The 143,401-nt window shown below is 46.1% G+C and overlaps 4 protein-coding genes across 5 annotated transcripts; 2 read left to right on the top strand and 2 right to left on the bottom strand.

Annotated features, from left to right (window-relative positions):
• Window positions 1–80,466: 80,466 nt before the first annotated feature.
• KCNE2 (potassium voltage-gated channel subfamily E regulatory subunit 2) lies at window positions 80,467–97,879 on the top strand. Of its 2 annotated transcripts, none has more exons than XM_075432381.1 (3): window positions 80,467–83,547; window positions 93,248–96,189; window positions 97,110–97,879. In XM_075432381.1, the coding sequence occupies exon 3, from the start codon at window positions 97,128–97,130 to the stop codon at window positions 97,503–97,505; it is 378 nt and encodes a 125-aa protein (XP_075288496.1). In that variant the 5' UTR covers window positions 80,467–83,547; window positions 93,248–96,189; window positions 97,110–97,127; the 3' UTR covers window positions 97,506–97,879. The 2 variants fall into 2 exon arrangements, with proteins under 2 accessions (XP_075288496.1, XP_075288486.1); XM_075432371.1 differs by having other exon boundaries at window positions 96,327–97,879.
• A 1,657-nt stretch (window positions 97,880–99,536) lies between these two features.
• On the top strand, window positions 99,537–108,084 carry SMIM11 (small integral membrane protein 11). Its single transcript, XM_075445829.1, has 5 exons — window positions 99,537–99,658; window positions 100,153–100,215; window positions 104,216–104,331; window positions 105,944–106,123; window positions 107,900–108,084. Exons 3-4 carry the CDS (start codon window positions 104,311–104,313, stop codon window positions 106,109–106,111), a joined length of 189 nt encoding a protein of 62 aa, XP_075301944.1. The 5' UTR covers window positions 99,537–99,658; window positions 100,153–100,215; window positions 104,216–104,310; the 3' UTR covers window positions 106,112–106,123; window positions 107,900–108,084.
• Window positions 108,085–115,908: 7,824 nt separating this feature from the next.
• Window positions 115,909–116,664, bottom strand: C1H21orf140 (chromosome 1 C21orf140 homolog). Its single transcript, XM_009932717.2, is given in 1 exon segment — window positions 115,909–116,664. A coding segment is annotated over 1 exon segment (756 nt).
• A 26,107-nt stretch (window positions 116,665–142,771) lies between these two features.
• Window positions 142,772–143,152, bottom strand: KCNE1 (potassium voltage-gated channel subfamily E regulatory subunit 1). The gene has a single exon (XM_009932669.1). The coding sequence runs from the start codon at window positions 143,150–143,152 to the stop codon at window positions 142,772–142,774; it is 381 nt and encodes a 126-aa protein (XP_009930971.1).
• Between the last annotated feature and the right edge of the window lie 249 nt (window positions 143,153–143,401).

The following is a 143,401-nucleotide window of genomic DNA, read 5'->3' as shown; positions in this document are numbered from 1 at the left end:
AGGTTTGATGATCAGGAAATATCAGAGGTGCAGAGAGGAGACAGATGAGCTGGGTCAAAATGTCAGAAGAAATTGCCTGCTAGTCAGGTAGCCAATAAACATATTTTTTACCTTATTTATAGTAGGACAAGATCATATGATCATATCCAGTTATCACATCTAGGCTAAGATATTTTGCATTATTAATTAAAATTAACTAAAATTATTGTTATCTGTTACTGCAAAAGACTAATCTTGTCAACTGCTGTGGCTTCCAAGGCCATGCCTGGGAGCCAGCAGTCTGGGCAGTAGGGCAGTTGGAAACCATATAGATGGCAGCTCTGACCTCCCTGCCTGCCCGGGGCAGGAGCCTGCTGGAGCTGCCTCGGGCTGTGGGGCGGCAGCAAGTAGTCCCACCCGCTGTGCTACAGGTGCCCTACTCCTCCTACGGTCCCTCTCTTCCCCTTTGCAGCAAAAGATGTGGCTGCCTGCGGGGCCAAGCCGGCATGGCCAGGGGCTGGCTGAGAGCGAAGAATGCCAAGGCTGAGCCCCAAGTGCTGGTGACATTCCCGCACTGCAGCGAGCTTTGCAGTCCCCTGCCAGCCTGGCTCCCTCTAGCCTCCCGCCCAGCAGGGCAGAGAACTTTTGCCCAGCAGGCTGGGATCAGCCCGTAGGGTTACAGGGAGAGAGGCATAGTCTTGGTCTGGAGTGATTCCCCTGCTCCTCCACGGTCCTTCAGCACGAGCCATAGCCATGGCAGAAGTGCAGGGAAGAGCAGTGCCGTGCTCCCGTCGTGCCTCTGCGCTCCCTGCTGAGGCTCAGCTCTGTCTGGCAAGGCACCGCTGGCCTTCCTCCGGGCCTGGCACAAGTGGTAAACGAGGTGCCAGACTGCTGTCTTGTGTGCAAAACTGCAGCAGGCACAGAAGCTGTCCCATCTCCTTTTGTCCTCAGCCAGGCTGCCAGCTATGGGGAAAGGGAGCCGGGTCTTCCAAGGAAGGCCACCGTTCGAAGTGCCTTAGGAGACAACCTGAGAGGAGCCTGTGGTCAGCACTCCCTGGCTGCTAGCAAGGGTGGAGACAGCTCCTAAGAGTCTGAATGCTCAAGTACATTGATAGTCTGCTTAAAACAGAGTGGCAGGGAGTTTACGACAATCCTGCAGTCTCTTGGGAAACTCTGATGAAGGAGATGGTTCAATGCAAATAAAACCAGACAGGTCAGGAAGAAGCTTTTCAAGCAGAAAATATCAGGGCCAGAAATATAAACTGAAAAATGTGCAAAGTTTTTTTTTTTTTAACATGAAGTCTATACCAAATTATCCTTGCTGGTTGTAACTATTTCCTCGGCCCCCACACAGTAGTCTGTCTTCGTTTGCTGTTCTGTTTCTTTAGATTCAAAGCTTTTATGGACTGAGATCTTGCTGCTTTATGTGTTTATAAAGCTCCATATGTGTCTTGGGAGTTATTTGAACAATAATAGTATGTAAATAGCACGTACTTTGGGATGAAATGCTGCAAAATGTATATACTTCAGAGTCCTGCAAGGTGCATGATTAAGTATACATTTAATTTGGGAATGCAGCTGTGTGTGAAATCAGATGACAAAGGTCCAGGTGAGCCCTCAAACTGGAAGTGAGCTGTGTTGTGAAGATATTTCCATCCCTGTTAAGCCCCTAGTGCTGTCTGAAGGGCTAGTCTTTCCCAGACATCTGTGATACAAGCCTGGAGTTTTCAATAAAAGTACAGAAATAAAAGTACAGATGAAAGTGTCTGCTTTTTGCTGAGGTAAATGACAGTTGTTGATAAACTGGGTCAGCTGAAAAGTGTCTGGAGGTGGGATTCCTGTTACTAAACTTTAGATGTCTGGGGGTAGATGTCTACATCAGAGCTGCTCCCCTGAGGTCTTTCTTGTCCTAATTTTGATACCTGCTTGAGGTTGGGATGAATCATGCCCGGCAAAGCACCGCAATTGCCTGACTACAAAGGAAGCCTAGCTCTGTGGTTGGTGACTGCGTTGGGGGAAGCCTACATTAGGGGTAGATAATTCTGACTTGGAGATTTTTGTGCACAACAACAAGTTGATGAATATTGTGAAGGAAAAAAATTGTTTTCTTTTACATTTCACGGCAAGATGAAGGGGATTCCACCTCTGGGAAATGCAGTACCTTGTTTTTTCCTAGGATGCTTTTGCTATTCTGGAGTTGGTGCTTCCAGAAATGACACTAGGGAGAACTGTGCAAGGTAAAACTTATTTTCCAGACTTGTATTCTGGAGTATCATAAAACCTGCAGCGGGCATATCTTCATGGGCAGGTACAGGCTAACTTCTACCCAGAAGTCAAATAGCTGCCTTAGCACACCTGGCCATGAATCCATCCTGGAGCATACAGAAGAACTCTGGTCTGTCTGTACACATCTATATAGGCGTGATCTGAAGCAGTTGTCTTAAAAGGACAACAAAAACCTATTGCTGCGATTGAAAAAGGTCTGAATCCAGCTTCTTTGAGGTACATACACAGGTTATGCACAGTGAGATACTAGATAGCAATAAGGGCCTTGATGCAGCCCAAGGAGCTAAAACACAAGAAATGTATTAGGAATGGCAGAATAAAAGAGTAGTTAGGGGTGGAAGGGCTGTGGAAATAGCAGAGAAGCAGTCTTGGAGAAGCTGTCATGATTTATAATAGCTGTGGCATTACAGGGTAGCCAGAGTCAGAGCAGTCTGGAAGGGACAAAGCCAGCATCAAGCCCCCAGTCTCACTCTCTCTCTGCTGGCATCCTACTGCTCTCAGGAAAAATGAGTGGGAAGCTGAGCATGAGGCACTCTGGGACACTCCTGGCAGAGTGTCCATGGCACAAAATCACTGCTGTGTGATCTAGTTAACAGCAGTGACCGTTCACAGTCTGCCCACATGACCATGCCTTCAATTGCTACGTGACCTGGCAGCACAGAGCTTTCACATGACTGAGGGATGAACTATGGCCTCAGAAGATGCAGAGCAGAATATGGCATGTGATATTGAACTGTTTGTAGCAAGGTGTTACTAGTTGCCTTGAGGCAAAATCTTTGCTTTATTGTAAGCTTCTTGCACAGCGAAATGGGAGGGAAAAAATAGATGCAGCCTAGTCAGATGCTAAGAAATGAGGGCTGAGATGTTCTCTGATGGCAAAATGGAGGGTCTAACAGTCACTGAAAATCACTGTACATGTGAGAAAAAGCAAGCCAACATACAGAAACAGTTTAGTGTGTCATTATGAGAAAAAGCAGAACTGACAGAAGGGGGGGGACTTAGTAAGTGTGAGCAAGAAAATGTTCTGCTGTCATTTGATTCTACTTTTTTTTCTGGGAAACCGGACTTTGTAGGCATACTTTTTAGAGGATCTCACCAAAGACTCTCTCTGATGTTGTCGTTAATTTTTTCCTCCTTCCATAAACAAGCCTAATAGCAGATAGCTTTAACAGTATGGGAGAATGTGCTCCTCAGGAAAAAAAAAAGACAAGTTGCTTAAAGAGAAAAATCTTCGAAATATGATTTGTGGCACAGTTTTTATTTAGATCCGGATGCAGGATAAGATGTATCCATATTTGGCTCAAACTCTTGACATGAGACTTAGAAGAGAAAAAAAGGGGCCCCATCTGAACTGAGGACCTGAGAAAACTTAGGTTCCAGGCATATCCACATGAGACTTTCCAAGATAAATTAATAGCGAGCCAATTTGTAGATGTTCAGCTGGACTTAGACTTACAGACCGAGATGTGAAAGGAGGCTAAGAACACTTCACACAGCTGTGGAATTTGCCAGGGAAACTGAACCTTCATTTGTAGCAGCTCACTGGGAAAGGAAGCAGACAAAAAGGTGGAATTCAATTGCTAGGAGCCCTGTTAGTCAAGACTTGCCTCTGGTAGGCATCAAAGACAAAAAACAATTGTAGCTTGGTCTGTGATATTTTTAAGCTCCTGGAAACATTATTAAATTTGATTTAGAAAGCAAGAGGATAATGCAGAAATCCAGGGAGGCTGTTCAGCTAATTGTTGTTGTGGTCATCAAGAAAAACCAGCTAGAAGAGATTTGTTACAACTTCAGGATTGGCCAAGAGAGAGAACCACAGTTGCCTAGTGAAAGTTCCTCAGAACCAAGCTCCAGAAGTGCAGCTTGCATGTCCAAAGGTGGCCTGCATGCTTTTGGTTTGGATCTGGGAGTTGTGCAAGAACAGTGGACGTTTGTCTACTGAACAGGCAATAAAACTATAAAATGCACAGTGGCAATGGACAGCAGTTTAAACATAGCTCTGCTTAGACCTGTTCACAGTCTAAAAGAGCACTGTTCTTCAAGGGCTTGAGTTCCTGCCTGTATCTTGGACTTCGAGAGACAGAACAGTCCATGCGAAAGAGGGGGAAGGGTGTTTCAAGTTCCCTGATAAAGCTTTAGGCTAGAAGAGCTTTTTATTAATCTGTTATTCACTGTGGCTTCTTTTTATTGGCACACAGATGAAACACCTAAGATCTGGGGGATGAAAAAGTCCTGAAAGCTCTGGTTTCTCCCAGGGTATGCAGTTTATTTCTGCACATAATTGAAAATTGGCTGTGACATCTGCTGTATCTGTCAGGCACTAGCACAGACACTGGCAATTAGCAAACTTTCTCATGCAGTAGCTGAACACACTGGTCGTCACCACAGCTGAGATTAGAACCTGGAAACACATGCTCCATAGATGCAACCCCACCACTGCATGATGTAGGAACCCAGTGAAAGCTTCTTTCTAACCTTGGCAGTGCTCAGCTTACAGAAGATGAACTTCAGCTATTTTCTCATATTCAGAAATCCTGATGTAACTAGATGTTCTTGTAGGAAGTGGGAGGTCTAGACAAATGAAAGATTTTAGGCACTCCTATTTGGGGAACACCCGAGGGAAGGACTGTTTGAGTAAGTTGTTTGTACAGTGCTTAAAATAAAGGGGCCCTGGTTCATAGTGTTAGGGGAATAGAAATGATAACAACATTAGTCTTTCCCTTTTTAGAGGGGGCTCCTCACAGGATGGACATAGAACACAGCAGGCTGGGATTTGACCTGAGGCACTTGTAAAGCTTTTTTAAGTTCTGTGCGGATGGACCATTTTTGACATCTGAATATGACTCACACTTTATCAATTCGACAAGTGAGGAGGAATGTGAGAGTTGGCTCTGCCTTTGTGTATAGGCAGATAGGTTTCCACTGAAGATGGAGGGTTGGACATGTGCACCCAAGTGTGGAACTGGAAGTACCAAAAATATATCCTGTAAGTTCTGACTACATAGCGACCACACCACAGGTCATTGATATCCAAACCTCTTATACCTGGTGGTTTTCTCCATGTGACAGGCAGGAGCTGTCCTTTTCCCAGGACTCTGGCAGCCCTGGCTTTGTACACCTTCAGAGAATGTCTGTATTTCGTGGGGCATTTACTGAGATGTGAAGGCGTTGACTTGTGTAAGAGCTGAGCACTCAGTGTTCCCAGCCCCACTTGGCTCCCCCCTGATGGATTTGAGGCACACAGAGGGAGGGGATTCAGCTGTTAGGATCTTCCTTTTTGTTCAGATATAACCACACTGCAAAGTATATGAGTGCTTTCAGACTGAGTGTCCTCTTCCTCCTCAGTAATGAAGATGGCAGGGTGGGCAACACAGTGTTTTCTTCCTTTAGCCTGTTAGCAGCTCAAGCTACTGTGGAAGCTGCTCTCTGCTGAATTTGACTTGCAAGGCAGCAGCTTTTCACATGGTGGGGTCACTAGGAGTACGCCTGGTAGGGTCACCAGGAGTAGCAGCTGTCAGAGTGAGCTGGACCCACTGGGGTTAGAAGATGCTTTTGACATGTTGTTCTGATCACCTCTCCTTGTGTCAGAATTCCTGGGTAATAGCCATATAAACACCTTGCCTCAGAACTCCATCTCCATTTATTATGGTAGGTAGTCATTTTTTTTGGTGGTTCTGTGGGCTAATGCTAAGATGTTAGAAAGGTCAGTGGTGCCCTCAGCAAAGAAAAGTTGCTGTACCCCGATCCTTGCTGTTTTATCTTGCAGTTTGTTCAGCTCTGATACCACAGAAGATTTCTCTTGCCTTTTTTTTTTTATGATTGTTCTGTCACTGAATTGTGTAATTAATGTCTTTAATATAACAATCATAACGTGAGGCAGTAACAGAGACGCTCTGGCAGCCAAAGCAAGTGAAAACCCCTGTAAGATTAATGCTCTTGTTCTTTCTCCCATGGTAAAATGTCAGTATTTTAGGAGAGAAAATGTTTTCAGTTCTGCACAGAAGGGTTTTTATTTAAGTGACCACAATTTCAGAGTTTCCATTGTGTTCTCATTCTCCCTCTCTCTTTCTTTATGAACAGGCTAGTATCATTTATTTAAAATTCTCCCTGTTTTCATTGGAATGTAGTTAATTGACTTGGAAGGAGTATAATCTCTTGAAGAAAAACATGCTTACCATGTAAATAGCTCCTTCTCAAAAGGTTTGCAAAAAAGCAGATTATGTACAAATTCTTAGAATTGTTCATTGTGCCAAACACTGTTGAATTTGCTTGAATTGGTCAAGTTCTGGCACCAAAGCATGACATTTATATGATTATTTATGCTGTTTATTAACTAATGTATAGCTGTGATAGTCTAATTACTACTGCTCTTAGTATGGCCATATAAGCTGTTCACAGCAATAGCACAAACCACACACAATTTGGCTGGTTTCAAGTTTAAGCAGGGAAGTAAAAATTACTGGGTTCCATGCAAAACTGTTTGGCCCTTGAACCTTTCATCAAATCTGCAAGAATAACTTATTTGTTTTTGGTTCCCCCCCTCCCCGTCTCCCTATACACATCCCTATATTATGGAGAAGCTTAAATGGATGTTGTGTTTTTGTTATGTAACTTCAGGTCAGCGGCTGAAAATCAGGCATATGATAGGTTTCCTTGTTACTGATTGACCAAAACATATATGTAGGAATAGCAATGTATCTCACTACTGTGGCCCATCTTCATGAAATGATGAAACGTCCTTGACACCACCTACTTGAGACTCAGACCCAGCTCTGCTGGAACACAGCTGCCTTAACTTCACTGTAAAGGTTTGGCCTCAAAAGTTAGCTCCACTGCTAAGTTGCCTTAGGAGCAGCTGAAGTCCATGATCACCTGCCTCTCTGATGAGAAAGCAGCTAAGATTCCGTTTCTGGGTGTTATGGCAGTGATACTGTTTTGATGGGGTCAAAGCAACAAACCTCTCTCATGTCCAGTCTCCCTAAAGATCATAAGTTTGGCTCTATCGGTCTGTGTTACCTGCTGCACTCTTGCTCTGACCAAACATGCAGAGAAAACACTCCCTGTACCACATCATCCATCACAGGAAGGCAGATCAAAAGTACCCCTCTGATTTCCAGGCTTCCCCATTCATCCCTGCTGTGGGACATTGGGGTTCAGTTCCCTCTTCTGCCTGACCAGACATGGATCCATATTGTGGGTGACCCAGGGGAGTGCTCACTCTGCAGCCCCTTTGGAGCCGTGTCTGGGGCACAGCATCAGCAAAATCAGCTAAACCTGCAGGAAGGGTGGGGGGATGCTGTGGGTTTATACACCTGTGGAAGCAGTTGAGTTCAGTGTCGTGCTAGCTCTACGCTGCTACTGAGCTGGTGGGACTTGAAGCAGTCCTATGAGGCATTTCTACATGTTGGATCACAGCTGTGTTGGCAGTGCGGAGGCCTGCTGTGCTCTTGGATGTGCAAGGTAGGTGCAGTCCCATGCTCTGTGGTGGCATGAGGCTTGGACTGGCACTAGCTTGCACCCTCCTGGCTTGGGCAGAGCTAACATGCGGCCGCATGCTGCCTCTGACTGTGCAGACGTGCCCCATAACTCCCTAGCCCAGTCACTAGGGCAATATTTAGAAAAGAGGAGCCTGACTGCAAGTTGTGATACTCCTGTACACTGAATAGGAAGACGAGGCACAGGCAGCCTGTACAGGTATCTGCAGCAGCAGCCTGTGTAGGAGAGATAAGATGGCAATACCACCCCACTGTCTCCTTTGTCAACATTTGAAAGTCTGGGCAGGATGCTGCTGCTACCCAGGGTGGAGTCTGGGTGTCTGGGACCATGACAGCAAGAATCACTGCCTGTAGTTGTCTTCCTTGGAAGCCAGCAGGACCAGTAAACTCTGGATTTCCAGTCTCCATCCCCTGATTCTCCATCTAGCACTGCCCCTTTGTCTGCCTCTTTTCTCCTTGTGCCCCTTAGTTTTGGAGCAGCAAAATTCAGTTTTGCCTACACTGGTGAGAAACCTCTAGCTGGCTTTTGGATGGAGAGGACTTCTCTGAAAACTGCAGATGGCATCTGAGTCCTGGAGAGGGATTATATTGAGACATACCCATGTTTTTGGCATTTCCCTTGGCTGGCTCAACAAACTACGCTTTGTGGCTCTTGCTTTAAGGCGTGCTGTTCTCCTGCCTCATTGTGGGAATGGGGGCCCCCATATCTTGGATGCTGTGAATTTCCCATGGCAACCCAGCATCTAAAAATTGGGCATGGCCTCATGAAGTGTAGCAATGCCCTGGAAAGCCTCACTCAGTGTCAAAGCATAATGGACAAAGGCAGGCCAGGGAAAGAAATTCATGATGTTGGAGTTACTAGGGTTTGACAGATACATGGTCGTTCCAGTTTTTGTTCTGTGCCCCTTCAAAATAGGTTTACTTTGCCACAGTTGGAACATTTAATTTCTCCTAAGCAGCAGTGTAGCCTCAGGGAAATGAATGGATGGCTCAGAAGGGTAAGTTTGTTGAAAGAGATGGCTGAGGGGGGGAAATGAGAGCACTTGTGCTTCTATTCTCACAGATCAGGGATGTATTTAGCTGAATTCTGCAGTTCCACTGTCCAAAAGTACATAAACAAACATGTTTTATTCACACACAGAATTACTGTTTTTGTGCAGTTAGGGAGGGAGGCAGGCAGGGAGTGGCCGGACAGAGAAGGGCTTTTTGTTCTCATTTTGCCTTTGGCAAACTCTCTACCACTTGACTCCAGCAGTTTTCAGAAGAGTTGAGATTCTCTGCTGAAAGGTGCAGAGTGTTGGGGCACTGCAGCCCATTCTGCAGGCACGAAGCTGATGTGTGTGCAGCATGGGCCTAACTGTGTCATGGGCAGAACACCAGAGCTTTCTGCCTATAGCGATGGTTTTGAAAAAGAAAAGGTGCAAACACAAAAAGACCTTTTTTTTTTTGTTTTTGTATTCCCCAAGCAACAACATTTCTAAACAAATAATTTTTAACCAGCTCGAGGAAAGACAAATTAATTCTACATGTTCTCAGTCCATTGCCCTCCACCATCCATCATTCAGGATAATGATAGGTTTTCAGTTTATAATTCAGTCAGTGTCTGTTGACGATTCCCTCTAATTTGTTTGAAATATTTTCCAGACCTTTGGTTCTTAATAATTGCTCAGCAGAGGGAAAAAGAGGGGAGTAAGTAAATTTTCAGATACCTGGTAGGATTTGGAAGCTTGGAAGAAATAGGAAGTGGTTGTAGACGCATCGGGCAACCACATAACACGTTATTTCAGAAGCAGTCTCTCCCACCATTCACCAACCACAGGCACACACCGCCCTCGACCTCCTGTGCTGGAGTTTTGAAGTCCTTGCAGTCTGTAGACCCCTGCAGCTTCTCAGGCAAGGTGCTGACTTGCTGATTTGCAAGTGTTGCACAGGGAGCATAAAATATACTTTTGCAGATCCCCTTAAAGGTAGGAAGGAATGCTTCTGTCCACAGACAAACCTCTCAATCAGGTCTGCCAACCACAGCTTGAAAACTGTTAGCTGCAATAAACCTGCACCAAAAGTTATCAGAGCACAATGTGTGACTGCACAGCATCAGACCTGGCCAAGAGGACCACCAACATTCTCGATTTCAGCAGTAGTAGCGGTTGGGTATGGTGAAAGCACCCAGATCATACTGAGAAGGGGACAACATTTGTTGGGACAGAGGAATGGAAGAAAACCCAGATTCCTGCTTTCAGGGGAGAAAATTCCTTAATGATGTCAAGCCTAGGGGTTGGGAGCAGATGTGCTAGGTACCCCAGTCAGGCACCTCTGAGATGCACTTTGCTTGTCATCCCAGTCCTAGCATGAACAGGTCACTGTGAGGATGGACTGAAGGGAAAAAGGGGAGTGCTTAAGAAAGGAATGTGAGCAGAAATGGCAGAAGAGAAGAGGGACAGGGATTTAGGGCATAAGGCTGAGTGTTTTATTACAGAGCAGTGGGAAACAGAACTGTGGAGAAAGACAGGGACAGCTGAGCTAGCCAGGTTGTTATGGGGACTGTAAGGTTGCTGTGGAGGGGGAGCTTGGGAGAGCTCCTGGGACCCAAACTTGAGTTCAGCAATATGCTGGAGATTATTTATTAGGAGTATTACAGGCTTGCCCTGGAGCCCTAGGCTGGGACCAGGACACCACTGTGCTAGCTGCTGTCTGTTGCTTCCAGAGCTAACAAATCGTGCGGGCAGCCTTTTTTGCTGCGTACTGACTGTGCCTTTCTCCCCTTCAAAGCCCAGTGCCTGCGTGAATTATTTCTAATGTAACTAATATTTTATTATTAGGTATTTGGAAGCAGACAAACTGAAAAAACAGCAATATCTTGATTTGGCTTTTCTTTTAATGAACTAATGAGAATGTGAATAATGTTTGCTTTCCACATACAATGAGGTGCTGTGAATCACAGAATGGTAGGGGTTGGAAGGGACTTCTGTGGGTCTGTGCTGTCTGACCGATTTACTGAATCATTTCTTGTGTAGGTTTGTAACACTGGTTCTGATACACTGAGAGGCTGTACTGCCGTGGGAGGAAGAGGAGGTCAGACATGAGGAAGAGAGACGGTGCAGCCAGGCAACTGCCAGCAAGGCCTGAAGTTTTCAGGAGAGAATCGGTGTTAGCATGGGTCCAGCTCCAGCCTTGGCCTGCTGAATCCTGGCTTTTTTAGCAGGAGCCTGTGTGTAGGCTGTGATAAAGCAGTTATGGTTTTTGTTTACCAGGTAACTGGAGTGTGAAGGAACCTTCACAGCCATGGTTTATAGCCCAGTGCATGCTCTGGAGTTTTCTAACTGCTCCACCTGATCTTACCTCCTCCCTGGGAGTCACTTGTGTACTACTGCCCGGAGAGGGAGGACCATCACCCTCTTGTGGGAAAGGGATGAACTGAAGCAAGTGTAAACAGGCCAGGCAGAAGGGAGTGCTTGATTTGTCCTTGTCCAATGGTAAGTAAAGCAGGTCATTGCAGCCAACATCCCTCCCATTTGCTTATCTTGGTTGTATTCACAATCTTTTGCATTCATTTCTTGTGGGAATCATAGGGAGACACCGCTTTTTGGAATGGCTTGTCCCTTTTTCATACATAGACTCACCTCATGGTTTGGATTGGAAGGGACCTTCAAAGATCATCTAATCCAATCCCCCTGCCATGGGCAGGGAAATCTTCCACTAACTCAGGTTGCTCAAAGCCCTATCCAACATGGCTTTGAACAATTCCAATGATGGGGCACCCACATCTTCTCTGAGCAACCTATTCCAGTGTCTCACCACCCTCATTGTAAAAAATTTCTTCCTTATGTCCGATTTAAATCTACCTTCTTTCAGTTTAAAGCCATTGCCTCTTGTCCTGTCACTACAGACCTTGGTAAAAAGGCTCTCTCCGTCTTTCTTACAAGTCCCCTTTGTATATTGGAAGGCTGCAATAAGGTCTTCCTGGAGCCTTTTCTTCTCCAGGCTGTACAACCCCAATTCTATCAGCCTTTCTTCATAGGAGAGGTGTTCCAGCCTTCCCATACAGGACGCCCTGATTTTAGTGGCCCTCCTCTGGACCCACTCTAACAGGTCCATGTCTGTCTTGTGCTGGGGACTCCAGAGCTGGATGTGGTACTCCAGGTTGGGTCTCACAAAGTGGAGCAGAGAGGGAGAATCACCTCCCTCAACCTGCTGGTCATGCTTCTTTTTATGCAGCCTAGGATATGAGTGGCTGGATACTTGCTGGACTGCAAGCATGCGTTGCTGACTCATGTCCAATTTTTTGCCCACCAGTATCCCCAAGTCCTTCTTGGTAGGGCTGCTTTCCATCCATTCACTCCCCTCTCTGTATTGATATTGGGGATTGCCCTGACCCAGGTGCAGGACCTTGCACTTGGCCTTGTTGACCTTCATGAGGTTCACATTGGCCCAATCCTCAAGCCTTTCAGGGTCACGCTGGATGGCAACCCTTCGCTCTAGGGTATCAACTGCATCACACAGCTTGCTGTCATCTGCGAAGTTGCTGAGGGTGCACTCAATCCCGCTATCAATGTCACTGATGATGATATTAAATATTACATTAAATAGTACCTAAGCAAGGGTATTGATGCACAGATTATACATTGGCTGTTCAGTATCTGTCATTCCTTATTTACTCATCTGGGGTGTAAAGATAGGGGGATGAAGGCAGATTTATTCCCTTTTCTGAAATGCTCAGTCCTGGAATCAGGAACAGGCTGGTTAGGCCCTGAAAACATTTTCACCTATCATCAGGCACCATGTGAACAAAGTTCCCCATGCTTGTTCAGTTAGGACGACACGGCAGATTGCTGTAAAACTGCTATGCTGGCTGTACCTCAGTAAGAGCGCTTCCTTGAGCTGGAAGGATACTGGTCTAGCCAGTTTATTCTGATTCGTGGGACACACTGGTCTCTATGGAGTCCTAGCAAGAGAAACTGTCTACCCTACAGCTTACAGTGGGAGCTGAAGTCTGAGAACAGGCCAGGTGGGTGATAATGAGCAGCAATGGAGAAAACCTGCCATCACAAGACTTCCCAGCCTTGATGGGCCTCAGGAAGTGATGACAGAAATTAGTGAAATAAAAATTCACTGAGGGCCCTAATAAATAAAAACCCAAACAATCTAACTGTCTGTCTTTAGCTCAGGAGCTGTAGATTGCTGGAGACTGGAAGAACATATCAAGGAGGTAGGATACATGCTTCTCTTGTTCTGGTAGTTCTCTCTAGATGTATGCTGTTGGACAATCCTTAGTGCAGGGTGCTGGATTAGATGGACATGTGCTCTAAACTGGTACAGGGTATTTGTAGGTTTGTCCATGTTCCAAGTTTTCTACGGTACTTTTAAGTACAGTACTGCACCAAATCTTTATTAATCATTAAAATATTCTGAGTGGAAAAACCTGTGAAAGACACTTATTTTTACTAATCATCAGCACCACCATGATCACAGTGGCAGAGGTCTGAGGCTTCAGTGGCTGTCAGTTCCTGTTTTATTGGTCTGTGTGCAAGCATATAGCACGCACATGGCTCGCAAAAAAAACTCCGGAGAAACTCAACTGCATATTGTTGCTGGTGTGCAGTGGAAATTTGATTTGGTACCAGCCTTGTGGGACTGGAAGTGGCTTCCCCTAAAGAGAGACAGCTGCCCCAGAGGTCCAGCTGGAAGCGAAAGAGAAGATCGAGTGTCTTGCAAGGTTGCATGGGTCCTTTGAGGACCCCAAGATCATCATCCTCTCCTGATGCTTTCCTGGAGAGAGACTCTCTCTCACCCCTCTTGTGGGCCCTGGTGTGATGTTGGAGGAAGACTCGCAGCAGTGGGTGGCGAGCAGGCACGGGGGTGCTGGCCTGGGTACCGGAGGGCTGCAGCAGTGCCAGTGCAGAGCTCCGTGGGGGTTAATTTTAGTAAGCAGAGCAGGTAGCCACCGGGGTGCCAGATGGGTGGAGAAGCAGCAAAGTGGCTATTGCTCTGCTGTCTATGCCTGTGCCAGAGCCCTGGGGAGGTGAGGTAGGAGCTGGACTATGTGGAGTAGTGGTTCCTGCCAGGGGGCAGCAGAGGGAGGGAGGGAGAGGACACCCCAACCCCTCCCTTGGCAATGCTGGCTCTCATCCCCTTGGCAGCAGCAAGAGCTGGCTTAGAGATGTAGGACTCACCTGCCCTTACCAGTCTGATTGATCAACCCTTGTGCCAACAGCCTGAGAGCTTTTCCATGCTCTCCCACAGGAAAGACGTAGGTCCTTTTGGATCTCTTGAACAGGATCAAGTAAGTCCCCATTCCTGCCGATGCAACATTCACTTTTGCCTACCATGCTGGGAGGCATTGAGCGTTTAACGCCCAGCTGTGTGTCTCTGTAGAGCAGACAGCTCTGTAGAGGACAACTTGTGAAATTTGCAGGCAGAAATTTCCAGGCTTAAGTTAGCAGGTCCCTGTTGTGAACCTCAGCACCTGCCCCTGGTCCCTAGGTGCTGACCAGCCTTGAAGCTTATGAGGCTTGATGGGACCCCAGCAAAATAAATCTCATGGCTCCATAGAAGTCAGGAAGCTGGTGCTGGCACATGGACACAGGTTCCCCCATGATGAAGTCCCTCTTCTGCTGCAGACTGGCCTTTGCTAATTGGAGAGAAGTTGCAGCCGTACAGGTGAGAAGTGAGTCCTCCATGCCTCCTGGACACTCTGTGCCCTGCCTCTGCCAGGCTTGCGGGCAAGCCTGTCAAGTCGAATGTGTGCTCAAGGGCTTTGCCGAACCTCTGCTTGGACTTGGGCAGCAGCTTAAAAAAATGCCTTGCGCACAAGTGCTTTTCTGAAGCAGAGCCCTAGATGCCACAAACAGATTGGTCAGGAAGTGGTATGTTTTTCTTGCTGGGGATATGCTTTGTCCCTCTCAGCATGAAGTTTTAAAGCTTCACATTTTCTCTAATAGGCCTCATGCAATAGGCCAGACTCTGTTCTTGAAGCACGTACATGATTCCCCTGAAAGCTAATGGAAAGTACATACAAATTCAGTAGCTGGCCTGTCCTCTAAAGTCACTTTCTTCATGTCAAGCTAGGCAAGTATTTTATTCTTTCTCGCTGATTGGTTTGCAAAGTACAAGTGAGCTTGGCTTCACTCAGAAAAGACTGTCCCCGAATTAAGATTTATAAGAATATAGATTTATTTCATTTCATCTTTAAATTCATGTCAAATCGGAGAAGGGTGGTAGTAAAAAACAAACATTTTTCTGAAACAATAACAAGGACATCGTTATTGTAATTGCAACATAATTTACTCCATCAATCACATAGTTGTGTGGGGTTTTTTTTCTAAAAAAAAAAAAGAGAAGGATAAATGGTTAGAAAGCCATGCAAAAACAAAATAAAACAAACAAACAAACAAAAAAAACCCCTCATGAATTTTTAGCCAAATGTTTGTCTGTTGTTAATTATAAGAATCTGAATTTGCTGGCTGACTTATGGCTATCTTTCCACAGAGAATAGCAAACCATATGCCTCTTAACTAGTACTAACCTGCCAAAGTTATGTTTTTTGCTGAAAGCAATCTGGAGTGGCTAGTGCACTCGCTGCATCTGTTTTGCAGATTAAGGGAGAGGAACACAAAGAAAATGATTGTACTCCTGCTTTTTTACTGGCATGTCATGTAATAGCCTGGAGGAATATCACAATAGTTAAAAACTGAGATGAAAGTGATGGGAACCTGGTAAGACTATTTTTGTTAAAGAAGTGTGCTAATTATAAGCCTATTAAACCAGGTACAAATGTATGAAAAATATGGGACTTTTATATTCCTTTTAGTCTTTTCTCCAGCCTGATTTTGTACCTGGTTGACATTCCTACAAAATGTTATATGTATGTGTACAACTGAGAGTACGTCAGGTTCCAACTCTTGTACTTGTGCTCCTTAACAAAGGGCAAAAATGTATTTTTTGCAAATTTTGTTACTTTACTAGTAACAAGGTAGTTCAACTACCTTGTATAAGGCTTGACTTTTCATCTGTAACACAATTCTTGCAAGAAATTATGCTGTCTCACTAAGAAATATTCCTTAGTCTGTTAGATTTGTCCAAGGGGGAAATTGCAACACCACTTTTAAAAAAAAAAAAAAAAATTCTGTTAACTTCATTTTATAAAACTGCTGCTAAGCATCATCAGTTCATGACAACTCAAAGAGAATAGCCCTGGAACCTAAGCCTGCAACGTTATTCATGTGAGTGATCCTCCCTCACATGTCCATGGGACAGCAGAGCCCTGCTTATCTGAACAGTCAGATCTGCAGGACTGAGTGTGAGTCCCCACTGTGACGCCGGAGTGGTCTTTTTTTACACAAGTAGCCTTATGAAAGCCAGCCACCTCTTCAGATAAAGGAGCTCTGCACAGAAATGAAGGGCTTCACCTTTCTTTGGTCCAGGGACGTACCCTGTATTTAGGTCACAGCGGTTCTGCTCACCCAAATTTCAGCCACTCGGTAACGTTTTGCTAAAAATTGAATTCCATTCTTAACTAGCAGTCAGTCTTGTTTTTTAGGTAACCAGTGCTGTCCTGGTTTTAAGCTTTTTTGAATCTTTTACTCTTCTATCCTCCCATGTAGGTTAGGGGAGCACTTACAGACTTGTGTGCTTTAAGCACTCCGACATGCTTACAGTTCAACTCCTGGTAATGTGCTCCGCTGGATAGATTTTTCAAGCTTGTATCAGTGAAAGGAGAGTCAAAGCTAAGTTTCCCCTGACAGGTTTAAAACAAAAGGCTAGCTCTTTGGGTACAGGCGTTTTCTTTATTTTAGTACCATCTTTCCAAGTTTTTTGTGTTCCTCCTTGTATTGATACTTCAGCACTGCATGAATTTATGTGATTGAGCACCAGGCAACAGAATAAAGAGTTTCTCGCCTCCAGTCCCTTCTGTCTCTTCATTGAGACTGTGAGGGGCTAGGAGATACACTTTTGAGAAGCTTCTTCAATTTTAGTGAAGAGCTTCTTTCCTGCTACTTGTTTCTGCATGGCAGATTGGAGGGTGTCCTGCCTACAGCAAGTATCCATGCATTTCTGCAGCAACATCTCACAACGGTTAGTAAGTTGCAGAGGAACACTTTTGTACACTGTTTTCTCCTGGAGTGAGCAGGGGCCCAAGAAATTCTTTGGGTGCCTCTACATGAAGCGGCCACTGTCCTGTGAGTCCCAGCTCCTGAGAGCCTTCTGCCTGAAGCAAAGGAATACCTGTCCTCGTCTGGTTTGCTGCATCACCTCACAGCCTTCTCCTGTGGTCTCTCTTACCCTCTTTCCTCTGATCTTTCGTGTTCTCTCTCTTATAATTCCTTCTTTCTTGTAAATACTGTGTTTTATTTTTGAGAAGGATGTTGCAGGGCAAGGGTTATTTTTGTTGTTGCCATCTTTACTATCTGATGAGCATCCTCTCTTCCAGTCAGGGTCCAACATCTCAGTATATAAACACAGACACTTCAACAAACATAACAAGAAGCCTCTTCTCCAAAAGAGTTAACAACTAAAAGCAATACTAGAAACTCCAAATGGCAACTGGAGGAACAGGTCAAAGGAGCTCAAGGTTGTGCTAAGGCAATCTTAAACAACATTAAGGGCTGATGACCTTAAATCTGTTTGTTGTTGTTAGCAGCCTGACTAAAGCAGACGGGGAACCCTCTCCTGTGCTCATAAGCTCACAAACTCTTTGTTAGATTACCTGTCATTAAGAGTTCATCACACTCACAAGCTCCCACTGGGCTAAACACTACTTGAGAAGATTCCCGTCGTTATGATAAGCATGACTTCAGTGTGCCAGGTGCCTAAACTCTGTCATGCTTTAATCAAGGACCTTTTAGCTAGGAGGATGTTGGAATTAAGCCTGATTTTACTTTTTTTTTTTTAAACAAGGATTTCACACACTAATCCGTGCTGGACAATTACACTGCTCTGCCCAGGGGCCCTTGGCAAGCCCAAGGAGAGGAGCAGAGGGGGACTGTAAAGCAGCAGGGAGGTGGTCTGGTGAGGAGGGTAGCTTGTGCTATTCCAGCATTTACCCAGCTCCTGCAGTCTAACAGGAATAATTTCATTTCCTTCTCACTCTGAGAGAAACAATGAAAAACTTTGATAAGTTGTTGTTGGAGCACAGTAATGTACTTTTCAAAGACAGACATGTACAAGGACATTAGGGTATGTTTCTGCTCTGCAAAAAAAGAAAAAAGAGAATTGTGGAGAGACACAAACAAGTGGTTATTTGACCTACTAAACAGAGGAGGAATTGTTTTCTCTGAGCCATCTTTTTTTTGTGTGGTTTCTCTGGTGTCTAGTAATACCTTGTAGTAATTTGCACTAATTTGAATGTCTCCTTCACTAGCCTGTCCATTTCTATGAAATACTGGGTGAGTTTGGTATCTTTGAAACTTCTGTGAAGTTTTGTGAATTGGCCAATGGCTTCAAAAGGTGTCAGTGAGAATGGGTAGTTTGTATGAATACGTAAGCCTGGTTTTCTTAGAAAATCAGGATAAAAATCTCTTTAAAAAAATGACCTCACTACTTGCAGCAGAGCAATTGCAGTGAGAATGATTTACCAGTTTAGAATCAGACCTGATGTAAACACAGTGTTTTATGGCTTATGTATTATCCACACTTCTTTACAAAGTGGTTCACCTATCCCTAGTTCCTAACATAATATTTCCTAGCTGTAAATTGATTGCTGTAATCATTTTCAGAAAATGTAATGATACCTTGTAGACCAGGGGGACATTTACAGGAAGCTTTGTAAATTTAAGATATATCTTGAATTTCCTCCCCTAAGGCAAAAAAAGCATAGTCCAAGAAATTTGCAAAATCATGAACTTGAAGTTTGTCCTGTCTTTGCAAAATGTCTCAACTCTTTTGAGTATGAGGCAGACAGCATCAACTTCTGCTTGAGAATATTTTACACTAATGCTTCACACAAAAAAATAATTACAGAGAAGTATTTTAACACATTTTTGGTGGAGGGGAAGAACAGGTTTTAAACCATGTTTTTTTATTGCATCAACTGATTGAGATTATTCTAATTAATACTCATCACAGGTAAGAAATAACTGCTTCATTTTGTCTTGCAGACTGCAAACAACCCTTCTAAATACTAGTTCAGCAGGAGACATGCATGTATGTCTGGCTCTAAGTATCTGACAATTTCTAGTGAAGTCACTCATGTTCTGAAAGGTCAGCTCATTTCTTTTATATTTTTAAACTGGGTCGTCACAATTACAAGACCCTCACAGTTAAACCATACAAAACTCTTAGAGCTGTGATATTCTTCGTAACAGTCATGTTACAAAAGGATTTAGCCAATTAACAGGCAAATTAAGCAATGTACAGTTTCAGCCAACCTGATCTTTATATTTTTCACTTTCTAACTACTGTGCACAAGTTTATGAACTCTCTAGGACAGAAGAAGCAAAACCTGTCTTCTAAAATTGGACTTACATCACCACATGCCTCTCATTGAAGGCTCTGTATACAGTTCATATCTTCTATTCCACTTTGATTATTTTAAATAGGGATTGTTTCCATTTTCATTTTAGCTTCAGAAAAAAATGTAGCAACTAAGTCTTCTTAGAATTTTGCCCCTCAGGCTACACATTTTGCAGCTTTAGTGACATCTTAATTTAAGCAATTTACAGCTCGCACCATGAATTGTCTGAATACCTGCTGAATAACAGAAAGGGCTGTGAACAAAAGGGGCACGGGTGTAAGGCTGCATGAGGGATGAGGATCAGTCTTGATCGGTATGAACTTGCTTGAGTCAGAATGATTTGCGTTGCTGCTGAAAATGCTACATTTACACACTGGCTAGGCCACTGTTTGGGGACTGAAACCTAATTCAACTTTTATACCATGAGTGCTTTTCATGAGCATTATTTCTCCCAAGGCCGATGCCGCTGCCTCACAGGCTGTATCACTGGTACATTTTGTTCTTCATCTATCCGTGAGGGAACGAGCGCGTTCCAGCAGCATCCTGAGCCTGCGCCAGCTGGTCACGGAGGGTTGTAGCTAGCACCACTTGCCCCGCATGGCAGCTCCCCTTCCAGCTCCCCTCCCCTCCTCCCAGTTCCCTCCAGTCAGTTTGGTGCCAGGCTGCCTGACACAAGGTGCGCTGTCTAAATTAACTAGGGTAACTTCAGCTCCATTATCCTAGCTGAAAAATTGGTTTGCAAAACATCATCTTTTACAGAGGGTCAGAGAAGTCCTTGGAAGGGGAGAAAGATTTTTATATGTGCCTAGGGAAAAAACCAGGAGGAAACATAAAAGGATCATTTCCTTTTACACAAAATAATGAACTCCATTTAACCTGTCGCTTAGAAGTACAGTTGTAATCGTGTATTGAATTATGTAACGTGCAGTGCAAATGAGAACTCGTAATGCCTGGCCTGATAAAGCCCAGAAAGGCTGCAAGCAGAGGGATTCCAGTTTCCCTTTGAGAGACATGGATCCTGCAGACGCCTCATTGCCTTATATTACACAATTCTCCAGAGACAGATGCTCGAAGACAAACATTGTGCCGCAGGGGGATAAGGAATACGCTGTCACATGAGATCTTCGTCTGCCTTAACCCTTGGGCCGTAGCTACAGGGTCAGAGCTTGCTGGCATGTTTTGCGCAGATTCTCAGGCTGTATTTTTTTATTTTTTATTCTCATGAGTTTATCATATAAACACTTTTGATAAAGAAAAACAAGAAGCCAGAGGAACTGTAGCTAAGAGCTATCGAAAAGACCAGTTATGGTCTGTTGAATTGGTGTCTCATCACCTCAAAAGTAGCTGAGTCCCCACAGAAGTAAGAGTCTAAAAACTCATTGAAAGCAAAGGTGGATCTGCTTGGTGCGGCTCTGAGGAGAGCTAATGATGGTTAAGCACCATACCATGCCTGTGTGTTTGTGTGTGTTTTTTTAAATATGGAGGGTAAGCAAACTCCCAGCCTGTGGAAAACCATAGACGAGAACAAAGATACCTTTCTGTAATGTGAGTGGGAAGGATATAATGGTGCGAGGAGTATTACTTTACAAATAACACAGACACAAATGGACAGAATTAAAATTTAAAAAAGAATAGGTTACTTTGAGTGTAATTATGTTTCTACAGCTGCAGCTTGAGAGTCACCGGAGACCTATCTTGTCCTGCTAAAGAGGACAGAGGGCTTCGGCAGTTTAAGCCTGAATACAGGGACGAGCTAATTCCATTGCAGCATGAGTAGCCTACTGCACACATTTTATTATCACTGTTAGTGCAAAAGCATAGCTGTATTGTATTTACCCTGCCTCTTCTGGGGACTAAAAGAGGCCTCTCACACAGCAGAGAAAATCTGTATGAGCTGTATCTGAAAGAACGGGGGAAGACCACGAAAAGATGTACTGGTGTGTGATTAACAACAGACGAACCTCTGAGAGCCGTGGTGTTTGTTAGCAGTAGGCTGCAGTTTCTCAGCAAGAGTTCCAACTAGTTCAGGAAAAAAAGTCAGGTTCACGCAGTACAATTACAAACAAATATTAAGAAGATAAAAACATTGGTCTTGTGATTTTTGGCTTCTTTCCCTTCCTTTTTCTGCCTCTTCTCCCAATTCTCAGATATGTTTCTGGTCACTGTCCAGCAATTCATCCTTTGCATCTGTTCGTTGTTCATTTGCTTGCTTGGTGATTCTGCATTCATTTATCTTTCCTTTTTCTCTTACATTCCTTTCTCTTTTTGTTTTTTGCTCTTTTTCCCCCTCAATTTCTGATTTTGCTTCAGTTTAATTGCCTTTCTGCCTCTGTATTTCTTCTTCCTTTTTTCCCAGGCTTGGTTCTGCTCTCTCAATTCTTTCCTCACGTGTTAGCTGAAGGCAGACTTCCAGCTGGTATAAATTGCCATAGCGTGCCTTCCATTTACAAAATTCTTCTCTCACTCTTCCTGAGAAGTCAGATTTTCAAATTCCTTAGAAGCATCAAGGAATTCTCCTTTGCCGAGATGTGTTCAGCCACCTCACCCAAAAATGTGATCTGCTGTCATTGTTGGATCCACTGGAAATCCAGCATCTCATGCTCACGAGGAATGCCTCACACTTCATAAGATTATGAATCACTATTTTGCAAAGAATAATTTAGGAGATGATTGCAATTATTTGACAAGTCCTTCTGATAAATCTGCAATTGTAGTGTGATCTCAGCTGCTTTCAAAAGCAGAGGAGCCAGACTATCTGCCCTTTTTGCCTATTTTCATGCTATCTTCCACCTGAACACCAGAACGCCAAAGGACATGGCTGAGAAGAAAATCGTGTTTCTGCAGAGTACGTGTGTGGACATGCAAAATGCCCCAGTGTTCAGTGGAAATCTCACTGGGATGTGAGAAGTGATAACTTTGTAACTCTGTACACAGCCAGTAAGTACTGATTCTACCCTGTGTTTCAGAGAAAGAAAATCTAACAGTGAGCGGTTTGCACTTGTTTCTTATTCCGCGTGAGATGAGCAGCATGAGGTCTGATAAATTCACGGCTACATTTTACTTGCATATTTTGCTTTGCCAAATTCCGTAGTAGTTTCAGAGTGAAAAAAAAATTGTTCAGTACTTCAAGTAGTATTTATCTTCCTTCTGCATCATCATTTAAATGCTAGCAATCCAGCCTAAGCTCATTGCTTAGGAACTCTCTGGGGGTCCATATAGAGAGACAATTCTGTTCTTGAATGTGTCCAGCTGGCTGTTGGAATGGTCTTTCTTTCCCTGCGAATTGTACAGGCAACTTAAATAACTCAGTCTATACTACAGAGGCTTTTTTCCCAAGTGAGGTACGATGAATCAAGTTGTCTGCAGAGCTACTTCCCGCTCACCTGATACAGACGTGTCTGTAAGTGGAATGGTTTCTATGGCACCTGAATTGATGCCTATGCACAGACTGAATCAATTATACAAATGTTGTCAGCAGGGTTCTTGAGAAATAATTTCAAAACCCAGGAGCAGCTGATCTACTGTACAACTGGGTGCTAAAGAAAGTTAGATAAAACCAGACAAACTCTAATACAAAATAATTCAGTGTTAGGTTAACCTTTAATTTGGCTTTCAGTCCTCACAGTTTTACAGTACTTTCCAGTGTTTTCCAGTCTTTTATTTTTCAAAATATATAATTAACGAAGTCACTGTTGATACCAGCTGAATTTTAGGCCCATTGTTCTTCAGTGTTATTGGTCCCCTTTTCTAGGTCATTTCTTTGAAGGAATTATTATGGGGCTAAGTAATAGCTCATCCAGCAGGTCAGTTTTTGGATGGTACAAAAACTATAGGAATACCCGTTGCCTTACTTACTGGTCTCACAAGTAGTTCCCAGAGGCACTGAGTAGGTTTGAAAAAAATATCAACCTAGCTAAAGTTTTTTAATAAAACCAAAGCAAACTTAGCAAGGTGTTACATTAGAAAGCAGTCGTTCTGTGCAGTATGGACAATCGATTTCTCCATATTTCTTTCACTGGAACTTAAAGTTAATGGTACATTGTACAATGGTGAATTCACATAATGATATCACCAAGCCTTTTTGCAATTAATCACACACTTTTCCAAACACATTTCAATATAACTTTCTGGACATTGTCTCACAAGCCATTCTGCTGACACATTGCTAACTGCTAACCAGCCTCCTGGCCGCTGTCCCACCTGGTGCCAACCCAGTGAGTATCAGGACTGTGCTGCACGGATGGCTTTGGGCAGCTCCCTGGGATGATGAGCTTGTGCTACTTTCACCAGATTACTCTCCACCACAAGGATTTATCCTTTTGGTTTTGCAAACTAGTGTTTAGCTAGCATATAGTGCTAAAGTGTACCCAGCTTTTACCTCCTGGGAGTCCTCTTTAAATGAGATAGGTTTAAGAGGTGTGATTTACAGCTGACTGTAATGCAATAGCCTCCTTTCACTCCGTGCTCCTCTCCACACCTGTGCCCACGATCAACAACAACAGCAAGCTGTGCCTACATGCTCAAGGCTCAGCTGCCTTCGAAGCCTAAATCAGTTTTCCTGATCTTTCCCTTATATAAAGAGGTGAAATAGCTGGTACTTCTGTGGGTGGGGCTACACTGGTGTACACAAACTAACAAAGCTGTGATATAGGAACACTGCGTGCCTGCAACAAAAATGCCTGTGTTTGGGGAAGAGCCTGGGCTTCAGTCTGTCCTCAAAAGAGTTATTCTCAGGATAAATGGCGTGGAAGAGGAGTCTGAACAGAGACTTAAATGTTGCCTTCCCATCATCTGGCATGGGAGAGACTGTGCAGCCCTCAGTGCTTCCCTAGGAGGACATGTTGACTCCCTGGAGGGAAGGTTTGTTGCTGTGTTTCTTTGACAGGGACAGGTTTATTGGGACGAAGATTTGTCACTATTTGTTTTGTATGCAGAAAATAAGAAATGTTATCCTGAAACTGCAGATTCCCTTTTGATGATTGATTTATATTGGAAGATGGACTTCCAATATATAGTTAATGAATATATGCTGGTATCACTGCTGATGAAACTCCTTCTTTGGAAATGAAGACTTTTTCTTGTTGTTGTTGAGTTCTGATTGTGCTAATTAAGACTGTAAAGGGTTTCCATCTATTTCCTGTTCAGAGCATCTAGACTCTGAGCAAGTGTATATTGGCTTGTTTACTAGATATTTCTAAAGGTTTTTTGAACCAGAGGTGAACCAGGGCTAGATTCTGCTCATTCCTGTGCCTTTATGCCTGCTGTAGTGGGGTTGCTCTTGTGTAACTCGGAGCAGAATTTGGCCTCACAGATGGGCGTAACTGCATTATAAATTAGAACATGATACAATATGTAACCATGACAAATGCTCTATTAGGAGACCAGACAAGACTCTGGTGCCAAACTTGTAACAATTTACCATCTGGCTGGTCACCTCAGGCTTCTTTGCAGCAAATTAAAAAAATGAAAAACTGAGATTGTATATTTGATGCTAAGTATTGGACTGCTGTATTTCTGTAGAAGTGCTTGTGTGGGGCTGACTGACAGCTGGGGCCTTGCTCTATAGACATCAAGGCAACATTTTTGTGGAGGCTCTATTCCATGATGATTAAGGGGAAAGAATAGCCTTCCAGCTCTCAAGTTTATTTTAAAGTCCTTTCCTTACCTGCTGAGCAGTCCTGCTGGGAAAGGGAGGACTCCATTAGTGAAGGATGGGCTTCAGAAGAAGGAGGCTCAGGTCACGTAAGCACCCATTTCTGGTGTTCACACTTTAAATGCTGACCCTGTTTGGTCTGAAGGATCTTACTGGGAAGCCCAGAGCATCAGTTAAAAAAAGAGCTTCTATCCATGGATAAACTTGGAATGGAATTATCCCATCTACTATACAGGTGATTTCTATAGTGGGTAGAAATCTATGTTTTTCTGTCACTGATTTGTTCTTTGTGGTCTGTTTAACTGATCATAACAGTCCCTTTGGTGTAAAAGAGAGAGAGAGATCTCTGAAAACTTTAAAGTGGACTTGCGTTCCCTGGAAAACAAAGAACTTTTTGAGGGAGATTAAAGAAATACAAAGAATTCTTTTGGCAAACAAGCCAACAAAACAACCCCAGCATTGCAGGTGGCCTGGCTGCAGCTCTGCATGCACTCCCAGCAATCCTCTGTAAGTCCACAGAAACTGCTGAGCTCCATCCCAATGCTACAGCAGGAACCAGGGTACTTCCAAAGGTAAGAATCATTATTTTCTGTGAAAGCTTTACACATTCTTCATGTAGCAAATGAGGGTTCAGCAGTTTCAGCTGTGTGTTCCAAGTTCCTGCCTCTAATCTTATGCAGAGTTGGGACAGCATGTGTGCACAGGAGAAATGAAAAAACGGGAAAAAAAGCAAGTTAGAAGAGATGTTATGAAGTATCCAGTGTGAGACTCTTTGTTGGCCTTAAACTGCTCTGATATAGAGAAGGCTTCCCTGGTGATGACTTATCTGTCTAGGGAGGAATTTCTTGCAGCAAAGCAAGAAGTACCCTGAGTGAGGGGTTTGGGTTTGGTGGCCTCCAGGTGTGAGCAGCTGGGTGCTGCCGTGGGCCTGTGCAGGAATTCACTGGACTTAACGTGGGCTGGAACAGGGCTTGAGTCTGGACAGGAGTATATCAGAAAAAACATTTCAGGCTGATTCAGGTGCAGTTGGGGGATATATGGAATTATGTTTCTGTCAGTCTGAATTAGCAGTGTTTTGGAGGTAGTAGCCTTTATTTTTTTTTTTAATCTGGGAGATCTTCCTGATGAGATCCAGCAGTGTAATGGCTGAACCAGACAGGTAACACCTTCTCAAAGTGGCAAGTAACAGTTTGTTCACACAGTTCGGTGCCTGAGTTCTCAACAGTAATGAGGTACCACAATTTCCTTTACGTCACCAGGGCATTGCTCTGCTTTATGACGTTGTATTGTACTGACCCTTGTTCTAGTTGTGTTGGGGTTTTTTTATGCGTGTTCATTTAAAAAGTATTAAGAGCAACTTGGCAAAATGATTTGGCTCATCTAAGAACTACAATAGCTTAATCCAAATTTTATTATGCTGAGACTTCATTATATGAGGTGAGTCACTATGGAGTAAGAAGTGAACCTCGAGGAGTTTGAGGTTTTGTGAATCACAAACTACTCTGGGATTTGTGAATAGTGAACCTCTTACCACTGTGGTATTCACCCATTTATTTCTGCAAGGGAGTGGTGAATTAAAAACTCTGTGGCTAAGGCGAGCCCTACGTGTGAGGGGGAAAACTCTTCCCCAGAGCTATGCTGGCAGAAATGCACACCCTGCACATGGCAGGTACACTGTGTTTTCAGATGGGAAGTTCTGTTTCTTGCTCCCTCATCTTCTTTTCTTTCACATGCATTGATTTTTGTTATGCCACTTCTTGTTCCATTTTCAGCACGCTTTTTTGTTTCCAGTGGCTTTCTATTTCTCCCACCTTTCTTCCAGTGAAACACAAATTTAATAACATTCAAGTTCATCACTTAATACCTGAGCACTCACATGAGTTCCAAAAGAAGGAAAGTGGATTTACTTAGTCTGACATCAGAGGAAGAACATGATGTAGGACCCTATTCAGCAAAAGTCAGGCACAAGGCACGTGGCCACAGGAATAATCCTGTGCTAGAAACTGGGCAGATGCTTCAACATATTCCTGAACCATACAAATCATGGCCATGTCTAACTAGGAGTAAAAGCACAACACAAGCTGTTCCAACAGGTGCAAGATTTCATCCTTACTTCTGCAAGGGTCACACCAACATGGAGGGAGGGATGCTGGTGAACTTGGGCAGGGACTCGGGCAGAGTGAGTGCCAGCATGCTGTGGGCAGGTAGAAGCTGCCTCAGTGCTGGGGCTGAGAAAATCAAGCCGCTGCCGGCCAAGCCCTGGCTTGGGCCATTTTGTTATGCCTGCCTGGGGCTCCTCGAGTCCTGGGGCTCCCCAGGATTTCCTGAACCGTTCCTGACCATCCTGAACCATGAATGCTTCTGTCTCTTTGGCAACAAGGATTAAATGACTGGGTTATATCACTGCCTATCAATCTTCCCTTTGCATGAGCTGGATAGCACGAGGTCCCAAAGCTCGCCATTGCAAGAGCTATTTGCCAACCACTTGATCGTTCTCAGGCCCTCTTTTTACTTCTGTTTAGCATTCCCACATCCTTCATGAAGTGTCATGTCATATTCACCCAGTTCCTTTAGTCAAAACCACAAACAAACCCCAAATACGAAAAAAAAGAAAAAGGAACATTTAATTTTGACTGTCCTAAGGTGAAACTCTTCCATATTTAAAATTCATAGTAACAAACAGTTCAGAGTTTGCCTGAATTTTATTTAAAAGAAAATGAAGTTGTTTCCCTTTTGGTAAAATTAAACATCTCACTTGGTCTACGATGTTTTCCATCCTCAGTCTTCTGGTTTACTACAAATAAATAAAGGAAAACATTACTATTTCAGCTTGTTTTGAAGCGATATGAGGACTTTATTATGACCTGTTAGCTAACCGAACTGTCAAGAATATGCTGCCATTCTTGCTTGGAGTCCCAGAGGATCAGGCATTGCATAGTCATAAGGAACTAAGAAAAAATCCCCTTTATTTCAGTCAAGCGCCAAAGCAACCTAACATTCCTAGCTATACGGACATTATCTCTTTAAGTTTGCAGAGAATATATTTTATTTTCTATGTTGCTACCAAATGAGCTTCAATTTTTGTTCTTCACTGGTCTACCCATCTTACTTTAGTAAAAAGCAAGGAACTTTCCTGGCTGAGAACTGCTTATGTTAGTGTAAATAATCTTATGTATTTCACATAATACAGATTAATTAAAGAAATGCTTTCAAGTGTTCACATGAGGAAGAAAGCCATAGGGCACTGGTCAGTCATATGTTTTGGTACTTTATTTTTAGAAACTCCCATAAATGAAATTATTAATAAATAGAGGGTAGACTGACATGGCTTCTTTTTTTTTAATTATTTTTTTATAACAGTGGGATTTTCCCTTCAGGGCGAGAAGGCACTGGGGTTTGCACCCTTTTCTGGAAAGTTTTCTTCCTCAAGTCCCTATTGCAAGAGATAGCTCTACCCTGCTCACACACTGTCCAGATCTTTGAGGATGCCCATTCCAGGTCTGTGCGAGAATGGTTTGTTCTTTACAGTGCAATTACTAGAGTTTTGTCTCTCCTATTTTTAAATGGTCCAATTAGTAGGAATTTGTGCTAATTCCTCTTGGCGGTTACTTGCAAAATCCACAGCAGAATTTTCTTGCTTTTGCAGGTGCTAGATGTCTTCAGACCTTCTTTTGCATCCTTGCATAGACAAAAGATTTCTCAGTAGGTAATGCAACCTGATGATAATAAAAGGCCTCCAAGAGTAACTGCAGTTAAGTTCAGCGACTGCTGGCTGTGCCAACAGCTGAACACATGCTCAAGTGTTTTCCTGTGCTGTGGGCTAGCTCTGGGTGGATTTATTGCTGGTAGCCTGAGGAAGGCAATATAAGCGAGAGGTAAGGTAACACCAGATTGAATTCCTTATGTGTGAATTTATCCTTCCAGGTCATGATGAGAAAGTTTAAACTATTATGCAAAAATTCAGAAGCTATTTGAATTTATAGGGTGAGAGAATAAATAGCTCCCTCATTCCCTTTCTCCTTCCTGAACCTCAGCTCCAGACAATGAAAATATCAACACAGAGCAATATATTTCTGGGAAATCTCATATGCTATTACAATGAGAGTAAAGGAAAGATTTAAATGGCACAGAACAAAATACTCTTCAAAAAAGCATATGGTCTAACACTGACCTCTTAGGTATTGCTAGCCCTGTATTTTAACTGATGCTAGCTAGTATTTTTCTTTCCTATCCTTTAGCACCTCTGATCTTCATATCATTTATTGCAAAAAAAAGTTAATTTCACTTTATTTAAAAATATAAAAGATTTTGTTTGGCACTGGAACAAATGTTTTACTGAGAGGCTAATGTAGCTGAAATGCACATATTGCTTTCAGTATACTGCAGTCATTTTTAAAACTGTGTCAAAAAAGGCAGCCATATCTTTTTTGACCAGATTTTTTGTGCTGCTTGTTGCTCAATAGTCTGTTATTTTCCAGATGTTTAGTAATTAATTTTTCTTAATATTTGTTCCATTGCTACTAGATACAGCAGTCACTTATGAGGGGGTAATTTCTGGGACCATTGAATTTCTTGTTAATTGCTACTCATTTTTGTTATTATTATTATCAAAGCATCTAAAAGCCCCACCATGATCAGGGCCCATTGTGCAAAGCACAATGTGTACATTTAGAAGGACACAAGATCAAGCAGCCCAGCATAATAATACAACCTCCCCTTTTATTGAAAATTGGTATTTTGCTTTCCTCTAGCACTGTAGTTCCCCCAGTCTCTCACAATGAAGGAAGAATTATTGGCATGGCAAATACATTGAGTAACTCCTTTGATACACTAGCATGAACACCAAGCAGCTAAGAAAATGTGTTTGTATCTCACATAATCCCTCTCACATTCTTTCACAATCGTTTTTATTGATTGGTGAGCCTATAAATGGATTTTCTTAATGTTTCTAGTTAAATGTGAATGTTAGACAGGGGAAAAGCACCTTTTGGGAAGGTTTACAAACACAGACCTACCCCCTCAGCTGTTGGTAGTGTATTTTCTGCAATATGTCTTCACCATGCTGAAGTTGTTGGTTTTTCTGTTTGCTCCTGACTTTGCTATCTTCAACAGCGTATGAGAGGATCTTGTTTCTGACAGCTTGTTCAAGGCTCTCTAAAAGCCTGAAATGCAGGGCACTGAAGGAGAACATAGCTGCCCTAGCTGTGAGCCACAGGGTGCTGGTAACAAATCAATGGCAGCGGAACACTGAAGCTACCTCTGGGTGAGCTTTGTTCTGCCAGTCCCAAAGCTGGGTTGTTTTGGGTTATTCAGGCATCACTACAGCGAATTGTGATCTGCAGGGCAGACAAACCCTTTGTCTCTACCACCTCTCTTTAGTTTTGCCTTTGTTTTTGCTTGCTGTTATGCCACTTCCATAGGCTGCTTGTGTCACCTACCTGAGGAACATCTCCAGACAACCACAACTGACAACTAAGCTGGACCCTGAGCAACTATCTCTGACACATACAAGGGGAGTTTTTTCACTGTGACCTTCAGTGCCTTAAATTAGAGCTAGTACCTCGGGATCCCATGGGGGAGCCTTTGGAGTAAAGATGCTGCTGTCTTTTTCTCTTAAACTCATGTTTTGAAGCTATAACACATTTTGAGATGAGGAAGGAGCTCTGAATTGTGCCTCCCCAGTCAGCTGCACAATGGGAGATGCCCAGACTTGGCATGAACACCAGGCAGACAACTTAGCTTTGCTGCCAGCCCACAGAGCTTTTGATCATTGCTCTTTTAGCTCTATCAGTGGCACCCAACCTGTTCCGCCTGGCAGGCCACAATAACCTTAAGCTACTCAATAAGCTGTAGCTTGCAATAACCAGAACAGTTTTAATACTCATGGACAGCTCTTGGGTAGCTCATGCATTACTAAGCCCATGCATCCAGGCAAGTCCACGTGTCCTCAGCAGCATCTAGGAAAGTAGGAAGCTGTGAGCATGTGGCTGCCTGAAATAACTGCCTTCGGTCTGCTTCTGCTGGAGCAGACTGCAAGAAGTATTCTCATGGCAGAGGCCTGTGTTGGCTTCCCTCCTTCTCCTAAGAGCTTCTTGGAGTCAGCACCCGGGTACATTGTGAGCCAGATGAATTTCTCTAGCAGTGATGGTAACTCAAGAGATTTCCTAGATGCTCTGTGCCCTGTGTGTCCCTAGGAGGATGGGATGGGAGAGGCTAGCAAATATTCCAGAAAGAAGCTGTGTAAATCTCCCAGGAGCTGACCACAAATGTTCAGAATTATTCTGGTGGGCCATAGATCTTCATATTCCTGTACCAATACCCCTGTTTGCCATATATTTCAAGCCCGCAATGCCAACAATGTGGGAAAAAAAAATAATATTCCTGGATAAATCTGGTGTGTGTTGACTATTGCTTGACTATGTAATTGCCAGGGGGAGCATCACCAAAAACTAATGGCTGTCTTGATATTTCATTACTAAGGCAATTTCCTTGGAGGCAATGTAGCAAGCTCCTTCAATAAAAGTGTCTCCATCTCTGCTTGTGCAGTTGGACCCAACATTCAGCTCATTCTGGCATGGCAGCTGAAGTTTCTTTGCAAAATCTCTTGACTTGCCGTGTTAAACAAGATGGCAAATGTATGGTTCTTCTCCAGTTGCTTTTTGTGAAAGGAACCCGGTAGTAAGAGTTTCTTGTGGTCCAAGGCATGTATTTTCCACATCTGTAAATTTCACACAAGAAACGGTGCAGTCATATAGCAGCACAAGTTTTGTTCCCCACAACTTCTTAGCCGTGGTTTTGCATCCATAATTAAGATGTCTGTTCCTACCATGTAACTTGTTATATTATCTGCTAATGACCCAAATGTTTCATTTTTCTGGCATGGAACCCAAGGATATCAGCATTATTTCTTACCCGTTGTACAAAACCGTGTGTCAGGCCTCAGAAATACGTGGGATTTGCCTCTAGGTTAGGCCTGTGTTCCAAAGCTAAGATGGACCACTTTCCTGTGTTGTTGTCGGGACCATAAATAAGACCGGCTGAATCCCAGGGCTAAGAAAGGCTGCTGTTCGTTATCGGACCCAGGTGGGTGGTAACTTGCATTTTCAGAGAGTCTGGCTGAGGTGCTTTCACTTTGGTGAAAGAGCTGTGGACAGATTCACAGTGCCCATGAGCGGCAGAGTTGAATCTCAACTAGCAGAAGTCAAAAACAACAGCAGGGAATATTAAAACTGTAAGTAGGTGAAAGGGTACTACTCTGTTTATTCCAGGACCTGAAAACATTGATCACACGGGAATAACGGCATGTTACTTCTGAAATGGGACTTGCTTTCTGCTGTTTTGCCTCCAGCATGGTCTGTGACCATTTAGGCGTCATTCCTGCTGTACTGTTGAAAGTGAGGTCTGCTCCCAGGGTTACCTCTTGTATTTTCAAAGAGCTGGTTTTGGCTAATAGCTTTCTCTAGGAAATGTGCTTTACAGCGTGGGATCCTTTCAGCTGACCCTCTCTGGGCAGTGGGTATTTTTGCTTGCTAGGAGATCTGGAAATGCTTTCAAGTGTATGTTCCTTGTTTTGTAGCACACTGCGCAGCGCCAAATGCTGCGTGCTTTACTTGTCTCAAGCTGTTGCATGTTGCTCTCTAAGGGTTTGGACTAATGCTAGTTTTTAATTCCCTCTCCTTTTCATTCTTTCTTTCTCCTTTCTAAAAAAATATTTTTAACCTGGAAGCACAACAAAATGGTTAGAAGCATTCTAGACCTTTTTTATTGAGTTACCCAGTCTCTGCGCACAGCTCTTATACAAAAGATTTTCAAATAATTGGTGATGAGGTCAAGAACGGATTTATACATTTAGTCACCTCGGCTAGACGTTGGCAGCAGCAGCTAATTGGGACACTGCAAGGATATGACAAATACTATCAAGAGGTCATCTGTGTACTAAAATCAACTCAAATTATTGTAAAATCACATAATGAAATTGTAGTTTGCTTTGTTGACATGAATCCCACTCTGGCTTGGTATTCACCTACTATTTGCCTGGCTTTGTACTTTTGATGGTTTGTAACATTTCTTCTCCTTCCTCAGATTACCTGCTATTTTTCCAGGACTCTAAAAGCCGCTGAAAACTGTAACAATTTTTTATGTCCTGGGTTTTCTTGGTCTTGAGTTGGGGTTTTTTGTTGGTTTGTTTTAAAATGGTTTCAAACCTATCTGACTGTAGCTGAAGAATCCAGATTTCAGAGTAATTCTCTCCAGGATGCTATAGCCCTTTGACAAAAGCTTTTACATGTAACTCAGCCCAAGACATGAAGCACAGACAAATTCATTACTTAATGTGTGGAACAATTCTTCAAGCGCTGCCCATGTGCACTTTCGTACCCTGTGATGAGGAGGGGTGGTTTCCCTGCCTCTCAGTGGAGACAGGGCCAGCTAGCCTGTGCTGGCTGTGGGAAAGGCTCAGTGTGTGTGTGCAAGCCCTACTCAGAGAGCAGCTAACTGGCTGGAAATACGTACATGTTACATCGTGGTAACTATTCGTGTACAAGTCCCCCTAGGTGTTTTTGGGATTGCGCTTTTCCCTGGTTCCTTCTGTGGGGCTCTTGTGGCTGAGATTCATTTCTTGGCCAGCTGCAGAGATCTCCCACCCCCTCTCCTCTTCACCAGCACCTCATCTGTGTTGACATCCTCAGCCTCTTCTGTTTCTCCCGTGTCCCAGGCAGCTGACTTCTCTTAGTTCCCTTCCCACTCTGACCACTGGCTGCCTTCCTCGCCTCCCCTGCAGCGCAGTGCTGCTGTGGTTGCTCTCCCCTGCTCCCTGCCCAGGAGAGGTGGTGGTCTCTGAGGGAGCACGGTGGATATGCTAGCACAGCCTGGACCCTGTGCAGTGCCACTCCATCTTAATGCCTTACAGCCGTGCTGCTGCGGAGTCTGGAAAAACCATACATCACTTTGTCTTTCTCCTTTGTTCAGCAGCTGTCTTCTGACAGAAAAGCAACAGCTTTCTCCGTGCTGCAAACCCACTGAACTAGCAGTATCTGTGTTATAGTTTTGCTGCCCTTGCTGTTAACGAAGAAGTGTTAAGTGTCTGTGTATTCTTACTTGGCTGCTGGCCACCCTTTCAATTCCTAGTGCAATTTTTCTTTTGACATTCACAGCTGCTCACTGTAAAAACAGACCAGGTATGTTGCAAGCTTTGGGGTAGCTTCAAATCTTATTGTGACTTTTAGGGTATTTCAGCCTTTGCTGGTGGACTTACTGTTTCTTTCCATTGCAGCTGGTTCTTTCTAGTCTGATTCTGCCAGTAGCCAGTCAGCCCTGTGCAACTCTCCAGCCTCAAAAGGGGTTTGGTAGGTGTTCTCTGGAAAGGACTGAGAAGCAGGAACGGGGTGACAAGAAGGACATGCAGGGTGAAAGGGACAGGCAGGAGAACCTGAAGTAGGTGGGTGGCAGGGAAGTTGCTTCTGAAGGTAGTTGTCTTGTGTGGGAAAGAAAATATTTTGTTTGATTGTTCATCTATGCTGCCTGCTGATATTTCAGTCATGTCAGTGGATACCTTCTCATGGTGGCAACATGATGTGTGGGCCTACATGTGGCAGAGTCTGGGGAGGCGACTGACCTTTGAAATCAAGATGGAGGAAGAAGACTGCTGTACTATCTGTTAATGTGAGCATAGAACCATATTGGCCAACCCAGCCTTACAGCTGTTTGAGACTCAGATGGTTCTGGGACCTTCTTCTTCTGCCTTTGAGAGTATTGCTAGTAACACAGGATTGGAGGGGCCATTGGGAATGGCTAGAATAACCCTGTTTTGTGTAAGAACAGCCCAGGCAGTTCATAAACCTTTCAGCAAAGAGGGACAGAAGTTTTCAAAAGCCTGGAGGTAACTCTGGGATGGGCTGATCCCATGGAGATCATGATATGTCCAGCTGGCCATGATGTCCACCCCCATTTCCCAAGCTCTTGCCCAGGGACTCCAGGAGAGGAAAGGTTTAAAGAGAAGAGGATTAGGTTGTCTCAGCAAAAGAATAACTCCCTTTCCCAAGTCCCAGGTACGTTTGAAGCTCCAAGGACTTCACTTTCATCTCAAAAGCTGTATTGGTTGACTACCTTGCTGTAGAGCTTTCATAAGACTGTAGGTGGGATTTGGAGTCTCTGGTGAGTCACTATGCAAATTCAACAGAAGAAATGATCCATTAAGGTACTGCTTACAGCACTGTCCACTTTCCTATGTCCTACAGGGAGCTTGTGGCAAGCAAGGACCAAGTGGGCTCTGCCAGGTTCCTTACGTCCAAGCGGACCGAGTCAAACTGCTCTCAGCACTCCTGTGGAAGGACTGTTGGGAGGCTTCAGCTGCTCCCACTCAAAGGGGCTGGGTGAAGCAGTACTGAGATTTCACTAGCCAGCTAACTAACTAGCTAATCTCTTGTTTCATTTGTGTATTAGCTGGTTGTTTAGCTGGTCTGACAGATAAGCAGGAAATAACTGAGTAGCGACACTCCTTAATGTACAAAGTATTTGCCGCTCTAACACAGCCCAGAGGATGGCAAGCACTAGAATACTCCACCTAATGCTGCTCATTCTTAGACGGTAAACGGATATGTCTGCTTATCCTGCTATGCAAAATCTCTCACAGGAGATAAATGTTTGCTCTTAGCAGGGTTTACTATGAAAAATGGATATTGCTTGCAATAAGCTAAGCTTTTTATTCTTTTGCTTAAATTTCTCGTACTTATTTTAGGCCTTTGTTAATGAGATGCATATTGAGAATTTCAGTGGTGTTAAATATGCTCAGTTACCACTAGCTATGCATGAATGTGCATACCTCAAGCTTTTAAAGTTCAGCCCTCAAAGGAGCATGTGTGTAAGCAAACACATGCAGTAATAAACAGTGAAAAAGAAGTAAGCGAAAACTGGCTTGACTTCTGTTCTCAAGATCTGCATGCAGTGGAAGTGTTGGCCTCTAAAATTATTGGTACCTGGAAAGCTCATGCAAGAGATCAGCTGGGTGACTTTCCTAATCTCTCCTATTCCAAGATTAGATGCATTGGACTGTTGCAATGCAGCTGGAGGTGATAAATTTGTGCGTCACTCTGACTAATTCTTCAGTGAGAAGGACAAAGGGACTTAGGACGGAAGCATTTTTAAACATGAGTCACCCAGACACAGTGAGGATTTTTGTTCATGCTGTGCAGGATCTACTTTCTTCTAGAAAACACAAACATGTAAACCATAGATCTATCTCTGTAAGAATTCATTTTTGCAAGTTCTAATAGCTTTACTTTTCCAATACCAGGTGTTCCAATATTACTGAATTGTTTGAATATTTAAATATTGATATATTCAAATATATTCAATTATTCAAATATTCAAATATATTCAAATATTTCAGTATCTGAAAAATGGTAAATTTCTGATATATTAAAATAGTTCTTACATTACTGAATGATTTGGGCCACTAGCTTTAACAACAAAACCAAAAGACCTGTGGTTCCACCCGGATAATTCAAGTTAATCTAATGGAAGTCATGCAGTCAACATGTTGTAAGACAAGAATACTCCCTAATACTCCCCTTATCTGTCAGGATGGCAGAGGAGAAAGCACTTAACTGACCCAGGCGTTCGACTGATGAAGCTTGCATTGGGACAGCTCTTAAAGACCCAAGGTTGTAGTGTGAGGTATCATGAAGTCAAAAGTCAGTTTGCTTCCTGTTGCAGTGAATAGAACTGGACTGGAAGATTCCTCCCACAGTTGCTTTCAGGGTTGGTTGGCTCATGGACAAGACCTGTGTGATCCAAAGCCTGATGGCTGAGTTACTGGCTTGGCATGTAGGAAATTTGGTCTCAAGTTCCTGCTTTGCCCAAAGCAGACTTGATATTTTTCATGCCAAACTGTGCTTCAGTCTGGGTGATTTGAATTTAGGACTCCACATGCCAAACGTGGTACCACAACCATAAGGGTGTGGAGCATTTGTCTTGAAATGGAAGCATTTCCATTAAAACCCTAGCACTGCTGACAAAGCGACCTACTTAGATGAAATGGTGTTCACTAATGAAGGTAATGGCTTAGATGGAATGACTTTATTGAGAATAGAGCTGTTCTGGACCTGGTGCTAGCTGAAATACAAATGCCATGCGGGAAGCTGGGAAGAGTCAGTGAAGACCCATGCAGGAACAGCTCTTGACCCCTGAGATCAGTTTTTAAGAGGAGAAGCACCAAGCAGCTGCAAGTTGAGTGATAATCTGTCCCTTGGTGCAGTGCATTAACGCAGTCCTTCCTTTGCGCAAAAGAACAGGCCACCTCACCTTTTATACCTGTGCAGACTGCCCAATCTGCTATAGGTGGCCTACTGAAGTGGCAGATAGATCAATCCGAAGCCACGCTATTTTGTGATGAAATTCATTAGTATGAATACTAATTGGACATTGTCTGTCCTAAGAATAAATAATCTCTGGACAGATCCTGAAGTCCTCTCTCAGTCTGTTTTTGTTCAGCTTTTAGTGAGGCAAAACCACTGCTGAAGCCAAGATAATTTTCTTCTCTCAGTGGAAAATGGCAATGATGTCAGGATTTGGCCTGGTAAAATAATGATAATTCTCTGCATTTACAATATCTGTTTATACGATGATCTCAATCTATTTAAAAGATGTTAATCAGGCTTCAGTACCTGTGTGTGAGCTGGATGGCAAGTGGACGTTTTTGCAGGCTAAGGCAGAAGGAAGCTAAGGGCTGCATTTGTGGTCATGTCATATGCTGACAACCTTTCACTCATTTTTGCCAATGGTTGGTCTGTTGACTTCAATTGACTCTCCACAATATCGACAAGCCAAGGGAGAAAACATGAGGAGGTGTGTAGATACATATTACATTTGTACATTTATATATAAAATGGTGGCTCAGCACATCCACGTACAGGCAGGTTTTAGAGAAAAATGTAATGATTCAAAGGGCCAATTTTAACTTTGCTAAAAGCAGCTAAATGATGCCCCTGCCTTACTTACATTAAACTATGCTGCGATCAAAGAGGGCAGATGCCAAGTACTTGTGGTTTTACAGCTTTCAAATAAATATTGCTCAACCTCATAAAAAAGAGCATGAGAACAGCGAGTGTATTTTTCCTTTTTTGTTTTTTTTCGTTATTTATTTATTTCCAATATGCTTTACAGGTAAAGTGGATATTGCTACTGCTCCTTCTCAGGGTGTCTGCAGAGTATTCAGCTGTGAATGCCGCTTGACCTCAAATCCAGTTAATTTAGGTTGGCACGCTCAATCGCAAAATGTTTTATGGGCTGGCAGATAGAGCACCCTGGCAGATCTGCCATGGAGCTGCAAAGTTCCATACCCAGCTGAAACTTTTTTTAATTCAACACTGTCATTTTTAAATAACAGTGCAATTGCAAAACAAATTGGCAGGTACTTATGAACTGAATACTGCCTGGGGCTCTGTCTTTTCATTTTGCTGACCAGTGTGCCTGGTCTTCAATTTAGAAGAGCACCCAGTAGTTAAAAAGCACTGGGGAAACCTTGCAATGCAGAGCTAACCGCATTGTTCATGGAGAGGGAGATGCTTGCTCTGACCTGTTGATCCTTACAAACCGGTTAGCTTCATGGTGGAGGGCAACATTTAAAAATAAAAGTGCTCCAAAGCATCTGTTACAGCAGACACCTAAGCATGAACCTTCTTTGCAAAGTTAAAGTGTTCTGCCCCAGGTCCTATGTGAATCTTCAAGGAACTGCTTTCCTGGTTGATAGATTGCATCAGATATGTGTGGGCCATCTCCTGTAAATCAACATAGCTCTGCTGACGCTGATCTGTGAAGCTCCAACTTTTGCTGCATGTTTTTGTAAAAGTTCTTGCTGCTTTACCTATACATTCGCAGGCTGGCCACTGTTGTAAGGGATAATAAATAATGTTTTTATAAATACATCAACAACAAAAAGAGATCCAAGGAGAATCTTCATCTCTTACTGGATATGGGGGGGAACATTGCCACCAAGGATGAGGAAAAGACTGAGGTACTTAATGCCTTCTTCGCCTTAGTCTTTAATAGTCAGACTGGTTATTCCCAAGCTATTCAGCCCCAAGTGCTAGAAGACAGGGACGGAGTGCAGAATAAACTTCCCATAATCCAGAAGCAAGCAGTTAATGACTTGCTATGCCACCTGGACACTTACAAGTCTATGGGGCCAGATGGGATGCACCCAAGAGTGCTGAGGGAGCTGGCAGATGAGCTGGCCAAGCTGCTCTCCACCATCTATCAGCAGTCCTGGCTAACATGGGAGGTCCCAGATGACTAGAAGATAGCCATTGTAACACCCATCTACAAGAAGGGACAGAAGGAGGATGCTGGGAACTACAGGCCTGTCAGCCTGACCTCAGTGCCGGGGAAAATTATGGAGTGGTTCATCCTGAGTGCGCTCACCGGGCATGTGAAGGACAACCAGGGGATCAGGCCCAGTCAGCATGGGTTCATGAAAGGCAGATTCTGCTTGACCAGCCTGATCTCCTTCTATGACCAGGTGACCCACCTAGTGGATGAGGGAAAGGCTGTGGATGTCATCTACCTGGGCTTTAGAAAGACCTTTGACACTGTTCCCCACAGCATCCTACTGCAGAAACTGGCTGCCCATGGTTTGGATGGGTGTACTCTTCGCTGGCTAAAGAACTGGCTGAATGGCCGAGCATAGAGAGTGCTGGTGAATGGAGTTAAATCCACCTGGCGGCCGGTCACAAGTGGTGTTCCCCAGGGCTGTTTTGAGCCCAGTTTTGTTTAACTTCTTTATCAATGATCTGGATGAGAGGATTGAGTGCTCCCTCAACAAATTTGCAGATGACACCAGGTTGGGTAGGAGCGTCTATCTACTGGATGGTAGGAAGGCCTTGCAGAGGGGTCTGGACAGACTGGATCAATAGGCCAAGGCCATTTGTCTGAGGTTCAACAAGGCCAAGTGCCGGGTCCTGCACTTCAGTCACAACAACCTCATGCAACGCTACAGGCTTCGGGAGGAGTGGCTGGAAAGCTGCCTGGCAGAAAAGGACCTTGGGGTGTTGGTGGACAGCCGGCTGAACATGAGCCAACAGTGTGCCCAGGTGGCCAAAAAGGCCAGCGGCATCCTGGCTTCTATCAGGAATAGTGTGGCCAGCAGGAGCAGGGAGGTGATGGTGCCCCTGTACTCGGCACTGGTGAGGCTGCACCTCGAGTACTGTGTTCAGTTTTGGGCCCCCTCACTACAAGAAGGACATTGAGGTGCTGCAGTGTGTCCAGAGAAGGGCAACGAAGCTGGTGAGGGGTCTAGAGACCAAGTCTTATGAGGAGCAGCTGAGAGAGCTGGGGCTGTTTAGTCTGGAGAAGAGGAGGCTGAAGGGGGACCTTATCGCTCTCTACAACTGCCTGAAAGGCAGGTGTTGATCTCTTCTCCCAAGTAACCAGCAATAGGACGAGAGGCAGTGGCCTCAAGTTGCATCAGGGGAGGTTTAGATTGGTTATTAGGAAAAATTTCTGTACTGAAAGAGTGGCCAGGCTTTGGAACAGGCTGCCCAGGGAAGTGGTGGAATCACCATCCCTGGAGGTGTTCAAAAAGCATGTAGATGTGGCACTTTGGGAGATGGTTTAGCAGGCATGATGGTGATGGGTTGATGGTTGAACTTGATGATCTTAGAGATCTTTTCCAACCTTAATGATTCTATGATTCTATGATTTACATTGCTGTCTCCCTAAGCATAGTAATCAGAGGTTGAACAGGATGTTTAAAACAAGTAGAGGCATGGAAGTTATCTCACAATGATGTCCTGCATCACCACTGCGTGAAGCCCCTAGGCTGTCAGTCTTCTGTCAGTCAGTCTATGAATTAATCCGTTTATCTGCCCATTAGCCAAGGTGATATGTAATGATATGACCCAAAAGCCAAAATTGAAGTGCTGTGTTTGGAACGTTGCCTCACATGGGCTTTGATGACCCAGTGGAGGATGCAGCTTTCGTGGGCTGTGGTCTTCAACTGGTTGTCTGGTAGAATAGACAGAACCCAGGAAGCACCAATAATAGCATCTTTGCAGACATTTCAGTTGCCATGAACCAGGATGATCCAGGTATGGATCTACTAGAAGAAGGACCAGCTCAGAACAATGTACTTATCCAGCTATGAGCCCTGAGTGATATTCATATACCTTATGGTGGTGTGTTATATGGTGTGGGCCTGAACTGTGCCCTGTTTAGCAGGCATCCTCTGTTCATACAATTTACTCTGCAATGTGGCCACAGAACAGAGGGTACCTTGCACACTCCATGAACATCTCCAGTCATGGGACTCTGTGAGTTACACCACTGAGATGTGATGTTGAGCTGTGGGGACAAAAGGAGTATATCTATATGTTATGAATTTCCACTTACCTGTGAGCTCTTCAGATCTTAGCACCCACTGTGGCCATGATAAATCCTGTTGTGGATGCTTCAAGGGTGGTGTCTTTGACTGCCTAGGTAATCCATTGACTGCCTTAAGGGAGATATGCCCAGGACATTTACCAACACCTGTACTTCCTAGCTAACACTGCAGTAAAAGCTGTTGTAGTCTTTGGGCCACTGGGATTGTAAGTGATCTGTTTCTGAACATGATCTGGAAACTTGTCTGCCACCCTGATCAACAGAGATGGAAGCAGAAGGATATTTTGCTCAAAAAGAGTTTCAAACAAAGCACTAGGTACTCTAACCCAGGACAGAAGGGGCAAGGATAACACAAAGGACTATCCTTCCCTCTTTTGTATCAGTTAAGGACAGCAAAAAACAATTGGAAAATGGTGTGAGAGGCCCTTCTTCCCAGTTCACAGCATGTCTACAAACAGTGAAGAATCAGTCAGAATGTAGGAATCTTCAGAATGTTTCAAAGTCCCTAGTACTTGCTGGTATCTATAATTATTCCTAAAACCTCATGGGGTAAGATACTCACCTTCCCTATTCCAAAAAAACCCTGCTGTGTATTCATCTTGAGTGAACCTGTCTTCAAGACTAAAGATTTTTCAGAAGGGCTTTGCTTACTTTACAAGTCAATTGCATTTAAAATACAAGTTGAGACAGGCAGAATCATGAGTTCCTCCTCCAGAAAAGTGGCCTCTGTAGCTGTGAGAAAAGGAACTCAACTTGAAGGGAGGCAAATACAGTTTCCTGACAGAAAAATCTATGTGAATAGGACATATACAAGACAAAAATATGCTAGTCATTGTCTTTCAGCAGGATAGAAGTCTTTGTGAGAACATTTGTGCAAGAATTTTATGCCTAAGTTTATAGGACGTTGAGGTTTTGGTCACCTGGTGTGTAATTGTCATTTTGCCACCCCTGAAAGAAATGTCTGGATATAATTCTTCATTAATTCAGTTATGTTTGTCCTTGTAATCATGAAAGTTCATGCAGTGTGTTATGACTCTAAGAAAAGTTAAGGAACCCATTGCTTTTTAAGGCAAAATCTTTTGTTTCATGGCTTTCTCAGAAATGTGAATCATCTAGCATTGGGTGAGTCTTTTGGTCAGTTGTCTCTGCACATTGACCAGTTCAGTTGATTTACGGCCACATGAACTCTTTTTGAAATTTCTGGCTAAGCACCATAGAAGTTCTAAAACAATCTTCGAGGTTTTGAGTCCTTCTCTTTCTCCTCTAGGGAAAGAAAGCTTGTATAAATGTGGTTATTCTGGGAAAGCCTATGGTTTTAATTTCTCTCCCAAGGGGGCAGAGATGTCTTCCAAACCTAGTATTGAGAAAAAGGGCCAAAAGACTACTTCAGGAAAGAAGATACAGCTCGGGAGGCTGGTTTGCACTTTCTCTCTCCAAAGCTTTTTGAAGGAGAATATATGAAGCTGTGAATATCTGGAATTCTGTCACCTGGACACTTTCTTTCCTTTACAGGGATCTTTCTTGCAGGTGAAATATTAGAAGATAGCAAAATCATTCCAGTGCACCCACACCGAGTGGGTGGAAGAGGTATGCGAAAATTAAATGTATTATTTGGAAGCTTCTCTGGATGTTTCTTGCTTTCCTGGGCGGAGGAAGGACCTAGAACTGTTTGGTCCTATCTTTTTTTTTTTCCCCTTAATTGGCCCTAATCAGATTTACCAACCATTTCTGTCCAAGCAGTGTGCTAACATGTATCCAAAAACAGTTTTGTTCTGAGGGCAGGCTGGTACTTGCTGGCAGGTAGGATACAGAAATGTTCCATAGGTCTCAGTTGCAGGCTCTTTTCACACTACTCTGTTAGTCCCAACAAACCCCTCTTGCACACCTCATGTCGAGCACATAAGCACACACGAGAATTCTTGTTTTTACAAGTACCTCCCTCAAAAGCCTGATACCATGTGCATTCATTGCTTTCCCCATCTGACACAGTGTGAAGCTCTTCAGAAAGCCAGGTGGTTCTGCCCTGGCTTATCAGGGAATGAAACTATTGCTTCCCTCTGCTTTGAAAATAGGTTATGTCTGCTCCCCTGACAGGCTCAAATTACCTCAATACTGCAAAGAACTCTTTCTTTGTTGATGCTCTGAGTGTGACACCAAGTGATACACTGAAAAAGAGTGAGACTACTTGTGCTTATGAGAGCATTTCTCAGAAGGTTAATTTTGCTTATCTGGGACTTTAGTCATAATGTGGAGACATGGACTATCCTGCAAACAAGGGATCAGATTGCTTTAATGGAATCTCATTTATGAACTGGAGAGCTGGCTGCAGATGAAGAAAGTGAGAAAATAAGAAAAGTAATAAATACTCAGGTCTTAGAGAATTGCTGTTGTTACTGAGGTTGATACTCTTAGCTGTAAATTGGGTCAGTGTTCCCTCCTGGTCCAGTCACACAGAAGCACCGAAGGCTTTAGGTAGATGGAGGTGTTAGCCTCATGCAGTCTTAATGCTGAAAGAAAATTGTATGGCCTGTGTACTACAGGGTGGATGATCCTGATCTTCTCTTCCATTCTTAAAATCCAAGGCACTGACCTTCTTAAATACATGACTCATCTATTGCCAGGAAGGTGAAAGTCCAACTATTAATGAGTTGCCTCATTGTATACAGCCTTCAAAGCCAGGCTTCTGCAATCAGCTCAGCTGAATGCTTTGGACGTCTTCCCATCGCTTGATGCTAATCATGGGTCTGCACCTGGTCCAGCTTTCTGTTTGGGACAATATGTTAAAAATTCATTGTTGCTCCTTTTTTTTCTTTTAATTGACTTTTTCTTCCCCTCTGAGTTAAATGGATGCTTTATAGGATGAAAACTGAACAACGCCAGTGGAATGAATTGTGCGGGAGAGCCACAGGCACAGCTCATATTCAGGAATAAGCAGGAGTATCCAGCTGTATCCTGCTTGCCTGCTTTGATGTCTTTGGCGGAGAGAGTGACGCGTGATTCAGACCACCTACTTTCCAGGCCCTGGCTCCCTAGGTGGTCAGAGGGGAGAAGAAATGATCAACCCGGCAGAGCACACCTGCAGCATGCCACGTGCGTCCTTCCTCACTGACTGCGCAGGCAGCAGGCATTTGGCAGTCCTGGGCACTGCGTGGTTTCATGTGTTTGTCCGTTTCTTGATCTTAATTGCTGCAGTATGGGCCTGCATCTGCCTGAGGGTGCAGTTCGAGTGCCCCTTGCCATGAGCACACCTTGCCAGTTCTGGATAGGACAGATGATGGTGTGTATGCTTTACCTGCAAGGATTAGGCAGTGTCAGGACAATGTCTACCTGGCCTGGAGGGACCGTCTCTGGACATGAATGTGTCTGAGGTAAATGCAGGTAGCACTTCAACTTTCTGCACACTATATTAGGGTTTTTCATGCTGTTTTGCTTTAAACTCGCCTTGTTGTTTTTGTTTGTTTGTTTGTTTTTTTGTTTTTCCAAGTGGGAATGGTATGAGGAGACCTGGGGGGGATGAGAAAGCACTTTGGAGGTTATGCTCACACTTTGTTGTTCAGCCTTTGGAAGTAATGGGGACTTAGATCTCCATCATAAGCATCTCTATGTACTTGCAAGTGAAGTGAGCGACGGAGAAAACTGCTATAACAACTGTGGGCATGAAGGAAACCCATAGTCAAAGGCTGCTTATCTGCTAGGGCTTGCCCAGCTGCTGGTTATCATCCATGTTGCATCTGGCTTTTCACAGTACATCTGTTTAGCATAAATAACTTTTTTTTTTTATTGGTGTTCTATGGTACATCCAAACAATGAACAGAAGAAAAAAGAGAAACTGTAAATAAATTTTACAATGTCAGTAAGAGCATTCACATTAAGGGAAACTATTTTGAGTGAATGCCAGTTCTTAATAAATTGCTATTATGCTGGTGTTTTTACAAAGACCACAAGGAGAAAAAGAAGAAAAAACCAGAAATGATTGAAAAATGGAAACACTAAATGCCACTTCTTAATCACTCCTTTTAATAATAAATAGTTCTAGGCTGTTCTGCTAGCAAATGCGATGCCAAGATATTTTCTTTTTTTTCTTTTGGTGTCTATCTGAAAGCCAGCGGCATAAAAAAAGACCATGAGTCACTGGCTGAGCTCCCTTTCCTGAATGCTCCCTGAGCAGCTGTGTTTCAACCCATATTACCAGCCCTGGGTCTGAGCAGGCTTTCTGGCATCTTGGGGCTCACCTGGCCAGCCCAGCACTCTGCAGAGGTGCCTGCACTGACTTCGAACCCACAAGCTCAGCCTTCAGAAGCAGGAGAGCCCTGCTGCCATTGCCCAGCTGGTGTGTCACACTGAGGACCAGCAACAATTCTTAAGACAGTAGTTTTGCTTAGAAGGATGCCTACGGTCTTAATTCCCAGTTGCTGACACCTTGTTTGTTGTTGTTTCTCAGAAATGGGACCTCACCATCCACTTCACCCAGAAATCTGCTCAACTAAATCTCCCCCTGGAGCTCACCCTTTCTGAAACATTATCTCCTGGGTACTCCTGGTTTAATTCTCTGGGACCACGCAGACTTTGCAAGGAAATTTCTGAATCTCTATGTCAATGAGGCTTCATGGCAAACCATAATCATGGGCAGCACACTGCATGGTGAGAGTAGTCCTTTCTACTACATGGAACATCATGGGGATAAAGGTTCACATTTCAGGGGTCCCAGCAAATCTTTTTTTCCTCTTTTTATTTTTTTTTTAAATTTATTGTAGTGATCAGGCCATTTTATCTGTGTCTATTTCACAACCCCCTTGTGCTTCCCTCAGTTAATTCCTGTCTGCAGGGATTCTGGGAAGCTGCTGTCTTTGGCTTCTCCACACCTAGAGGAGCCCTATGCTGACAAAAGCTGTGGCACCACAGGAGCGGGTACGTAGTGCTTGGCTGTCCTGGAAATCTTACATTAGAAATATGGGTGCCCCATCTGGTGTTGAAAAACTGAGAGTTAGGCTGACCATGACAGATGCTGATTGAAGGTCCTGGCCCAACTGTCAGGCAGAGGCAAGGGCGTACTGGAAATTATGCCAGAGGATAGGGCTTTCAAGCCACAGTGGTGCTGTCATTTGTCCTTCAAAGGTCTGCAAAATTTGCAGATGCATTAATCACAACAGATACAGCTTCCTTGTTGGGGAGGATTTCTTGGGCAACATGGTTGTGCTCCTGCATGGTGGTGCAGATGGCACTAAGGTCTGGGCTGATCAGGCACCTACAGAAGAGGAGATGTTGGGCTGTAGTTTGGTGACACAGGCACTGGTAGCTTTGGACAGTCTAGGGAGGACTTCGGCATCCTCTCTTCTTCTGATGTGACATCTGGAGCTGCACCCAGAAAGCCTGGGGTTTGTGCAGAAAAGGCAGTTTTGCCAACAGTGACAGGGATCATCCTCTAGGAGTGTAAGGAAACCAGCTCTCCTGGTCGTGGTCTGCTGTACCCACCATGGTCTGCCAGCCCAGTAAGTGGGCCCAGGGCCTGTACGAGCTCTTTCACCATTTTGCACACTCCAGAAGTGCTGCTATAATGAAATAAGGCCAGAGCTCAGTGAGCCAAAGCGAATTAGAGACATTGTATGTGCTCACATGCTTCCTTCATGGGGCAATTTTAATGAGTAATTGATTGCTAATTATATGTGCTGCTTTATGTGGTGAAACATCATGGTACTTTGATATTGACCAAGAACCGAAAGTTTCTGTTGTGCTTATTTTTTAAAAAACTTTTAGCCTGCTGTTCTGTATGGGGTATTTTGTGCCTGATTAATTTAATGTATTGTCTTGGGTGAGTGTTGATTTACTTGCTGAATTCAAGATCAATTTTAATGAAGCTCTTAGTGCGTGCTGGTTTGGGGACACAGGGTGCTGTGTTATTGGTTTGTCCAGATTGCTCACTGTTTTGTTAGACTTCAATAAGAAAACTTCTGGCATAGTGACAGCTTCCCACTTCCCTACAATTGAGTAGACAACAACACAGCTTAAACAGACAACAAACTTTATTAAACTCACATGTACATCCATAACAAGAAGAAATGTTAGAGGAAGCTAGTCTGACCTGTGGGCCAGTAGCAACAAAAAGTATATTCTTTTTTAACTCCGTAACCAGGTGCGATCATAGAAACAGCAACTGCAGCTGAGGTACCAGGCTGTAAATTAAAAGCGAAAATAAAATGCAGACATCATCAAGGATATTAATATCTGCTCCATTCTTCACCACCACTGTTTCTCTCCATCCTTTCTCTTTTCCTACATCTGGGGTAGGACAATACAGTCATAAAAGTCTTCCTGGTAGAAGGATGGGGCAGGGTCTCAGAGTGCTGGGAAATGCCCCAAGGAGCTCCATGTAACCAGGGCATGGACTGGGGATGCTGCTGGACTTCCAGTGTGCAGCCAGCCACGGCTCTTCAAGGTGCTGGGACCTCCCCAGGTATTACCAGTCTGCTGTGGAGGTGCTCAAACCCAGAGGTCTTGCAACAGCATTGCAGCTATGACTACCTGTATGGATGTGGCTGAAGATCCGTTCACTTTTTTCCTCTTCAACTGGATACGGCTGTGCCACCTGGATCAACAGCTGAATGTTTGGAAGAACATCCTGCTTGGACAGAGAAGTTAAGTAGGACTTTTGGAGCTGGTAGTGGTTATGCTGGGAGCAGACCAAGGGGAATATTTGCTTTCCAGTTCCAAAAAGGAAACTATAAGCGTATCCAGCTTGCAGGGAGCGTAGTGTGGGAGGACGCGCAGAGACGTGGGAACTGCGAGATGCAGGAATGCTGGTGGAGGGCTTTTCCATGCTTGAAATGCATGGCCACGGTTAGCTCCCCTTAGCAGCGAGGTAAATCACAGCTCCATGCCTGGGACTGGAGAGCAGCTGTGAGCTGCTCTCACCTTGGGAAACAGCATTTGGCCCTTCCAGGGTAGACAAGTGGGTGGTGCTGGCAGGAACGTGAGCATCAGCTCTTTCTCATTCTTTAGAAAATCCACACACTAACTTGTCATGCTCTCTTTAATTTAATTTTGTATGACAAAGAAGCCCAACTGTTTAATGTCCTGTGCACAAGAAGGAGAAAGCAATTATTATGTTATATGAGGGGGAAAAAGCCTTTTGCTTTGCTTCTCTAAGCAAAACATGAATTGGCACTTACGGGGTCCAAAGGACCACAGAATTTTCTGCAGTATCAGGTTCCAGAATGCTGATGTTTCTTTTCCAGAGGGATTTAATAGCAGGATGAGACAAAAGGATACGCAGCAGGCCTGAAAGGTCCTTCCTCTCCTGAGTAGTCCCCACCAACTCAATGGGTAAATGTCTGCAGAAGAGGACCACACTGAAGTTCTGTTGGTAGGTGAACAGCAATGCTTGCCAAACAAGGCACCCCATTCAATCTGTTTTCAATGATTTAAAACTGAGCTAGAAAATGTGAATCCAGGCAGGAACTTGGCATTTAAACTATACACTTGAGATGACTGAGCCCTTTTTTTTAATACAATTTTAAAAATTATGATCCTGAGGGACGTGAAAGGAGTTAGGGCATGGATACGACAAGAAAACAGAGTCCTTTTACATGCTGCTTGACATTTCAGTAATTCTTCAAGCAGTATTTTGGACTTCTTTTAAATGTAGAGTTTTCTTAGCCAAGTTTGCACCATGAGAAGACTGAAGTTTAATCTTTTCAACATACGCAGTCTTGATACAGAGATAGTTCTTTCCTGTGTGTTTGTGCTACTACCAGTGTACACATATACCCGCCTGGCTTCAAGCCTAGGAGGTGGTAGCATTAGAAATGTTGCAAGTGATGCAGTAACTGAGGCATTTGGCTATGTCATGGACTCAGGTGTTCTTGAGCGAAAGGGATATATATAGATATAAAATTAAAGTGTAATTTGCATATTGGATATTTACAAACTATAGGATAAGTACATAGCATATATAAAATTATAAATAAGTGCATTTAAGAGTGTTTCTAGTAATAACCTGCCTCATGCTTCACAAGAGTAGCAAAAAATTGGTGCAAATTTTCTTCATAATCAACTTTGCTACGAAATAACGACTAATGTAATAAATACATATTAATAGTGGAAAGCTGGCTTAGGCGTCAAGGGATAAACCTGGGCCTCAGAAGCCCTCACTTCATTTCCCTGCACTGTTAAACTCTTCTTGACTGACTGCCGATAGTATCAATTCAGTATTTGGGTATCTGACTGTTAAAATCAATGTCAGGTAATGTTTGAGGTTGCTGCTAGGGAGTGCAGGAGTGAAGAATATTCAAGCAGCTCTCCAAAATTATGGGCTGAGGTAACTATGCAGCATTTAGCCCAGAGTAGTTGATGTTGCTGATCTGCAAGCATCTAAATCTATGCATTCAGCACTGGTGATGAAAAAGCCACTTTGCCACCACTCTGCCTCCCAGCTACCCCTCCACCAACATCTGACCATTTTAGGTGCACCAAGATGCTGCTCATCTCTCCTATGCTGTGGCTGGGGGAAGCTCTTCTCCCCAGCCCAAGCCACAGTTCCTCAATACGAGTCTCGGTTTCACTACTCTAAAGGGCTGCCATGTATCTGTTATATTTTGTTATTATTTGTCATTCAATTTCCCTCTGGGTATGGCCGCCTTCTTTTCCTACCTGGAAATGGTGACTGGGCAGGTTCTTGGTTTTCCTGAGAGCTTCCAGCTGCCTGGCTGTCAGCCTTGACAACCAGAAGGTGCTACTTCATTTTGACTGTATGGTCACAGAATAGATCAGCAAAAAAGTTCCTCGTGTTACAGGTTGAAACCTCAAGGTTCAGTGGATGGATCTAGTGCCTACGTCCTACATGTGCTAAGTTCATCACTCCCTGCTGTCAGGCAGAGTGGATATTGAGGCATCTCCATGGTGATGTTGATAGCTCTAGTACTGGTCAGTGGCTCTGGGACCATGTTCAAAACACAGACCATGAAAAACATCTAGAATGGGTGTGCAGATGTCCTACTCATGTCCTGCTCAGCTGCTCAGGCCCAGGCACTCAGCTCTGTTCCTCTGAGCCTCAGTTCATTTGCTTTCAAGGCCAACTCTCAGAGCCGTCTAATTGTCCCCAGGCTCTCTGCAAGGAGCCTGTATGCCCAGGCACTGGGGTCACAGCAGGAGGGAGCCCACAAGCTGTCAGGGCCTCTCAGAGCTAGATGTGGCCACAGGGAGTGGCAAAGTGCCAGTTTTGCCCTATGAGCAACATGCACACAGCATGCTGACTGTCCCTAGTGATCAAGGATGAAAATTTGCCCATCCTTGTCTTTCTTCTTTCCTCCGCACTGGAGTGGCCATTTATCTTGGAGCGTACAACTTCGAGTAGCCCTTCTGAAGGTCCCCACCAGTGAGCTGGGTGGTCAAAGCCATTTACGAGAGTCACATTGTCTGGTTCTGCTCGTATGCTTTAAGTCCAAGGCTATTCTTCTTACTCTTATCTGATCACAGTCCCCCAGCTGTGCAGTATGTGCCACATATGAATTCAGAGAACATAAATACTTTGCTTTGTTGAAAAGCAACCCATGATACACTCATTGCCTCTTCCTCTTTCAATTCACACTTGCTCACAGTGCCCTCCTTGCCCCTCAGTGATTTCTGCTCGCTCGGCATGAGCATGCATCTTCATTGTTATCCCACTTCAGGACCCACTGATAACTCTCTTACCAGTGCACCATCAATGCACTGGAGGAGGAGAGCACAGGAGTGGTCATTAGGGACTGTGATGCAGTGGTATGCTGAGACGGGCTGCTCAGATCGCTGTGGCATGCCAGCATGCTGCTGGCAGCTGTGCACCATCTACCAAAAGCAAGTAGCCCTGCTGACATTCAGCTATGCTTGCCAGTGCTTTAACACCAGGATATTGTCACAAAATGGTGCTTTGCAGGCTTTAGTTGCATGAAGATACCAGTTGTGCTGCAGTTGTTTGCCACTTGAAGCAGGATGGTGGGCTCAGGTACACTGGTGTCCCAGGTTTTTGCTAATCTGGCTGTGCTGTTATCAGTCATTGGATGTGGCTGATGGAAGGTCTTGTGAGAAGTCACGCTTGTGCAGTATGATCTAGTAACTCAGAAAGTTACCATTGTCTGAAGAACAGAGTTCAAACCAAAGTTTCAAGAGGACTTCACAGTGAGCAGAACATCTGGCAGTTGACTGTCACCAAGCCATTGCATTCACCCTTCGCATAAGGGAAGGATTTCTTGTGCAGGTTTTCAGCATTTTATTGGTACTAGTAAAATTACCTCAGTCTGGTAATCTTTTTAGGTGATGAAAATAGTGGGAAGCTTCACTGGACTGCGGATCTGGCCCTTAGAAGATACAATGGTCATAGTAGTCACCTGCCCTTAGACTTAGCTTCCTGACCTACTCAGCTCTCTGTTTTTTCTGTAAGACGTACATTCCTTCACATACGGATAGCTGGACATATGTGGCTCAGCTCTTCCCTCTTAGTGTGACCCAGTCACATCCCAGCCATTGCTAATGGGAAAACTCAGCTCATTCAGCCCTTCTGGGCATCTGCCTTGAATGCTACCCACGGGAGCTTGAAACATCAGTGGGGTTTGTTTAATTGGGGAACAAAAGCAGGGATTGACAAAAGTAATTGTTATCCCCTGTTTGTAAACACACTGCACTGGTGAGTGTGAAACTGGACTGGGGTGGATTAGCCCCTTTTAGTTGTCTTTGTCCTTGTCCACATCCTCTACCTTCCCCTGACTCCCATAGGAAGTCCTCTTTGTTGGCATGCCAACCATTGTTTCCTTAGCACACTTCTGGAAATCCCTGCTAAGTGTACATTGTTGTCTCCCCAAGAAGCTACCAGTGCCCGCAGTGTGCAGTTACAGGCAATGCATATATGCAAGGCAATTCATTAGCCAGAGGTTGTTTCAAAGAAGTTTTAACTTCATCTTTGATTGCCTCAGCTCAAGAAAAGGTCAAAGGAATGTGCAGAGAACATGAAAAGCATGTAAAAGATGGAGTGGCTTTGTGCTGCCTTGAGGGATGTTCTATGCCTTGCTTGTAATGTAAAACCCATCAGAAGGAGGGGGGAATAAACAAAAGAATTTTCTTCTCAGTGTGTGCTGAGACCCTGCACTGCAAATAAATGCATTGTGAGTTGAAATCAGTGTTTTGGTTTCTCCCTTCCTTTGTGAGATTCTGTAGAGGAAGCAGATTAAAGATTGCCAGCTTTCTGGCAAAATATACTGGTGGCATCATAATGACTTCATTATGGTCTCTAAATGAGCTAACAGACTAACAATGTGTTCAGGAAAAAATACACATTATGAACATGCACACAGGTGTAGGGTTAACCCCTTCCTTGGCACCCTTTGCTTTGAATCCAGCTACTGCAGCTTTAGCCACAGTTCAGTGCTCTGCTAGCTGGGCAGTAAAGGATGTAATTCAACAGCTGCGTGCCAACTAATTGCAGCTGTATTTTCTTCTGAATTCATCTACAATGCAAACAACATGGCAGCTGTTTGTTTGCTTGCTTGACTGGTGGCAGCTGGAAGTGTTGCTGCTAGGTGGAAATGCCAGCACAGCGGTGCAGAGGCTCTGCGCGGCCCCACAGCTCAAACCTCCTTTTATTTAAAAAGCTTTCAAAAGTGGCTTATATGACACACTCCTCCTTTGGTTTTTCCTTATTGCTTTACATGCTGCATAAAATGTGTTCACTGGAGGAAACAAGGATTCAACCTTGCCTTCAGCATCACTGGACCCAGACTCTTACTGTCCTCATCACAACTCCTGTAGCCTTCCTGCCCCTTCATCTCTGCCTTCATCACTTTCTGCCTCTACTCATCTGTTGCTAAAGTCGACATCATTTTTTCTTTCTGGATCAGGTAAAAATCTTCCACAATGTCCTTGTTAGCCATATATAACTTTTCCATGTTTTCTCTTGAGGTTTTCTGGACGTGATAATATGGACATTATGGTTACAGAATGAGAGCATGGAAGCACAGGATACATAGGATGTTCTGCACAGGCCCCGCAAAGCCAACATTTCCAAAACATGTGGAACTTCTATGTGTGAAAACCATCTATGAAACACTTGCTCAGGCATCTCTGATATGGCTCAGAAAACTGAGGTCTACCTGCCGGGTGAGTGTCTTGTACAGCGATAGATACTAGTCAGGCCTGTTGCTGTGTGGTAGGGTGTACTCATATAGCAGGAGTACCTGAGATGTACAAAAGTCTGTCAGCTCTGCTGCCCAGGTCTGCATCTGCCAGAGGTCCAGAAATCTGAACAAACACAGGAAGTCCTGAAAATGTCCTGAGATATCCTAAAAATAGGCAGAATTTCTAGGCGGAAGAAGTGCATGGGTTCAGGAAGATACGATCACATGGGTACAAAGCCATCTTTAATGTAAGCCACATTTAATGTACATACATTGCTACCCTGTTCCATGAATATTTGAACTTATGTATCCTGTCTTCTGATGGATTTGTACCTGGAGGCTGACTTTGGTATGTAGGAATCCAGTATCTGATGGAAGGTCTTCTGTCATTGGGATTGTTTACATGGCCTCTTTCTCTCCCTTATGATGTTTAATACAGAGTGAATTCATACCACAGCCTGTGGATGGTGTGGTCAAGGCAAAGACTCTTCTAGGGTCTCTGCCTCTGCCTGTCCTCTATTTATACGAACTGTGTAGGAGTTTTGCATTTTGAGATGGCTGTTAACCTGGCAGATGTGACTGAACTTAGTCAACGGATGCAAAAATTATGAAATAGGACAAGAGACAGACACTAACACGTGGATAGTATGACCATATTGGACTTCCTTCCTTAGGAAATCAGGCCAAAATCTGCCAGCCCAGTTCCTGCCCTTTCACCCCACAAAGTGCCGCAACACCTTTTTTCTGGCCTTACTCTACCCACCATCCTACCCAGTAAGTTTCTGTTGAGAACACGGTCTAGAGAATATTGTGCCCACTGTGCCAGTCCTCTCTGTTCAACTTGTACACTGGGTACAATTAGTCCCTATTACACGTAAGCTATTTGTCCACGCTGTCCTGATGGAGCAATGTCTCTCTCCCTCATTCTTGTGGCATCATGCTTGGTGATAAGTCATCTCTCACCTGCCTTGTTGCCAGCATCTAATGTCCATGTTAGAGCTTTAATCTGAGTTCTTCCTGCTCTCTTACATAGTGCCTCTTTGGTGAGGAAGCTTTCTAGGAAAACCTGCAAAGTTACTTCATTATTCGCTTTCAGATTCCCCTTGCCTGGGCTTCTGCAACAGCAGCTTGGTTGTGACAACAGCGGAAAGCTATGACTGCTGCTGACTGTGCTCTGCGGTATTTTCTCCTTACTTCCTGGCATCCCTAATCCATATCCACTTATTGTCTTCAGTCACTGTCCATAAAGTCTCTGGACCAGAGTTTATTCAGGTAGCTTGCTGTTCCTAGCACCATGAGATACTAACCTGAAGACAGTTTCTTAGGCAACATGGTACGACAGTAAGTAATAATACCCCATGGGCAACAGTAGTAACAAATCCAGCCATTTTCCAGCAGAGGAATGGTGCATCAGGATCCTTTGTGAGTGAAGCACCTGAAAAAGAGAGGGACCTGTACCATGAGTCATGGTGCTACAGCTATGCATTCAGTCCTCTTTCTGCATGTGGGGCAGTTGAAGTGTCTAGGAAACTAAATGGTCAGCAAAGTGGCTGGAAGAACCATTGCTTAAACTGGGCTGCTCATGGCAAAGTGCAAGACAATGAGCAGCACATGTCTGAGGTACTAATTGTTCTGCAAGGCCAAGATAACCAGGAGATGCCGGAGCAGTGCCAGTCAACCTGGTCTGCTGAAGGTCACCAACTCTTTCTTTAAGAAACAGCCTTCTGGTGTATTATTGCTGATGGTTTACACTTGCAATCAATTTAAAATTAAATTAAAAGAGAACTACTCTTGCAGTTTTGATCCACTCCCCCCCTATTTTGTTGGTTTCTTTGGTTGCTTCTGTGGGTGGGGTACATTAAAGAAAAGACTAATTACAAGCCTGTTGCACTCACTTTCCAAAATCTTATCACTGGTCTTTCGTAAGCAGTTGAAAACACCTCCTGTGAAGAGCTAGACTGCAGAGCCTAGGAGTCTAGTTGGCATGCTTCAAAATGGACTAAACTTCTCAAATAGCAGAAGCATTCCTTCACTACTTTTATCGGTCAAAGCCACGACAAATAGCCCTCCTCAATGACAAATTCCAGGATAGTCTGTGAGCCTGATCGATGCTGATTTACCATGCTCCATGCTGTCCTTGCCAAAACTGATGACTGTATGCAGATGTCTGGGACTCATTTATAAACAGTATATAATGAACAGTTCTTCTGTAGAACAAGCTATTGTTTATGTATGACTGCATCACCACTGCGTCTTTTTAGGGTTTCTGTGAGATGTGGGCAGTTGCCTTCAGCAAGTACGTAAGTGGCTTGGCTGTTCCATGAAAAGTGGAAAACAGAGAGAGAAGCTTTTTGATTGAGGGTGAAATTTAAGATATGAGTGGCTATTATCCGTATCTTCTACTCCTCTGAGTCTGCGATAAAGTAGACCGAGGGGTAATAAAGCTGTTGAGCTGGCATGAATGATTCTTTAGATGGTGTTCTGCTTACGCATTCATTCCTTTCAAGCTATTTTCTTGCTTTAAAACTGCTTTTTAATGTACGTAGCTTTGGAGCTATTTGTAACAAGCAGAGAACGCTGGCTGCACGCAGGTACCATCCATGAACAACAAAGTCACCTTAGAAGAGTGTATGGATTTTCTTTGGAGACACAAGGGGTTTCTTCTGTAGGAAATCTGTTTATTGAAACAAACAATGTGTATAAGAAGCAGAAACTCATTTTCTGCTGCCACTGATCATATGCAGGCTAGGTTTTTCAGATCAATTCAGGTATCAGGCAGCCTGAAGTCACCTGGAAAATGGTGGCCTCCGTACACTGTTACACACTGAAATGCCCTGGAGCTAGTCTGGAGTTGGGAGGCCTATAGCCAGACTCTCAGTGATCTACATGGATTCTACTGGAGCAGCCCAGATTCATAGTGGATGGAGATATGCCTTTGAAGACTGAGGCCATTGATTTTTCAATTTTTCCCATTTACTGCCAGGTCTTCAAGAAGCTGGTGACCAGCTCCTGTTCTGAGGTTACGATTACAACCTGGTTGCACTGCAGAGTTTATGGCCCAAATCTTCCATCTTTTCTGATATTTTTCTCTGGAACATAGAGGAAAAATATAGCACACAATGCATCAGCTTCCTGTTCCAATCCTATGAATGTTTTATGGTGATGAGCCAGCTTTGTTCCCCATGGTGTGTTTGCATAGGGTTTGGATGCAGTGCGCTCCTACAGGGACAATGAACATGTCACCTGGAAGAGCAGCTGGTTTGCACATGATCTCAGCACCAGAAGCAAACAGCGTGACACCCGTAAAATCTTTCATTTGTGCTAACGTAAAGCTAAGCGGCAGTTGAATTTCCAACTACCTTTCTGTTTGCCTGCTCTAAAGGTAAAACCTGCCACCAGCATGGAGAACGTATTCATCAGTGAAAATTTATTGATAGGAAAACAGCTGAAGGAACTGAGCACTTTCCAAAAACAATAAGTGGGCTTTAAGGAAGGCATATTTGAGGGCAAGAATTACTGTTACTGTGCAACACCCCTTGTGAGGATACAACACCCAGCAGAAATATGCAGGATTAAGTGGGAACAAGACTGTACATGTAGCAGAAAACAAAATTATCCTGTAACAAGATATAATGCAATCCTAAATCCTTTGGAAGTGGTGCAAAAACTTCCACTAAATCTGAATAAGGTTTGGATGGGGCCTATAGCAAGTAAAAACTGAACATTACAGGGAATCCAGGTCCTAGCAATGGGATCATCATTTCTGTTCAATAAAGTGATTGGGAAATGGCGTTCACTTTGGGGAAGGCTCTTTGTTGGAAAAATTTCATCCTTATTGATGATTCTATGATTTTATTTTTTTTCACATTGGACTAATGTAGACATGAGAACCATCATTCATACCGATAAGGATAGTACAGATTCTCAAACACAATTACATGCTTACACTGAGATGGAAAAATGAAGTGACCTGAATTAAAACTGTGATGGTATGAAGGAAAGCGAGCAAGGGGAAGGGAGACCTAGCTGTGTGAAAGGGGATATATGTAAGAGGGAATGGCTAGACAAGGAACCAAAGGCTCCAGGGAAAAGTACCAGAGGACTGATGAGACAGCTGGTGAGAGGGACTCCCGGAAAATATTCTGAAGGGAAAGAGAAACTGAAACATTGTTTGGAGAATGTAGGGCATCTGTGACAGCTTCCTGCCGACTATGCACTATAAAAATGGCAAGTCACTGGCTGCTTTCTGCGCTTGATATTTAGTGGAGACTCTGCATTTCATCTCTCAGCATTTTTTCCTGCCCCCCTTAGACTGGCATCACTCTGTAATGCACTCACAAGACATCCTTATAAGGAAAACAAAGACTGAGGGCTTTTTGTTGTTTTTTACTGGGCTACTTTTTTTTCCAGAAAGAGCCTAGCATTGACCTAAAGCTGTTCCCAATGAAGTCAGTGGTAAAGTTCCCACCGACATTTCATTAGAGAACAGTTGTAGTGTCACAGAGGCTTTTTAAAAACACTGCCCTCTGCACGCCAAACAAATCAAGAAGAAACAATGCAAATAAGATCCTGCAGTTGAATTAATTTCTGTCTCTGTTTCTGGGCCAGAAGCAATAGGAAATGTGTGCAACCAAGTGAAGACTCTGGAAGTGATGGGGTGGGGAGGGGTGCAGTGGGTGTACTTTAGCATCTCCCTCCAGTGGAGGTGCAGAATAGTCACATGCTGACTTTAAAGGGGCTGTCACGCCACGTGGGGATGATCCATCCATCCTTCAGGTTTATTTGTCCCTATCTTCTAATTTGGGTTAGAGTCATTCACATCACACTAAGGTAATCTTTTTTCACCTGCTTTTTTAGTACGTTATATATTCGATATCCATAACTCATAATTCGATATCCATAACTCATTTCTACCAGGGAACTAGTTTTTCTGCAGTAATTTGGTTTCTGTTATGAGGAACAAGGCCTGCGAGGAGAGCTTGTATCCTTTAATAGGTCAGCTGATATTTTGATAAATGTCATTACAACCTCATTTAGTGTTTTCCAATGTCTCTCGAACTGTGGACCCCTACAAAATTTTTAACAGAGATGAAGCATAGCATAAGCATAGTGACAACTCGTCTCCTCAGTCACTTTTCCCAGATCCCTTGTAAGTAGTTCACATGTTACCATGGGCCTGTAGGCCAGAGGATGGCCATCACTAATTCAGAGGCTCTTTCCAGGCTCCTGTGCTCAGGCAGTGTAAAGAGACAGTGAAAGAGGCAGCCACTGCACCACACAAGTGGGAAGTTAAACAGACAAGATCCGAGTTATAAAACATGAAGAGGAAAGGTACTTTGAACACTTTTACTTTCTAAAGATTGCCTGAAAATTGACTTTTTTTAAAACTAATTTGCAAAGAACAGTGCCACTAGTTTCTGTTAGTCCCTCAGTCCGCCTCTATCATTACCTGCCTCTAGGGAGGCTGATCTGTCAAAAGCTTCTTTGTATGCAGAGTATTCTGTGTGCAAGGCATCCGTGTGCTCTGTTTTAAGTTCTTTGGTAGATGAACCCAGCTTCCCCCTTACAGAATGGTTGGGGTAAATACTTGAAAACATTTGAAGCAACCCTTCTGGTTGAATGCAGGAAAGATGATCATGGGGGAGCATGGCTGTTTGGCCATCCACAACACTACATCTGTAATTCAGTGACTTGCAAACTCTGACATATCTGAAAACCATCCTCAGGCCAGAACACAGTCTAACATGCCCAAATGTAACTAGGTCAGTCTATAAATATATTCTGAACAGGGTCTTGATTTCCATATTTGTGTAAATACTTACCTGTCTCACACGAGTGTTGGTGAGAAGTCATTAATTTATACGTAGAGAACACTTTGAAGGTCTGAAACATTGTACATTCGTATATTACTGTTATAATGGTCCAGATCCTTCAGATTTGGTACACTAGCTGGCTTTGAATAGATGTAAAAATGCTGTGTACCCTATTCTCAAGGATACTATAGGCCTTGTTAATTCAGATTTGTTTCTGGAAGCGCAGACCTCTTTCAGTCGTGTTTAGACCCAACATGGACCTAAGTGCTCTGAGACTCACCTTGTGAGCCATGAGAACCTGGAACTCCAAGTCCTAGAGCTGCTCCAGTGCTTCACATTTTGCTATACAGGATGAGCCAAATGACAGGTACGTACATTCTAGACCACTGACTGGGCAAAAGAATACGCAAAACAGTCAGAGGTAACGCATTTGTAATGACTTGCTTCTTTAAGCTCTAATTCAAGAGCTTTTATGTGTTAAGATGTAAGGCATTTGTCCTAAACCAGTTTCAGTATGGATTTAACTTCAAACATCAAGACATGCTGCTCTTTTCTACTATGCTTGCCTCCCTCCACCCCATGTTTCTGACTGTTACTGTCCGGTTTTTTTCATGGCTCAGTCCAGGAGTTTTTGAGCCTGTTCAGTTCGCAAATGACAAATTTTCTAGTCCAAATACTTGTGACTGTAGTGACCATGACACCGATGCCTTCTTTTGTTTTACTTCGCATCTTCTTATGCAGTACTGTTGGCTTCTTTTTCTGCTGTTGCCTGGACCCTCTGTCTTCTACTACCTCCCTGGGCTCAGCAGCCTCAAGGTGGTCTGCAAGGCTGTGTTGTTTTTTCCCACATTATGCTTTGGATAAGACTGGCAGCTGCCTTCTAGAAAGTCAAGGTGCCTCCTATTCATTGAGTGACTGTAATTTCCTCCCAGGTGAGGTCAGAGGGTGTTGCTCCTGCTGAGAGCTCTGGTCTTGATGAAACCCAGGAGATCAAGTGCTGTGTTTTAACCTGAGAACCAGTGACTTCCCATTTACAGAGTTCTACTGAATCCTGAATTTGCCCCTGTGCCAGCTGTGGCAACCCTCCTATGAGTTTCCCTCTGGTGTTGCACACCCCTTTCTCAGGCCTGAGGATTCCTAACTGTTTTGCAAGAAGCCAGTCATTTGACATCACCCCACAAATTTATACCTTTTGTAAGGTCCACCAGGCCCCTATAGTGGGATTTCTTTGGCTGAATTCTGTGGGATATGGATCAGGCCCTTAGAGAGGAAAAAAGATGTCCATCCATTGTTGGGAGGGGGCTGTCTGTTTTGAGGGGAGAGGAGCTGCTGGCTTTACACTTCCCCCTAAAGTCTTCAGGTTTGTGCTTGCACAGGGTGAGAGGCTTGAGATGAGCTCTCGTGCATGGTTGTTCGTTTTACAGTTCTATTAAAAAAAAAAAAAACATGGGGGAATTTTCTAGATTCCTTCCAATCCATAATAACTTTTGAAAAGTTAATTTGCTGCAGCTGCTTTATAACTTCTCCTAAGGCCACAACTCAACATGATTACACAACCGCAGTAACTTTTATGGCTGAGTGGAAACACTATCCTGGTTTTGTTGTTCTACAAAAGCCAATATTTGGTTTATAGATTCCCTTGGATTTTTAATCCACTTTGCTAGGAAATCTCACTCGCCACCAGTATTTTTAGAGCCTTCACCTGCTTTTGTAACTGCTTCTTGCCGCATATCTGATAGGTATATTGCATATTGGAAAAAAACCCCTGTCCTCCATCCTCTGGGGTATGAAATATGTCATTGGTGTCTTCTGCTAGGCTTTACTACACAGGTCTTCATGGGAACTAAGATTAGATACCCTATTCCTCCTTCCTGATAAACCCCTCCTGTGTGAGAGCAGCATGTTGAACACAGCACCCAGCCGGATGGCCCCTGGGTATGCTAATAAAAGTTCTACTTCTCCAATCAGCCAGCTTTGCCTGAGGAGTCTGTCAGCAAAAATAAAAAGGATATTTCTATTTAAATACCATACAGTGTCTGCACATTGAAAATATTTTTACCATGGTAGCATACATGCCACTACCAATAAGGGTGTATTGTTGTTATAAGTTGGCTGTTAAAATTCATCCAGGACTAAAAATTGCCATAGAAAGTCTCAGCTAGAAGGTATTTGTTTACTCTGACAGGTTATTTAAAACAAAGAGTGCAAAATAATTAGTGGTTTTGGACTTCTACCTTGCATTTTTCTGCTTGAAAAGGTCTTAGATTATCTTCTCTGGTGACTGGATCTTGACAGAAGGCTTATATCTTGGAGAGAAGTGGGAACAAAAAACTAGCAGGGAAATTCTGGGGTTCCTTTTTTAGAAAAAAAATCTAGTTCATTTTCAGGATGAGAACAACTGCTAGACCTTTCTGCCCAGCAAGTGTTAAGTTTTTCCCCATGGAGAATACAAAATGGATATTCAATGACTGTCCAAATAAAGTGTTATTAAAGAGGTATAGTAAACATCCATACAAACAATGATTTTTGCATTTCTCTCTTTGGATAAGGGTTTAGAACATTTCCACCTACAACATGCTGGACCTCTGAAAGGCCTGAAGAGACAGAAGTGTGCTCCTGGGTCCTCTTCATCCATAGGTGGAAGTTATTGGTTCAGAGAGATTAATCCCCACATGATCAGCCTTTTAAAGTAAAGACAGGCACCTAAATTCGTACATAGATAATTGGCCTGACATCCAGGGAACACAGTGCTCCCCCCAAATTTGACAGCAGTTTTGGCTGGCTGTTTAACACGGCCATATAGATGTTGAATATGAGACACATATGCCAAAGATTTTAAAAAAAAAGGATGCCAGAAATAAGGGTCCTAAATCTATACTTAGACAAATAAACAAACACCTGATTTTCAAGCTGCTGAGCACCCAGTGGCTTGGCCCCAGGTTTGAATACTTTGGCTTACGTGACTTGTCCAAAGCCACACAGGAAATCTGCTGCAAATCCAGGAATAGAGCAAAGATCCTGTGCTTTAACCACAGGCTGGCTGTGTTTTGTCAGCAGTCATTCCCCACAAGGAAGCTAAACCAGGGATCTCACTGCATCTAAAGTCAGCAAGGTTACCTACTGGTAAAGAAGCTAAGAGATGTTCCTTGTTCTCTGAGCAAGAGACCCCGGAGCAGCAGCTGGGTGCTTTGAAGAGCCTGTCTCCTTAGGACACACAGGATCAGACATCAGAGCTGAAGGACAGTATGCCTCCATCTGAACCTTCTGCATTTCAGGCTGCTGCACGGGTTGAAACTGTGTAGGTTGGAAGAGCTGCTGTAGGCGTAGAGGGGAGAGGTAGGGCATGCCTTTTAGTGCCTTTAACGAGCTGCTTCTGGGGTACCCAGCGGGACAGAAGCTCCTCTGCCCACAGCTGATCTTTTTTCCACTGCCAGCTGTTAACACGCTGCTTCTCAGCCATGTGAGGTGGGTACTCTAAGACTACTTGTGCCAGTCCTGACCTTGGAGACCTCACTCCTGGCCCCTACCTTCTATTGCCCGTAAGGCTGAGGAGCCAGCATCAGCTTCTGTGTCACACTGTGGCTCTGAACTTGCTCTGAAGTCTAGGTTTGCCACCCTCCCCCGCCACTTACATGCATGTGCCAGAGGACTGGTGGCCAGGAGGACTTCTGACTCTCTAAAGCAGAGGAGTTTGAAGTTCCATGGCCAGAGCTGGATCCCAGGTCCTTCTGCCAGCGGGCTGCATGCAGGAAGGATGGGTGCAGCCAGGTGTCCAATGGGCAGCCCAAGCGGGGTTTCTCCAAGGAGGGCCCAGGTGTGTAGGCCATGTAGTGTGGACGAGAAGCGTGCTTGACGCCAGCTTGTATGTCTACCTTACTTTGCAGCACAGGGATGATCTTAGGCTGCTTTTAGGAGATCTCCACAGAGACATAACTGCCCTCATGCTACCAGGCTGTGTATACTGGATGATATCAAACATATTTGGACCAGTTGACTCCGAAGATGAGACCTAAACTGATATAACTGACTATTCATTGATGCTATATTGCTTTACAGTATCAGGGAAGTGAACTTTTATGAAAGAACTGGTTGCTGCCTCTCTAATTGCATTTAACTACACTTCCCATAAATACCAGAATGGATTTAAAAATCTGTTAATTCACATTGGAGTTTATGCCCATGAGCTTGAACTGTTTTATACGGAACTGTTGTGCAGGTGAGAAGGTGCTTCAAGCAGAAAAAATCAAGCCACAGTTTTTGTAACTAAAATGCTGAGACTCTCTTCAGGGTATACGCACTTGACATTGTATAATGCCAGACAGTGGTTTCCAAATGGCATCTTATGTAACTCCTGAGTCAAATAAGATAACAAAAAGGTCTGTGTTGCAGTCCAATAACCATAACTAAAAACTCTCTGAACATTATACTTATACACTTATTGCTAAACCAGTATGGACAATTACAAATTACAAAGAAAATGTTTGAACATTCATTACCATATTTCTTCTATCAAGGCAAACCGCACATTCCTCTTAGACACATGCCAAATGTGAGGCTTTCAAGAAAATGTTTCTTCGTTATCCGAGTATAAGAAGCATCTGAGTGATTTTCTTAATTGTTCAGATTGTTCAGTGCTAATCTGGACAGATTTTCTTCTCTCTTAAATGGAAATACACTGAACTCTGGACTAAGACTGAACACAGAAAATTTCAGGCCACTCAGTAATATGAAGGGGAGCGGTGGAATTGTAAGTGACAAGTGGGTTATATTGGAAGTCCCACCTTGGTTTCAACAACAGGACTGATATCTTGATGCTTGCATTTAAGAAATGCGGATTTCCACATACTAACCATCTTTCATGAATTACTGCAGATCTGACAAATTTGAGTTACTCTGCTTCTCCTGGGAGATTTTTAAAGCCAATTGTAACAACAGATTATATGAAACAGCTGGTCAAACAGAATGAGGAACCCGTTCATTGGCATTTGATGAATTAATAAAAACAGGCACAATACAAATTTCAGCAATAGCTAGCAATTCTCCAGGAGAATAGGAACCAAAAAGAAAAGAGCAGAAATCAAATTACAGCAGCTGTTTGGCCAACAGGTAGGGGGTAACTATTTCTTCATGGCTAAGGCTTGGAAAACTCTTAAAATATTCCCTGGAAAAAAGTGTGCTCCTTGCAACTTGTGCAGATGATATCCGAAGTACAGTGCTTAAATAAATTTCTGGCTGTTCTTTTGAGGAAAAGCCAGAGAAAGAGAGAAGGGTTGCACATCTGATTGTCTGCTGATGCACAGACAGAAAAGAACAGGCTTGGGTGTCTCCCAGGGACAGCAATCCTTTTGCTGTTGCCTTCATAGTTCCAGCAGCAACAGGAAGGCTTTGAGAACCAATGTATATGACTATCTGAAAAAATGAGGAGAGGTGTTTCTCAACAGCCATAGCACTGAACTTTATCGTACTAGCATTTTCTGCAGCGTATCTTACTGAAGTTCCCCATGTAGGAGAATATCTTTACAGGGTACAACCTGAGGAGCTGTATGAAGGTGAAATGTCAGGAGAAGGAGATGAGCAACCAGCTGGTGAAATGATTAGTAATGAATTATCAGGACTAGATGGCTTAGATTAACTAGAGTACAAAGTGAAACCGAATGGATACAGTTGAACTGATGCTTACAACGTGCTCTCTGTCACCTAGATGAGGCACCACACCTGGTGGGATAAAGAACCATGTGGATGACAATGATTTCTGAAAAGCTTTTGACGAGGCCACTCAGCACAGGCTGAGTTAAAGAAACAAATGAGTCACTGGATAAAATGGAAAGAGGGGAAAATGGAGAGAACTCACCAGTGGGATCCCACTGGAATGTCAGCTGGGACCAGTGCTACTCATCACGCTTAGCAGTGATTGCTAGCGAAATTCCACAGCCATTCCCACACCAATAGTACAAAAATCATGTATGGCTTTACACAGTCTAAAGTGAACGGCAAAGAGTTTCAGAAGGTGCTGACAATACTACATGACCAAGTGATGAAATGGCATATAAAGGACAATATTCACACGTGTAAGATAATACATATGGGGGAAAAGAAACACCCTAGCTATGAACAGAGTGGGAATCTAACTGAGCTGCTACTATTCAGAAAATTGGTTTGGAAGTCACTGGATAATTCCCTGAAAAGCCAGCTCAGTGTTCAGTGATGGTTAAAAAGAGAGAAAGATAGGCAGCAGTGATTAGAAAGAAACTAAAAGAAAAAATGAAACAGATTATGCCTCTGTTCAAATCCATTATGTGCAGTTCTGGTTACTACAGCTAGAAGAAGGGAGGGAAATAAAGCTGATGAGAAATATAGAATGGTTTCTGTAGGAAAAGAGACTAGTAGATTGGAAAAGAGATGAATGGTAATATAGGTCCATAAAATCATGAAGAATGAGGAACAGGGAAGGATTACTCATTGTTTCTGGTAATAAAAGAAGTAAGGGGAAGCTAATAAAAGTATCAGGCAGAGGTTTTAAAACAGACCAAAAGAAGGACTTTTTAATTCAATGTGTGATTAAGTCGTGAAACTCTTAATTACAACATATTGTGGAGGCCAAAGGTTTAAATCAGTTAAAAGACAGATTAGACAAATTCATGTAGGATAGTTTTATTTGTAGCTAATAAATGCTGGCTACAGCTTCCAGCCCAAATGGTAAATCACTGATTGCCAGAAATGCAGAAGGTGTGTCAGGAGAAGAACTGTGTTATATGCCCTGTTTCTTGCACTGTTTACGCAGATGAACCTCTGACATCATTGGAGATAGCTAGATGCTCAGATCCAGCAAAATACATCCATTCTGTTTGAATTCAAGTTGGTGTAAAGAAGAGAAGTGGTCAGTGTAAGAGAGTTTTAGGCGGTGGTATTTTCCTTCTCCAGCTCTTGCAGACATCTATTTGACCTTCTGTATAAATTAGCTTGAAGATATGCGCAGCTGAAGGAGGAAATTAATGACCGTTTCAGTAGCTACAGGTAGGCTGAACCTCCACCCTCCTGGCGTATTGCCTGCTCCATGCTATGGAGAGACCTTCTGGGAGGGGAACTCAGAATAATGTGTGCATCACAAAAAGAAGCTGGAAGTCACAAGCAAATGTTTTCAGCTTCTTGAGAAGGGATACTTTCCAAAGGCTATCCTCAGGCTGTGGATATCTAGTGGGGAGATGATCTCGAGCCCTGCCCTTGGCAAACTGTGACACAGCAGCCTCGATCTCGAGGGAGCAGGCTCTGCATTTGAAAGATAAGTGCTTGAAAGGCAGGTTCAAGTCAATCCCTGAGGCAAACCTGCCATTGCTGAGGACTCCGCCATTGTTTGAGAGGTTGTGTATGTGTCTGTGGGTTTCTTGGATTCCCTTTTTGATCAACTTAGAATAGGCAAACCTATATCCATAACCTATGTCCTGGGCTGTGTAGCCAGGAAGCTCACTGCTCTACCATCTGTGGCTTGCATGAAAGCAGCACTGAGTGAACTGGAGCAATAATCACAGTCCTTTACCAGTTTTTGTATTGGACAAGTTGAACGTTAACTAAAGGTTAATCTACATACTTTACAGGAAATACATCTGGGGGTCTTGCAAATGGAGGACGGATTGTAATTGAACCCCTCTGTTAGGACAAACACGCCTTGTCATTGCGACTGTGGAGGTAGCCCTCGTGACAACGAGACTACCACTAACACCTCATCAGAGATTTAACTGCGGTGTGTATCCTTACGATGTAGAAGATTTTCTGGCAATACCTACTCATGCTGTCATTTATCTTTGCATCAAAAAAACGGCCGCGTCCATAAGGAGCTCTACCTCAGCCTGGGGTAACACAGATTATTAGCTGCTAGACTCTAAAGAATTCTTAAGGAATCACAATAATGAGGTTGAATGATGACTGGAAGTTTTGTGTTTGTTTCTGTGTGTTTCTGTCTTCTACAGCACTGGGGAGATCTTACCCTAACTCTGGATGTATCCTTGTTCTCTGACAGCGGCTTGTTGCCATTGCACTGAATGCTATTATTGTAGTCTCTGCAGCTTAACCGCGTAAAGACTACGGAGAAACATCTTGGAATTCCTGGTAATTTGTTAAAGTGCATTTAAAGGTAACAAGCTGTGTTTGATTGATAGTACTGGAGACTTTCTTCAAACAGACATGTTTTTTGCAATGGCAATGCAAGCTTCTCCCACAGCCCTTCAGTGTGTTCAACTCTGACCCAACGCAATCCAGACTACTGCATTGCCCATGACCTTTTGAGGCATGAGGCTCTACCAGAGGAAATCATTAAAGACTCAACTTGGCCTCCTCCAATAGGATACATTGTCATTATTACATAGATGGTACCAGTATGTGAAGGAATACAGAGAGCTGTATAGGATCTGAGGCAATTAAACTTCAAACTATTGGCTCTTTTGAACTCCATCCTTCGGTTCTTTTAGTCAGGAGTCATTTTCAGGAATGACCTGGAATAGCTTTTATTTGGTATCTCAGTGGAATAGCACTCCATCTCCCACCAGCAAACACTCTGAATAATTTAGATGTTCTGCACCCACACAACAAAGAGTTTTCAGCCAAGTTGTCAATGGATCTTGCACCTACTGCTTTTTTGGGGAAAATGTGCTTTATATTTTTCTCTAGATGTAATAGAGTTACATTTTTTTAACTGAAGACTTCCTTAGACAAATGTTTCCTCACCAAATGTAAATAACCTATTGTGATGTATTTGATGGGACTCGGCTGTGACATTGTCCAGTTCTCAGTGTGAATTTATCTAGGATAGGAAACATTAGTTGTCCCTGGAGTCTGAACTCCGTTAACAATAAACACTCCATTGAAATATCCACAAGAATTTTTTCAGCAGGAAAAAGCCCAGTAAATTCTCAGCTGTTCAAAATGTGTAAGAATGTGTAAGAAAATGCTGCATAAAGGCACTGGTTGAAAACTTAAGTATTCTATTATCATGCAGAATATCAGTCAAGGGTTTTCCACAGGGGACTCTGCTAAGATGTTTGGCTGGTTACTGAATAGTAGTCAAATATTTCAGGCCTTGAACCTTTTCTAAAGTTATTTTAACAGATTAAATCAGAATAAGGGAAGCTATTAATTTTTCAATCATATGATCTTATATTTACTTTTGTAATCAAATCACATTCCCCCCCCTCAGTCTTACTAAGCAAATGTGAATCTCATACTCTGCCTACAGCTCAACAAAAATTAAATTACAGTGAGTTTACTTTATATGGAATTGCTTAATCAGAATGCAGAGTTCCACTAATCATATTTAAATATAGTCACTGTAAGCCAAACATTGACCTTAGGTTAAAAGATTTTTATGGCTTACTTAATGGAGTCCCATTTATAGAGCACCATAAAGAATTCTAAATCATGCAGATGCAGGGCAAAATAAGATGATTAGAAATGCAGCAATGAACTGCTACAATCATTGTGGCCTTGGAAATGGTATTATTTTAAATTGCACCAGCTGTAGAGCCACTGCAAGGATAATAAAAATGGTGGGAAAGAAGCAGGAAAATAATGATTATTGGCTCCAGGACGGTAGAGATTTCCAGAAGGTAAGCATAAAGTGCATTCCGTTTCCAGCACACTCTTCTGGCCATCAACACTAGGTAGATGTGTCAAGGTAAAGATGCATGTGTGAAGATGTCTGCCTGTCGTTGTCTTCTTCATTTTTCTTCTTGTGGTAGTAGCAGTGTCAGTGATGATTCTCAAAGGCACAAACAGATGTTTGGGTGCACAGCTATCAAAAAAATGAGAGGGAATTAAATGTTTACCTGACAGTCGTTGCACAGAAGATCTCCCCAGAAGGTGCTAGCATATCGTGGCTGCCATGATTTTATCTACCTTTGCTCACGGTAGATGTAGCATCAGTATAATTTTAACTGTGTGGTGGGTAGAACGGTAGTGGTTGTTGGTACTCACAATGTAAAGTTATAGTAAAGAAGGATTCAGGTGAGAGTGATCAGCACATATGGTGTCGCTGGATGTGACTGCAAGTGAGCAAACTTGAGCTAGGTGGACCCAGTACTCTCGCATGGTGGGCTTCTTACAATAGCCCTATTTCCATTGATGTTCCTTATGATTAATTACCTGTGCAAGTATTTCTCTGGACTTCAGTGACATGCAATTGGCATCACGAGTCACTGTGTCAGAAGCAGGGCCTACTTTTTTTTTTCTTATCTACTGGAAGGATAGGATAGCCATTATAATCTTAAAGCTTACACATTATCACATGTAGATTTTACAGTAAATGTAGACATTTACAAAGCTACAAGCTTTCCTGCCTTGTAGTCTGTTTGCAACAACAAACTCCTTTCCCTGCCCTGCTCTGTTTTTGTTTTGCTCTCAATTTAATGCTCCCTGAGTCTTGTTTAGCTAACATTTCTGAGAATTGGAGGCAGAGGTGGGTTGGCATTTTCCTGGGCTCAGAAATGGCTGAGCTAACCAGTGAGTGAATTAGGGCCAGATAGCCTCAGAAGAACTTTAGTGTTGACGGGCCAAAGGGGATGTGCTGCATCCCAGCAGTCCCCTGCAGCTGGGCTCACAGGAAACTAGCATTTAAATTCTCATCTGGGTTCAGTCAAGTCATTATAAGCCATGTTACTTCTTCACTGTTTTATCTTTCAGTGCAGTAGCCAACAACTCTTCTAGGTTCAGACGGGCTCCTTAGGGAAGCTCATGTTCCAGCACTGAAACTAAGCTGAAACCCTCTATCTGTCTGTCTTTCCAGTCCTAAACCAAGATATTTATATCCTGCACCTCACTGAAGCAGAGCGCTGTGCCGAATTTTGCAGATCCCACAAACTTGCATGGATGTGAGTAGCCAGAATTCGGCCTTGACCAACAAACTGTGAAGCTGAATCAGCCTTTTTTCCTTCCTGTCCTTCACAGCTTTGTCCACCCATGAGTGCAGAGGAAAACTGCAAAACCCGACAAAATAGGAAGAAAGAGCTGGAAGGAAGAGTGTGAAAAGGAGAGAAGACAATGTGGATCTCAGAGAATACTGACGTCCCATCCCATTCTGATAAAGATGATGAGGACCAGTGGCAAATGGGGAACCCTCTGATCTCTGACGACCCTGCTACATTTTAGGAGCACACTGCCATTTTCCTCATACAGGCTGTGAGATCACTCCTTCTGGAAATGCCAGATGTCTGGGACGTGGGAAGGCTTAGGCAGAGACAGTCCTTTCATGTTTCTCTGTGGTTTTCTGTCTCATTCCTGACTCTCTTGATTTATTTGCTCCCATATATTTCTTCTTTTGTCCTTCTGTCTCTCTTTTTTATGCTTTTGTACCGTACATGTTCTCTTTTTCCTTCCTGGGCTCAGATTTTCCTGTCTTGTTCAGAGATCAGAGCCCAGGTTCCTACAGCAATGAGAGCGGTCATTTTAACAGGTTGCGTTGATACTTATCTCGCTGAAGAAATCATCAAGAAATAATGGTTTTAAAATGTCCCAGTTCCATTTCGAAAGCAGAAGACACTACCCAGCTGTCGCAGCCTTCCTTTGCTTCCAAGTTTTTCCAGCATTCAAACGCAGAACAGAAGTAATGGTAACATGCTGGTTGGTAACGCCGACAGTCAGGACATTGTCCATTAGATGTGGCCAGTGTCCTGACTTCCACCAGAAAGCAGCACTAGGATCCATCTGGTCATGTGCATGTGTCAACAATGTGGGCTTTTCCAGCAGGACTAGTCACCCTGCATACCCTTCAAAGTCAATAAAGACAAATAAGCACTTGCACAGCACATTTCATCTTATCCTAAATCAATCATTTGCTTCAGGCCAGATGAGTCACACCCTAGAAACACTTGTTTTGTTCTTTTCTGGTGTGAGAAGTTTAATGCAGGTGTCCATACCATATTTATTAAAGCTAACAGGATCCATCTACCCATGTCACTGTCTGAAGTACGAGCCCAGAATGGTTGGCTCCAAGTATCACTTCGGCTACTGATCATATGGCAGCTCATGTTGTCAAGTAAAAAATACTGCAAAATTGGAAAGGACAACTAACAGCTGAGTTGGGAGTGCTCAGCCCAAGGGAAGAAAAAGTTGCTCAGTTCAGCTGTGCACCTAAAGGGGTCTGCAATTTGAAAGAGCATTTTGGCCATTGCTTATGATTCTCTGCAGTCATCTCCATCCTTTCTCTCCCCTTCAGTGAAGGAGTGTATAGGGAGGGGCAAACTAACCAATTGCAGAGATCATGGTTTAAAAAGAAAAGCCATCAAGCAGACAGCTAACAAAAAGGAGAGTCTGCTGAATGGTGGAATGGGGAGTACGCACTTCTCCTCAGCCAACACCTTTCTCTGGAAGGTCCATCTCCACGAGTCTCACCAGGGACCTTGGCTCAGAGGTACAGGAGCCTTTCTGTTAAACTTTTCAGTTCTGCCTCAGATAGTAGGGTAATTTTATCTTAACATTGGCACTTCACAGAGTTCCCTATGGAATATCTTGAAGCTACACAAACACAAATCCTAGAGAAACAATATTTAGTTTTTGAAGACAATTGAAATATTTTTAAGACCAACCACTGTTTTGGCCCAGGGTATGCACTTTCTCCATGGCAATCTCCAATTTGTACCAGATGCAAAGGCAAAGATATTTACTACACATACCCCAAACTGCACAAATTCCTTTGTCTTTGTGTGCACTTAACCTCAACTTCCATTCCACATAACTTACTTCACCTCAACTATGTTTCTTGGAATAACATTGAATTTTGGTCAGTTCATTATTGGCTTTGTTTGTCTTCGGTGCACTGTGCGTTGCAGGGTTGGCTTGAAACACGAAACACTGTGGAGAAGGAATCCAATATGGTAATACAATCATTTGCCTACTATTGCAAGAATAGTTTCCATTATGGCCCCTATTTTTTACACTCTCCTAACTTTCCAAAACACTCACCTTTGGAGATGGAGTTTTCCATGGTTGGTGTTTGCCTGGAGGTTAAATTTGCCTGTGTGAGTGGAAGTTTTAGTAAAGACTTCTAGTCACATTTACATTATGGGAGAGCGGAAAAAAACCCTACATTTTTTCCAGCTTGGGAAGAAAAATGTCTAACCACATTTCTAAGAAGAGCGCCAGCAAATCTGCTGAGGGTTGAAATTTGACAGGCACAGTCAGTGGAGTGCCCAGTCATATGCTGTGGACCCATCTCTATGTCTCCTGGTGTCTATAAGGGGCTTTTTGTGTTCAAGGGCCGGCAGAATCACAGCACAGACGACCAGTCACCGCAACTGCTAGCAACTAATCCCTGTCCCTTTTTTCCCATGCAAGCACAAAATTAGGAGCTGTATTAACAGTTCTGTCCCCCAGGGTCTGGAAATGCTAAAATTAAATTTCTAATCGTGTTAACTCAGTCTCTCAGAATGTGTGTAATAAGTTTGTGTGTAAAGAAGTTGTTCATCCAGTTGAACAAGGAGAACTAAGTGGTATTAAAAGCGCAGGTATCTTTCGTCTGACATTTCTTTTCCTTTTCTTGCTTAAAATATCCACCTGATCCATGTGAAGGGCTTGGAGCTGGCCTGTAGTAGCTTATGAATCCTACATGAAGTCTGGCTATAGAGACAATTATTGTGTGACTACATCTGGTTATTGGATTATTTCCTGCATGAATAAGTTGTCTTAGTTTAATAGCCAAATCATTAAGAAAAAAAAAGGAGAGAAGTACAATAGTTCCACAAGAGCAACTTCTTAGCTAACATATCAGGAACTCTAAAGAAACAAGGCCTGAGCTACAAGCTATAAAGAGGTTATGTCCACACAATGTGCAAGTCAAAAAAGCCAGGAAGATCCTCATTGTTGTTGAAAGGGCAGGCTGTGGCCACAGAGATCTCACTGACACCGTGCAGAAGGCTGAGGAAGATGGGCTTGCTCAGGACCAAGAGCGCATACAAGTTGTAGGTGAGATAGAGGTGCAGTTTTCTTCATCATTTTGGTGAGGCAGACACACAAGGAGGATGTTTGAACCTTTAAAATCAAATATCATGCTTCTACTGCTGAGAATACACCTCTAGGTCACCTGCATTAATGAACAGTCATAAGCAACTAGTTGGAAATTAGTAGCTTCCAGCAGCAGTGGAAGTGCTAAGAAGTTGTAGCTAGGAGCTGTGGTGGGAGGCTTGACAGCAGGCATGTGCTTGGTGAGATTGCAGAGGGGAAGGGCCAGAGGTAGTCCTGCAGCCATGAAACCATGTGCTTTCATTAAGGGTAAGTCATTCCAGCGGCAATTTCAGAGCAGGAGCCGTGAATGAATGAATGCAGGTCTCTGGCTGTATCTGCACCATTCTTTGAGGTGCTCCAGTGAAGGACTAGAGCACCCTACCTGTCTCCCTCTGTGATAATCCATAGTGTATGGCATTTGTCCCACAAATCCCTGCAGCACTTCAGGCAAGGCCCCCTTAATACTCATCCTCAGTTCTGACTTATCTGCCCCACACACGTCGTTTTAAGTTGACCATGCTTGAGTGTGAGGCTAGACTAGATGACTGCCTGAGGTCACCTCCAACACGAATTATCCTGTGATCCCATGACCGCATTGCAGAGCAGGCCTGCTGTCTGATTCTGCCATGTAACTCGGAAAGGAGAGCGATGCTGCCACATCCGTGTGGCACAGCAGGTCACTGCAGCATGGCCAGCGTCACTGCTGAAGGTCAGCAGGTCCATACGCTGGCTGGATCACTCTTCTGTTCCCACTGTCCAGGATGTGGCAAAGCATCCCCCCTTTTCTGGGCTCATAGGCAAGATGTGGGTTGCCCTATGGTGTCCCCCAAATCTCGCAGTCACAAAAGGTTTGGTTGTACCCAGCCTCTCTGACCACCACAGGTGGCCCTTGCGTACCCTGGTTGGAAGCACCAACGGTGCGTATTGTGCCGGTGCTTCCTGGAAGCCCTCTGCCCACCACCTGTGCCAAATGTTTACTCTCTCAACTGCTGACACAAGATATCAGTCTCCACAGCATGATTGTCTCCACTTTCATCTTTATCGGTGCTGTGTGACCCTCCACAGCCTCCACACAAATGACCATGGGGAGTTCAGTCACATCCTGAGCTCCTGCCAAATGTGTCTTTGGGTGTCTGAGAGCTGCCTGGGAGAGGAGCTGAGCACAAGACCTGGGGCACCTTCCTCACCAGCCTGCCCCAGGGGTGAGTAGCTGGTCCTGCTCAACCGGACACAGGGATGCGACGTGGTGGAAATGCTTCGTCCATGGGGCAAGACACCAAGGGACAGAGGTAAGGACCCTCCTACAGGTCATTGAGTCCAGAGGAAGGCATGTGTTGTAAAAATACTTTCTGGTTGACAAGTGTAAAGCCTCTTCCTGTGGTCAAGGGCTAGCAATCTGCATTGGCCTCACACAGAGAAGCTTCTGGCGAGAAGTCATTCCTGAAAACCAGCTCACGTATCGCATGTCTGGGGCGGCCAGCTCTGTGGAAGGAGTGCAGTCCCAGGAAAGAAATGCAGACTGGTCAGCCATATCTCCCCTACCCTGGGGACCAGCTCATAGCAGTGAGAAACTCCAGCTGCAAGTATTGTAGTCCATGATTGGCAAGGGGAGGGAGAAGGTGGAGAGAGGACTGGTAGCGGTGACAGACTGGCCATAGAGATCCCCCTGCCCCCCACACCCCACACAGGTCTTGCTTAACCAGAAGGGAAGGGGCCAAGGCAGATCACATGAGGCACCACGTAGAGAAAAAAAGCTCCTCATTGATCACTGGGGCAAAGTGCAGTCCTGGAGGTCATTCATATTAACTGCACCCAGAAGAGAGGGGTCACGATACTGAGAGAAAGGCTGGGAGCATAATCACAAGCTACATGCTGGCCTGGCCTTTTTTCTTAAACAAACTATAAGTCAGACCTCAGATCCCACTGCCAGCTATTCATGGCAGTGACTTTGGGCTAAGGGCTCTTTGCTCAACCACTGACTAAAGTCTGTGGGATCAGAGCCTGTAAAAGAAGGTGCACGAGGCATCCCTCCCTAAAGACGACGAAAATCAAGAGGACCAAGAAAAAACAGAGATGAAGCAGAGCGCTACGGCCCCCATTTACCCTGCTGACCCCATTTCAAGGAGCTCCATGATCCTGATGGCCTGATTGCCTCTGGTTAAAGGGCTCAGCCTTGAGGTTGAGGACATAGGGTTAAGACTCCCACCACTTCACCTGGCTGACTTCCTGGAGCCGTGGGCGTGGGTCTTCAAGGAGCACGCCATTGGACTACCTCGATCAAAGCAGAAATAGGCTGATCTGCAGGGGAGTAGGGTGACCTGAAAGAGCAAATCCTGCTGGCTTTGGCAGCTAGAGCCCACTCCTTGCCTTCTACGGGGAAGGACTCTCAGTGCTGATATTCAGCTTTTGGTAGGCATTTTCTGTGATATCCATCTCCAGCTCTGTATGGTCACTGTACAGGCTCTGTTGCTGCACAAGGTACCACTTGATGTCAGGACTGCTGACTCTCCCTAATTTATACCATGGCCTCCCTAACACTGTTGCAGATCTTCCGGGGGTCAAGCTTTTGCCTGATGGCCTGCTGGGGAGTGTAGGATGAAGGGTTTCGCCATAATTCAGGCCTGGATGCACGTGTACTGTCCAGAGTGAGCAGGCTGTGCCATCGGTGGTAGAACTGCGTGAGGCAACTTGCCTGCACCGGGTGAGGGAGGCTATGGCAGCTACAGTTTTCCTGAGTAAGACAATCTATTCCACTAGGATGGCACGTGCAGGGCAGGAGTCCGTGCACTGCTACGTCTTTAAGCCTATGTGGTAAAGGAGGGAGTGAACATTTGTGTTTGGATCTGATCCCAGGAGCCTATCCTCTGGCTTCCCACTCGTGCAGCCAGCTCTGCAGGGCTGTGTCCCATGGCTCTCTCTTGGGCTCCTCCACCATGATCCATCAACATAAAATTATGTTGCTCAAAACCAGACTCACTGGTTCCATTCTTTTGCTGTTTATGGCGTATTTCTGGGGGTCATCCTGGGGACCAGCAGAGTTCCCAGCAAGTTATTCTAGAGCAACAAAAATGGTAGCGTCACCTGGTGACTCCTTAGCAGAAGAGTCCTTGATGCTAAGTGGACTGACTGATGGAAAGGCTGGTGGTGTGACCTTGGTAGGTGGAGGCATGGCATGGGTGCCTAGCTGAGCTAGGGCTGGTGGTCTGGCCCTAGGGGCAGATGGCTTGCTGCCAGGGAGCGATGATCCCAGTCAAAGGGTGACGATCGCTGCCGGGCTGGTGGTGCCTCCGTAGCAAGATAAGGCCCACTGTCGCATGGATGTGCTGACATGTCATTGCCTTCCTCTCTCATGACAGCTGTGAGTTTTCCTTCGAATGTGCTGCAACCTGCTGGAGGGTCAGGAGTTATCTTTCTTTTATCCAAGGGATTTCCTGGAAATCTTCATACTCGAGGTAGAAGTATCTTCCCCATCTCAGGTGGTTGCTCCTGCTCTTGAAGGTATCCTTTAACTTTATCCCTTTTGCCCGGCATTGCCCTCCAATTTGTGTTTCCGTCAGCAGCCACTCTAGCCAGGGACCTCTGTGTATCCCACGGCCACTGCAGCTCTGCTCTGTGAAATCACAGCCCCGCACGCATTTCTTTTCCCCATTCCCCTCAACCTCTCCTCCCCATTTAGTGAGGACTATGTGGGCTTCATCTGGCCCCAGAGGGTGTCAGGAGGCTTTATCTGGCCCCATGGGTGTCAGGAGGCTGGCACACTGGCTGCGGAGATGTAGGCGAGAGGACACCGTGTCCTACCTGCAGTGCCCAGCTCTTGAAGTGTTATGCTGTGTTTGAAGAGACAAGGGAGGTGGACGAGGTGTCATCGCCCACACTGCTCTGCCCCTCTGGATATACGTTTGCAAACGCTGGTGTTTCAGCAACGCTGTTGCCACGTGCACGGCCGGTCACGCAGTCAGGGAGGTGTCCTAAAGGTTGCCGCGGTGCGATGGGTGCTTCTGAAACGTCTGATTCTGTACGTGCTGGGGAGGTCCCAGCTGTGTGCGCCCAGGGAGGCACAGCTGGGTGGTAAGGCGGGAGCTGCTTCACCCCATCCCACAGCCAGGGAGACATGACGTTTAACGGCAGAGGGAAACAAGACCCCACATTGTCATCATACTGCAGAGGCTTGGGAGCGGGGCCCGGTGGGGCGAGCCCGGGCAGAGAGAAGCCTCATCAGGTTCAGGTCTGCTGCGCTCCTCTGCCTGGGCTTGGCAACCGGCTCGCTTGTCCGTCTGTGACATGAGGCTGGCGGCGCTCACCTTTGCTTTCGGGACGTTTCAGGTCTCAGCATGAAATGTGTTATGCAAACGAGGAAGGTTTCTGGTGTTATTTCTTAGTAACGAGCAGCAGACCTTGAATTTTGACCTTTACATGCTGTTGGGGGGGGTGGGGGGAGGTTTGTGGTTTGTTTTTTTTTCTACGACTATCGTACTCGCCTCACCAGGCCTGAACCGAGCGGACTGGTCGCAGCTGAAGGTCAGAATCCTTCTCCTGCCAGCTCCAAACATGTAAGTAGGGGTTAGCGCAGCGCTGGAGAGGGGTATATTTATGGGCATGCAGACGAGCTGCCACTTGGTCGGGCTGCTGGTGGTAGGCGGAGGGAGGGAAGCGCAGCTCTGTGGGGACACGGCGTGGTCGCTCCCGAAAACGGCACCCGGCGTGGACAGGCTGAGCCTCTGGCTTGCTTTCTCCCGAGCTGGGTGCAGGCAGAGAGCAAGAGCCAAGACCAGTCTGCGTGTCACCATGGGCGAGCAAACGTCAGTGCCAGCTCGTAGGGCTATCTGTCTCTCCGCACCGGCCTTTCGGGTGGCCGAACTCCAACGCCAACCAGCTTGCAGAAAGGAAAAATTTGAATCACGGTAACTCTGCCCTCGATCCGCTCAGCCGGATTCAGAGGAAGGCTAAGCGCTTCTCAGCCAGCGTAAATCATGCCTCCTTCTGCCTGGCTCCTTCTGTAAATGGCACCAGCCTAGGCTTGGCGTTTGCCTCCGGAGTAACCCCACGTGTGTGTAAGCATCTCTCTGTGAGCACTAACCTAACTGGGAGAGTTATTCCCATGCATACTGGCCCCCTTTATACACCTCAGCATTCCCAGCAGGCTTGCACAGCTGCAGCTGCCCTTCCAGGGGATCTCTGACACTCCGTTGGACTCTCCTAGATTCAGCCCCCATCTTCAACAGGTAACCCAGACATAGCTAACATGTACATCAAGCCGCAAGCTGGACAACTGATTCCTCGTTTCCTACGGTTTATCATCTAGCTGGAGCGATGCTCATGTGTTACTGTGTCAGCAAATAATTCGTCATTAACTCAACTGGGCCAAGCTCAGACGCATGCTATTCTGCTGCAGGTGCTGCTATCCCAAGACAGAGCAAGCCCTGAGGAGGGTCAAGGTTTTGACGTCCATGGGCAAACCTCTGGATTAATCTGCTTCTGAACTTGTTCATATGCACATCCAGGCACTCCTGTCCAACCTCTCACAGCAGCCAGTGGTAGGGGCAGAGGGAGAATACTGTGCTGGAGCGTGCAGTGCTCTCCAGAATACAACGGCAGTATTTCATTAGCACCCTCTCTGTGGACTGGATCCATCACCATGACAGCTGGCTGAAAAAGCAGCAACAAAACAAGGAGTTCACCCACTTGTCACAACTTCAAAATTTTTGGTTTGGATGAGGTTCTGACAGACCCATCTCACAACTCCTCAGTAGCCCAGGCACTGCGCAGACTGCCCCTGGGCTTCTGTCTCCCCCTCCCCACCCACCTGCCTGGAGCTTCATTCCCTTTCCAAGAGGAAGATGAGATGTTTAAGTTTTAGTCTGGGGTGGAAGGCAAATAGATTTCATAAGGGGATTACTGCTTTCTGGCTAGTTCTCATTGTGATGCTGTGCAGGCTGTGCATCTTGATCCCTGTCCTGCACGTGCATTTCAATCGTTTCCCTGCTTAGAGTTGAAGATGCCATAAAATTTAGCAGGAACATTGCTCTGGGGCTCTGGTTAACCTAGGAAGAGCTCAGACGATACACAGTGATATGAATCAGGATCAGGTTCTACTGCAAAGATGGCTCTGAGCTCCTGAATTCCTCCTGTTAAATGGGATAGACGATTTCAATCCATTATTAATGATTCCTGACACAGCATTTGATCTCCAGTTCCACAAAGTCCAGGACTGTTCAGATAAGCCTTTGGTCCTTACTCATCTCAGTATGTGAGCTTCAGCCATCTATGATGTGATATTAATGACGGATTAAAAATACTGCTCATCTATGAATTAATAATAGTGATCCTTGTTTCAAAGAGCAAGTGCAATTCTAGGACACTGTCAGATTTGTGGGGACTCTCAAGCAGACTTTCATCATGCAGATAGTATGGATGCTAGGTGTAAGGTAGGGCTTTGTATGAGAGCGAGGATTTTGATGCATGTTCTGTGGGGGATGGGGTTCATAAATCATTTTCTGCGTCAAAGGTATCAGGAGTCAGTGGGTCAGGAGAGACAGCCACAGCTGAGAAGACCTAGGTTCAGCCTCTTGTCCTATCACAGAGTCATTCAGTGACTGGACAAACCACTCAATTTCTCAAAACTATTTTGGTTCCTAGCTCCCACTGAGTTTAATAGGTATTACACACCTCAGTATCCTTGAAGGTCTACGCTTGCAGGTGCTTTCCTGAAAGAGAGTCAGCAAATCAATATTTTCATTTGAACTGCTCAAGTCCACGGTGGTCGTGTTACCAGAAGGCGGCCCACAGATACTAGATTAGAGCCCTGCATGCAGTCCTGCGAACGCAGACCTCCTTGGACAGCATACCTAGAGGCGGCTCTGGCCAGCAGCCAGGCTCTGCCACTGGGTAGTACGTGTCTGTGTCCTTGAGAAACAATATTCTGAGCCTTCCTCAGACCCGTATCAGCTGCGGGATGCTGCAGGGTACAGCTCATGCTGTTTTCGCCTGGTGAGATAAAGCTCTCTTCAAAGTTCCAACCTGTTAAAGAAAATCTCACTCCACATGCAGAGCGTCTGGAAGCTTCCAGATTGTTTAGAGTTACACAAGCAAAACTGTGTCTGTATTTTCAGCAAATATCTTCTAAAAACACACGAGCTCTAAAATACATTGACTTTCTCAAAAGATTTCAGCAAAAAGAGCGGTCACTGTAAATGGAGCTGGTGTTGTGGTTAAAGCACCTCTGAGACTTCCAGACAGAAGTGTGTCTACAAGACAAATAAGCAAAATGCCTGTAACTTACCAGGTTAGAGCATCACTTCTTCCTGTTTTACCATTTCTTCATGGCCTGCCTGTTTGTTTCATAGTTTTCAGCTGCACACGCAAAATTTGGGGTCACCATAGGGTGCTGACCCAGACTTCTGTTACTAGACTGGTATCTGAAGGGATAAGGCAAACATTTAACTTCTTTAATAAGACCTCAGCTGGCCCTTCAAATAGGAAATGGTATTTAGAGCAATGATGCTAGCTGGAGTTAGTGGGACCTGCATCCTCTGTGGTGTCCCATGCACTCCAAGACAAAAAGCAAGGGATGACCCATTGTCCTGATTTACGGAAAAACCACATCTCTGGAAAAGATTAAATCTGCTTTTGCTTCACTGGCAAAAGTGACCCAGATACTTTTGTATCTAATCAGGTTCCTTTTCATTTATCATGATGTTTAGCCAGGGTTACAGGTCAAGAAAAGGGCTTTGTGATATGTGCCAAATGTAAACTGATATGGAGCCTTTGAAGTAAGAGATGTGAGCAATCTTGTCCCCACAGGTTTGGTCCTCCTGACAAGTGGGTACACAGCTGACACACCACTCTCTTCAACCCACTCTTGAGCACTTCAGTGGTGCATAAACTTTATGGTAATTCTCAGCAAGGAAGAGAATACTTATCAAATGTAAATCTGAATAGAGAAAGCAGAAAAAAATTGGTAAATTTTACAGATCAGTTTTAAGAGAAAGTCTGTCTTTGCTGACAGGTTGGAGACTTCTCTTCTTAGATGATGAAATTACTCTAGGTAAGCCTTGGCTATGGAAACCGTGTTTTTATTTAAATTATGCAGAATATGATAATTCTGAGTGTGGGCTGGCAAAATCAAACCTCAGAGATGAGGACCCCTCCAATTCAAGCCTCTTTTTCTTCTGCCAACACATCCACATTATTACATTTGGATTTTGAACAGTGGGGGTCCTTCTGGAGGAGGCTCAGTTTGCTATGAGGAACCCCTCCATTTCTCACTGCAGGCTAGGATCAGAGGTGAGCTCATAACGCAGCACTGAGATCTCAGGTCAAACGCGAATGTATTAAAATGGAGGAATATGCACAGCTGAAGTTCATCTTATACAGATGTATGAATGGTCTGCAGCATTTGAATCCAGGTCTGGACTCATATTTTGAACCCTGCCTGAGTTGCGGGAATTGAGGTCAGGAAGGTTGGCTCTGTATCCTTGCCAAGCAAGGCTCCTGAATTATGTCACCAGAGTAAATTTTTAATGAAGGAACATAGGAAACTTACTGAACATAGTGCCTTTGTAAGCTCATTAACCATTTCCTGGATAATGCATAGCACATTATTTTTCACCTTTCATTCTGATTGAAATACAATGAAATATTTAATCATTCAGTGTATCCACTGGGTGAAATGCAGTCACCCTTTCCATCCCATATCTTAACCTTTTTCTGGAAATCTTGCAAGATAGATTGCCCTTATATTGGGTTTGTGTGGCAAGGTTTTGGTAGCAAGGGGGCTACAGGGGTGGCTTCTGTGAGAAGCTGCCAGAAGCTTCCCCTATGTCTGATAGATCCAATGCCAGCCCGCTCCAAGATGGATCCGCTCCTGGCCAGGGCCAAGCCCATCAGCAATGGTGGTGGCACCTCTGGGATAAAATAGTTAAGAAGGGGGGGAAAAAAAAACTGTTGTGAGGGAGCAGTTGAGAGAGAGGAGTGAGACGATGCGAGAGAAACAACTCTGCAGACACCAAGGTCATTGAAGAAGGAGGGGGAGGAGGTGCTCCAGGCGCTGGAGCAGAGATTCCCCTGCAGCCTGTGGAGGACCCCACGCCAGAGCAGGTGGATACCTGAAGCAGGCTGTGACTCCATAGGGAGCCCATGCTGGAGTAGGCTCCTGGCAGGACCTGTGGCCCTGTGGGGGACCCACGCTGGAGCAGGGAAGAGTGTAAGGAGCCCTCCCCCTGAGGAGGAAGGGGCGGCAGAGACAACGTGTGATGAACTGACCATAACCCCCATTCCTCATCGCCATGTGCCGCTTGGGAGGAGGAGGGAGAGACAATGACAGTAATGGGTGAGTGATCTCTCCCTGTCCTGATCTCGACCCACGAGCCTTTTGTTATATTTTCTCTCCCCTGTCCAGCTGAGGAGCGGAGTGATAGGGCGGCTTGGTGGGCACCTTGTGTCCAGCCAGGGTCAACCCACCACAGCCCTTAATCCATGTTTCTGGGCAGAGTGAAATCTCCCATTTGCTGAAAACCAAGACCTCCATAGACAAAGGGGACACACACAGCCTTTGCAGCCCAACGCTAAGAAGCATCTCCCGCTGCCACAGAAGAAACACTTGTGGTTCTTGGGAGGCAGTGAAAATTCTTGTATCGACTTTAGTGAGAGGAGGCTGAAAGCCTGATCCTTTTCTAAACATAAGAAACCTTTTGCTTATGTCAGAGCAAATATCTGTTCGTGAAACTTCTTAGCTAGGGGGCTGGAGTAACACAGTGCCATGAGGGATTTGGTGTGAAAAATGGGTAAATATCACATTTAGGATTTGGATTAAGGTCTCAAAGATGCCTCTTAAGCACCTCTAACATTCTCTGAGGTGGTTGCTTAAGCTAGTTTCGCTGTAGACTTTCTAAGTGAAGTAACAGAATTGGTGTCCACCAGCAGATGGTGCTTCTGCCTGAGAATTGTTTCCTCTCATGACCATTGGAAGATAACAGCTTCTCCCATCACTACTGTAAAAGATACTTTACAAGGCAAAACATTGTCCATTACATTGTATGGATTCCATATTTTAATTAGGCCCTATGTATGCCTTTCTGTCTGCTCTTCCCTCACCTGCAGTGCTGCTTTTCTTTAAAGAGTCTTTGATTAAATGGACAATTTCTGTTTTAAAAAATATCGCATGGAAGATCCTTGTTTAGCAATAGAATACCAGGCTGAAGAACTTCAGCGGCAGGAAAAAGATGAGTGATGGTTTTTCACTTCGGATATCTTTCAGGCTAACTTCAGTGGAAACACACATGTGCAAAAACAGGCAAGCCTAGCCTTTGTAGTCTGCTGATTCCCGTCTCCCCGAGGACAACAAGCTGAAATTCGTCAGCTCTGAAAGCACCTGGAGCAGGTGAGGAGGAGACAAACAGACATATAAACACCCACTTGACTCCAGACTATTCTCTTTCATGTTTGTGGGACCAAATTGCTAATTTTTAGCTGAAATCTGGTTGTGTCTATTGTAACTGGTTTGCATTCGGAACCTTGTACTATTTTTTTTTTGCCATTACAATAGTAGTAAGTACTTTAAAATGAAGATCCAGGCTCACCCCCACCGAGTTAGATGATAATGCATAGTCACACTGCACCCAAGCGTCTTACAATTCCTCTCCTGCATCATATAGATGCCTTGATGGTTGATACATCTATCCCCTTAGGTCACACGCCACTGCGTGGGCCTGGCACGCTGTTGAATGTACCAGGGTGCAAGATCAGGCTAAGATCAGCTTTTAGGCTGAAGGGTTGCACTTCACACCAGGCTTGTAGCTAAGTCTCTAATGGAGAAGGAGCGATGGTAATCGTAAATCTCTGCATTGCAAGTGCCTGAGGTATGGCAATCCCTGCAGAAGAGCACAAAACAGGAGCTTGATTCAACACGTTAGACTGAAATACAAAACTACCACTTGTCCTAGAGAGCTCATGGTATTGACCCCAGACCTGCCCTGGCAGCCTGCGCACTGACTGCTGTGCTCCGGTGCCTTCCGTGCTGCTCTGGGCAGCTTCATTGCCACCCAGGAGACACCAGCGTGGGGACTGTGGTTACCCCACCGAGACAATGAGACCTCTGAATGGTCTGGGTCAAGGCAAAAGCAGGGTAAGTTATCAGCAGGAGATGGAAATTTTGTGAACATATTCCTACATGAACCGCAACAATCACATACTTCTACACACAAAAAGGTGTGCGTACTCCAATCGCACAGGTCTTCAGACATTCTGGGGCACTATGAAAAATCTAATTTATTTTAAAAGTGACTGAATTTTTATGAAAATGGTAATTTCTGCTCTTTCTTCCATCTCAAAAATGGCCAGTGAAGGGCAACAGCAGAAATGCTAAACTCACCCTTCTCAAAGAAGGCACTTCGAGGAGAAACACATTCTACAGTCCTGGAACTAAACGAAAGCAGGACCAAAACGCACTTCCATCACTTTGGTGGGATAAATGTACATGCCACGCCACAAGGCTTACAATATATGTTCCTGGCTACCACACTCAGAGTATTTTTGAAATCTACAGTAAATCAACAGTCCATGGCTCTTTACTGGGGTCTTCGATGGAGATGACAGAATATGGTTTCTAGAGCACTGGATGCTAGCAGATCCAGGAGGGTAATTAATCGGATGGAATCCAATTAAAAGATTACTCTCCTCTTCTCCAGATAGGGTGCTATATGGACAGCCAAAATTATCTGTTGAAATCCCTCAGGCAGCTTACCCAGAATAACCTTCTTTTGGATCCACTCCATCTCCCCGCAGAGGCTCTGGTTCAGCAGATCATCTTTACTCAGAACAGCACTTTAGCATTTGCTCAAAGTCAGGCATGTACATAACAGCCACTGCTGGCTCCCTAAATTGAGATTAATGTCAACGGGAAGGTTCCAGCTGATTTTGGAAAGCTAGGATGAGGCTGCCACCATCTCCATGGAGTTGCTGCAGTTCTTCACCACGGGAATACTTGCCGAGTTAAGTAGTGCATGGTATTATCTAAAACCACATGTCCTTTCGGGCCCGGGAGTGAGGTGTGAAGATGTGTGGCCATGTGGATTGGCACAAGGAGTCCCCCCGGATCCTGGCACCTTCCTGGGAGAGCCAGCGCAGGACGAGGGACGGCAGGGAGCCAGCCCCGCTCGGTGAGCACCGGCAGGGTGAGCACCGGCCCCGGTGCTGGCCGGTGCTGGGGTGCCGGGTCCCCCACATGGCAGCAGCCCCGCAGCCCAAGCCAGCACCGGCGGCGTGGTGCCGAGGCCAGCTGCGAGGGAAGGCGCAGGCAAGGCGGCGGGGCTGGGAAGGGTACCCTGCTGGAAGCGGGAGCTGGACACGGGCAGATTGCAAAGCCAGTTTGCACAACCGCATTGCGGCCATATAAGCAAATGGGCCCGAGGTCAAGGGAGGCTGAGGATGCAACATATACCAGGTTAAAGGAGCAATTATTTCTTAAATCACTTGCTGACACACTTCTTGTCCTTCCTTGTCAGTGGGCTTGAAATGATCAGTTGTCTTTACTTTTCAGAGGCCTTGGGGCGATGCGGGGCCTCGGGTTATGGTTTGTCCTCAATGACCTCTATGGATTGTTGTGTGTAACACAGATTTTTTTTTCTGCCAAAATAAATATCAGCGTAATGTAACTTTTTCTGACAGTGGAGTTGGGCTCAGAAGATGCCATTTCATGAGGTTGTGTAGGGTGCTTGCTCTGCTTTTCTGTTTCAATAAAATGTCCTGACCTGGCCTGTGCTCCCCTTTCATTATCACTGTGTGAGCAGTACCAACTGGTTCCACGATCACAAGACTCCATTAAAGTCCCAAGTATGAGCAAAGAGCATCTCTACCAGGCTATATCCAGGTTTACAGGTTGGGAAAAACAAACAGCAGGTTTTTTAATACGCAGCGATGGAGTGCATTAAACCCAAAATGTATGGCAGCTCTAGACCTAACCTGACATTTCTGCAAAATGCTGAGCTCGTCAGCAGACTGCACACGGCCACAGTGACCGTGTGCTCCTACCAGCTAATACTGGTACCAGTTAATACTGGCACAGCCTGCGCTGGGTGCTCTCCTCCTCTTCCCGCCTGCGCAGGGTGACGTGGCACAGGCACTCTGCAGGGCTCCTGGTGCCTGGACCCCACCAGCAGCGAAGCTGCTCACAGGCCACAAGACAAGAAGAGCAGCTCTCAGGTCTCTTCTTTCCCAACATGGGAGGCAGAGCCACACAGGCTGAGGTGTGGCTGAGGGGTGGCTGCTGCACTCAAGCAATGTGCTTGCTCCCTAGCCCCAAGGTTTTGAGCAGAGGGCCCCACCAGGTAGCACACTGCTGGCTATCAGCCTTCCTCCGGTGTGAGAACCAGGGCCAGCAGCAGCTCCAGCAGACTGGCAGCATTTACCCACCAGGTATCTGGGTGGGAAGAGGCCTTGGTGCACTCCTGGAAGAAGTGCAGCAAAAGCTGAGCTCACACCGAGGGCTGCGTCTGCACAGGTGCGGATGAAGCAGTGAGCTGAGCTTTGTTCTGCTCCTACATTAACTGCCACATATCTGCACCCTGACTGGTGCTCTTATCAGAATTTCCAGCTTAAGCTCAGCCTTTGCAAGCCTCAGGCTGTATCCTGGGGTCTCCAATCCATTTCTCCTCCCTGACTCCGTAGTAAAGCACTCATACAGCCTCTACAAATAGAAGGGATTAGAATATCTAAATGTATTTGTTTGCATGTAGGCATGCATTTGCATGTATGCATACAGACAAAGGTGGAGTTTTAAACACAAAGTTGTTTAATGTGAGACTGTGCTGGTTGTAGGCAGTTTCATTTGGCTCCTGTGCAAAAGGGATGGGTTTGCACTGGGCTCTGGCTAGGACGAGACAGCCATGCTATGCAGCAAGCACTTCAGTTCCCAGCTTCTGCCAGTCACCTGCCCCGGAGGGTACCTGCTGGGAAGACACGCTGCTGGGACAGTGCTTCCTCGCACGGCCTCCGAGCAACGGGGCAGTGGCAGCTCGCTGCCTGCCCCAACTTTCAAAGGAGGCTCGTCCTGAGCAGAAGCACCTGATGGCCATGCAGGAGGCAGGTCTTGATCACCAGCTAAACACGTCTGGTAGGAGAGAGATGAAGTGTGAGGTACAGCAGAGCCTTTCACACGTGGCTGTGAGCTGGTTTGAAGCACGGCTTGTTGTTCTGGAGCAGGTGAATTTTTCTGTGTAGACATATCCACTGGGTGAGTAACAGATCTGCTGTCCAGATCTGCAGTGCTCGGCAATACAAGGAGACGCTTCCAACAAAACTCTAAAGACCCAGAAGTGTCTTGTAATTTTTCAGAAACCAAAGGGGTTAGAATTTAATCCCCTACTTCAGTCCTCTGACTTCTAAACAGCATTCTTTTAAAATGTGCCCTGAAATGCATCCTCGCTAAGGAATCACGGTGGCCCTCCTGGAGGAATGGTTGAACTCTCCTACTCATGTGAATCTGACCACTCGTTTTGCTGAGGAATTATGAAAACAGATGATTCACTCACACACGCTACTTTTCAGCAACAAGTCCATAAGCCTGCAGACATGCAAGTTAACATCACATCAAGCCCCACAAAAGTGGGTATTGGCAGAAACTCCAGCTCCAGTTCAGGGTCTCCTTGCTCTGTTCCAACCAAATTCCCCACTGTCTCCTGTGGACTTCACGTGTGCCTGGAGTGTAGAACTAGCTCGCTTACAGTCTGGGCCGTGCTGGAGCGGCAGCCCATGGGAGGGCTGGTACCGAAGCTGGCCTGAGCACCCCTGCACCTCTGTCCTGACCCACTTCTCAGCTGTGACTCCACATCAGTGTCATCAAACTCAGGGCTGAAGCCCCACTCTGGAGCATCAGTGGGCTACGACAACATAAGGATGTCTGTCCTGGGTCAGCCACGAGTCCGCGCAGTCTTCTGCAGCAAGAGGGACACCCTGGCACACAGCACCCTGAGGGTGGCAGGTTGGGTTCTCTCAGCTGACCCCTGCAGAGCCTCCTAGAAAAGCTCTGGCTGCTCCCCTGCCCTCCCCTTTTTATTTACATGGTCCCATCTGAAGACCCATCAAGTCCTGGCACCCTTGCCCCCAGAGGGGGAGGTTTAATGGAAGTATCCTGGAGACCTTTACACCCTTCCCTTTGCTTTCTATGTTCTCCACCGGACAGGTTGATTCCTAGATGCTTTTTTTCTTTTCCCAGTGTCCTCTTTCCTACCTCTCCCTCCCCTTTACCAGACAGGGTGTGGAGGTTTTGTTAAGTGAGGAAATCAGTCAAGGGAAGGGACAAACCTGGAAGCCTAAGAAAGAATGTAAAAGTGGGGCAAGCATGTAGTCACGCTTCCACAGAACAATCCTCAGCAGTCTGCTGTTACAGGGCATGATGTCTTATTACTCAAGCACTCTTGATACATTTTTCTTCTCTGAATCAATCTAATCGCTTCTGAACACTTGCCAGCTACTAGTAACTACAGTGTCCTGCAGCAAGAAGGTCCGCAGCTTAGCAGTGCACTGTGTGAAGAAAGAAGGGGACAAGTTCCTTTCGTAAAGACTCAGAGACTCAGTCAGGATTTGGATCCAGCTTACAGGCCACCGTCTGCGGTTGGGATACGAAAGGAGAAGGAAGAAGACTCGAAGCCAGGCAGTGCTACCGTGGGCGCTCAGCCCCAGCAGAAGCTGCTGGCTGCCCCGTCCCTGCCCAGAGGAGCGGTTGCAATCAGTGACCTCTGTCAGTGCAACGATCTCCTGCCAAACCCACGGCCTGTTGCTGTAACTGCTGCTCTCCCTTCCTTCTGCTTTATGAGGACAGGACTTTGCAATAAAACGTGGTTTCAGCAAGGGTGCCTCTCCCAGTTTCTGTTCCCCAGAAACTCCTTGGTACTCGCAGCTCACTCTTAAGGAGACTCCAGGGTCCCGTGAGTTTGGCTGCGAGAAATGGCTTTTTGCTAGCAAGCAGGTGCGGCGTGATGCCTGCTGCCATTGCACACCAGCGCTGCAATTTCTGTGAACCACTACCCAGCGTAATCCCAGACGAGAACCTCAGGTCAGCTTGGGGCCAAAGCAAACACCTTCAGCCCCCTCGCACCAACCACCTGGGGTCCACCTTGCCTGTCTCTGGATGCCTTGTGGGGAAGTGGCGAGGACATGCAGAGAGATGTTTCGTTTCTCCAGCCCAGGCATCTAAAGAGCCAACACACACAGAAGGAAGAAATGTTCATTTGTCATCGTGTTCAGCTGTGGACGTCACTGAAAGTCAAACTGAGGTGCAGGTATAGATGACACCTAAGGCTCACGCTGGCTGGCTCTCTGCACAGGGCAAACATGATGGATCATGATGCAATTTTATTTCCAGGATAAGGGGTGTAGCTGTGAAGCGTGTAAGCATTGGAGCTGTGTAGGGGCTCCCAGGGCAGAGGCCCCAGATCCCAGGCTCGGTGGGAGGCACAAGGGACAGTGGTACCTCCGTACCACCACTGGTGCTAGCTCAAACCACTGATGGCAAACGGCCTGTGGTTTTCAGAGGTGCTCTGTGGAAGCAGAGTGCGGGTGGGCACAACCAGCACCTCGCTGTGTGCGCTGTACTCCCCACCCGACTCTTTACTACCATCTCTCCAACTCTGTATCTGCTCTGGCAGAGCTACTGATTGTATTTCTCCATAAGGGCCTGGAGAGCATGTGTGAGGAGCAGAGGGCAGCTATGTTGGCTGGCACCAACCGTGCTTGTGCAGGCAGGAGGGGAGTGTGTGTGTCTGCAGAGCTTTCTGGTTCCTATCTACAGCCCAGCAAGCAACTGACTGGCAGCTTCCCATCCAATGGACAGATTCAGCAGTTCTGTTAGGAACAAAACTGCTGCTGCTAGTTATTACCACTAAATTTGCCTTTCATGACACTGGCCTTGAGCAGGACCTTGCCGTCAGGTGGTGCACTGCAGTGTAGCTGCAGCCAACAATATTTTAATCACAGCTGGAAGTACAGCGAAAATCCACCTGATATTTAGGAGGGAACGTGCACGGGTATCTTTTCTTCCCTGAGGGACACACATACATGCATTCGAGGTGCCACATCTCATCTTCCCAGCCAGAAGGATGCTGTTCTCAGGTGGTGGCAGTGTGAAGAGGTCAGGCTCGGGGCTGACAGCCCCATCTGCCTTCCAGGAGCCCTTTGCCTGCCTGGGTTGCAGCGAGGACAGGGTTTCCACGGGAGAGCTGATCAGCCTTTGTGCAGACACACACACTGAGGTGGTCCTGGGCGTGTGGCCACAACAGGTAGCCCTTGTTAGTCCCACCCTGTCAGCTGCTGCCCAGTTTATCAGCAGTGCATGTGGGCACCGTGCTGGGAGCGGAGGTCACTCGGCAGCGCGTGCTCTCCAGGACTGACGTGGGGATGCCCTTTACCTGCAGCGTGTTGGACGACGCTTCCCTCAGAGCTATCTGTCCCCAGAACAAGCCATCCCTGTGGTCACTGTTCAGAAAGGTGTTTATTTTCTGTCTTGCCTTCAGAAGGGTCTCAAAGAGGCTGAGGAGTGAATTTCCTTAAGTCGCTAGAAGCTAGGCATCAGGCATGGTGAAATATGTGTTTGCTTTTTCATTTAAATGCTATGCGCAGGCAACACCCTTATTTATCCTCTAAAGCTTTTGCAACAGCAACACATAAAACCATAGCAACAAAGCTGAATGAATGCGGTCTCTGCCTGGCCACGATTTCTCCATCCCTGCAGCCCGGGCTGAGGGGAGCAGTGCATTTCTTGGCAGGGTGGCAGGTGCCGGTATCTCAGCTGCAGTGCAGTCCTGGCACAAGACACAGTCAGAGCTTGGGACTTGACTTGTTTTTTTCCAAGCCCCTGGTTGGTTTTTTCAAGAATTCAGAGTTAAGAAACCGCAGCCCCTGGTTGGTTTTTTCAAGAATTCAGAGTTAAGAAACCGCTCAGGCTGGAGTCCCTCATTGTCAGACACATCCTGATGAAATACTCTTTTCTCATAGATGCAAAGGGTTTTCCTCACAGTCTTGCTTATGCTTGTACTGCTTAACAAAGTGTGGTTAAAATTCACTTTCCTTCTGAATGCTTTTCCTCTCATTTCAGTGATGACTGGAAAATGTCACTTTGTCAAACATCCTTTTATTTAATCACAAAGGACAATTCCAGGTGTCCCTCTCCACTGTCTGCACTCTTTTCATTGTTTCTATGCAAGGTATTAAGGACATTGCATTCCGATGTGGGTCCCTGATGTGAGGAGGGAGCAATCTGCAGACATGGAGTTATTCCAATATTCAGAAATAGGTTTTTTACCAACGATGAACATTTTGGGGATGGCCTGTCAAGATCCCTCTGAATAGCAGCCAGCCTTCCAGCACATCAGCTGTTCCTCTCAGTTGGCACCCATATCAGATTCTATGTGAAAGGACAGGGGTTAATACTTTCGCACATGTACCCCAAGTGTTACAATAGGTGATCAAACTGTATAACACACAATTAAGGCTCAAGGTCTCTCAGAAAAACAGAATGCCCCAGACATCGAACCACTAAACGTATCTACCACTGAGCGGACAAAGGCCCAGGAAAACAGGCTGAGGATGAAACCTCTAAACGCTGCTCCCTGAAAGATAGAAAAACAGTTACATAAGAAATAAACAATTACAAGAGGATTTCCTCACTTAAAAAGAAAACCCAACCTGTACAGGGCAAGACATCAAAACTCCTAGCTGTGCTGAAAACCATACCCTTGAGAGCAAAAGATGTACCAGTCCTAACTCCCTTACCCTGGGAAAGAAAATAACATCCATCATTCATGGGGTGAATGCAGAAAGAAAATGAAACCATAATGATTTGCTCAGAGGAATGGCAAACAGATGCATAGGAGTTAGATGTTTGAGAGGTAGAAGTCAAAGCTCCAGGAGAGGTGGTCAAAGCTCCTGGAGAGGTGCTAGCTTACACAAGCTGACCCACTGCAGAGGCTCAGCACAAGAATGCAAGTAAGAGGTAAGAGACCTAGAACCACAGCTGCAAAACAAAAAATAAAGAGGCAGCATCTTGAATTACCAACACTGTTACATGAAACCAGAAGCAGCTAGAAAATGTCCCGACGTAGTAAAAATTGGATTATAAACAAAAATCAACATAAAGAAACAGATCAAACTTAATTAATAGATGTAATCTTTAGCAATCTTAAGAGGAAAGGTTTCAGCAGTCACAGTTAAGGCCAAACTATAAAATCCCAGTGGCCTTGGTAGGTCTTTTCATTTTACAGGGTGACTGGCTGACAGACAACAACTTGAAAAGCAGCAGACAGACCCAGGGACAGAACTGCCAATTTCACTACTGTTCTTTTAAGCAAACGTGTAAATACCAGAAGGAATCTAGGAGGGCTATCTAGCAGGTAAAAAGTTTAAAGCGGTAGGGAAGCTAATTAAATGCTATCAGCAGTCTAAGTATCAGTAGTTAGCAGCATAGCATATCAGTAGTTAAAGGCTGAGAAGATTGTAGGTTAAGCCTGTGTATACAAAGGTTTGAGGTCTGAAAGGCACAGTGAATAGTACAATACTATGATTTAACCAGACACAAGAAATACTGAAGGAAAATTACACAGGTGCATAAGTAAGGATACTCATACCTCTCTAATAACCACACTTAACAGCTACATTCTTTTGCTTCTAAGAATTAACCCTATGAAATTCATGATCCTAAGTAAAGAACTCAATAATTCATGAATTATGTATGGTTAACTTCCTCACCTTAAAGAAACAGAAGGAAAAAGAAGACGGCAAAAGCTGTGTATAAATATATCAGCTGCATATTTAAAATAAAGTGTGATGTTTATCTGTGTATTGTAGAGAATACAGGGAAACAACTGATGGAGGACTGGAAAAAAGTGACCTAGTATACTGGATGCTCCTATGAAGGGAAATATCTGGGGAACAAAGATCACTGTCAATAGCAATCTCTGCTAATCTTCTCTTCTACAGGAAACACAGAAAACTGAGCAACCCATTCCAATCCTATAGATACTGATCTATGTATGTTATGTGTATGCATATTTGTGTTTATTTATGAGTACCCCTTTGTGTGTTCACAACAGATATTGCAAAATGTCGGGAGAGATGAATTGCTAATGAACTCACATAAACCCTCCTACGAGCTCTGGGTCTAATCACAAGATCTTCAGTATGTCTGCTACCTTCTTCACCATCTCACCAGTAAGGCTAACACAGGATTTGTAAAGCAGTCAACAAATGAATACATTGCTCGACAGCCCCTGAAGGGTTATCAGTCATGAATGTTCTGAATAATCGAATATCATTCAGTTCTGGGCCTACTGTACACCTAAAAAGAAAACGTTTTCCTCGAATGGTGCCTTCAAGACTACAGGGTTGCTACATGTGAAAACACATCCAATTCTAATGTTGTCTATACTAATTGTTAAATACTGTGCATGTTTGCATGTGGTGTACCTCCTGCTGACGACAACACCCTGTCACAGGATGGACCCACCTGCTCCACAACACCTGGGAGGCCAGAGCAGATGTTGCCACATCAGTGAATGGCCAGTTGCTGTGATGGAGCTGACAGATGGGTGTAAAAGCACTAATCTCCTTGGTTCTCATGAAGCCCAGCATCCAGACGTCCTATGGGATGTCATTTACTGTATCTTGCCCATAACAGTGGCCCAGTTAGTTCTGGAGTCCACACATCTGGTCCTTATCTCTCCAATCTGGCTATAAGGATATTATGAGAGACCATGCTGAAACCTTGCTAAAGCGAAGGTAAACCACCACAATCACTCTGCCTTCATCCACTGAAGCAGTCCTCTCATCACCTCGCAATAGAATGCAACCAGCTTGATCAGGCGCACTTTGCCGTTGGTAAACCTATGCTGGCCATTTCCAATCATGTTTCACACGCCTGATAATGCCTTCCAGAATGATTTCTCCCTTAATCGTCACATGGTTTGAGGTGGGGTTTATCATCCTTCAGTTCCCCGGGACTTCCTTGCCCTTCTCAAGGATGAGCATGACATTTTCCTTCTTCCAGTCACCAGGGACTCTTCCTGATGGCCATGACCTAGTCATTCTTGGGGTGGAGACAGGAGGCTCAACCAGCCATTCCTACCTCTCTCCACTGAGATTAGGAGCATTTTACTTCATATTATTCTCCATTTGGGAGACTAGTATTAAGGCAGTCACTTTCCCTGCCCATGATGTTTGGCTGCTCCTCCTTCATTTTAACCAGTTCTACGCAGCCTGTCCTTGATCACCTCACTGCTTTAGAGACTAAGCACACCCTTAGCAAACGTGACCTTCAGCGGGACACACAGCAGAACGGGATTATTCAAGGACTCTTCTGGTGCGGTTGAGAACAGAGTTGGCAGTTAAACTTCATGTCTGCTTGACAACATACACATCTTTTATATACGTAGATATGCCTGTGTGCGAGCGTATGCCTGTAAGTATCGGCCAAGCAGGACCCGCCAGGAACAGATGGTAGAAGAGCTGGTTGAAGGATGGGTAAGTCCTTTCACCCAGTAACCGGCAGTCCAGGGCAGCAGTTCCTGAGCTACTCTGCTCGGGAACCTCCATGGCTCCTCTCGTATTTCCACAGCCAGGCCCACGGCCCTGCGTCTGGGTGCTCCTCCGAGAGCATGCTGGTGGCTCCAGGTGGCTTTATCCAGGTGGGACGGACCCGGGCGCGTCGCCAGTGGCACGGGACAGGACACTGGGCTTGCCACGGTCCCTCTGGCTCATGAGTTTCACCAAAGCAAACAGAATGAACGTCCCAGTTACCTTGACTTCAAGGGGCCACACCAAGGGCACATGGGAGACGGCCAGAGACGAGCCGGGGATCACAGAGGAAATGCTGCCAGCAGCTCACCCCCGTGCTGGGAGGTGTTCGTGCACAGACAGCCATCCACAAGCAGCGACAGCAGTAACCATGACAATGTCAGCAGCGCTGCACCAGGAGGGCTTCCTCAGGAATTAACATCTTTCTGTACCAAGAGCGTATCTCCCTTTTTCTGACACGTGCTGTTGATTCAGTGGTAGTCCATGTTTGCTTTATCTTCCTCAAAGCAGAGCTACCTGAGAAACTGCTTTCTCTGCAAATTGCTTAGGCAGGACTACCTGTAAAATTGAAATATTTTTTACATACGGTCTGTCCCAGCCCATGTGCTTGTGGAGCACTGCACATCACAGTCCTACCCTGATCCCTCTCCCTTGGATGTCCCCATCATAGCCAGGAACCGCTGCTGACTAAAAATCAAGTTGTCTCATTTCACTGAGCAGACTGCTATCCTCCAAGGTGTGACTCAGAGCATTTCAGTTAGGTGTGAGCATGTGCTATTTGCTAGAGATAAAATCAACATTAATTAATTCTGCTTTTTTCTAACGAGGCACACACAGAACAGAGCTGGTCCTGGCTGCGTATGAGGACCTGCTTCTCACAGCAAGGGCTTCATGGAGGGCTTGGTCACTAACAAGTGTGATCCTGGTGGAAGAAAAGGAAGGACAAACTGTGGGTGCTAAGCTGCCTGACAGGCTGGCGGGCCTTTTGCACTGCCTGCTCAGTGCTCAGCCTCTCGTGCCCATATCAGCCCAGGGAATATTATTATTATAATCATCCTCATCCTCATCCTCATCACCACTATTTTGTAGAGCTCATCTTTACTCTTCTTCTGTCTGGGTCAACAAAGACCGAGCTCCATCGATGTTTACCCCTAGAAAGCATAACAGTGCTCTTTTATCTGAAATTGCAGTAATAAGCATAAAGAATAGCACTCAGCATCTGACAGGATGACTGAGGTAAGCTGTCAGCCAATATTTGACTTTCCAGGTGAGATTAGATTTAGCATTTAATATAAACACAAAGCGTGCAGTACAAGGCACCTTGCTTATAGCATTTTGCAGGCTGGAGGCTACTTACTGCTCAGGATACCTCTGCTCCTTTCGAGAGCATCATCACCATTATTCACTGGAGTTTAAAAATTCTGAGTTACTGTGAATCTCACTACAGAAGGACACGGGAAAGGTAAGATTCTGTTTGCATTTCTTTATTTCCTATTGAAAAAGCATCATAATTTTTTTGTTCTGAATAAAAGAAAAAGCAGAGAGATTTTACACACACAAAAAAAATTCAAGACCATTTGTATTTGGATTTTCTTCTAGCTTGTTTACTTCATTAGACCATCTTTATCCCCTACGCCCAAGTGTGTGTAGAGACCTATGTGCACATGTACCTGCGTCCTCTGTGTGTGTGTGCCTGCTCTCAGCATGCTGATATCGCAAGGCTAGCCCAACCAGCAGAGGAAGGTGGATTGCTGAACTCCAGTTCAAACACCACAATTTCTTATTAGTGATGAAAACTCACCATCCCTTACCACAGGCTGCAGTAAGCTCACCATTGCTCGAAAACTGCCCTGAAATCAAGTGACTTTTTGCGGAAGCTTTGCCCCACGTTGGAGGGCTTGGTTGGCCTCAAGCATTGCAGGGCAGGACCGAAACACTGTACCAGACCCTTTGCTTTTTCCAGGCGAGCAGGCTGCAGTCCAGTCATTTTCTCTTTAGACCAGAAAGGCAGAAAACGACAGCGGCTTTCCTCAAATCGTCCCGATCGCTATTGCCTCGCTAGGGAAGGCAGGGTGCCTCGACCCCTGCAACACAGCTCATGGGGGGCCCATGCTCACGGGACTTCTCCAGAGCGTATGTGGCTTTCCACAGACCAAAAGTGACCTGAGTGAGGAGGGGACTGAGACCTCTGAAGGGACTAAGGCCTCCGAACATATTGAAACACTCAGAGATGGGGATTCTCAGCTGATCTGTAATTGGTACTACATTTTCACTGGCAAGTGGCAGGTGTTATTATTTAGTTATCATAATGCAAACAGAAGAAACCAATGTAACTGCTTTAGTATAGATATCTGATTAAAATAAGTATCATGTTGTCTTTAGTAGCTGTGACTTGGAAGGATGGCTGAAATGCAAAACTTCACTTGGGCGGTGGAAGATATTTTCAAGGAAACGTTTCTCACTTACATGAATAGCTGGAGGAAAAACATGACAGAAGCGGCAGATAAGTTGCAAGCCAAAGTTGATGCCGAAAACTTTGACTATGTTATCCTTTATTTGATGGTGATGATTGGGATGTTCTCCTTCATTATTGTGGCGATCTTGGTGAGCACTGTGAAATCAAAGAGGCGAGAGCACTCCAATGACCCCTATCATCAGTACATCGTTGAGGACTGGGGCGAGAAGTACAAAAGCCAGGTTCTGAATAGAGAAGACCTCAAGTGTGTGATCCATGAAAACTTGGGTGCAAGGGACAAAACAAGCCCTGGATCACCTTAACTTTTTGGAAACATCAGCAATGAGGAAATCATAAAGCCACGGACAGGGAACTCACTGGAACTACAAATAGCTGTGAAACTGTTTGTTAAATTAACAAAGAGGTCAATGTGGAGCGGAGCGCTGAGGAAATCAACGTTACTGTTTCCCATGAGGGCTTTGGCATAGCTGGTCGGGGAACACCCAAGAAAAATGCATGATTGTGCTTTGCTTTGATATTCTGTTCCTCGGGAAAATAAAACCAAGAGCGTGAACAACTTGATTTCTTTTTAGCATTTTCCAAATCCAGAAGCAGATCTGGATATTCCCACCTCAAAATAACTGAATTAGTGGTCAAAAGTGCTGCTTTAGATCCAAATTGTATGATCATCTTAAAAATGAGCCCATCTTAAAAATAACTTGAAAATATACAGTAAAATATCAAAATCTCCATCTATTGACTGAACAATGTGTTATGGTATGAATCATAGGAGGTAACCTATACCCACACACATTCATTCCAAACTATTTTTTTTTATGATCTGGCTCCCATTTTGATTTCATTATTCATTGGCAGCAAAGATTGACACATGGCCTTCTGACAAGGCCTGTTTTATAGCAGAAGAGCTGCTAAACCAGCAGCTCATCCAGGAGCATGTCCAGGTTGTCTAGGGCAGCTTCCAGAGGTTCATGATCTTTCCTCAAGTCCATAGCTGGCCAAGCTGTCCCTTCTGCTGCTCTGGTTCTTCGGAGCAATCTGCCTATTTGGGGTGCCAGCTGGCTGACGGAGGCACTGGTTACACCCCATCAGCCAGGGCTCAGTACAAACCACTGAGATCCTGCGTCATGGCTTTCAGAGGAGCGATTTCCATAGCCGGCTATCAAGGTTGTCCCATCGCTGTGCTTCCTAAGTGTTTCCTGTGTTGGGTACTGGTTTCCACTGGCCGGGAAGCAGGTTTTCAAGATGATTAATCTTCTCCTGTGCTGCTAAGGTATCACAACGCCGGCTCTCAGGGAATCACAGAATCACAGAATGGTCGGGGTTGGAAGGGACCTCTGTGGGTCATCTAGTCCAACCCTCCTGCCGAAGCAGGGCCACCTACAGCAGGCTGCACAGGACTGCGTCCAGGCGGGTCTTGAATATCTCCAGAGAAGGAGACTCCACAACCTCCCTGGGCAGCCTGTTCCAGTGGTCCGTCACCCTCAGAGTGAAGAAGTTCTTCCTTATGTTCAGAACTGGTGACACTTCTAGTATTAAAACGTGCTTCCTTCTGTAAGGCTCTGGCTTGAGCTCCCATTCATGTTGCCAGACTTAAATCGCTTAAGCTAAAAGTCCCCATGCTGGCTGCCTGTCGTGTGGGCTTGTTGTTTGTTCTTAGAAAGTTTTGGCTGAAATGCTTCAGCCACGTCTGGCGCTGCGTTTCCCACAGTTTCATTTCGCTCGTGTGGGGAGCGTCAGCTCGTCTTGGGGGCTGTTCCGGAGACCGGGCGCAGCAGCTGCCGTCGCGCTCCGGACGAGCCTTTCGCCGGCGCCGTGCTCGGCCCTCCAGCAATCCCGGCCTTCCAACAACCTCAGGCCGCGGGCGCCGGGGAAGGCTCCCCAGGCCCCCGCTCAGCCTCCCGGCGGGCCTCTCTCCACCCGGCCCGCACCTTCCCCCGGCCCCCGGGTGCCCATTGTGCTCTGCAGCCCGGCGCCGGGGCCTCGCCGGAGGGACCCCGGGGCCGCGCCGCAGCCAAGGAAGAGCCCCTTTGGGCGGGCTGCGGGCGAAGGATCGCCCCGGCACAGCTCGCCCCGGCACAGCTCGCCCCGGCGCACCAGCACCCCTGGCCCCCGCCCGACCCCGCTCCCCGCCGGCACCGGGCGGCAGCTCCCGCCCCCGGCCCGGGCCCTGCTCCCGGCGGCGAGCAGACGGGCCGTGAGGCCGCACGGCGAGGCGGAGGGCGGCGGCCCGGGCTGCTTTGCCCTCAGACCCTCACCCCCGGGCATTTGGGAACGCCTCAAAATCGCTGTTTTCTGGGAAGAAACAGGGGGCTGCCTTCCGCTCCGGCCGGGGCGCGGCGGCTCCGCGGGCGGCGAGGCGGGAGTACGCGGCCGCTCTGCCGGGCCCCGCCGCGGCCGCTGCCGGGAGATGTAGTTTGTCGCGCCCTCCCGCCCGGAGCTATGGCCGCCCCGTGAGGTAGGAGACGCGTCCCTGGGGCCTTGCCCCAGCACCCCTCCGCGCCGGGGCGGGACCGGGCAGGAGCGGGGCGGTGTGTGTGTCCGTCCCCGTACCCCCCCCCCCCCCCCCCCGACCCGGCCTGCTCAGCCGGCGCTGCTGCCTGCCCTGCGGCCTGCCCGAGGGCCCGTAGCTCCCCGCGGCCTTCTCCGCCCGCCCTGCCTGCCCGCCGCGGCCTTCCTTTGCCCCTTCGCCCTGCCCGCCCGCTCCCGCCCGGCCTGCCTGGCCCCCGGCCGCCGTGAGCAGGCCGCCAGCCCAGCACACCCTGCCGGGTCGACCTGGCGGCAGTGAGCGGGGGGCCTGCGGCTTGGCAGGACCCTGGGAGGTGGCTGAAGGGATGCGTTGGGAGCCGCCATGGAGTGGTCCGAGTGCCACTGGCATTTCTGGGTTTGAGCTGGGTTTAGTCCAGGCGCCGTGACTGGTAACGTCCCGTCTGCTCTGCTCGTGTTTTCCAGAGTCTGGGGGCACGTGAGGATCTGCCGGAGGAATCACTGATATTTTCGTTTCTGCTTCTTCAGGTATGAAGGACGTAAATGGCTTTATGTTTTTGATGTTCCTTGACCTGGTGTTGGTTTAGGAATTTCTTTACCAGTGACACTGGTATAAACTGAGTGATTGCACGGGTCCTTTTGTGGAGCGATGTCTTGACCCACCTACACGCAGAGGCTGTAAATGTGCACAGGTCTGCATGCTTCTGGCCGACTGTAGCTGCTGTGTCTTGTGGCAGTGGTTTGTGATGGGTTCCTAGCGCAGCAGCTCTGGCTCGCAGTTGCTTCCACTGTATTTCTCTGCAGCCTTTGGGCTGTGCCATATTACTACATTTTCCAATGATCCTTTAGTCTTTTTTCTTTTTTTTTTATTGTGAGGAGGCTTGCTCCTGTCTTGCGGATGCTCAGCCTGATGCGTGACGCAGCAGGTCACACGTGGTGGTGAGTCCCCCAGTGACTGTTCGTGTAGGAAGCGTGCATTGTGCTTCCTGAAATATGTGCATTCAAGAAAGCAACAAGAGACAGATGGAGTGAAACCTCTTTTCTAGGTCAGGACATACCCAGCCATCACTCTGTTTTTAAATGTAGTCAAATAACCCTAGTAGCTCGCTGCTTTCTGAGGCCATGTGCTGGTGACTTCTATAGCTTTTCACAAAGTGTATATAGTAGAGTTGCTTGGAAGTCCTCAGTAGACAAAAGAATATCTCAAGTCCCATTTTGTGGAGTAGATGGAGTTGCTGGCAGGCTGAGTGAGATGTTCAGCCAAGACAGCTCAAGTGGATTTGTCTGTGCCCAGATGCCTGTGTAGATGCTTTCTGGTGCGTGCAGGCCAGTCGATACTCTGCCGCTGCATAAGCAAACAATGGCGTGAGTGGCTGGGCTGTGATGCGGTTGCTGTGGTGGACTGGAGCTGTAATTGAGTGGCCGAGAGACCTGGATTCCATTCTGCGCTCCACCACAGACTTCCCATCTGACTGAGGCCAGACTCCTTAGTCTCTCTGGGGTGGTCCGTGTTGCACAACACAGCGCTGCGCAGAGGTCCCGGGGCTGGTTATCAGCTGAAGTCTAGCCCTGGGACCTGGTGCAGCTCTCCATGGGAGCTCTTCAGCCCTGCTGAGGACACGAGCTTCTCGGGCTGCGTCGGTGACCCTGTCTGCCTGCTCTGGACCCAGCAGACCTCACAGCGTTTGTAGGTAGCGGAGGATTGCTGGTACAGTGCTGAGGTGTGCGATAGGGGCAGACCCTCCCGTCCTTTCCCATCTGCAGTAGCTTGATCGGCTTCACAGAGGAGGTCGGAGTGTAAATAGGCTAGTGATTGTGAGATTGCAATCACAGTGAAGGCGGCCACCGGTACGTGTGAGAGTGGTATCGTTTTATCCCTGCCCTGCACAGGAGTCTACAAGTACGTGATTATGGAGCGTCTGTCACGGAGTCTCTGGCAGGGCTTCAGGCAGAGCCCAGTGCTCCTGTTTCTTTCTCACGTGGCTCAACACGAGACCTCCTTGCTTGTGAGTGAAGGAAATAGTGACCTTCCATGGGGCCCAGTCTCCGTTCCCAGTAGCGCTGTGTTTGTTAAGGGAGCTTGCATTTTCCTGGGGAACGAACAATGCCTGACTGTAGATGTGTTCTGAACTCCTATCTGTGCCTTATCTGCCTCTGAAAAGGCAAACATGAAACTTCAGCTGTTTATTTGCATGAATGCTTTTAAGATACCACAACCTTGAAAGTACAATGTCTGAGCTTTTTACTTCTGAATTGACGACCTCAGCACTAACAAATGTTGTTTTTCAAATGTGAAGTGAATCCTGCCTTTTTCTCTCCTCTTCCCACTTTCTTCTCCCTGCCCCATGCACCAGCTGCACCCGTTTTTTTCTGTCCTGGGGTTTCAGCTGTGTTTAATAAGGTCTGTATCAAGATGGAGAGTGGAACGGAAGAGTCGAGAGATGAAATGGGGAGAAGTGCTTGACAGCAGCAGGCTGGTGGCACAGGATGTGGGAATGCAACATGGGGAGAGCGGTGGCTTCCCCACTCAGTTCCAGCCGCAGAAGACACTGCTGCAGAGGACAGACCATCAGAAGTGTCAGCTCTCACAGGAAGTGTTTTGGATCGAAACACCGCTCTTCAGAACAAAGGGAGAATTTCTTTACTTCCCGTTCTTTGTGACTTCAGTGCAGCTACTCCTGGTGGATACACAATTCAGGCACATTCAGGCTCATGTCTCAGCAAAGCAGAAATGTTTCAGAAGTGTTGTGCTGAATGCTTAAACGATCGACTTGCAACCAAGAGCATTCACAGGAGTGTGCGCTGAGTAACACGTTATACGCTGCTTCTCACTGGTGGGACAGTACCCTGCAATCAGACGCCACAGATGGGCTCGCATAACGTTTGCTGAGTCTAAAACTTTTTCTGTACGTAAAAAATCACTAAAACCCCATTTTCAGCATCACATGCCAGATGCCAGCCTGTCTTTGAATGGTGAATTCTTGCCTTTTTACAACATGTTGCAGAATTGATTCCGACTGAAACACAGGATTTACAGCAATTTGGGAGAAGAGTGAAGACTGTATCTGATGAAACCCCCACCCAAGTCTGCGCTCTGAGATGAGGCCACCCCAGCTGGGCAGTGCAGTCCCTTCAGGTCAGGCCAGGCTTGTGTAACTTGGGTTTCATTGAGAAGCATATAGCCACCTGGACCATGCATTGAGAATCAGATTCTTCTCTGATGTGGGAATTTTGTTGTAACCATCTGGCAGGGGACTTCAAACCTTAATTGTCGCTGAAATTCTGGAGGAAACATCAGAAGTTAAAATGATTTTTTTTTTTGGAGGTGTAAAACCATTGACTCGTTAGTTCACAGATGCCCTGACATTTTGTCAACAGGAGAAGGAAGCTGCACAACTCAGGACCAACACATAAATAAATATTCTGTAAATACAGAATGACAAACGAGTTGTCCACGCCACTGCTTGGGTATGGTTCCATCTTGGTAGCAGAGACCTTCGGTGGTGTCTCTCCGTGGGGGCATTTCCAGGGTGGTCTCTGCAGGGTGAGGATTTTACACCTGGGAGAAGAGGAGAAAAGAGGTTGCGCTAGCTGGAGAAATAAGGGCATCTGTGAAGGAGCTGGCTGAGCAATGCAGGAGCTGCAAGAACATCTACTTGACTCCATGTTTCTGAAGAAAGGTCAGGAGCAGGTATTGTGGTGTGGTAGTGGTTTACTCAGCCCAGCTGCTGGTGGAGGTTTGGGCTAACCTGTAGGGCTTCCTCCTGCTTTTTGAACAGTGACTCTGTTGTTACACCTACAGGAAACACATCGAGGGGGTCAGGCAGGGAAACGTGCTTAATTTGAAATCCAGCAGCTGCAGTGGTGTCAGCACTGGTGGAGTAGCAGCAGAGACTGGAGGGCAGCGTTGTGACTCCGTGCCGCAGCCTGCAGCGTCCTCTCGGGCTTTTCCCAGCCCCGAAGTTCAGCTCTGAGATGTACGTCGACTACTGAAGGGAGCTAGTGGTTGATTGGTTCGCTTCTGTATTATTATGGGCTGCATTGGAGAATTTGATTTATTAGTAAATCAGAGAGAACTGGTAAATTATACTAGATGCTATGATTCATCAGGCATTTGGGCTCCAGCAGGGCAGGTGGGCTTAAAAACCACAAGGCTTAAAAACCACTTCTGGGTGCACTTGTGCCTGCTACGTCTCGGACGTCGTTGAGGCGGTGTGATGTGCACACGCGTCAAGCTTTCGAAAGCAGCCGGCATTGTGTTTTCGGTTGGGCAGCTGCCGGGATGTGCTGCACGCTCTGCGCAAGTGTGGCACCTGCCCGGGGCCTGTCAAACCCCTGTCCTTCGGCAGCACGGACACTGCTCCTGTCACTCAGCTCCAAAAAGGCCCGTGTAGGTCATTCCTGAACCGTGTGGCACTGGTATGCTGCCAGGCGCTGCGCTGCGGATGAGCCTGTCAGAGCGGTGCAGCGCGGACATGCTGAGTAGAAACAGACTGGCTAATTTTTTTTTAATTTCTGTTTCCTCAAGATGCTCCTGCACCGGTCCGTGCCTTTAGGAGTGTGACGCTCGTCGGTGTTGGGCGCAGCCTGCTGCGGGACGGGCAGTATCGTCACGCAGCCAAGATGGTGGCGTTTAACTGGAAGGTGAGGATGTTTCACATTCATAAAGTGGTGAATTTCTGCTCGTCCAGGCAGATGCATGTAAGATGGGGTTGGGTGGGTCCTGTGTTTGAAGATGGTTTCCTTGCCTAGGTGCAGGTAGTTTAACCACCATGCTCTCTGCACCTCAGGGACAGAGGACTTGGTGTTGAGGCCTCACACTTTAGACCTGAGCACAGTGCTGGTAGGCAAGCTCTGCTCTGTTTGCCTCTGCTCCTTCTGGCTTTCCTCTTTTCCAGGCTTTTCTCTGGCTGCTCTTTTCCTCAGCTCCTTTCGTTAGTGGAGGGTGTTTTCTCCACTATGTCTTTTAGTGTATTGGGGCCATAAACTTTCTGCAGGTTATGTGTGTTAGGCACAGAAATGTTTGAGCCAGTACCTCGTGCATTAGCAATTTTAACATGTTAAACCATTAACCAAGAAAGCAATGCTAACCCCAGGCCTTGGCTTTACCTTTCTGGTGTTGCAGAGCTGTGGTTTAAAGGGGTTGCCACTTTTAGTATGTGGGGAGATTGACAGAGAATGATGGGTTTTTTTCAAAATTAGAGGGGAGTGGCCTGATGTCAAAGGTAACAAGCAGCTTGTAGAGATCAGTGTTATAAAAGACCCCCCCCAGAGCCTCTAATTTGTGGACTTTAAGGGGACACACTGATGGTGTATGGATACAAGACTGTTTCTAAATTCCGTAGTTTGGCAGTGGCCAGACAGCTTTATGAGGTGCTGGAATGCCTGTTAAAGGTACATGGGGCTACTGGGAGGCTTGCTGGGGTGAGCTGGCGCTGTGAACCTGCTGTGCACCACTGACAGACTGGACTGATCCTGCTGGCCAGGTGGCTCTTTGAAACAGTGGGCTGGGAAGTTCGTGTACCTTCAGTATCCTTCTGGAATGAACATCTTCCACTGAGTGCCTGTGCCACTCTCATTATATTTGTATTCTGAACTCACAGTGTTGCCCATTTGCATTTTATTTTCCACTCCATGTGCACTTACAGTAGCGTGCTTCTACAACATTGAAATATGTTGTGCAATTTCAGTGGTTCCAGGCATTAGAAACTCCTAAAAGTGAATCATTGGAGGTTGTGGGTTTTTTACTTTTTTTCCAGTTTGAAGACGTTTATCTATACCTTCTAGATCTGGGCAAGTTAATTGCAAAAGTACTGTGGATTAAAATTTCTAGGAGCACAGAAATGTCTTTGTGGGGATCACATCTGATAGCTGATATACATGGATCCGTCACTCACGTGAGACTTGTTCAGAAGCATTTCCACTTTTACAATTATCCAGAGATAGTCAGTTCTTCCCCTTTTTCAGCTCCGGATCGTGCCAATATTCCATTTGCTGTAAACCAAGCAGAAGCAACAAAGACCTGTTCAAAGGGACTTCATATACAAGCTTGAGTGAAGTGAACTTGTTTTTGTCCTTTCCCCTAGATGTTGATCTGCCTGGTCTAAAGTTTTCTACAGACAAAAAAATGTGAACAGAGGAGCATTATCATTGAATAACGCTATTGCTGTAGGAAGCTGTATAGCATCCCTGTAGATTCATTTTTAATTGTCTAAGTGTTCCAGTAACTGCCTAAATATATTATTTTGCATTTCAGGCTTTGGAGAATTTCCCATTGCTGATGTACATTTTGGCAGCTAAAACATTGATTCTTTGCTTAGCGTTTGCTGGAGTAAAAATGTACCAGAGCAAAAAAATTGAAGAAAAACTGAAGAGGGAACGTGAAGAGAAAATGAAAACAGAAGCAGAGAAGAAGGATGATTGAAGAGTCTCTCAGGTATAGAATTTACTCGACATCCTAGTGTTCGATAATGGCACTAGCATGTTCGTCCCATTGTGTTTTGACTTGGATGCATTTGGATTGTGCAATTAGAACCATCACCATTATCTGAGTTCTTGTAATATTTGTCTCTTGCGATGTTTCAGCATATTTGCACACCTGTGTCATGCCCATTCTTTATAGGAATTGCAGTTACCATCGGAAAGTTTGGCAGCCATGGTTTGTGATTTAGGAGATCTTAGCACAGTATTCCTTCTCTGCTGTTAATCTCCTTGAATTTTTACGCCCAACCAATTGCACAGGAAGTCGTGATGCGTAAAGAGATGGTTAAACTGGGAAAAAAAACCATGAGAGGCTGCTGGACAGGATGATGCAGCAAGAAAGACCTCTTGGCCTTAAGTCACATAATTAAGGTAGAAAAGAATCAGCCATTCCATATTAATTAAAACAGGCCAGGTTGTAGATAGTTTAGCTGGAAGGACCAAATCTCATGCCGTGGAACTTCCTGAGGTAACAGAAATGCTACAGGTTATGCTATGTAACATCCATCATATATACTTCACTGAGAAAAATGCACATCTTTCTGTGTAAAAGAGCAAAACGAACATTACAAAATTTCTTAATTGGGTTTTCATTCCTTGTGCTGAATTCCTTCCCTCTGTTTTCAAAGTTTAAGAAATTGTTGCCTTGTAGGATCAAGTCCATGAGCAAGTGAGTACTGCATAGTGCTAAGATTATATTCCCTGACTTGTTTGGTACGTGATTTTTGTATCAGTTCGTTTCACATCCCTGTTCTGAAGCAAAATGGGATTTCTATTCCTGCCTGCTCTTTGTAAGCTCAGTGGGAGTTTGATGTAATGTTACTCTTTATTGAACTAAAAAATTTACTTTCCCCTTTTGAGGTCATCACCTCACAGATAAAGAGAGTTTCAGTTTTTAGAAATGTTTACTAGTTTTGGTTTCAAACCTATCGCTGCTTTATTTTCTTGCAACGAGAATTGGAAATTGTGACTAGAAATGGGGCCCTGGAAATAACCATGGGAACGAAGTGGTTCATTCGCAAAGAAAAAACAGCAAAACCAAAGGTGTTTTTCAGTCTCCTGTTTACATCAGACTGAGGACTTGTCTCTGGGCAGACTTGTGCCATTTTAAACTTTTGTTTTAAATCAGTTTTGCTAGTCACTGGAAAATGCTGTGAGAACAGTTCTTTCTGTTTTTGCAGAATAAGTCAGAGTAAATTGTACGGAGTTTTACTGCTAAACAAACGAGAGGTGGGCTGCCCTGCAAGTGAGCAAGCCTGCCACTTATAATGAGGAGACCATACCGTGCTGTGCTGTGCTGTGCATGCGGCGTTGAGTCCCAGGGAGTTCTGTTCGGCAGAGTCGGTAGCCCAAGGGATGGCTGCACCAGGGTAACGAGCTTATCCCACAAAGCCTCTGTGTCCAGTATGTGGCCTTGATCTTGCTGAATGACTGGCATTACAGCATCTCTGATTTTGCAGAAAATGCCCTACTTGCCCAGTCACCCAGTGCTGCCCGCCGGAGGCCCAGTCCTTCCTAAATTCTGTCATCTCTCGGGCTGTCAGCCGTGTCCTTCTATAATGGGATTGCAAGAAGGGGTGAATTCTCCTACCCTAAAAATGTTCTCCAGTGTCAGCACCGCAGCGCTGTCATTAGCTCCGGTTGCAGCGCGCGACGCGGGCAGGCAGATTTAGCCCGCGTGCTGCCAGTGTATCATGCCTGCTGTTCTCACTGCTGTTTCCCCACCCTGCAGATTTTCTGGCACTTGGCAGCTTGCATGGGATTCCTTTCCGGGGAGAACGAAGCCTTCCCATAAATGAAGGATGTGTCAAAGGAATAAAACCCTCAAGAGTAACATTCGCTTAAACTGTATCTCAACTTTTTATACCCACAGCAAAATATCTAAGCCTCTATTTGTGCAATAAAAAATACTTTGTAAAAAAAAAAGTAATGGCCTTGACTGCTACTTACTCAAATGCTACAGTTAGAGCTGCAGGGGAGTAATTTTGTAAGGATTAGATGCAAGGAGGTGACTGGTTTTAAAGAGAAAAACACTGTGAATCCATCATGGGTGCATACGAGGTTCACGGACAGACAAAAGGAAAAGGGGAGGGCTCTGTGGAGCTGCTTCAGGACAACTGCTTCCTGCACGGGGGTAAATCCGAGACTTGTGAGATCAATGCAAATCACAGTGTCACCTTTGAGGAAGTTTCATGCTGGGAGGTTTACTATATTATTTTGCTATGCACAGTGTCTGATAACGGTATGTCTCTCTATTTACTACTTGGCCAATGAAGCAGAGAGGGTTTTCATTACCACTGCTAGCTATTCCTGCATGTGCAGTAACACCAAATCCTGGACGATAAGCTAACTTGGTCACCATAGGTGAATCAATGGAGTAGATTTTTTTCACAGAAATAAAGCCTTAGGCGTGTGTAGCAGTGCCAACAGGTACCTTTCCCTCCATGTTTCGCTTCTCGTTTCCATTACAAAGCACTTCCTAGATCCTTGTGTCTTCTGGAAGTTAGGGTGAAGCTGAAATCTGGCAGTGGAGCGGGGAGAGGAGGGAAGAGGAGAGGCGCAGGGCCCCTGGGGAAGCCCTGGGAGCACAGCAGGGTGTGGGAGGCCTCCGGGGTGGCTGGCTCCGGCCGAGGGCCCGCTGCGGTCATGCCAGCGCAGGCTGCTGCGGTGTCCGGCTCGCAGGCGCTGCCCCACAAAGTCTGTGTGCGGCCCGTACGGATGATGCTGTTTTGGTTTGGCATGGATAAATGCCAGGTGCCCCCCTAGGTCTATCACTCCCCCTCCTCAACCGGACAGGGGAGAGGAAATATGACGAAAGGCTCGAGGGTCAAGACAAGGACAGGGAGAGATCACTCGGCAATTAGCATCATGGGCAAAACAGGGCCCTCGCTCTCTTGCTGTGCTGGAGTTACTCACTGGGAACTGCACTGATTTTTAAAATCTCACTGCTCATGCGGTCACCTTGGTGACTGGGGGATATAAGTACTGCAGGAGCCCATTCCCGGGGTAGAGCAATATCCTCGTTACGGCAGCTTCAGCGCTGCCAGGCTAGGGAATTCGCAGTGCCGTTGCAAACCAGCAGTTTCCTTTGTGGTCTCTGCGGTCATCTGTCTATGCAAAGGTGGAGTTGAATGGTAAATGAATTAAATGGCTCTGCGGTGTTCAGTGAGAATGGAGTCTGCTAACCACCTGTATTAAGCAGCTATTGAGGGACATGCACCGAGGTACTTAGCTACGCCACATGCCCAAATCTTGCAGGAAATTGTCAGGCCTGCGTAGTGTCCACCAGCCTCCGAAATAAGCAATGTCCTGGCTCCGTGCAGTCACCGGTTGCCCCAATCTAGGTTTTTTTAGATGCTTAACCAAGAGTAGATTTTTCTAAACCAATAGTAATAATGAGCTTTAAATTTTTTTTTTAACTGAAAGCAGAGGTATTCTCCACTTTAAGACAGTTGCTTTGTGAGCAGAATCGAAGGGGTACACAATCTGCCTTTAAAGCAAGTCATTTAGCGTCAAAGCAATTTGGCACCGATTTGGCACCATTTAGCACCCGAACCGATCAAGACTGGCATTAAAATCTGGGGGCCCTACCTTGCCAGGCATGTGCAAGAAGGGAATTAACACAAGGAGCCTCTTTTTTGTCCCTGGCTTTGGCGGGGGAGAAAGCAGCTGTGAGGAGCCTCCTCAGAAGTCCTCGAGAATGCCACCTTTTTGCCTCTACGGCCACATCAGTAAACCTCTTTGTACGTGTAAGATTCCAAGCGTGGTCTGACCTGGCTGCTTTTTTCCTTAACTTCAGATTAACGCTACAGCATAGATGACTCCTTGAGCTTGTGATGGGTGTCACAGCAGGCTGATATCCTAGGGTTTCCAAAATAAGAAGAGATCTTATCCATTCCCAGACCTGAACCATTATCTGTTCTCTGACGTATCAGGGTAGTTTTGATCTATGCTATCACTGGATAGGTTACAGCAGGCTTTTTTACCCTTGGACATGCTTTGTGCCACAGTTGCAGCCTTGCACAAGAAAATATGCTGACACTGGGGGGAGACAGCAGCTCAGATTTGTTTCAGTTTCTTGTTCAGAAACCAGCTGGGGACCTCGAAGTCTGGTTTCTTATTGAAAGAAGGATTATATGAGAAGTCCTGGCAAGTTTAAAAGAGGAATAGACAATTCGACTGAGTTTTTACAAGTGAGAGGAGGCAGCAAGGATAGAGAGCCTTGAAGTACTCAGTGTGTAAGAGTGTACAGTTTGTTAGACAGCAGGGGATCTACACTAGATTCTCTTGCAGGTGTTCCCATCCCAGAAAGTGAGCCAGGTCACACTCTTCTGGTGCTTGCAGAGCTACAGTCTCTCCTCCTTCCCCGTTCCATAAAATTATCCTTTTCAAAAAGAGCATTCATGTTGTATAGATGGGCAGCTTAACCTTATGCAGTACCTCACTTGCACAGGTCTTTCACTGTAGGATGTTGTCATTGTCACCAGTGCCAAGTGTTGAAAACCGAGGAAATAAAAGGATTACTGGCTTTTAAATTTGAAGTGTTTGCACCTTTAGGCTTTCTTTTACTTACACATACGTTGTGTGTTTTTAAACAAAAGCCAAATTTTGTGTGTAGTAATAAAGAAAGGAGCTGTTGGGATTTTAAGGGAAAAAAATAAACTCGCACAGGTTCTGAGATTACTTAAGTGGCTGCTGGAATAGGGCTCTTCCAGCCTGAAGTCTGTGGGGTATCTGTGGTCCTTAAAGTGAAAAAAAAAGTGAAGAAACGTTCAACGGGCCTGTTTTCTCATCCATTTTAGACTTTGGCTAAAATGAGCTCAGCTTGATTTTAGTACCTCTGAATACTTTTAGTCTGAAGGCCACGAGACTTTTGCCAGAAACACAGCAGCACTGGTGCTGGAGGAAGGCAGAGCTCCCTGAGCAGCCCCACAGGGCAGGGGCAATTGCTTTGAGCCATTGTGCTGCAAGTCAGGGAGCTAAATATTTTTCAGCTCTTCCAAGAGCCTCACATGCAAACAACTGTTTCCAGCATTTCCTTCCTCAGTTTTCCTCTTGCGGATCAGCAAATCCAGCTGTTTTTTCTTGCTCTTCTCAGTAAAGGCCTTACAAATGTTCCGTCTGGGGTAGAGTCCTTCCCGGTTCTCCTTGATACCAGCTCTCACATGTGACACTCAGTCACCATCTCTGCCTACCCGCTGACTGTCAACCTCCTGGCCTCAACTCTGGCCAAAGAGCACTGCGACAAACTCTCACAGCCCCCTTTCCAGCTCAGTCATGGGAGAAACGGTAGACTGGTGTCAGATGAACTGCTCTTGTTTTAGCCTTCACCAGTTTTTCACAGTCTTTACAAAATTGCTTCCGAAGATGCATCGACTTGCTGCATCCTCTCCCTATTTGTTAACTATGTGTTAACCGCAGTCAAGTTTAGTGAGGAGCTGAGACCTCGCATGAAGGAGCTGACTACCCTGTGACAGCCTTGTGTCTGACATGCTCCCGATTGCGCGGAAAATAAACCTAGCATCACAGCTGTGCAAGTGTGCAACCCACATGAGAATGTGGAGATAGAGCAGGTAAGATTTCTAAAACCTGACTTTATGTTTCCCTGGTGGACATGTGTCAAAAGCCGTTTTCAGATAGTCTGGTTGTAAGTGACTACCTGGTTTGGGGACTCAGAGGTGGCTGGATGTTTACGCACAACCCACGTCACTCCACAGTTTGGCTTTGGCTTTTGAAGCTGGTCTGTCTTGGCTACTGGAGCAAGCCCAGCTTATCATCTAGGCTTAGCTGGACCTTGTCTGGCCTATGTGTGTACCAGTCTCGGGGATAATGAGAGCACCAGCTGGCCCTTCTCCAGATGAGAACAGAAATACATGGTAGTTGCCAGAACAGTTATCCCCATAGCAATGGACTCCTCATATGTTCCTGCAGAGAAAAAGTTTGTTTGGGCACAAACAAGTGATTAGACACGTATCCATGTGTTTCTCCATATGCCATCAATTTCTCCCTCTTTGAACGTGGTGAGAGAGCTGTTGAAAATATCCGTGTGTACCAGCATCAAAGGCTGCCTCACCGTGAGACTCTTTCCAGTCTAGCCAAAGGCTCTTGAGATGGCTGTCACAGCGCAGAGAACGTATATAGCTGCTTCCTGTTGATCACTAGAAACACAGCATGTGTGACTATCATTTTTTATTAGTCTCTTCTTTTCCTGGACTTCCTCATGTTGGTTGGTTTTGCCCTCCAATGCCTCTGCTTCTGATGGTGTGGCACTTTCCCAGTCCTATGGCTCTTTTGATTTGCTAAGACTCATATTCCTCTGGCCGAAACTCAGGCTACTTTTCTGGCTTAGTGTTTGTCATCGATCTGAGAAGGCTTAGAGCTAGCCAACAAGAAATGTCAGACACTGACAGTGAAGTGCAGTTTAAGTCACATGAATGAGACTGACCCTTACATGTATTTATTTTCTAAAACAGTTTTCTTATTTTACCTTTCTTATGTAGAGCATTGTTCCTGTATCCCTCCATCTTTCCTCTGTGCATTCCTCTCCGTACCTCTTCTACACGGTCGCTGCAGAAGGAAATAAGGAGGAACAATTTCACAGAAACAGAGGCTGGGCTTTGACTGATTGTGGGTTGCCTTTCCACTACCTGTCCAACCTTCTCCCCGTTCTCAGGCATGGCACAAAATGGGTCCCACTCTGCCTGTTCGGTCACAGAAGCTCGCACCTTGTGTCCCGTTGTTGCGTCCCTGGCTTGGGCCTCTGTAGGCTCTTGCACCAAGTGCGTTTGTCCTACCTGTACCCTGGGTTGCAGCATGCTATTAGGACAAAAGACTTGAAGACAGGGAAAAAATGTGTTGAGCCAATCGTTACAGGCCTGGTTCATGAGCAGGAGGAAAATAAATGTGTGGGGTTTTTTTTTTTTTTCCGTGAAGATGAGGCTTGGAAAAGCATTTAGAAGTAATTAGTCAATGAGACATCATGAAAATTCAGGTGATTTGCATTCCAGCTAGCTTAGAGTAGGGGGGCATCTGTTACAGCTTTTTCATCAACATACGCATTGTCATCTGCCTCTCCTCTTTATGCAAGGATACTTTAATTGTTTTATTCTAGTGGTGCATTTCAGTCACACAGAGAGAGTCGTGAGTGGGAACAAAGAGATTTGCTTTGACCTCCTGCAGTGGTCAAGTGCACTGAGCCTCACTGCAAGAGCTTTTGCTAGCAAACCTAATAAAATAATAGGTATTTAAAGTCCTACCAAGAAGATATTAGACTCACACATGCTATTTCAAGTGCTCTTGTATAAGGTGCATGCTATTGGGTAACATCCTCCTATTAGCTTGTTTAGTCATATGTTAAAGGAATTGCTCGTCATCCTGAATTACCAGTTGAGTCAGAGCTGTATGAGGCACAATATTTTTCTTTGGTACAAAGGGTTGCAACGTTTTGTATAAAACATGGGTTGTAATTACCCTTCTGCAGCAGCAAAGAGGGAGGGAGGAAGAAAGAAGAGGACTCATCTCAGAAGATTTTATATAAAATACCAAAGATCATTTGATTTCAGACTAGGTTATTTTTCCTGCCCACAGGTTTGCATACACGTTGAATAGGACTGCGTAGAAAAGTTTCGCCAGCCCTCAGCCTCCCAGCGGGAGGCTGGGAAGAGTGAAGGTGCTTAGCGAGGCTTTCCCAGCCCTTCGCAGGGCAAGGATGTTTTTCCCTCGCTCTCTGGGAGATGTGGCACCAAACACTTCCGCTTTCCTCCTGCCAGTGTCCATGAAACCCTTCGTGGAGGAGTCACCCTCGCTTTACCAAAGAATACAAACCAGGGAAGACCGATAAGTTCCTCTGGCACAAATTACTCCCGTTTGGTACTTGCTTGTTGCTAAAATGGATGGAAAGCGGGTCATTCTGTCCTGTGGACTCCACTGTGAGTTAGGGATGGCAGAAGACAGACCCTACCAGGGAAGAAGTGTCGCAATGCGGCCCTAAGCCTGTAGCTGCGTAAGCCATGGCAGCAGAGACTGGCGAGGCTGAGCTGCAGTGAGGCAGCAGCCTGGGACTCCGCTCCATTCAGGTTTGGTCTCCTTCTTCTTCGTGTGAATCCCAAATGGAGCAATGAAGTCATCAGGTTTGTGCTGATTTGACTACAGCGCACTGTTACTTCTCCCCAGTCGTGCAGTGCTGTGTCATCGGATGAAGGTAAACAGTTGTTGGGAAAATGGGTTGTGCATCGTTTGTTTGTGAAGAAAACCAAGCTAGTGTGCAATTACTGCCTATCCTTGCGGTAAAGAGGCACCGGGCCCATTTCTTTCCTCGTGCTGATTTCACCCCACTTCATATTCATCGATATTTAGTAGAGCAATTGCTGCTTCAAGCCAATGGAAAATTATGTTCAGGGACATGATACCAGGATAATAATAACACTCCTGTTCCTCTCCAGTCTCTCTCCTTTTAGCCCCCACTCTTTCTGCCTTGCCTTTGAACCACTCCATTTTCCATTCTCTGCTATATCTGTTTTAGTAAAAAACGAGCGTATGTTTTTGCTGATGAATATGAAGCTGAGAAAGATGGTTACTTTTCTCTGTGTATTCATATCTCAGCTCTAGAGAATTGCATGCCTGGATTCTTCTGAAAGTAGATGAGGCTGCCTTGTTTAGATACCTTTCTGCCATACCAAATTACAATGCTTGTTTAGATGGTTTACACACACAGAAGAAAAACTGCGCAGATTTGCCTCACTGTATGGAAATGTTTTGGTGAAACTGTGAATCATCTCATAACTTATTTCTATTATGTTTTTCTGGGCATAGTTCTCTGTCTTAGAAGTACACAGTAAACACATACCCAGTAACAAGCAACACAGAGAACGTAGATTGGGAGCCACTTTCCAAAAAACAGAAAGCTTTCAATGAACTTGAAAAGCTGCACATTTAAAACTGCTGTGAAGAAATACTACCTTGCATCACTCCTAAATAATCTTTTGAACTCAATTCTGTGAGAATCGTTATATCTCGGTAATGGATGTGATGGATAAATAAAATCTCAAAGGAGGAGTGCCATATTTTATCTTGAGAGACTGAACTCTTCATGCTTTAAAGCCTGAACCGACTACTAATTCTCAGGCTTCAGAAAGGAACTTCCCCTTTGGACAGATTTCTTTTACCTTTCACCGAAATGTTTATTGCTTGTTGGAAGCAAGGTACTTGGTGTAATGAACTACTGAGCTGATATCCACTGTTAACGTCTATATTATGGGAAAGTCACATTAAATTCCTCAGACTTTTTTAAGCCATGGACTCTGCTGTCAGTCATGGTCCAGCATATTCCCTGCTCAGGAGCAGATCTCCCATTTGGGTCAAAGACAGGCCTGACCTGCAGAATTCGTTTTGCAGCCCAGTCTTTCTCAAGATTGAGGGCATTTACATCTGAGGCATGGTCTCAGGGCTCCCATGACAGAGGAATTTATGCAGAAGGATGGCAAAACTGGATCTTAGGCATGCTTTGGCCCATTTTTGTTATAAGGCAAATTAACTGTTGCTTCCCAGCGCAATCGTAATGCATATCAACGTAATCCTGGACTACACCTAAAATGAAAGATTCAGATTTAAAATTATCTCTTTTATTAGTGCTATTTACATGTGTTAATTAAGTTTACAGCCTTTGAAGGAAAGGGCTCAGCAGAGATGGAACAGGGTAACTCATTCAAAACACATTTGAGGCCTGACTGCAGGAAGAACCATTTAAGAAAGTGTGGCAAAGTAGTGGTTCTCCCATCTCTTCACTCTGTTAATCACTATCTTCCATGTGTCTGGGGTCATCTTCACTATTCCTTCAACAATCAAGTCACTGAAGAGGATGCACCTGTAGGAGTGGGTTCTCTCAATAGACCTCAGGGCAAAGTCCTGCCTGTTGTTTATCATAAACCATTTCAAACAGGACCAGGCGACATCCATGGGACAGAGATAGTTGTAAGACGAAGGCACAACAAGAAGTTCATGGCCATTGGCTCTAGCAACTTTGGGACAACACTCAGTGCTGGATGTGTAGGTTGCTGGTGGGGCTGGCAGCAGAGTTCCCGTCTCCGTGCCATCTTTCACCTCCACAGGCATCGGCTGCCTTTTGTCCCTCGTCACAATTACACACTTCCCATAGGAGCTGGTCAGAGAGTCACACAACTCCTGAAAGATCCCGTTCTGCTGGCAGATGGGCAGATCGCCTCTTAATAGCAGTTTCTACCTCCAGGGCACCCACCCTTGGCTGCTGCCAGCGTGAACAATTGTCCATACTGGCCAGCGTGGGCTGGCCTCCTCAGCTGTTCTTTCTCCTGTGACAAGACTTTCCAGAATATCTGTTTCCCCTAAAAAACCAGTGTTGAAACCCTGAAACTGCAGTGTCCTCAGAGCTGTTAAATACTGCAAGCACTGCCTTTTTGAAGCAGCATCAAAGAAGCCCCTGCGAATTACATGTCTGAGGAGCGGGTTTGCAGAGCGCTGCATGCTGGCATCTCAGGGCTCGCGGAGGATGCTCACGGAGCACCACAATGCACCCGTTGCCCTGGCGTTGCCCCGTGGTGTCGCGCCCAGCCGGTGGCAGCACCAGCCAGGGCTTCCAGGTGGCTCATCAAAAGGCGTCTTGGAAAACCAAGGTCCCATCAGGCTGGGTAGGCTGCAACTGTGCAGCTAGCGGCTGCCAGTGAGGATGCTGCTTATCTTGAACATCGTGGTTCCTTGTGTCACAGCACGGAGTGGGTGTATGGGCCCCGTGTGTGGGTGCGGGCCAGCCAGGGACCACCGAGAAGGGTCCAGAGGGGGGTGGATGCGACAGAAGGAACTGCCCAGAGTCAGCACGGAGAGTGAGCCAACACCTGAGCTTTGAGACCCGTGGCAGAAACCACTCCCTCCTTCCCTGGAGAGAGTGTGGCCTCATGGAAGATGTCAACTTGAAATCCCCAGAGTGGAGGAGGGTGCTGAACCCCAGGTGTCTGGTTATGGGGCGAAGAGGACCTCCGGACCCCCCCAGGACCGTCTCTGATGGGCAGGCCCAACCCCAGCAGTGTGCAAGGTGCTGCCTGGCGCCCAACAGCACAGCAGCGTGTGCGAGGTCCACCACGCTCAGCCTGCCCAGCTCCAGGCCTTGGAGGGGGGAAGGAATAAACAATGCCCCAAATATTGCTTCAGGCTGAGATATTTTTAGGAGTAATTTGGTTACTAGAGTTCCCCCAGCTTCCCACTTTGTGCATCCGCTTCTCTATTTTGTGCTGGCCCTGCCGACGAACCCCTGAGGAACCTGTGTTGAGCCCGACACCACCGCCATTGCCCCCTCCAAGGGTGAGCAACACCTTCAGAGAAACATGAGGGATTTTGGGGGAAAAGAAAATTGCTCACATAGTGTTATGTGAACACAGAGGCCGAACTGCAGGTCCGAGCAGAGGCTGGACAGGTGCCACCCTGCTAAGTCAAGCGGCATGGTGAGGGCTGCGGCCGTCCCGGGGAGATGGGAGCTGTCGGGGAAGGTGTGTGCGTGCGTGTGTGCAGCAAGTGTTCAGCCGGGGAAGGCTGTGGAGTGGCAGAAAGCGATGACTGTATTGACCCATCTGGTTTCTTACCCGTCTCTCCTCCTCCCTGCAGATGCACACACAGAATTTTACCGCAGGAAAAGGCTTGTCGGTACAAGACTGTTAAATTGCTTACACATAGCTGTACCTAAAAGCCTGGGAGTGAATGCTGGCAGCATCATCAGCCTGCCAGATGGGGCTGAGCAGGACAAACGTGTCAGTCTGTGTTCACGGCATGCATTTCCTTGGCCGCCTTTGAGATTGAGACACCCCACAGTGTGTGTCATCCCCCGTGGAACAGTTTTTCTTCCCCCTAACACAGGGGGAAACTGAAGTCAAAAGATGTCTGAAGAGGAACACGGCCGGTGGTGTTTAACTCAGCTGGCTGGATGCTCTCCTTGCTGAGGCGGGTGAGTGATGGGGCACATCATGTTAGCAGCATCACACAGAGAGCAGAAGCCTGAAAAATGGGTATAAGAAGAAAGGTTTACCCACAGAAAGAAGCCTCTATGGTTTAACAGTTAGCCAAATGAAAAATGATGGCAGATTCAGACTGTACACATATGAAGAAAAACCCTTGAATGTGCAGTACATACTCATATGAGAATACAACATCTCCAGTAGCATTTCACACCTTTCTCTTTTAATGTTAGCTTTTGTCCTTCATAAATATATACCAGGAGCATAAGCTGACATGAGTAGTCCTGCTGGAGTTATTGGGTGCTTATTAGCTTTGAAAAGCACACATGTTTAGAGGCCTGATTAGGGCCTGAGGTCCCCAAAAATGCTGATTTAGGGACCTCACTGTTCAGCAACTGGATGTGCTGTCGAAAGAACTACCTGTAAAGAAATCTTATTCCTGGATTTTGCTTGGTGCCTGTGATCAGCATCCCATCCGTGACACCCACTGGAACCTCAGGTCATATTCCCCATTACCTAAATTCAAGGTGTCACTTCCCTCTCTACTCTCCAGAGAGGATTTACTAAATTGTGCAGGAGTTGGAGCATGCTGTCCTTGAGATAGAAACAAAAACTGCATGTTGCTTTTGTTATTCTTGCTTTTTAGCTATCTTCTAATTTTGAGTGCATGCCAGGAGGAAACAGAGCAGGGAAGCGACTGTGGTAGAATCCAGGCAGGGTCCCTGGGTACAAGAGCGAGGCATGGGCTTCCCCTCTCCTTCCCTGTCCTCTCCTCCCTTGCCAGGCTTGTCCCTGAGGCCTCACAGCCACTGCGGGCTAAGGACAGCTCTGACACTCCCAACGCTCGCCCCTCTCAGACCTGCTCCTGCCATGGTCACTGGTGGCAAGCAGCAGCTCGGTGCTGCAAAAAGCCATGGTGCCCAGCTCATTTGTGCACTCTGAGACCATTCCATGAGATAACACAAAGCACAGCAGCGGCAGCCATCAGGAGGTGTGCTTCAAAAGCATGGTCCTCATCTGAACTGGACACACATGTAGGTACAGCTGGGCTTGCCCACGAATACTAGGTGTGATGTTCCTCAGGTCAGACCCTATGAAGCAAACAGTCCTGAAACTGTTCCCCTCTCTCTCCAGCCTTCTGTGCTTTTGCAGCATCAAGTGAAATGCTGAGTGACAGAGAGCCTGCTGTTGTAGGCTGCGTGCTGGCCTGTGCCGTCATGTGCTGATGAAGGGACCAAGGTGGGTGAAGGAGGTGCAAACCAGCCTTCCTTCTTGTGAGGCCTGAGGCATGGGCATGGTCTGTGTCACTGGTGTGATGCTGTCCCAGAAGGACGTGGCGATGCTCTTAGGCTGGCAGGTGGCATCACTGTGCCTGCACCTCTGGCTGGCCCTAGGTCTTTCAGCCCCCAGAGGGGTCTGCGCCTAACTGGTTATGAAAACGCCCATGATAATGCAGCTGATGTGTAGTGAGATGGAAGGGACGGGCTGCTCTCCTGTCCTTTTCAGAGTAACTAAGAATTGGATTCTCCTCTGTCCCATTCATATATATCTGACATAAATCCACCTGTTAAGCTGCTTTAAAAACAATTATTCATAGTCCTAGCATTTCAATATAATTTTAAAAACTTGCGCAGCTGACATAAGGCACTGGGCTGAGGCACAAAAATATATATTTCATTTACTGTGCTACTTTTTGCCTGCTGCGTTATGTTTTGCCTCTTTTCCCTTCCACCCCATGTCTGCGTAGCCAGTGAGCACTTTGGGCAGGGACCTTTCCTCCTTTTGTAATTGTAGACTTCAGACATCCCCCAGCAAGGCCACACGGTGCAAAATCTCTGGGCACAGCCCCTGCCCCACAAGTGAGTTTGGGACAAGGCGCTTCCGATCGCTCTCTTACCCTTCAGCTGCTGCACCGGAGTCTTGTGCTCTCGCCCTGCTGCCCTGCCAGCCAGAGCTGCCTCTGGCAGTACGGCTGTGCCCTGAAGGCTGGGGTTTGGGCATCAGCGCTGGGACCACCCGTCTTCCTCCACCACCCCCAGCGCGGGCAGCCATCGCGCCGAGGGCACCGGCCAGGGTGGCACCGGCCCCCACCCCGTGTCTGTGCAAGAGTGGGCTTGGTGCCATGTGGGGCTTTCACAGGGGTGCTCAGGCTCAGAGGCCTCCTGCCCGCCCTGGGAAGGAGGTGGGGGCCTGGCATCACTGCCTACTGCCAGCTCCTCCATCACCTCCTGGGTACACAAGTAGGGGTCGAGCAGTGCCCGTGCCCGTGCCCGTGCCCCTCCCCCCCCTTCCTTTTTTGGTGCTTCACCAAATTGCATTGTGCCATTTAGCTAAATAACAAATTTACCAATTACCCATGAACAAAGTCCCCAATAATGAAGCAATTAGGATACCAATTATCAGTTACATACCAATTACAGAGTTGAGTAGTAATTATGTTCTTAAGTTATCAGTCACCACATTCTATATGCAAGATAAAAATGATCACAAACCCTTTATTTTAAAATCCCAAATAAAAACATAATGAAATACAGAACATAATGAAATACGCATAAACAGTAGGCATGATGTTAGGCAAACAGTGGATGTTTTTACCGCTGTATTATATTACATGTGGCAGCTAAAATTAAGTTGCTGATTTTGAAGTTTAACATTTTATTTTTATCTAAAAAAAATCTGTTGTAAGTTTGAATTTTTTTTCCAAAACCAACACTTGAGAACATTATTTTACAGAGAATTTGGTTCTCTTCCAGTCAGTGTTACACGGAATGAGAAAAATTAGGATTCTTTTTCTAACAAATACCATACCCAGTTTAAATAATCTATTTTCCCTCCTAGCTGTCTGATGAAGTCCTGAACACTAGCTAAAGTCCCATGCCAAAGTAGTATTTCTGGTGCCAAAGGAGACTTTACAAAAGTGTGTAATTTTAGCTCTTGATCTGTGATGGAACCAAAAAGAGAAGCACTTGCCAAAATCAAAGATGGCCTCGGGATGGAAACAGAAAAAGGTGGAAACTTCAGAAAACATATTAAGCCAATACCTAAAGTAAGAATCCTAAGCTTATCAGAACAGAGCTAGTACAACTGCTGGTGTTTTCCCGCAAAGATCGGTGAGTCACCTTGTGAAAACTGATGAAATTCGGTTTCCAGCTTTAGGAGCTCTCTGCCAAGGCTGAGCTGATCAGCCTTCCCCTTGGCGGCATCACAGTCACGGCTTCTGCCTGAGCACACTGTTTCACGCAGGAATACTTGGCCATCTATTGCCTGGACTCTGTAGGAACAGGGTGTCTTCAGGAGTTGAATCTTTCTATCAGATGTGGTTGAAACTGTGTGTACACACTTACGCGTCTCTCTGAGGTGGGGAAGGAAAAATGGAAGGGAAAGCTTCAAGGCCAAGGGGTTGGCATAGAGCTGATGGGTGTGCCTGGGTCTGGGAAGGGGACAGAGCCGTATGTCCATTACCTCAGCATCTGAGGTCTGAATTTAGATCTTGAAACAGGGTGCAGGCACCTCACTGCACCGTGAGCACAGGGAGGGGAAGGGGTCACCTCACCCCCAGCCCAGACTGCCCGCAAGAGGGGGTTACCTGTACAGGTGTGAGCAGGAACGGGCTCGTCCCCAAGGGGACATCCCAGGGGATATCGGTAGACCTCTGTCATGCATCTGCAGAGAATTAGTTTCCAGAACCTTGGTTTGCAGGAAGGCAGAGGGTACTTCCCACAGCTGTGGAGTTGATCCTCTGGCCTGGCACTTCCCTCCCATCAGCAGCTGCTGGAGGTGAAATTTCACTGCGCAGAACTTGGGTGACGGATGTCTGAAACCTGTATCTAACACTCACGACGGAAAGAGAGATTTGACACTGCTTCCTGACACTGTTGCGTAACTGGAAAAATTGGTAAACTGGGTCTGTAAAACAGGAGGAGTTGTCACTACTGCTAGAAGTCAGGCTAAAGTCTCCTCTCAGTGCGGACACTGGGCAGAAATTGATTCTTCTCCAAAATGGACAGTGATACTCACCACCTTCTGGAAAACACCCACACTGGGTAGAAGGAACAAACCTGGAACTGCAAATGTTTTTTTCTACCTACAAAACACCTCTCATTTTTCAGAGCTGAATAGCTGAGCTGCAGCAATGGGAGAATGGCTACTGAGTGCGGTCAGGAGCAGCGAGCATAAATAGTGGATCCTGGCTCAAACTGGGAAGTTATTAAACCAGACACGGTAATGAAGCCAAAGGCAACGTGGTCCAAAACTAACTCAGCTGCCTAATTGGCCTCTGCTGGAAACAGTGCCTGGGGAATATGCACCTGTCCAAAAAAGGAGATGTCTGTGTTGGAAAGCTGAATCTCTGGAATTCAAGGAAGTGGTGTGGAAAGCCAAGAGAGTGGTGTGGATTTCGTCTTGGCTATCAGCTGGAAGTATCAGCCTTGGAACATGTCTTATGAGACCAAGCTCTGGAAACTCCCGTTAAGGCTATGGCCCACATGAAGTAAATCATTTCCAGGCAGTTGGCTTCGATGAAACAGTGACAAAACCCCATAAAATAACACTATATCATGGCAGAAAAGGATATGTTAAAAAAAAAAAGAAATCACAGCAGCAAAACAAGAAGCTACAGATGGAGTAAAAGCCTGTTTAAGAAAGGTTAGGAAGGAATGTTTCCTAGGGTACAATATGGTTTAGAACTTTTCTTCTGATCAGTAACCAAACACACACAGCAACATAAAGGAGGCTGAGCGGAACCAGCAACACCCACCCCACAGGCATACAATTCTATAGGATTTCATAGGTTTTTTGCTTCTATAGCAAAATGCCTTAAAGTTCTCAGAGTATCTGCACTAGCAATTTCCAGTCATTTTTATGTGCAGACTCCAGAGCTTTTTCCCAATGAATGTGTGGACCAAGTATAGCAAGCTGAAGCTCACTGCCAAGCTCATCCTCACCGTAGCTGCCCGTCCTGGACCCCTGTACATCAGGGCTCTGCAGGACATGGGTTGAACACCCCTGAGCCATGTGGTGGGCAAACCCCTCCTTCATGTGTCTGCTGAGGCTTGGTGGTCTTCAGAAGACACCCTAAAACTACCGTGGCACCCCTCTGCTTACTGTCTACCACCCAAGGAAGCATCAGGAGCTGAGGGCTTGGTGGGATATCATGATGAGCACTAAACACTGAAGGACTTTGTCAGGGATTATTGACACAGCAGTGGCAAAACCCTGAGGGCTACAGCTGTGGCTTGTCAGCCCCAGTGTTGTCCAGGTGGGCCCTGGGAGGGACCCTGGAGGGATGTGGGGATGTCTCGGCCCACCTCATTGTCCTAGGCTTTGGTAAGGGCCTGACATGCAGGGAGAGAGCTGCTGAGAAATGCACGACCACTGTCAAAGGCCCACTGCAGACCGAGCCTGCCAAACGAGCAAACAACTTGAAGTCTGACGTGTGCCTCCAGACCCTCGAAATAGCTTTCCTCCCAGAAGGGCCGGGCGCAGGTGGGCTCACCTCCCCCTCCAGCTGCCCGTCATGGAGGTGAGGGCGGACGCAGAGGCCGTCGACGCTGTTTCTGCTTGCAGACCGTGCACCCAGTGGGCTCGCTGGCAGCTCCACCTCACCCCCCCACCCCAAATAAATAAATGAATAAATAATAACAGCAAACAGGCACACCAGCAGTGCCCCAGCTGGAAATATACTGGCCCTGCTTGAAGAAACAGCACACAAAGGAAGGTCTCCCATTCTTCAGAAAGGCAAGCCACAAAAACACGTGACAGAAACAGCCATGAAAGAGCTAGGCCAGCAAAGGCTTCCTTTCCAGCCTCTTCTCCAAAGGCTTGGGGCTGGAATAACACCGGTTGCACTCGGGTGCCTTCACAGCTGCACATGTGAAGCTTGCACAAGGCCAGTCTGTGTCTGTCCTGGCACAGCTCCTCATTTCTTGCTTTTGTAAATGAAAAATATCCTTGTTTAGGCTCCATACGCACAACAAAATGATAATAAAAAGCGACCATTTTCACACATTCCTCAGGACTGCGTCTGTGCTCGGCGCCTCAGACCCAGGGTTGTTTTTGCCGTCCTGCCGTTGCAGCTCCAGTAAGGCAGTGCTGTTGATAATAATGAGTGTGTCTTTGCTTTCCTTTCCTGGAAGCTCCACCTTGCTTCTCTGAGGGTTAAGCTTCCCAGAATAGAGGTAGTCAATGTAGTTTTCAGGCTTACTGGAAACAATATTGCTGAGCATCATGACAAAGAGGAGAAAGCCAAAAAACCCGATGATGATCAGGATGTAAAATGAGGCCATTATCTCCTCTTGCATCTCCAAGGCTGGGTTGCTGAAATTATTGAACCGAAGGGTCTTCTTTTGTTCCACAAACATGTGGAGTAAATTCGGTGTGACCGAACTGCCATTTGTGTGGTTGCTGAAAGCCATCTTACGCTTCCACTCTGGCTGGAAAAGCTAAACAAAACAAAGGAAAACAGGAGAACCACTTTAGCTTGTTAATGCACACCTGTCTGTTCGTGTCTTCTAGCTCGGGTCCTTCCCACCGTTTCCTCTCCTCTGCTGTGTAGCCGACTGCACTCAGCTATCCTCTAGCTGCGTGTCTTGCATGCAGAGAGCCACAGTGAAAGTCAGCGAGAAGTTAACGCAAGAACCAAGACAATCAAATGCTGCTGCTCTCTGCATGAAAGACGTGCATGCACATGCATGGGCAGATACTGCTCCCTTGGGCTGACTTTGTTTTGCTGGTGATGTAGCGTCAAAATGAGGACACGGGAAGAACGCTGCCAATTCCAGCGACTATCTCAATGGAAACAGGATGACTCGTTCTAAGGCACCAGCACAATTCAAACAATAACACCACTAAGGAGAGAGGAGGACAATACTGGTATCACAGTCCTGGCTCCTGAGTGGAAGGGCCGTTCGCACTGAATCCCCCACAGTAAAATCTGCTGAATTGAAACCGGGCTGTGGGAAGGAACTGAATGAATCCAAACTGAGGTAAGTTTGTCATCTTGCTGAGTAAGAAAACTTTAAAAAGAAATTATTCTCTGCCTAATTATGTTTCTTGAGGTTGTCTTCTTTTTCTTTATGAGCTTTTCTCAAAGGCATTTTTAGCACAGGAGAGACTTAAATCATTGCCTCTAAGCAAACCATGAAATCCTTCCATTCTGAAAAATCTCAAAGAGTTTTGACTCCATCTCCCAATCCCATATCCAAAAAGTAAGTTTTTTCTTTTGATTCTCTGAAATCCCCTTCTTTGGGAAGTACATGATAACAGTAGAAAAACTTCATGCAAATCTGTCCAGGAGGTCTTGCCCAGCTCTAAATAGAAAAAGACAAAAGTTTCATCCCAAATGTGCAACTTTTGATAATTTAAAGTAACCCACCTTCCTTGTTGCAGTTTTGCTTGCTTTTCAGCCAGCGCTGGTGAACCTGCGTAGCTCCCCTGCTGCCAAGGGTCTGTACAAACTGAGGCTGCCACCCCGCGTGTTGCAGCAACAGCTCTGGGGATTTACGGTACCTGAGGATCTGACCACTCCCTTAAATCTTGTGCAAGAAACCATTTAAAGAGCTGGATGTGAATAACAGAGTAAAAAACTCTGATAATTTTCTGTCGGAGACTAAAGGAAGCTCCCTCAGAGCAGCTCTGCCTGCCAGTCACCCCAGAGACATTTGGCAGTTCTAAAGTGAGGGTTAACCTTGGAAGAGATCTCGGCCTGAACCCTGGGTCAGGACAGCCGGCATCCCCAACTGGCAACCTGCTTCCCTTTCTCATCCTGTTTGCAGGCACTGTAGGCAGGAGATGTTTTATCTTCCCTCCTCCTGCCTCGCGCTGGGATGTTCACTGCTCCTGACGCAGGGAAGTCAGGCATTTCCTCTCCGGTCCAGCTAGGATGAGCCCATCACGGGACCACTGAAGTGCTGACTGGGTGTCTGAAATTGCCTGAGCATCCTGGGTGATTTAGATTAGCTATTCCTGGTTAGGTCTCCTCCTTCTTGCAACTATTACCTTTTAATGAATGTGTTTACCCTGCTGGCAGGGTTGTGACTGGTCTGCCTGGAATCTATTAATAGCCAAATAACCATGACAGGCGTCTGCATGAGCTGAGTGCAGAGCTTCTGCGGGACCCATTCGCAGAGGCGTGCGAGATTTACAACCGCAGCACGGGAACTGGAGGTGTACCGGAGGAATATAATGAATTGCAACAGCAGTGGGTGTGTGGGACCACACGGTTCAGGAAGAGTACAGCTTTTAGCTACCCAGGATTTTTAGGTCTATATAGAAAAATAGAAAGGCAAGATTCCTTCGAGATTCCAAGCCAGATAAAGTAAACTGCTCATAGATTACAAAACTCCTCTTTTCTCTGCCCCAGCCCAATCTGGCTACATCTACTTGGCTGCAGTAGAAATCAGTGATCACAATGCTCCATAAAAGCTAAATCTGTCTAGGTGTTCCCCGTTCAGAGGGCACAATGTGAAAAAAAAAGTGATCTATACTTTGGCTGAACACTAGGTGAAAGTATTTTTCTGAAAAAGATATACAGAATGTAAATTGACTTTCCGATAAGAAGATTTTCTCTGTTGCTCCCCAAACCCACATTTCCCTTCTCTGACTCTCCAGCCTATTCTGCTTTACTAGCTGCCCTGGATTTTGTGGCTAATATCATGATGAGCTACAACAAATTGCGGGAGACCAAAGTTCAGAGACATACCAGTGGTCCTTACTCTTCTTGATAGATGGACCTCCTAACTTTCTGCAATCCCACTGCAAAAAAACCCAAACAACCCACCCTCTGCCCACCCACAGACTATCCTGTACCCAGTTGCCCCAACCATACTGATTTGCTATCATTTAAAAGTGAGGCTAATCTTTGAACGCTCCTGTCCGTGTTTATTTCTTCAAGTGCCTACTACTGGTTGTATTTTGTTGAAGAGCTTCTTCAGCACTCATTGTGTTGCTTTATGGGTCACCTCAAGCTCTTCTCTGGACCCCTTGAGACAGGACAGTGGCTAGATGGACTGTCCCTCTCAAGTTCGAGAAGATGATCTCTGGTTGGGAACCGCAGCTCCATGCTGCCCTTTGGATTCTCTTGGCATGGGCTTCCTGACCCCCGCCACCACTGGAGTGGGGCTGGTCCCTTAGCGATGTGTGCAAATCGTTGGGCTTTTGAAATTGAATACAAAAGCACAGTGATTTGACGTGCGGTTCCCCAGGCACTGCTTTCTAAGGAATACAGCACTTTCCGCTTGAGAACAGTGAAATTAGTTAAACATTGGACTGGCACTTAAAATATCTGCAAGTGTGGTTATTGCTCAGCCACGTGCCACATCTCTACAGTAAAATCGTGTCTGTACAGAAAACATTGTTGGGAGGGGAAGAATATACATTTATGCTTTTCTATCAGTTTTCCGTCCTATACAAAATACAACAGGAAAACAACGCGATAGGTACCAACCCCCAGAAAACAATAATGAGAGGCTTGAGACAAATGACATAACAGGCAAAAAGGGCAGAGTATCACCCGTTAACTCTAGCAGCTACTTAATTCTCCTTAGGCCAGGCATGGGGATTTTTAACCATCAGTCTGTGGGGGCCAAGCACAACTGCGACGCCATTGAAAGGCGGAACCTGAGTATTCACCCCAAAATGACAAAGAGGAAGCCTAGGGTAGGATATGCCTTTAGTGACAACCAGGGCAAGGATTAGTGGGTGCTGTTGTGCCATGCTGGCCCTCTAGGAGTGACAAACAGGCTTCAGATGGCTTCGTACAAATAAGGCTGTGTGTCATTTGTATGTGTATACATGCACACACACCAACCCCCAGTGCTGGAGAGACACTGGGACGCCACATCAGCACTGCTCCATCTGTATTGCTACCTTTTCCCCATCATCCTATTAGACACAGGTTAGAAATCAGCCTTTTTTTCTATGATGGGACTTACCTCCTTGCTACCTACTCACCTCTCCACTGTTTTTCCACAACCTGATGATTGCTTTTCCATCTTGACTGTTTTCTGTGTGTTTACAAAGGTGTGTCCCACACACATTGACTAGAGATACACATCCCTATCGTCTCTCTCATAAGTAGGTATAAATCCACGCACACAGGTATAAATGTCTCTCCCTACACACACAAATACATGCTAAAATATAAAAACACTCTCAGAGCTACATCTATAATGCCATATCTAGCTAATATATAAAAAAAAAAAGACTAGTAACTCGAGTGTTAAACAGAGCTGATTTTCAGAGAACAGCACTTTAGGAAAAAAAAATCCAGTAAATGTATCCAAAATAATGGAAAAATTGAAATGAAGATTTAAACCAGTGCCTACTTATCACCACATAGAGAAAGCTGCAGACACCCCAGGCACCATAACAACAGCTGTGAAAAGCTGCACCTATCAAACAGCTTACTTACGTGCAGACCTGGCTCTGTCCTCTTGCTGTCAGACTTGCTCCCAGCTGACCAATGCATTTAACTATTTAAGGAGCATCGGAGAGGAGTGGCCTCTGCTTCTCACCTCTAGCAAATAATCACCGGCACATTATGCATGAGGGAGTGCCGGCAAAGCAATGTGGTAACAGGATACTACGGGCCTGTGAGGCTCCTACTACATGGGGGCTCCAGGCAAGTGGCGATATACGTTCCCTTATCATGCAGGGGATGAGAAGATCATGGATGAGGACTCAGTTGCCTCAATACTGGGCAAAATAAACCATAAACGATGCTCTGGGAGCGTGCTTGCTGCTGGACAGTGCCCATGTGAGAGCAGATCGTGGGCCTGGGGTGATTTTTGGTTATTCATCATAGATCTGTCATTTTTAAAGTCAGCAACTCTGGGAAGTGGGAAAGAAAACAGCAGTGTCCTGGTGCCCCCCAGGTGTATTTGGCTGATGCCATCTCGTCGCGCCAGAGGAAAGAGGCTACGATGCTGTTGTGCCTCCTCATTTGGTGCACACCTACACCCCTGCTTGTCCTGCTTCACCCTGCTGGTGAAAGGATGGGGAAGAAAGTAGCCAGGAGTAGGAAAGAGGATGCTGGATGAAGCAATTTTGCTATCTTTCATCTTGCATCCTCCTGCCCCAACCTCTTCTATCCTGTTCTGCCAGCTGGGCATGGGTGTTTTTATTCCGTTAATACACACTCTCCATGGCAAAACAGCAGGAGTTACACCCCTTCACAGCCAAGTGCCCTTTCATGATCAACACATAACACCAGCCGTGGCTTGCAACATCTCTAATGTAACCCAGACTTTGCCATGGGAGCCACAGGTGACTGCTGGCGTGGGGTTACTCTGAGCAGCCAGACCAACTGAAGGCAGCTGATGGCAGAGGAGAGCTCATGCTAAAGTCATCTGGTTTTCCTTCTGTGGAAAGCAGGAGGGAGGAGGACTGTTAACGGTGAGGGTAAGCAGGGCCCCACGACAGCAGGGTCTGTCTGCCCTCAGGAAGCAGCAGCAGCTATTGTTATTAAATTGTGGTCAGACAGATTCATAAATCTTGCTGTGGAGCTTGATTCAAACTACTCAGTTTTTTACCTGTCTAATCTTCGCTGGATAACACACAGTGCTTTGAAAGCATCAGCAGCTCATTGGGCGAGCTGCACCTTTGGCTAACAAACGCAGAAATAGGCAGAAAATCAGAAGCAGGGAGCTACTGGTTGGAGAAAAGCAAACCCGAGGGCTTGCAGGCAGCAAAGCTGATGGAGAAAGAGAGGTTTGGTAAACTCCCTACTGTGCATTCCGCCATTCGTGTGTAACCCCGACTGTTGCCAAACTGCCGGAGCTGTTTTACAGCTAACCCCCAGCTCCCAGAGCAAAACAGGGCACTAAGAGTATTACTGGTTTAAAGCCACCATCCCTCTAAGCGCAAAAACCCAGCAGGGAGCAAGAAACACCAGCAGGCCTGTCTGTCTGGTCTTACAATGGGCAGAGCTGAAGCCCTGTGCTGGCTGTGACTGATGCGGCACAATGCGGCACAGAGCCTGGTGGAGAAGCTGGCAAGGGTCAGCGAGTGGCACAGCTGGGTCAGCACAGCCCTACAGCATGGCTAATTAGCCCACTTCTCTGTTGGGCTCGTCAGATCAGACACAGCATTGTACTGAAGTTGCTGCCTTGTTTCCAGTTTTAGAGGCAGCGTGGTCAGAGCTAGGGAGAGGTGAACCTCTCACCTTCTCCTTTTGTCCCATCAAGCATAGCTCCTTTGTGGTTCCTGTGCCCATCCATCTACCTAGCTGGAGTGTGGAGATGGAAAAAAACATCCATTTTCATACCTCTTCCCTAGATTTGATGGTCCTTGTTCTTGGAAACAAAATCGTATGGAAATGCAAAAGTATAAACACCAACAGTAAACTTATTGGTGGTGTTGGCTGTCTCTGATCCCCTGCACAACATGGGAGTATGAGTGGGGCCCGCTCAATCATACTCCAAAGGTGGGATTTGTTCCACTGCCTGGGAGTCTGTGGGGAGCTTCCCTGTTCAACAGGGAGAGACAGGTAACCCCAACGGGTGATGAGGCCATCTCTCAGAACACTGTGCCCTCAAGAGGAGATGGCTTTCTAATGACCATGATTAGTGTCAGCCTCTAACCTGATAACAGTAAAAGTGTTGTGAGATGGACTCCCCCCTCACTCGTATCGAGGCAAAGGATGTAGGATTTCCATTTGTCTTTCCCAAGACAGGACAGCAAGTATCCCACGTCACATGGAGGAAGCATCCAGATACCGTTCCTGATCAAGAGAACGAAGGAGCTGGGGCAGCGTAAGACGTCTGGGTGAGGGGGAGGGCGGAAATCGTGGGAGTGTGTCACAGGACTAGGTCCTATTGCAGTGTGGATGGAGAGAAACATGCGGGCACAGCCATGTCCCTTGACCAGGAACAAGCACTCAGCACCAGCCTAATGGTGACAGCTTCCTTCCTCCACCCGCAGCCCTGGAAGTCTGAGCTGGTGCCAGGTGGCACCTTTCTTTTAAAAAGGAATGAAGGATGAGGGAACAGGTTTGGAGCACAAACAGGACAGCAGGGCCAGAAGAAGTAATTCTGAGAGTCTTTCAATGAAGGCATATGAGCCCCAGAGTAAGCTGGGAAGTTTCCATTACCTTTGCCAAGGCACATCAGCTGAGGAGCTGATCCTCTTATTAAGAGAAACTGAAGTTTCATTTCTTAAAAAAGATAGCATAAGGAAACAATACACATCACCAAGGATATTTTAGACATATCTTTGCACCTGTTGGATTTTAGAGTGTTGTCAACCCTACAGTGAGTCTCAAAGCCCTGGATGGGGTTTAGGGGCTGGTGGAAATTGAACTAGTGTCCATGCTCCCCCTGTTCCAAGGCCAAGGACACCTGGAAGGAATGCAGGACATGACCAAGACAGGCAGACATGTTTTTAAAATTCTGTGGGTGGTGATGAGCCAGGAATGGAAGATTCATTTTGCCATTGAAGCGCCCAGACAAGCCCAGATGAGCTTCAGACTTGAAGTATTTCCCATGCACACTTTCCTCTGTAGCGTGCTAGCTTATTTTCCATGCTCTCACACCCGTGGGATATAAAGTGGATCATGTCTTCAAGCCATCTTTCCTGTTGAGCCAGGGCAACCTGCCTACCTCGGAGGAAGTAGAATGAAGGAATGTCTGGATCTAAGATGAGTGATGGAGCATTCCTCACGTGGCCGAGTCCTGCAAACAGACCACACCGGTCATCGAGGACAGTGGGGTCCTGAGGACCTCAGCCCCATGTGGTCACTTGCACACTAGCTGTGATTTCTTCAAAAAAAATCTAGGTCGTGTCCTGACAGGCATTTAGTGCAGGAATGAACCATCCCCAAGACAGGGATGCTGAGGGGTGCCCCTCCCCCAGCAATCCTCCTGGAGCTTGCTGTTGGCTGGAGGGGCCCAGGATGCCTCAGATGCAGGCCTGGCTTGCCCATGAGGCAGGGACACGATGCCCAGGAGGCTGGCATGCTGCTGCAGCACTGACAGGAGATCTGCTTGGCGAGGAACTGGAGGAGCCAACACTGGAGGAGAAATACACTGAGTCTGCAGAGAGTTAAGTAAGAGCTGGGGAGAGTTTGTTAGAGTATTGAGCTATTTCACTTAGAAAACTCCTTCTTAGCACCCTGATTAGGCAGGGCAATAATCTGTTGTGTCCTTCTCCCAGCTTCCTCTTGGTGGTGGCGGAGTCAATTGGCTTCCAGGAAGGAGTCATCATGGCTTCCTGGAAGAGGCTGAGAAGGGGCGCTCAGTCCCGGCGGTGGAGGGTGAGGACTGCAGGTAGCAGCCCCAGTGCCAGGCAGTGCTCACTGCCTCTCGCGCGGGTCAGACCGTGTCACGAATCGCGTCGCCCAAGTTTCTGTGGCTGAGAATGAGCCGGAGCTTTCATTTTGCTGTTGCAATAACAGGCCTTGGGCTAGTCCTGGTTATCTGGTGACCTGTTTGTCTCTCTACCCATGCTCTCAAGTGTAGGTGTGAGAAAAAGCTCGTCTGAATCCTTGAGCATTTATGCCAAATGCTGTTGCAGCCCTGATCATACACTGCGGCTAAGGGCAAACAGCGCGGTGCTGGCGCTTCTGCTCCGTGCCCGTGCGCTGCAGTGCAGTCACGTGGCTCACCCCTTCTTAACTGGTCTTTCCTACAGGACCTTTGGATATTCTCAATAGTTCTCAGCAACAGGGGTGAACCCTGAATAGCTGCTTGCATGCTCAATATATCAGATGAAAGAAAAGAGCTTCTGCCTTCTGTGAGATGTGCAGTGTGAGTCAGATGGCAAAAATGATGTTATTAGACAGATTGTCTTTCCAGTGATACTGATCATAAAACTCTCAGGCAGTTAAGCTTAGGCTCCTTTATGTTTCTTTGCTTTCTTCCATTTTTCTAGCTTTTACAGCCTTTATTGGCTGATCCTTCTAAATGCATGTAGCTTCCTCAGTATTCCAGTGTAGCAGACCTCCACAGCTTTTGCTGCTCTCCCTCCATCCTCAGACTCTCCCTTTGCCAGGAAATTTCATTTTCTAACACTGCATTCATTTTCTGAGTGCTGCCGTGGCCCCAGATCACCGGGAGGCAGCTGTGGGAGCCAGTGCCGCCGGGGCTCATCCTCTCGCAACGGAGTGTGCTCCAGACCAAGGCACTGCCGAGCACTGCGGACTCATCTGTGCTTCATCGCTTGGTTCATTCCACGTGGAGGCTCTGCACACATGTAACCACTTCGGGAGCTGGTTGCCTCAGAGCCACATCCAGATTTTGCCGCTTGTGACTCACCTACTGACAGTAAAATTCTGGATCTTGCCCTTTAATTGTACCTGCGAAGCAAAATAAAAAGGATCCACATGTGTAGTGGCCCGATGTTCACGTTTTTGGCACCTGTCCAAAACACATGGTAATACGATTCGAGTAGTATCAACTTCAGGACAGCAATAAAAGCAATTGCCGCTCCCATCCTGTGCTTCACATCCTGTTTCCACCACAGGCTGCACATTAAGGAGATCTCACCGAGGACGGCATCGCCCTGGGAGAGCCTGAGCCAGCCTGCGGTGGTGGCTGCTGGCTGCTGGTGACACCAGAGGATGAGCCGAGCCCTCCCCGCAGGACAAGGCAAGCTGGAGTGCAGCAAGACACTGAAGTCTGGCACCATCTGCGAAGAATGCTGATGATTTCCACAGAACTTTGCAAAGACCTTTTTTTCCTCCCGTGTTTCACTCCTGATTGCAGCCAGGCACCGGAGTGGGTGGAAGAGGAGGGCACAGGGAGAGCTGACAGCCTTGGAAGAGAAGCTGTGTTTGCTGCCCTGTGGCTGCAGCCACTGGCAGAGAGGCATCCGTGGAGTGGTGGTTACCCTTCAGAGCATTACTTCTGGACCACAAGACTCTCAGACATTGACCTTGAGTTGGACATTTCTAAAACCATAGGCTGGGAACAGCTGTCTGGGATCTGCCCATAGTGTCGCAAAAATGGGAGAAGGAGGTGTCAGCAGAGGAGGAGTATTTGTGCAGGGCCATGATCTAGGGAGGCACCTGGCTACGGCCACACATGACAGCAGTGGGCCAGGCAGTTTGACGGGTTGCCCTATGTTGTCCCTGCCGCTGTAATTGCCTGTTTCCTCTTCCACCTCCCCTGAAGATTTCCAGATAAAATATGTTAGCCTGAACCGCCTGCGCTGGGGTTTAATGTGTTTCCTCAGAGCAGGGCAGGAGCACGGACCCGCGCAGCTGGCTACCGACTGGTACACACTGGTCTGGTCCCTGCAGTAGGTGCTGGCTTACCCTCCACCTTGAATGAAAACTGCAATGTGTAATAAAACCACAAACATGTCTGCTAAACCCATCAGGTTGCAGCATCTCTCTTCTCCTTTTCTAAAATTTCACTGACTGCCCAAGTCTCTGCAGATCCCCAAAAGTGCCAACCGCTCCTGTGGGTAAATAAAGAGGAGAACGCGGATGCAGGGTGATGCGCTGCCTGTGTCTCTTCCCACCGAAGGAAGTTTGGGAGGGAAAAGGAAAGCTGCCCAGAGCTGGAGGGAGGAAGGAAGAGCCAGTGCCACCAGTGCAGCTGTGGAGCCCCTGGTACTCCAGGTCCTCGGTATCTTAGTGGGAGAGCTAGGAAGCAAATGTGGGATTTTGGCATGGCTGCTGGCCCCTGTGAGCAGCTACTGGATGGATTCATTGCCGTTTAACTTGCCCCACAATTGCCTCTGCTCTTCTTGCAGTTACCCCTCAGTATCCACGTTCTTTGCCACAAAATGCCAAACACACACCACGGCAAGGTAGTTTTATTCATTTTTTTACACTGCCAGATCACAAGGTATCAGTTTACATCACCGTTCTTCAGACCAGACCAGACCGTTTTCCTCGCAGGACACATGCTGGGATGTGGTGATATCCCCTACCACAGGGTGATGCCCTTTTCTTTGACCCTTATGAGATCCTGTTCCCACTGCTGTCAATGACAGCACAGCCATCAGCAGAAACATTACCATTACCTGTACTCCTGCCCAAGCGTAGCCAGGGGGGTCTCCAGGGAAAAGAGCTGCCCCACATAGCCAGGGTGGAGGTAGACATGTTCCCCTGGAGGGATGTGGGAGATGAGAGGAAAATAGGACAGAAATCTGAGCCGGGGTAGTCTGCCCTTGAGGTGAAAGGTCCTGTCTGGTGGTAACTTCGACAGGCCTGGCGATTTTTGCATTTCAGTGACTTCTACAAACAGAAATAAGAGCAACATGCATATGAAGAAATCCAGAAAAGACTGTTTAATCTGCATGTGTTGGATTAAATAACTTGTAAAAAATGAAAGCCCTGTCTCTATTGCCTGTATCCTGCAGTGAGCTAGCCAGCACCACTGGAAATGTGGATCAGCATGAACCAGGATGCTTCTCGTCTGCTTACTTATATTCAAATTGCATTTTATTCTGTTACAATTGCTTTCTCAAGGTCAGGGTTTGGATGGAAAGGCTGGTGGGCTGTTGCTGTTAAAGAGAGAGATCTCATTTCTATTTTGAGCAGAGGAAATTAATAGAAGCACTGCAGAGGGTTAATTTTGGGTGTCAGTCCTGCCACGGGCTGCCTGAGGGTAAATCTGTGTGGCCCCTTGGCTGGCAGAGCATGCCTGATGGATGAGTGTGCTGGTTTGTCCATTCCTGCAGCATAACTTTTGTATAAGGTGAAAAATTAATAAAAGCATGGGGAGGATTTGGTGGTTTATTCTTCTGGTCTCAGCACGCAGCTCAGGGTCAGATCCACCCCCAAGTCCCCGGGAACTGGGCTGCTGGGGGTGAAGCTGCAGAGGCACCTGCGGGGCGAGCTCGGCTCGAGCAGCCCGGAGAAGTGATCCTGCCTGCAGGTGCAGGGTTGGTATGAGATTATTGTTTGCACTCTTTTCCCAGATTTGTTTTGCGTTGTTAGGTGGGAAGCTGATAGTAAAGGCTTGAGAAAATATTGCCAGGGCAAAAGGTCCCATCAGATTGGAGGTCCCTAAGCCTGCTGTTGCCATGGGCCTGAGTAAAGACCACAGGCCTGAGGCTTATGTGCACAACGGTGAACCAGAACAGCTGCTGAATCAACTGTTCCCTTGATAAATTACCCTGCCGCTGGAAGCTGGGAACAATGGGTTAGATCCCGCGCTGATATGGCCCCCTTGGGCTGAGGCAGGGGGTCGTGCTCCTCTCTGCCCAGCGAGGACATGTGGACCCCTGGGGGTGGCTGGGGAGGGGGGTCCGAAGGCCAGAGGTTGTGGTTTGGGTGGGAACCCTGGAAAAGAGTGAATATTGCAGTGGGGGGAGGCCAAAGCGGTACTGCTGATGGGGCTGTGCCAAACGAGCGCTACCTCCCCAGCAAGGAAGCGTGCTGTGCTGAACAGCAGATGCCAGTCACTCCCTGACCCTCAGGATTAGATCAAAATCAACTCTCACAGCTGGGCTAACGAGCTATGCTTTTCTTGTATAAAAGTATGAAAGCTACCACATCTAGAAACAAACCCAGAACTATCGTATACTGAGAATCCATTTACTGGATGTTGGTCAGAATCAAATGGTGTATTTCTGTGAAGGCCAGCTGTGTTTGCATGGTGTACCTGTTGTAAAACTGCTGTCATCACACTCATCAGACCAATACTGAATTAAGCATTTCTGACAGCAAGTGCTCTCACATTAAGGTGTCATGTTATTTTGCTCGGCTCTTGGTATTGGAAGATTGGTGGCCCCTGGCCCAGTGTGTGAATTTTGTGGACTGAGCAAAGGAATTATTCTGGTGAGCCAGAGTGTCCCTCTGAAAATAACGCACCGCAGTCCAACCAGGAGCTCTGGGGTTGTCTGGAGAAAATATTGCATTAGGATCTTTGGCCTTTCTTCTGATAAATGAGATCAGGTGCTCACTCTGTTCGCTTCTGGATTTGGCATCTGTGCATTTTCCATCGATATTTATGTAGATCTTCCTTTTTCTTTGATCTGAAGGACACTCTTGGGTGCGGTTGAAAGCTGGCTTTACAAACAACTATTTTTGAAAACCCTGTCCTAGAACTACAAAGAATAAAGTGCTTTGCTTAGCTATTTCGGCGTGGTATGGGCCTTTCTTGTCATTTGAAGGTGGTTGACTGGAACCTTTTCTCTGTTCGAACATGTCCACGAAGCCAGCTGCATGGGCAGCTCCGGTCTTGGGGAGCAGCCTCCTGGCCACCTCACCGGTGAAACGCAGCGTGACCTCTGGCAGCCTCCACTGCCAAGAAATTGCATTTGTGCTGGTCCCTTGAGCAATTTCTTGAGAAAGGCTTCACGGAGGTTTCACATGGGTGGCTGATGGCTCCAGCTGGATAAGGAGATTAGGGAGTGAGTTTGGCATAGTGATAACAACGTGTAAAAATGAAATAGGATGCCATAGAAACATTATTTAAGATAATTCCAGTTATCAGCTGTAAAGAATGTTCTGCTTGCTTCTGATTGCTCATATCTTCTATTTTTATCAGTTTCCTTCTCCTTGTCTTTGTGCATGTTTCCCAGTGCAGCAGGTCTGACCCAACCAACTGCAAATAAAGATAACACTGATAACTGTAAAGTGAGGAGGGGGGGAATTCACTTTTAACTTGAGTGCTTGGGCTACCTCTGACTGTGAAGTATTTTCCAGATGGACTATTTAATACTAGGGGTTTGATGTCTCATACCTGCAGCCCTAAGAATTTCTGCTTGGTATAATGAAAAGTCAGCTGCTGCAGACGCAAGTTCTCCATGAGATGGGAAATAAGAACCAAGGCCTGAAGGTCTCCAGCCTGCGAAGAGGGGAGAGAAGGTTTTGCAGTGAAGGCAAAGGGTAGGCTCTCAGTTTGGGCCTCCTACACAAAGGTTGTGCACATCAGGCTACAGAGCAGCCACAGATCAGCACAGACTTGCTTCCCTGGGCTCTGTGCTGCCTGGATGTAAACCACTTTTAGGGCATACTGGTCTCATACCTCAGCACGCACTCACACTTTTTTACAGCTAGAGCTGGCATCTGGCTGTCTTAAAGCTGAGCTTGGGCCACTGATACACTCTCTGTGTGAGCCCACGCAGACATGTCCTCAGGTAAGCATACTCCCACTCCAGCAAATGACTGCGTGCTGTCAGAGAGGGGTATCTGTGCCCCACTGCACATTGCACCCTGCTCCATGCATGGCTGGGGAAGTCTTCTCTGGTAGAGACATTGCAGACGATGTTCCTGCAACAGCTTTGGAGGCATGGCCCGAGGAGGCATGGGTTAGGTCTGGGGGGCTGCAAGAGTCACAGAGTTGCCCAGAGTCTTGGCAACCCAGACAGGTTTCCAGGGCAGGCAGGAAAGGGGAGAAGAGGGAGAACCTCATCTGCCCATGAGTCAATGGCCACATAACCTAGTGGAAAACTGCCCTGGAGCTGCTTCCCCTAAGGCGTAAGGACTGACTTTCACCTCCAAGAGGTACGACATGGAATCTTGTCCACATTTGTGCTGTACCACAGTTATTCATAAATATTTTATTTGAGTGGCTTTGTACCACACAACCTCCAGGTTAGTATGCAACTGTACAAACCAGGACCTCTCAAAATACGTACAAGAGAGAACCTGCTATACTGGGCTTTGATTTTGCTCGAGACCTTTGTGCATTACAATCACATTGCTGTTAACAATGCAGGGCTTAAATTCAAAATGCCTTTTCTGTATAAATTTGGCATTTCTACGTAATGCGATTTCTATTATAGAAACAGTAAGCAGCCAGAGAGCAATACCTGTGCTGGGAGGTACGCTCATTAAGCCAACAGGCAGGAAGGCTACCGACTAGAATAAGCCACAGCTGATGATGCCAGGGACTTCAGCTATTGGGGACTAGAGAAAAAAAAGCCTCTGACAGTCTCCCTGGCTATTTTAATTCTCCTGAGGAAAAGACTGACTTTTAAAGTTTGGGTCAAAGAAAGTTCAACTCTTGCATAATGGGTTTAAGATTCTTCAATCTCCCCAACAAGCAGGAAATAAGAAAACCTGAGCCCTGTCTGATGGTAATTATATGACAGGTTTCATAGAACCATAGAATCATAGAATCATTAAGGTTGGAAAAGACCTTCAAGATCATCAAGGCCAATCGTCAACCCAGCACCACCATGCCTGTTAAACCACGTCCTGAAGTGCCACATCTACAGGTTTTTTGAACACCTCCAGGGATGGGGACTCAATCACATCCCTGGGCAGCCTGTTCCAATGCCTGACTGCTCTTTCAGTAAAGAAATTTTTCCCAATATCCAACCTAAACCTCCCCTGATGCAACTTAAGGCCATTTCCTCTCATCCTATCACTAGTTACTTGAGAGAAGAGATCAACGCCTGCCTCACTACAACCTCCTTTCAGACAGTTGTAGAGAGTGATAAGGTCCCCCCTCAGCCTCCTCTTTTCCAGACTGAACAGCCCCAGTTCCCTCAGCTGCTCCTCGTAAGACTTGTTCTCTAGACCCTTAAGGAGCCTCATTGCCCTTTTCTGGGCACGCTGCAGTACCTCAATGTCCTTCTTGTAGTGAGGGGCCCAAAACTGGACACAGTACTCGAGGTGCAGCCTCACCAGTGCTGAGTACAGGGCCACCATCTCCTCCCTGCTCCTGCTGGCCACACTATTCCTGACAGAAGCCAGGATGCCATTGGCCTTCTTGGCCACCTGGGCACACTGCTGGCTCATGTTCAGCCAGCTGTCAACTAGCACCCCCAGATCCTTTTCTGCCAGGCAGCTTTCCAGCCACTCTTCCCCAAGCCTGTATCTTGAGGTTGTTGTGACCGAAGTGCAGGACCCGGCACCTGGCCTTGTTAAACCTCATACAAATGACCTTGGCCTATCAATCCAGTCTGTCCAGACCCCTCTGCAGAGCCTTCCAACCCTCAAGAATATAGACGCTCCCACCCAACTTGGTGTCATCTGCAGACTTGCTGAGGGAGCACTCAATCCTCTCATCCAGATCCAGTTTGTTGCTGGCCTTTGGTCTACGGCAAAGCTGATGAGCGAGCATGGCCACAAGACCTTCTTCCCTTGCTGGGGGGATTCCTAGCCCATAGCTGTTTCTCCCCTTCTGCCAAGCCCAGTGTCATTTTTTTTGGGGTGCACCCAAACACAGCACCCATGGGGCAGGCCAACCCCCCCAGGCAGTCACTCATCCCCAGCCACAACATCCCAGCTGCATGCAATGCGTGCCTGAAGGTTGCAGCCAGGATCGCTGCACCCAACACCAGAGCCAAGCTTTCCCAGGGTATTGCAAACCCTGGGAGTGTACTTGAAGTGAGGAATTTGTTCCTAACATTTTGATATTTCTCCAGATCTAGGTGTACCGAGAGATATCCCAGCACCCAGGCCTGGCCCTGGTTAATAGGGTGTAGAAAGGGGACGGGTGAGTGGGTGCCCGTCAGGTAGTATCAGCGTTCTTTCTGTGAGCTTATAAAACAGCGTAGGAGAAAAAAACATCTGAGGCCACAAACACAGTTTGTAGTTCATATTTTATTGCTTTGTACAAGTGAAAAAAATAGGGCAAAAAGGAGAAGTGCAAGACTGAAATGTAACGTGAAAGGCCACAGTGGGAACCCACAACTGCCACTGAAGGGTGATTTGTAGCCTGGTGGCACAGGAAAGCATTATGACTAAGGTAGAGTGGTTCCCCTCTTTTTTAAATAAATAAAATGGCAGAGCTTAAAAAAAAAAGTGGAAGCCAACTAGTGCTGACAATCACCCTTGTCACAAATAACTACACTGAGGCTATTAAAATAAGGTGACCAGCAAGTGCATAGACCCAAAATACCTGAAAACACTTGGGGTGGAGATGGAGCTGCTGGAGGGAGCTCTTTCGACAATCTTAATGTTCAGAGGTTTTAATGTAATTAAAGGCCATTTTTGTTGCAAGTTTAAACATTGTCAGCAAAGCTGCACGGGCCTGCCTCTGGAGAACCAGCAAGCAGGAGGGAAATGCAAGTAATAAACAGATTGCACGGTGAGATCCCAGAAGAGCAGTGCCCAAGCTGAGAAGTCAACATTTTTACAAAGCTTGGCTTTAGTTTATATTCCTCTAGAGGAAAGAGTGACTTGGATAATTAAGCTAATGGAGATTTTCCAAGCTGTTCAATACTGAAAACATGTATCTTGTCCTCAGCTTAATGGTAGGCACCATATAAACATCTTAAAAAAAAAAATACCCTATGTTTTCAATTGTCCTAAGTATTCTGGGAACATAAACACAGCTGGAATATTACTTTAATGAAAGTGCAGTGCTAAAGAAGTACCTATGCAGGAAAAGGGATATGCTGTAACTTGTGTCGCTTGCCCATTCGAATACTTGGTAGCTATCTGCCCTCACCTTGCCCTTGAAGCGGCTGCTCTGCACGACTTACTTTCAAGCCTTCTCTCTTTCCTTTGCAGCAGCTAAAAATGGGACTTATATCTGCAGAGCAGAAATAAAAATCCCCTCCTGCCCAGATCATTGCTTCTTTGATCCCAAAGAAGAAAACAGGCTTCAGGCAGGCAAAGTTGCTATTCTGAGTAACGCCATGTCCAGGGGAGCCATGCTTCTCCCTTTTAACAGAGGCAGCTGATAGTTGCTGCTGCAGAAGACGAGTTTGGCTGCCGCCATGCCGCTGCAGCTTGGCAGACACAGCCCACCGAAGGAGGGGGTAAGGAGGCCAAGGGCAGGAAAACCTTGCTGGCACGGACCTTGCACTGGGTACTGCAAAGGATAAACAGCTGCACTGAGGAAGGCTGCTCCTGGGAGCTGGAGGAACTGCTCACAGGGTTTAAGTTAGGCACAGACATAAGCTGTGTCGGTGATTAAATATCAGGCACTTTATGGAAATGCTCTTCACAGAGTGGAAATTCACCTTCCAACCAAGGGCTAGCACTTAGGTCTTGTGCAATAATTAAATGCGATTGAAATACTTGAAACATCACACACTTGCATGGCATAGACCCTGTGGGCTGCTGAATCTTTGTACAAGGGTGGATATTGCTGCTGGGATCAACCCCCATCCCTAAGAAGGAAAACCAAAAGTAGCCGGCAAGACCGGTCTGGGGTACCTGCCAGGAATTAGAGACAGTCACTAAAAAATTCCCCTCCAAAACCTGCATTTTTCCACAGGAATAGTTTTCAGCAAAAAAAGGGAATCTTTTTCTAAAATTACATCTCAAAGAGGGGCATCATTCTGAAAGAAATAGGTCATCCACAACATTGTACAATTTATAAAATTATTATTCTATGCTGGACAAAATTGCAAATGAAATATTTCAGCTACTTTTTCTTAGAAAAAAATGATCTTACTTGAAAACGATCACCCAAACCTTACTTGACTTCTGCTTGATCTTATTTGATTTTAATTACATGGACTACTGCAAGCATTCACACTGGCAATGCCAACATTTGTCTTTTTTGCTAGGTGAAGCTGATGAGTCCATGATACTCCTGCTGTGCGTCCCCCTCCTTGGCCTTACAGTGATTGCCACAAGGTGCTGGTGGCCAGGGACTTCTGCAGCACCAGGGCCATCACAGACCCATCAGCTTCACCCGTCAGTTCACGGTTATTCAGCCTGACCCAGGCCATTGCCTGAAGCTCTGCAGATGGGCAAGCAGCTAGCCTGGTTCATACCAGGCATCGTTCGGGTTGTCCCTGTGCAAAGTGCAATCCTTTCTCCCATTTTGCTAGGAAGACTTCACCTCAGGAATCTGCATGCTTGGCTGCTCCACGGCCAGCTGGTTTTCAAAGACACAGCACAGCTTGTAATTTTCTATGAGCCTGGCTTGCAAATACTCCCTGTCCTTCTTGTGCCAAATGTCTGTGGCAATGTAGGTGTGGAAGGGGTCGCGGGATTCCTCCAGCCTCCTGGCGCGGATGTTGGTCAGCATGACTCCCACTGAGAAGAAGCCAAAGAGGCCGATCATCATCAGCACATAGACGATTTCTAGACTGCTGCCGGCACTTCTGGCCTGGGAAGGTGCAGAGCTATTTGTCTGCTCCAGGTAGTCTTGAAGCAGCTTGGAGATGAATGAATTCAGGGCTGTGTCGTTAGACAGCACCAACATCTTGTTTTAGTCCTTCACACTTCTTTCTTCCTTAATTATAGTTTAGCTAGAAAAGAATGAAAATAAGGGGCATGCCATCAAATGAAGATGTGATTCCCTCTGTCTCCCTTTACTGGCTCCTGCCCTCAGCGAAAAAGCTACCTTGGTGCTGGCACAGAGGCAGGGTGGCTGGACGGTCCTGGAGGGACCTCGCCACCTCCTCTTCCCAAGCCAGGTTAGCTAGGCTGAGTCCATCCCCCATAAATGCTT

This window comes from Opisthocomus hoazin, chromosome 1 (assembly GCF_030867145.1).
Source record: "Opisthocomus hoazin isolate bOpiHoa1 chromosome 1, bOpiHoa1.hap1, whole genome shotgun sequence".
NCBI classification, from domain to species: Eukaryota; Metazoa; Chordata; class Aves; order Opisthocomiformes; family Opisthocomidae; genus Opisthocomus; species Opisthocomus hoazin.
The sequence above is the reverse complement of the archived record's forward strand: the minus strand, read 5'-3'. Positions and strand labels throughout refer to the sequence as shown.

Excerpts from the sequence above, each read along its gene's own strand:
- KCNE1 (XM_009932669.1), bottom strand. The coding sequence starts at position 143,152 with ATGTTGGTGCTGTCTAACGACACAGCCCTGAATTCATTCATCTCCAAG.
- KCNE2 (XM_075432381.1), top strand. The coding sequence starts at position 97,128 with ATGGCTGAAATGCAAAACTTCACTTGGGCGGTGGAAGATATTTTCAAG.
- SMIM11 (XM_075445829.1), top strand. The coding sequence starts at position 104,311 with ATGGTGGCGTTTAACTGGAAG. Across the intron at positions 104,332-105,943 it reads TGGTGGCGTTTAACTGGAAG|GCTTTGGAGAATTTCCCATT; the intron begins GTGAGGATGTTT and ends TTTGCATTTCAG.